This window comes from Zalophus californianus, chromosome 5 (assembly GCF_009762305.2).
Source record: "Zalophus californianus isolate mZalCal1 chromosome 5, mZalCal1.pri.v2, whole genome shotgun sequence".
Lineage (NCBI taxonomy): Eukaryota > Metazoa > Chordata > Mammalia > Carnivora > Otariidae > Zalophus > Zalophus californianus.
The window spans coordinates 76,440,176-76,584,354 of NC_045599.1; the positions used below are offsets into that span (position 1 = coordinate 76,440,176).

The 144,179-nt window shown below is 35.8% G+C and overlaps 1 protein-coding gene across 5 annotated transcripts; it reads right to left on the minus strand.

The window, feature by feature from the left end:
- Positions 1-18,796: 18,796 nt before the first annotated feature.
- CHD1 (chromodomain helicase DNA binding protein 1) lies at positions 18,797-98,833 on the minus strand. Of its 5 annotated transcripts, XM_027604916.2 has the most exons (37): positions 94,901-98,833; positions 92,624-92,819; positions 70,111-70,312; positions 69,037-69,147; positions 68,179-68,243; positions 66,102-66,251; positions 65,692-65,963; positions 64,139-64,364; positions 63,433-63,533; positions 63,034-63,212; positions 62,032-62,159; positions 61,369-61,585; positions 60,632-60,721; positions 59,422-59,612; positions 58,508-58,696; positions 56,789-56,951; positions 55,796-55,948; positions 53,131-53,202; positions 52,548-52,697; positions 49,752-49,900; positions 49,058-49,154; positions 48,845-48,940; positions 46,726-46,902; positions 43,917-44,077; positions 42,556-42,597; positions 41,338-41,468; positions 40,495-40,633; positions 40,118-40,268; positions 38,857-38,979; positions 37,907-38,035; positions 37,184-37,447; positions 36,685-36,825; positions 32,017-32,195; positions 29,542-29,638; positions 28,552-28,603; positions 27,835-28,045; positions 18,797-26,089 (listed from the first exon to the last, which is right to left on the minus strand). In XM_027604916.2, the coding sequence occupies exons 2-37, from the start codon at positions 92,674-92,676 to the stop codon at positions 25,744-25,746; spliced, it is 5,397 nt and encodes a 1,798-aa protein (XP_027460717.1). In that variant the 5' UTR covers positions 92,677-92,819; positions 94,901-98,833; the 3' UTR covers positions 18,797-25,743. The 5 variants fall into 5 exon arrangements, with proteins under 5 accessions (XP_027460717.1, XP_027460713.1, XP_027460714.1 ...); XM_027604912.2 differs by lacking the exon at positions 37,184-37,447 and having other exon boundaries at positions 94,901-98,827; XM_027604913.2 differs by lacking the exons at positions 37,184-37,447; positions 94,901-98,833 and adding an exon at positions 93,993-94,421.
- Between the last annotated feature and the right edge of the window lie 45,346 nt (positions 98,834-144,179).

The following is a 144,179-nucleotide window of genomic DNA, read 5'->3' on the forward strand; positions in this document are numbered from 1 at the left end:
AGGAATTGCATTTCCTTCTTGTTGCACTGGATAAATAGCAACTTGTAGAGATGACTACATCTCACATATTCTCCCTAGTTTTATGAAATGTGGTTATAGTAAAAGGATTTTGAAAGTTAGGATATGACAACCCAATGGATCAAAAAAAAAAAAAAATCAGCTTACTTGCCTTCAATAATTGTGATTTGGTATTGACCAAGTAACAAGATTTCTGCTTTCCACAGACATCCAGACCACACATTAGAGTCCAGAGATAAACACAGACACTCCATCAGCTGAATGTAACATCAGGCTATAGTTTCAGGTTTCTCTCAGGGCAACTGTGGAGCTTTACCTTCATTCAAGCCTCCACACAGTTTCCTCCCAACTTGCCCCCTTCCTCCTACCTCTGCCCCAAGGAACCCCATACCCTGGTGCTGTCAGCAACTAGGATATCCATTATGGAGAAAGTGTGGCATGGTAGACGGAGCAGGGAATAATGAAATTTCCAAAACAATACCTGAATTTTTACCCCACCTATCACTAGTTGTGATCCTGGTAGAATTAATAGAATTCTCCTGGTCAATTTCTATAACAGTAAAATATCAGCCTCACGGATGACATGTACAACTGTAAAAACACATGGGTAAGGTGTTCAACAATAGTAACCAGCTATAATTACTGCTCTTTTACACATGAGAAAGATTAGCAGGTCTGCCCATATAGAGGATATAGATTATAGTCCCAGGGGGGTCACTTAGGGTATCTTAGTCATTTTTATTTACTCAGTCACATCAATGCCATCACATATATCTTCCCTCTTAATTTTCTTTCCTAATCTCTGAGAGAAACATTTCACCCTTTTTAATCTTTATTAAACTTGCTTGCTCTTCTCCCTTCCTCAGGTGATGGAACTTGGTTTATGAGGAGTCAAGAGATGCAGCCTCTACAAATACCAGCCTCTCATCAATCACAGCCTGAAAGCACTGCCACACTCACTTCTTTCTTGATGGAGAGGACCAGCTTCTCCCCATATGCTCTCAAACTCTAGCACTCTCACCTTCATGGAGGCTTGATCAGTGCAATTAGCCCCTCTCCTCAGCATCATATTGCTTCCCTTTCTAATGAGAAATATCCTCAGGTATTTGCTTCTCTTTCAATCAAACAACCTCTACCCCCTAAATAAAAATTGTCTTTGTATTCCACATAACCCTGTAGGTAATGCTTTATTTCTCTGTTCCCCTTCATCATTAAACATCTTGAAAGAGTTGTTCATAGTCACAGTTTCTATTTCCTTACCTCGTATGCTTTCTTCAATCTACGCCATGTGGAATAGTGTCCTTCCCCTTGACTGAAACTTGCCAAAGTCAGAAATTTAATTCTGATACCAATTCCAATGCAACTTTCTCTGTTCTTAACAGATTCCTTAGCAGCTTCTGATGGTTCACCACTTAAATGAGAAAAAAAAAATGGTATGTGTAATGGTATCTTAGGGATGACTTGGTAGTAACAAATATGAACTCACTCAAAGTAACTTAAATAGAAAAAGATTCATTTAAAAAAAATCTCTATTATCTCACAAAATCTGAGGGCAGGAAATACAGCATAATATATATAAGTAAATATATATAAATATATATATTTATATATAAATTATATATATATAAATATATAAGATAATTCACTAGGCTACTCTGGGGATGCATGGTCTCTTGTTCCTCCTGCTATCTCCAGGTCTGCTTCATTCTTATGTTCCTTTGAAGATTTCCGATATATAACTTTCTAGGTCAAGGGATAAATGAAGACCCATAAGAGGCCCTAAGTCTCTCACAATAAATTTCCATGAGAGAAGCCTGATTAATCCAAGTTTGAAGTGTACATCTTTTCTCAATTAGCTATGGCCAAGGAGTGGCAGGGTCACTGTGATGGTTAATTTTTACATCAACTTGCCAAGGCTACGGTCAGTGCCCAGTTGTTTCATCAAACACTAATATATCAAAAACTAATGATGTAATGTATGGTGATTAACAATAAAAAATTAAATAAAAACACTAATATAGATGTTGCTGTGAAGATGTTTTTAGATGTGATTAATATTTAAATTAATAGACTTTGAGTAATGCAGATTAACTCCCTCCCCCCCCAAATTTGAGAGAGCCTTATTCAAGTTATATTATATTCAGCCTTATGTTCAGTTATAAGCCTTGAGAGCAAAGATGGGTTTCTCAAAGAAGATATTTTGCCTCAAGTTTGCAACATAGAAACCCTAACTTTCCAGCCTTCTGACTTGTCATAAGGATTTTGGACTCACCAGCCCCCACAATCATGTGACCCATGGCCTTAAAATTAATCTCTCCCTCTCTCCCCTCCCCTTCTGTATCCCACCCTTCTCTCTGTATAAATACAGATAAGCTGATAGGTAGGAAAGTAGGTAGGTATGGATAGAGATAGAGATAGACATTAATTCTCCGGAAAACCCTGACTAATACAGTCACAAAGAGCAAGCTTGACCATAGCAGTCTGTTATTGGAGATGAGCAGAGTGGCCCCAGATGTATTATGCATATAATTACCGGAGAATCTCAAACTTATTTATATTTATAGCTCAATGTGCATGCTCAAGTAAAAATTTGCCAGTGTATTAACACCTGTTCATTACTATTTAATATAACATAATCAATTCAAATATTATTAATTACCTAATTAAAATTTCAGTCTCTTAAAGAACTGCCTATTAATGTTGACATTTTATAGCTTCAAAGGCTAGCATTAAAATACAGAAGATTCTTTGGAACCCCCTGCATTCTTGGAGAGAGAGAGAGGTGATAGTTTAAAAAATATATCCTATATATAAGAAAAGTTCGTTTTAAGGGAGAAAGAGGTGGGAAGCCCAAGGACAACAGAGGGAAGGAATCCAACCCCTTTATTTATTTATTTATTTAAAGATTTATTTATTTGAGAGAGCGAGAATGAGAGAGAGAGAGTACATGAGAGGGGGGAGGGTCAGAGGGAGAAGCAGACTCCCCGCTGAGCAGGGAGCCCAATGCGGGACTCGATCCCAGGACTCCAGGATCATGACCGGAGCCGAAGGCAGTCGCTTAACCAACTGAGCCACCCAGGCGCCCCTTTTTCTTTTTAGTAGGGGATTAAAACTTTTGTAACCTTCTTAAACTTTTGTTACCTTTCTAATTTAAAGTGACAAGTTAAATGCTAATGCAACTGATAGGGGTGAGCAACTGGTCAATGACCAGCCTGATCAGACTACATAATGTAGCTGAAATTGTTAAAATATGCAGGCTTGTAATTTTTTTTAAAGACTTTATTTATTTGAGAGAGAGAGAATGAGAGAGAGCACGAGAGGGAAGAGGGTCAGAGGGAGAAGCAGACTCCCCGCTGAGCAGGGAGCCCGATGCGGGACTCGATCCCAGGACTCCAGGATCATGACCCGAGCCGAAGGCAGTCGCCCAACCACCTGAGCCACCCAGGCGCCCCAACCCCTTTATGACAGCAGTTAGTCACCAGCAAACCTTTACTCTTGCCCTCTTCTTTCTAGAATAGCAAAAGACGATCTTGAATTCCATCCTAAGTATTCATCTAAATGCTAAAATTACTGAATATAGATGAGGTGGTGTTTTGTTTTTGCTTGTCTTTTTTTCAAATCATTTATAATTAGAATAAAACCATAATTAACTTGAATTCCACTGAGCAGAAAATGAGCGATGCAGAATCTGAGGTGAGGAGAGATGGTTTGAGGAAGGAAAACAGGTTGATAAAAATAAGCAGAGTTCAAGGTGCTAGCAGACAGCCAGCCTCTAAAACAACACTTGTGAGCTGGGGAGAGGTCACCGTTATTGGACAAGGAGGTGGAAACCATCCACCAAAACAATATACTTAAAAGGGCAAAGGTCCGTGGGATTGCTAAGGGCAAACAGGTCAAGAGAACAAGTAGAGTTGGTCCATTTTTAAGGATTTCAAACAGAGAAAAGAGGTCTGACATGAGGGAGATAGAATATCTGCTATGCAGCAGGCACTATGTTTGCTTGTCGGGGACATTTTTCCTCTTTCACTCTTGCTGTCCAAGTCTTAGTGGATTCCATTGGGGAGCGGAGGAGTTACTGCCGGCTCCAGCGTAAATCCTGATTGAGCTAAGGCATCACTTGTCCTCTTTTCCTTGTGTGGCAGACTGGGTTAGGCATATGCACATACACGTACGTGTATACAGTGCTGGCTGATGAAACTGTGAGGGGGAACCCAGTGTGGATACTTCTGAGAAAAATACCTTTGGTGATAATAAAAAACCCAGGAAGAGAAGCCCCCCTTCTGCTACATGATGTTTCTCTTAGAACAGCAAAAGCAACAATGCAATGATGAAGGACACTATCTCAAGGAAGGCAGAGTAAAAGAGGAAGTAATCTGGGCTCTTGATTACATCACTCAATTGTTGATAATCACCCTGGACACAAAGTACTTTGGAACTATCTGAGGTAACTTCCCCTCATTGTTTAAAACAGTTGAATAAGATTTTCTATTACTTTACTTGCTGCCCAAAGTGCAAATTAATACCTAAAATACAGCTGGAGTCTTAAAATCAAGGCAAGTGAGAATCAACAGTGTCAAAAGTTCTCAATAATTCAAGAAGAAAAGTCATTGGTCTAGATGCAAACTGAAAAAAAATCTTTAATTTTGTTTAGGGCACATGTGCTAATTTAATGCATGCAGGTGAGAAGGACATTTTAAGCATATTTGTATCAGGATTTAATCAGAGAAGGAGGAGGACAGATGGGGAATTTGTACAAGGATTTGAAGTTACTGATTGTGGGAGATGCTTAAGGAGTCTCTGAAAGGCAGCTGACCTTGCATGTGATGCTGGAGTTTGATGTGCACATGTCAGACAGAATGGGAAAGGAAGACAGATATAAAGTGAGGAAGAGAAGAACAATCCCAAACTCACAAGCAAGAGCTGGAGCCCACAAAATAGACTGAAAAAAAAAAATGTGTCCATTTTTATTGCCTTTCACATTAATTGAGTGAGTATCCTGCAAAAAATAGAGACTTTGATCAAGCCAAGGGGACAGAGACAGGTGCAGTCCTGGCCACTGCCCATGCTAGGAGGTGAGCCACAGGTAAGTGACAATATGTGTAATGCACAAATGGTGCCTCTTCATTCTACTCTTCAAATCCCCTCAGAAATCTCCCTTGTGGTCCAGCTTTACCGGCAACATATAGAAAAGGGAATTCTCGGGAATGTAATGTAGACTAACCAAGTTGACACACAACAGAGTTACCCACATTTGCCAGTCTCATGAAAGAAATAGAGTCTATATCATCATGGTGTTACTTTTTCCTAATCTCATAGAATGGCCTTTGGAAAGGACATTTGATATTTACGTATCAGTATCAGACTACTAGAGTCTTTTAGTAGCACCTGTTTTGCAAAATACTTGCACCTGCTTAGGCATCCTCCTATTTCAGTAAGACACTACAAATAAGGGACCATTTATCAGCACTGGACTATACCCGGAACTTGGTGAGTATGCAGATAGTGAAAAGGTAAATTCTGAAAAGAGTTGCTTTTAAAGATACATATCTCGGGGCGCCTGGGTGGCTCAATTGGTTAAGCAGCTGCCTTCGGCTCAGGTCATGATCCCAGGGTCCTGGGATCGAGCCCTGCATTGGGCTCCCTGCTCAGCAGGGAGTCTGCTTCTCCCTCTCCCACTCCCCCTGCTTGTGTTCCAGCTCTTGCTGTCTCTCTCTGTGTCAAATAAATAAATAAAATCTTTACAAATAAAATAAAGACACATATCTCTTGCTATGACATCAAGAGACTTCTACCAAACTGCCATCCTCTACTCTCAGTTTTACTCAAATTTATAAAAAGTTCTGTTGTCTCAAACCAGAAAATTTAACCCCATAATGAGGGTCATCTAGAAACAAAATAATGTGGAAAAAAATGCTTAACACTTGAAAAATTTATTTTGCCAAACATGTTTTCCTGTTATAACTGAATGAAAGACTAAGCAGCAAATAAACCATAGATATGTTCAGAACTATATAATAAAGGCCAAGTTAAGAAATATGTACTTACTATTGACTTCACCAGTAATTAACCTGTAACCGCTTGGGCAGGTCAGTTTACCTCTTTTTGCTTCTATTTTCTTATTATACTAAGTGAAATAAATGAAGTAAATTTTAATTTCTGACTCTTATTCTATACAGATCAAAACCTCTAAATGCATCCATATATTTAAGTCCAAAATATTTAAGAAGTATAGAATGGAACAATTTAAAGATATTTCCACTAATTCTGACACTGGCATAAATATACTGTGAACATATCATTATAATGGAGTCTTTAACTATTTTATAATGATTTGATAGACCAAAAAACAAATCCAAGCAGAGAAATTTTGCATTAAATGTGTCATACATTTTTCCTTGCACATTAATTTGTACAAATTAATTAGAAACCTTAAGGCCCATATAAGTAATGCACAAAGAAAAAAATGCATATGCCTAAAGACACCTAATTTTGAGAACAGCAAAGAGGGTAGTTTTGCCCTACCATGTAGTAACACTCTTGTAATGCAGTAATAATGTGATCAGACAACTGGATGAATGAAACAAAATGCACAAAATTCCACTTGTGTATACATAATAACTTGATATAGGTCAAAAGTTACACCATGAATCAATGGGAATAGGAAGGACTATTATGATATAGTGTTACAGAAACTAGTTCACAATACAGAGAAAAATAAAACTATATCCTTACCTAAAACCTTGAATGAAGTAGTTTCCAAATTAATTAAAAACTTAAAAGTAAAATCTAAAACCATACAAAGTGAAAAGAAGATAATGTAGAAGAGTGTTTTGTGACTAATGTACAGATAAAGGACATAGTCAAGTTCAAAAGTACAAACCATAAGGTAGGGAAAAGACAATGGATTTGATTAAGAATTTTTGTTCAGGGGCATCTGGGTGGCTCAGTAGGTTAAGCATCTTCCTTCAGCTCAGATCATGATCCTGGAGTCCCAGGATCAAGCCCCATGTCTGGCTCCCTGCTCAGCAGGGAATCTACTTCTCCCTCTGCCCCTCCCCTCCCCTGCTCATGTTTTCTTTCTCTCTCTCTCTCTCTCTCTCCCAGTCTCTCAAATAAAATCTTTAAAAAAGAAAAGAATTCTTGTTCAATTAAAGATACTATGTAAAAGTTAATGATAGATAATAAATTGGGAGGAGATATTTACAATAGTTTAAACCAATGAGGAACTAATTTTCCAGCATCCCAAAGGAATGAGAATAATCAATAAGAAATCAAAATAAAATAAGAAAAGCAATAGGAAAATGGGCAAACTATATAAACAGGCAATTCACAGAAGAAACTCAAAGGAATATGAAATATAGGAAAAGATGCTCAAACTCATTGTTAATCCAGATGTGCAAGTAAAAATGAAAAATTTAAAAATAACACATGAAAAGATGCTCAACATCCTACATTATTAGGGATATAGTTGCTAATTAAAGTAACAATGAGATACCTCTACACACCTATCAGGATGGCCAAAATCCAAAACACTGACAGCACCAAATGTGGGAGAGGCTGTAGAATAATAGAAACTCTCATACGCTGCTGGTGAGAATGCACAACCATAGACTCTCTTTGAAAGACAATTTGACAGTTTCTTACAAAACTAAACATACTGTTACCATATGATTTCTTTGATATTTACCCAAATGAGTTGAAAACTTAGGTCCATACAAAAACTTGCACATAAATCTGCACATGAATGTTTATATGAAAGCTTCATTCATACTTGCCCAAACTTTGAAGCAGCCAAGATGTGCTTTAGTAAGTGAAGGGATTAAGTGAACTGTTACATCTAGACAGTGGATTATTTTTCAGGACTAAAAAGAAATTAGCTATCAAGCCATAAAAAGATAGGAAAAAACTAAGTTGCACATTACAAAATGAAAGAAGCCAATCAGAAAATGCTACATATTGTATGATTCCAGCTCTATCACACTCTAGAAACAGCAAAACTATGGAGGCAGTAAAAGGATCAATGTTGCCAGGAGTTGGAGGAAAGGAGGTATGAAAAGACAGCAGAGAGACTTTTTAGGTCAGTGAAGCTATTGTGTATGACATTATAATGGTGGATACATGTCATGCATCTGTCACAACCCACAGAATGTATATCTCTAAGATCAAGAACAAGACAAGGATGTCCACTCTCACCATTTTTATTCACCACAGTACTGAAAGCCCTAGCAGCAATTAGACAAGAAATAAAAGGCATCCAAATCAGTAGATAAGAAGTAAAACTGTCACTATTTGCAGATGACATGACAACTACATATAGAAAACGCTAAGCACTCCACCCCAAAACTATCAGGACTGATAAATGAATTCAGTAAATTTGTAGGATACAAAACTAATACATAGTAATTACTTGCTTTTCTGTACACTAATAATGAGCTATCAGAAAGAGAAATTAAGAAACCACAGTCAATTGCAAAAAGAATAAATACCTAGAAATGAATTTAATCCGGGAAATGAAAGACCTGTACTCTGAAAACTGTAAGACAGTGATGAAAGAAATTGATGAAGATACCAATAAATGTAAAGATAGATCATATCCATGCATTAGGAGAATATCGTTAAAATGTCCACACTGCCCAAAGCAGTCAACAGATCCAACGCAATCCCTATCAAAATAATAATAGTATCTTCCACAGAAATAAAATAATCCTACAACTTGTATGAATTACAAGAGACCATGTATAGCCAAACAATATTGACAGAGATAAAAAAGTAACACATTCCCAGATTTCAAATTATACTATAAAACTATGGTAATCAGAAGAGTATGGTACTGACACAAAAATAGACACACAGATCAATGAAATAGAACAGACTGCCCAGAAAGAAATCCACACTTATATGGTCAGTTATTCTATGACAAAGGAGGCAAGAATATACAGTGGGGGAAAGACAGTTTCTTCAATAAATAGTGTTGGGAAAACGGTACAGCTACATACAAAGGAATTTAACTGGATCACTTTCTTGTACCATACACAAATATAAACTCAAAATATTAAACACCTAAATGTAAGACCTTAAAACATAGGCAATAAACTCTTAGACACTGGCCTTAGCGGTATTTTTCTGGATCTGTCTCCCCAGGCAGAGGAAACAAAAGGAAAAAAAAAAAAAAGGAATTGGGACTATGTGAAACTAAAAAGATTTTTAACAGTGAGGAAACCATCCACAAAACCAAATGGCAACCTACTGAATGGGAGAGGGTATTTGCAAGTGATATATCTGATAAGGGATTAATATCCAAAACATATGATGAATTCATACAACTCAACACCAAAACAACAAATTGGTGCCCATGAAAAAATGGGCAGAGGACTAGTCAGAATGGCTAGTACCAAAAAAGACAATCCTTTTGCAGTGTTGGTTGGAATGTAAACTGGTGCAACCACTATGGAAAAGAGTACAAAGTTCCTCAAAAATTAAAAATACAAATACTATATGACTTAGTAATTCCACTACTGGATATTTACCCAAAGAAAATGAAAACACTATTTTGAAAAGATAGATGTACTCCTATGTTAATTGTAGCATCATTTATGATAGCCAAGACATGGAAGCAGTTGAAGCGTCCATCAAGGGATGAATGGATAAAGAAGATGTGGTACACACACACACACACACACACACACAATGAATATTTCTGAGCCACAAAAAATTAAATTTTTTTTTGTGACAACATGGATGGACTTAGAGGTTATTATGCTAAGTCAGAGAAAGACCAATACCATATGATTTCACTTATATCTGGAATCTAAAAAATGACACAAATGAATGAACAAAAAGTAACAGACTCATAAATACAGAGAAAAAACTGCTGGTTCCCAGAGGGGAAGGTGGTGGGGTAAGGGGCAAAATAGGTGAAGGGGATTAAGAGGTACAAACTTCCAGTTATAAAATAAATAAGTCAGAAAATAAAATAAATAAGTCATGGGGATGAAAACTACAGTACAGAGAATATAGTCAACAAAATTATAACAACATTGTATGGTGACAGATGGTAACCACACTTAGGGTGGTGAGCAATGAGTAATGTATATAATTGTCAAAACAATATATTGTATTCTTGAAGGGAATATAATTGTATGTCAACTATACTTCAATTAAAACAAAACAACAACAAAAGAGTAATGACAAAAGAAGAGGAAAGAAGGAAGGGAAGTGAGGGAAGGAAGGAAAGAAAGAAGGAATGACCCAAGCAAATAAACTACTGAGAAAAGATAAGCCATCAGAGGCCTCTTCAGCTCGTTCACCCCCACAATACTGCTCTTCTACCCTGCGCACCTCCCTGGTACCCTTCACTTCTTCATTCCAGTTCTCTTGCTGAACTTTTTCTCAGAACCCCTCCCTATCCTCCTCCATAGCACCCAATTGAACCTGCCCCTTTAAAATTAGACCCTAGGAAGATCCTAATGTTAAATCCTTAATTTCACATATGCCCTGGACTAAAGATTTTCCCAAAGTAAGCGAGGATTCCCAGAGATTTGCTGAGGAGGGGCGCCTGGGTGGCTCAGTTAAGTGTCCACCTTCAGCTCAGGCTATGATCTCAGGGTCCTGGGATGGAGCTCCACGATGGGCTCCCTCTCCCTCTGCCGCTCTGCCTGCTTGTGCTGTCTCTGTGTGTGTGTGTCAAATAAATAGTCTTATTTTTTTTTTTTTAATTGCTGAGGAATTTAACATAGTTGTTTGAACTTACCAACTTGGTTTCTCAGACTTCACCAGGTAGGTCACATGTTCTTTGGCAAAGGCCAAGCCCAACACTAGAGGAAAACAGCTAAGCAGGACGATTCTGAAAAGTCTCTAGGACTGCAAATGTGAGACCAACTCCCGGCCTTGTAATACTGTCAGGGTTGCAATCACTAAGCGACTTCACCTGGCAATGCCTAGGGCTTTCTCGAAACCTATTGGCTGGAGTAAGATTCAGGCTTGCGTTCAGAAACCCAATGAGCCTGTGCACAACTACTACAGTTGACTTCAAACTGTTTCTAAGGAAAATTCCGGCCTTCTACTGATGTTGAATCCACTTGGGTAGTCTTCCACTCTGTATTCCTGAACAGGCTGAACTGTGATCTTTTCTTTCTAGTTAAAAGGACCAGGATGGAATGGGAAAACACGCCCACTCTAGCCTTTGGTTAAGTTAGTACATTGGCTCGCGCTCACCGTAGGTGATTCAACTAAAAGGAAATCCACTGAAATCCTTAATTTTCAACTCCAACAAATGGAGTCCCCTAAATGAAGCCAAACTTTGTCTGGTCTTTGTCATTACTGCAAAAGCTAGGACACTGGAAGAAAGATTGTTACCAATTTAAGCTCTCCAGGAGCCTTCAGCCCTCCAACCAACCTTTTCCTAATTACAAGACTCTGAGGAACTACAGGAGCATTTCTCCATCTTTCTCCAGGTTGGAAATGAATCTCTCTGTGTGTTTATTAATACCGGAGCTGCACTGTTGGAGCTCAACCCCACTGTTATTTAACAGTCCCTGCCTCGACGGATTCAAATGGTCCAACTAGCAGGAGTTTTTAATAAACCTCAATGCATCCCTGTCTCTAAACTTACTCCCTTTTATTTACGCCCTCTATGAGATACTCATCCTTTTCTCCCAACTTCTTTCAGCCCTATCCTTTTATTGGGCTAAGATTTCTTTCTTCCGAAACGGGGAGATAACTCTAGAATTTGATAGCAGTAACCAAAATAGGCAACCAGATGAATCAAATAACCCTTCAATATCTTTATTTGTTCCATCTCTGACAACATGACACCTAATAGTAAGGATACTAACTATGGGTCCCTATTGGATAAGCTGTAGGGCATCAAGCTCAGAATAAAAAAATACTAGGAGTATTCAGGGGTTCACGGCCTCCTTATTTCTGCCCTGGGGATAGGACGTGCCAATATCTCCTTACCTTTATTTAGGAAGGAAAACATTACAACTAGACTCTAATGCCCCAAGGATTTACCAAAAGTCCTTCCTACTTCTCCCAAAATTTAAAAACAGTTTTAGACGATACAGAGTCACCTGGAGGCTCTGCTTTATGACAATATGCAGAGCACTTGCTTTCTCTGGTCCCCTTCTCAGGCCTCTTCGCATAGAAGACAGCATCCACCTGTTAAACTTTTAGCCTTAAAGGGACACAAAGTCTTCAAGGAGAAATTGCAGTTTGCTCAAATTAAGCTTTGCTATTTGGGGCACCTTATTTCAGAACAAGGGCTACATTTAGATTCAAATGGGCATCTTGAACTTGCTCAAACCCCAAACCAAGTGCCATTTACAAGGTTTTCTTGGCTAGCAGGCTACTGTATTAAAAAACAACATGGGGCACCTGGGTGGCTCAGCCAGTTGAGCGTCTGCCTTCGGCTCAGGTCATGGTCCCAGTATCCTGAGATCGAGCCCCACGTCGGGGTCCCTGTTCAGTGGGGAGCACACTTACCTCTTTCCCCTCTTCCCCCTGCCAGCTCGTGGTCTCTCTCTCTCTCCCTATCTTTCTCTGCACTCTCTCTCTCAAATAAATAAATTAAAAAATTAAAATAAAAAAAAGTTTAAAAACAACAAACCTGACCCTATTATTTGGGAAGATCAGGATGATTTAGCCTTTAAAACCCTCAAGGAGGGACATCTAGGTGGCTCAGTCAGTTAAGCATTTGCCTTCAGCTCAGGTCATGATCCCAGGGTCCTGGGATCGAGTCCCACATCAGGCTCCCTGCTCAGCGGGAAGCCTGCTTCTCCCTCTGCCTCCTGCCTCTGCTCATGCTCTGTCTCTCTCAAATAAATAATTAAAATCTTTAAAAATAAAATAAAACCCTAAATGAATGCTTAAAAAAATCCCCTGCCCTTGGACATCCTAATGAACAATTTCCTATTTCCCTCTCCCTCCTGAACTCTCATTACACATACCCACTCCTCACATGACTAATCTTAACCCTGCCACCCTCCTTCCCTCTTCTGTGGATGGTACTCCTCAGGACTGTTTGTCTCCCGACAGGTCACCTCCTGCCCCTGCCTGATGACCTACAGGGAACTCCTTTGGTTAACACCAACTTTTTTTGTACTGACAGTTCTTATTTAAAAGGATCAAAATGGTAAATGTTATGCTGGGTATGCTCTTCCAACTCCTTTGGAAGTCATCAAGATACCTTGGTTACCTCGCCCCAACAGTCTGAACTGTCTTACTTGAGCTTGCATTTTAGCCGACAGCAAAGCCACATATACCTATATGACAATAGTGATGCCTTTGCTGTAGCTCATGACTTTGGAATGCCACAAAGTACACTGCTCTCAAAGGAACCACAACCAAACTTCTGTCATGGTCCACGGAGATGTTCCTTCAAATGATAATCTAGAAAAGTTGACATGAGATGCCCAGCAATTGGCCCTAGAAAAGGAAAAACAATATTGGAATTCTAATAATTGTTAGTTTGGTTAAAAAAAGAAAACTCTGGCTTACGCCAAAAATAATCCAGTCCTGCCAGAGACTCCAAATTTTCCATTACTGATTACTATCCATGCATTGAATCACTGGTATACTGAAAAAAAATTATAATCCTTGTGAATCAGCAGTGGGATATATTAATAAGGCTGCAAAGAGTGCCTGCTTTGCTTGCCTACCCCTCCTGCCGAAATATGATTCAAGAACACCTGTTCACACTGCTCCCAAGCACTTTAAATTCCCAAATGGAGGTTTGATATTTGGGGCACCTCATTTCAGAATAAGAAAAGATCTTGATCTACTTGAAAAGATCATCCCAACCTGAAGAACCCCCCTAGAATTTCAGAGTGATGGGGGAAGTTCCTTCACTGGGCAAGGGTTTTGACAGGTCTGTGCTGTTTGGCTGGCCAGTTTTACAGCACTTTCACTGTGCTTACAACCCTCAATCCTCAAACATGAGAACAGTGTAATTAAGACCCAATTAGCAAAATTTGCAGAGACCCTTCAAATACCCTGATCAAAGGCTCTGCCATTAATCCTTCTAATCTCTGGTCTACTCCTTTTGATGATATTGTGAACACCTAATTGTTAAACCATGCTTTAGTAAAACAATCTTTACACAGCTTGCCGAAGGGGGTGAGGACCTTAAACATCTCACCGTGCAGCCCAGAGATTTTGTCTATTGGAAAAGGTATCTCCAGAAAGACTTCATACTGCAATTCTGTTGGAAAGGCCCCTCTCAGGTACTGTTAACCCTTATGCAGCCAAACTCCGAGGAATCGATTCTTGGATCCACGTGTTGCATCTAAAGAAAGCACCAAACCCTGACTGGACCTGCACACCAACTGGTGGCCTGAAAAATAGATTTCCAGGAATCAAAACAGCTGAAGGAGAGAGCTTTCCCCAAAAGCTTTCCCCAAAACAAGCTTAACAGGCTTGTTTACCTTCTCCTTGCTGTTGGCTTCTTACCATATTTCCTTCCTTACTTTCTTGACCCAATCTGTTGCAAAAAAAGGAAACTCTGACTGTTGATTTGTTACCATAAACTCTGATCTATTTCATGACATCAGGAATCCCTTGGTTTTATCTGTAAGCAATTTCTGTTTGATTCCAAGACCTATCAGTTTAGGCTGTTAGAAACAGATGCTCTCATACATGTTTTAACCTTTCTCTAACCATAACCATACCTCTTTAGCTGGTTGCTTTCAAGTTTGGCTGCTGGTTTAGAACTATTATATACATACAAACTGGGGTCATTTTTCTGCTATGTAATCATTTTTAAATTTTGCACCTGTTGCCTGTCAAATCTCTATAGAAGTGATGCATCCAGGAGGGTGGTGTTAGCTCGGCACTTACAGATGGCCTCCAATGCTTCCAACCTTGTAAGATATAGACCTCAGATGGGAAATGCCTGAGAGTTCTCCCTCATTCCCTTCCTCGTTACTCAAATGTGGCCTCAAGAGTTTGCAATCTTGTGTATTTTCCCTCTGATGTGGAAGAGGACAACCAGTAAATATCCTTCCTGGCACCAAGGGACAAAACCGCTAAGTATCAAAAATCTAATCTTGAGCAGCAATGTTTGAGGAAAGATCTTAATCAGAAGGGGGAAATATGAAAATAAATAAAATAAACTTCATTTAAAATGGAATAGGGAAGCCCTGAAACATGAGCTTTCATGTACTGCTAGTCACCATAAGAAGCAAACCTCACATTTCCCAACAGGAAACTTACTTTACATACCCCAGCAGTGGCAAGGAAGAATTTCTCCTTATCTAGCAACAGCCCAGCCAGTGAGAACTCGGTAAACAGCCCTCTCAGCTTCCTCCTTTCTTCTGTAAAAGCAAGCCCCTCTCCTCTGTTCTCCAGACTTGCCTCTGGTTACCATAATTTGCTTGTCCTGAGATGCAATTCCTCTACTATTCACCAATAAACTCATTTTGCTGGTAAAATAGCTGGCTCTTTTGTTTAAGGTCAACAAATATGAAGGACTTAGAGTAGCCACAATAATTTGAAAAATGTACAAAGTTGAAGCACTCTTCCTACCTGACTTCAAGAGGTTTAATATAAAGATATAGTAATCAAGACTATTTTATTTTAGCATAGGGATAGTCAGTATAATATTCAGAAATAGATACACACATGTGGTCAACCGATTTTTTTAAAAATATATATAAAGGAGTCAAATAACTCAGTGAGGAAAATTACTCTTTTCTGGAAATGATGGTGGAAAAACTGGATATCCACATGGAGGAAAAAATGAGCCCCAACTCTTAGCTCTCATCATATAGAAAATTAACTTGAAATGGAACAATGACCTAAATAACTCTTCTAGGAAAAAAAAAAAAAAAACACAAGAAAATCTTTTTGACTCTAGGGTAGACAAAAGCTTCTTATATGAATGGGATACAAAATGTATGAAATATTAAGGGAAAAATTAGAAAATGGACTTCATTAAAATTTAAAGCTTTTGCTCTTTGAAAATTACTATTAAGAAAAAAAAGGCAAGTCATAGATTTGGAGAAAGTATTTACAATACATATATCTAATAAAAAACTGTTATTTAAAATATATTTAAAATGCTTACAGAGATGTTGATAATGTGAGAGGCTATGCATATGTTGAGGGCAGGGGACATATGCAAAATCTCTAGTTTCTGCTCCATTTTGTTGTGAACATAAAACTGCTTTAAAAAATATAATCTATCAAAAATAAAATCTATTAAAAATACAGGACAGAAAAAATGCTTACAGCTCAATAACAAGAAAGCAAATAATCCAACTACAAAATGGGCAAAAGATTCGATAGGTATTTCACATAAGACCTATAAATAGCCAAAGGCACATGAAGAGATCAATATCATTAGTCATCAATAACATGCAAATTAAAACCATGCAACTGCATTACATAACTATTATAATAGCTATTAAAAAAAACACCATAGCTAGTGCTGGCAAGGATGCAAACAAGTGCAACTTTCATGTATTGTAAAATGGTACAGCTACATTGTACAAGTTTGACAGCTTCTTTAAAAGTTCAGTGTTTATCATATGATTTAGCAATTCTTTTCCAGGTATTTATCCAAGAAATGAAAACATATGCACAAAACTTGTAAAGGAATGGTCATAGAAGTTTTATTCATATTAGCTAGAAGCTGGAAACCCATTAAGTGAGCAGTAGATCCATACAATGGAGTATTATACAACAATATAAAGCAATAAACTACAGATACATGCAACAACATGAACTAATCTTAACACTATATTGAGCAAAAGAAGTCAAAAAAGAGTGTGTGATTTCACTACTTATTAAACTCTAGTTAGATATATCTATCTGTAGTAATATAAAGTAATATAAAGCCAATCATTAAGTGGTTTCCTGGGCTACAGTTTAAGATGGAGATTGGGAAGAACACAATAAAAACTTCAGGGGTGATGGAAATATTCTGTATCATGATTAGGTTAATGTATACATTTCTCAAACCTCACCAAATTGCACACATATGGTGCATGCAATTTACTGTGGGATGTATATTATGCCTCAGTAAAGTTGACTTAAAAACCCATTTTATAGTGCCTCTTCTTAGGATACAGTTGTAAGAGAACATTCCTCCTAACCTAACATGAAAAAATAGTTAATCTAAAAAATCAGTTTTACTTGAACCCATTAGAGAGTATAGAGGTCACCAGGCAACAGAGTGAACTGAATTCTAAAAAATGACAAGATTCTCCAAGGGGAGCTGATATAAATGAACCTTATATTTGACAAGAAGAGAGAGTACATAAAGCAATTAAGAATAAATCAGTTAGAGGCATATAGTTGGCTCAGTCAGAACATGTGACTCTTGCTTTCGGGGTCATGAGTTTGAATCCCATGTTGGGTGTAGAGATTACTTAAAAATAAACTTAAGCAAAAAAAGAAGAAATCAGTTAATGTTTAACGGATTTTTAAAGGATGACTGCGCTAGGCTAGTGCTATAGTTTGCAAAAACAGCAGAAACACAAGAGGTGCTACAGGAAATGTTAAATTTTTGAAAGAAACACATTGATAATGTCCATCTGTCCAAAATATTAACCAACAGTTTGAGATAGTTCAGTTTCATCATTAGATCCCATTACATGGTTTCTTTGATAAAAAGTACTATGAGAAAATAAATGTAGAATAGGTATTGAGGGTGGCAGTCTCCAATCTGATTCCGTGATTTAAGAAGTTGTACAACAGGTGCACACAACCCAAGGATAAGTACTTGTGGTTACTATCATTTTTCTTTCAATACTCAGAAAGCTAATATTAGAAGGGAACTTCCTTGACAAGATAAAGGTCATATACAAAAAGGCTATGGCTACTACCATACGCAGTGGTGAAAGAATGAATTTATCCCAGATGCGAACAAGGCAACTCTTACAACAAGATGCCCATTCTTACCAACATTATAAAAGAGGTCCTAGAAAGTACATTAAGGGAAGAAAAAAAAAGGCATAAACGATTGCGAAGATACAAATAAAACTCTTTATTTGACAGAAGATATGATAATCTATGTAGAAAATCTCAAAGAATCTGGAAGAAGCTGAAACTAATTATTGAGTATAGCAAGGCCACAGGAAAAAGGTTAAATCCAAAAATCAACAAATACTTAAAAATTGAAATTAAAGGGGTACCAGGGTGGTTCAGTCGACTGAGCATTAGACTCTTGGTTTCAGCTCAGGTCATGATCACAGGGTCGTGGGATTGAGCCCCACATTGGGCTCTGCGCTCAGCTAGGAGTCTGTTTGGGAGTCCCTTCTTTTTCTCCCTCTCCCTCCGCCCCTCATGTTCTCTCTCTTAAATAAATAGAATCTTTAAAAAAATTGTAATTAAAAAAAGCATTTATAAGGGATAAATTTAACAATTTATCTAGCAAGATTTGTATAGTGAAAAATCACGATGAGAGAAATTAAAGACATAAATAATGGTATACTGTACTAAGTCAGACATCTCAATCTTGTTAAACTATCAATATTCTCCAAATTGATTATATGCTCAATATAATCCCAATCAAAATCCTAGCAGGCTTTTGGTAGAAATTTACAATTTGATTCCAAAATGTATGTGGGAAAGCAAAGGAATTTAGAAGGCTCTAACAATTTTGAAGAACAAAATTTAGAACTAACACCACCTGATTTCATAATTTATTATTTATTTAAAGATTGTATTTACTACTGAGAGAGAGCGTGAGAGCGCAAGCAGGGGGCCGGGGGGGTAGGCAGAGGGAGAGGAAGAGAGATAATCTCAGGCAGACTCTGTGCTGAGCAGAGAGCCCGACATGGGGCTTGCTCCCACGACCCTGAAATCACGACCTGAGCTGAAACCAAGAGTCGGTCGCTTAACCGACTGAGCTACCCAGGTGCTCCCATAATTTACTATTTAAATTGCAGTAACCAAAACAGTGTGTTGTTGGCATAGGCAGAAATATAAATTAATAGGACAAAACAGGAAGCCCAGACACAGACCCACCTACATATGAACAACTGATTTTCAATAAAGTAAAAGAAATTCAGTGGAAAAAGAGTCTTTTCAACAAATGCTGGAAAAATTGGATATGCATATCCAAAAAAACAAAACGAAAACGTAAAAACAACCCCCCCCACACCTTTCGTTCATTCTGCACATTATATACAAAAAACTTGAGATGGATCACAGACTTAAACGTAATTCCTAAAAGTATAATCCTGTTAAAAGAAAACGTGTAAGAAAAATCTTTGTGATCTTGTGTTAGGCAAAGATTTCTACACACAAAGAAGGAACCATAGAAGGAAAAAAAGGGAAAAACTGGATTTTTTCAAAAATCTTTAAATTCTGCATTTCCAAAGACACTTAAAAAAATGAAGACAAGTCACAGACTAGGAGAAAATATTTGCAGTTTATCTGATACGTGAATTGTATCAACAATTCTATTTATAAAATTGGAAAAAAATTTGAAGATTAGAAAGAAGAATGACAAACACATTAAAAGATGTTGAATACCATTAGTCACTAGGGAAATGCAAATTACTCGTTACCCCTAGACACCTACCAGAATGACGACATGAAAAAAACAAACAAGCAAACCCTACCATACAAAATGCTCACATGGTTAAAGAGCAACAAGAACTCTCATCTATAGCTGGTGGGAACATAAAATGGCATACCTGCTTTGGAAAATAGTTTGGCAGTTTTTTGTAAAGTAAAACATATACTTTACCATACAACCTAGAAATCCCAAAGTACTTCCCAAGGTTAGAATATGCCTATCCAGAGACTTGTCCATGACAGTTTATTGCATCTTTATTCATAATGGCCAAACGACTGGAAACCCAGTTGGTGAATGGATAAACAAACTGTAGAACATTCAGTATGAAGAACAGCACTTAAAAAGTAATGAGCTACTGTTAATGCAAAAACACAGATGAATCTCAAAAACATTATACTAAGTGAAAGGTCGGCTCAAAGCCTATATTTTGTATGTTCCTTTTAAATAACATTATGGAAAAGGTAAAACTATGGGGGCAAATCAGTGGTTGCCAGGGACTAAGTATGGGGAAATTAGTACAGGATAACTTTTTTGGGGTGCTGGAAAGGTTTTTGTATCTTAAATATGTTGGTGGTTGAATAACTGTATAATATGTCAAAGCTTATTACAATGTATACCTAAAAAGGATGAATTTACCTTATGTAAACATGATCTAAATTTTTAATGGGAAAAAATATCAAAAACCAGCCAGGGAGGGAATTTTTTCTTTTTTGGCTATTTCACCTTAAAGACATTGGAAATGCAACATGTTTCTCTTGCATTATGGTGTCTTTACAAGTTGTGTTCTTTCGAGTAGAAAAAGTCTATCATGCCACCTAAAAACATATTTCTTATCAAAAGATAAAGGAACAAAATAAAATGTTTTATATTTTCCTATTACATACCACACCTCTGAATATCTCTTCACAAAGTATCATCTTTCCTAAGCAGCCATAAGTTACAAATACCAGTTTTTTATTTATATATAAGCATAGTGTTTTAAGAGGAGACTTAACCTCTGTATTATTCAAGTCAATAAAATAAATATTAAAATCCCCCAAATCGTATTAAGGCCTTTCTATATTTTAATTTCTAGATGAGACTTAGGTATTTATGTTTCAGGTGATTCTTATTAGTTAAAAAGCAAAAGATAGTAAAAAGACTCTAGTAATAAGAGATACTGATAAGGCATATAAATGTTTCCAAATATACTAACAGATCAGGTGATAACGGAAAGACAAAAAGTTTAATAATGCTGGCCACTTATGGCACATAGCATTTCTGGGAAAGAACCAAAATAATGAAAAAAATGCAACTGATATGTGAGGCATTGGGTTAGCTCCTGGGGTTACAGCAGTGGATAAGATGAAGTCCTTCCCCTAATGGAACTTACATGTTCATGGGGAGGCAGTCAATGACAAATGAAAAAAACCAGAAGTCAAGTAATGGTAAGTGCTAGAAGGAAAAGAAAAGGGATTTAAAAATGATTGACAGGGGCAGGGTACCAGTTTAGAGACTTGACGTGACATGTGAGCAGAGACTTTAATTATTTAAGCGAGGGAGTAAGCTTTGTACAAATTAGGGATAAAGGTATTCTTGACAGAGGGACCAGCAATGCAAAGTCCCAGAATTATTCTTTGGGGTATTCTAAACAATGGAGTAGCATGAGTGAGAGAGAAAGACTAGAAATAGCTAGGGGTCAAGTGCCACATATTATAAAGTTGTGAATGCCAAGTCCATTCATTTATCAAAAATTATGGAACATTGGCAGTTGTGTTTTTTCTTAATGTTATTGGTGGAGAAGGGCTGAGTCTGGTTTTCCATATTTTAAGATTAGATGCCTATTAGATATCGAAGTGGAGATGAGTTCAGGGGAGTAGCTGAAGCTGAAGATACTCAGCAGAGAAATGGAAAGAAAAGGAAAAACAGTAAAGCTGGTGAGACAGAGGACAGAAATCAAAAACGTTATGAGAGTAATACCACAGGTTTCCAGAAAGTAGAAAGAACTGGTCAAGGCAAGACCTGATCTAAAAAATATAGAGTGCTCCATGCATTATGTGCCCTCCTTAATACCCATCCTTGGGTTAACCCGGAGCATGGGGTGTTATACGAAAACAATGACTTGTGGATCACTACCTCAAAAACTAATGATGTATTTTATGGTGACTAACAAAATAAAATTAAAAAAATTTAAAAAATAAACAAAACCACACCTAAACTCAGCATAGTGAAACTGAAGAACACCAGAGACAAAGCAAAGTTTTGAAAGGTAAAAAGTGGAAAGAACAGTGAGTGCCAGGTCAGTTCCACAGCTCACTGACAGATTGGAAACCTAACAGTAGTCTACAATAGTAAAACTACAAGGTAATCCACATTCCTGCCAGATAATGTAGATCAGTGCAGTCAGTATCTTAGCTCATTTAAGAGAAACATGATGAGCTCAGGTTTTGTTTGGGGACTATTTATACCATTTCAATTTAATATTTAGATCAAGACTCAAATGTAGACTGGGACATAGAATTAAAAGCATCTTATTCATTTGGGAGTTTGAACTACCAATCCAGTTTCAAATAAAGATTGGTTAAGTTTGTTTTAAATAAAGGACAAGGTGACTAATGGCCTTTTAGGATAGAAAATATGGCACATGAAGCCCCATTGAAGAATTTGTATAGATATTTGGAAAAAATCTGGAAAGTATTTTTTAATCCTACTTTACCAAATAATCTTACTTTTCATTCTTTAATGTAGTTAATATTTCTTACCCTTGGGTCTTTCTTTATAAAGAATCCAAACATTTCCTGTAATAAAATCAATCTATTAGGTTGAAAAAAGAAGGAAAAAATTAGCATAAAGCATCTATAAAGTCAATTACTGCAGTCATTGTCAGGAGAAAATATAGTATCAATTGCTTTGTTTTAAATGTCTAAATTTAGAAGACTTAAAAATTTCAACACAGAAGTGTTTTTGACATTATTTTGTCTCAGGGTGTTTTTGTTGTACTATTGCCTAGTTATCTGCCCTTAAACGTGTTCATCACAAATCTTGCATGAAGTGCTAAAATATATGTAATAGATCTGTCTGTATTTTTAAATTGAGTCTTGAATTTAAGTAATGGGTTTGATAGTTGGTTTATATTAACATGCTTAAATATCAATTTAGAAACATTTAAAAGTATTTTTTGCATTATTTGCTAAGTAACAAACCACTTAAAATTTTAACAATGAAGCCACATTTGTGAGTTCACATTACAATTTCAAATGAAGTTGGGTAAATCCAAAAGAATCCTGTATTTAAAAATTAGCTGTTTTTCCACCACCTACCCCCACCCCAAATCACTACACTCCTTGCAAAAAAAAAAAAAAAAAATCACAACTATAAAACTCCATTATTACTTAGTCAGAAACAGAGTAACGAACAGGAATTATGCCAATTACCCCAGTGAGTATTCTTTAAATCTCATGGAAATGAAATCAGTGTCAATCAGTGTATCTATACAACCTTTTCCTTACTTAACTACAAAAATGGATTATAGAAATTATCACATATGTAATCTACTATGTTTTGTGCTATAAAGGTTTGTTTTATTAAGCCACTCACTCTGAAATTAATGAAATCATTCACACTCCAGTTTTCCACAGCTTTCCAGTCTAAAATTATTTTCTAACATATCCTGAACAAAGAATATTTTCTTTATAAGCAAACAGGCCATTGCTTTTAATAAGAATCATTTATTGTATATTATTAAAGTGGAGGGTTAACTGGTACAGTACTATGCATAATCTCTCACCCTTGAAAATTTAAACACAAATGGTTAAAAATAGCAAAGCAGAATGAGCATGTAAAAGACAAAATTTAAGCATATTTTATAGAGAATGTTCCCTGTGATATCTATGCACTAATGTTCTTCTCCATTGTGTTTTAATAAATTTATGGCTTATTCCTCTTCTACAGGATTGCGACTTCTTACAAATAATGAACGTATTTTCCATCAATTAATGTTACATACAGTTTTAGATTTTTCATTCAACTCAACTAATTAGGTGACTAAAATATTCAACTAAATGTGGCATTGTTAAGAAATCAGAGCCCATTCCATTGCCTCAAAATATGTAATAATGTTCTTCTATGAAATCTGTACAATAGGATATAATGCAAATATCCCAGCTACAAAATGAATTAAAAATGCCAACCCTGATCTGTTTACTGTGTTAAAATTAGAATTTCATTAAGTATTATATTTTTTTGTTAAATGCTATCTTGTGGAATAATCATTTATACTAAATGTGGAAAAAAGTTGAAAAGCTTAAAAAATGTGTACCGGCACTAAACTGTTTAATCACTTTTATATTTAATTATAAATTAATGTTTAGAAAATGAGTTATTCTTCCTATGTTATCTGATATGCCAGGAAAAAAGAGATTATTATTTTCCAGGGTAACTAAAAGAGGTATCACTACTCAAAAAAAGGGGGGGGGAGGAAAGCTTTGTTTTGTACACATAAAATTTTAGACCTAAATGGATAAAAGGAAAATGTTTAAAAACTACATCCATCTATGGACAAATTTCCATAGATTGCTCCCACAGTTAATCAACAGGACACATTTAAGAATATTATAGGCATATACCAATATACTTATATTTGTCAAGGTTAAGATTCAAATTTGCTACAGCACAGCACACATCCAAGAATGTATGCTACATGATTCAAAAATTCCCACTGAATATAACAAAATAAAAATCTGTGAATAAATATAAGGCTTTCTAAAATAAAATCTGCAGGAAACCAACAAGAGTCCAACAAAGATTTCTACGATCTAAATTTTACTTCACAGATTCATATAATCTTCAAAATAGATTTAGCTGTAGTGCCACACATTAACAATAGTTAACTGCTTACCAAAATACCTTTTTCCTGGTAGCTAAACGTTACTACTTAAAAAAAAAAAAAAAGTTAAGTGCTTGAGGGAATAAGAATGCAGCAGAAAATTACAGGAGCCCACATATCCTTTTTCTTAAATTTAATTTGTCATATATAAGGTTTTTATATACAATCAGTGTGCATTGTAACAGTTTATATTAAAAGTCAATCAAGTTTATCTAAAATGTTACCTGGCTGCATAGCACATTTGACATTATTGCCCACATGAAAAGGGAAAACAAATGGATTTACAATAACTTTTGGCCATTTTGGATTCTGAAAAGTGTTCATACACCTACCCTTTTAAACCAAATGCATCTGAAAAAAATGTTTCCAGAGCATGCAGTTTAGATTTTACATATTATCTCACCATTTTGTTACTACAAACACAATATTTACTAAAAAAGAAAAAAAAGAAATAACATGTATCTAATAAAATAGTCAATATAAAAAGAGGACTAATGGAATTAAGTGGCCCCTTTCCCCATTTTTTACATTCTAAACAATGATTCCATCAAGACAAATCATTAAAAAGTGTTATTACACTGATATTTTTAAATGATAAGAAGGCCTGAGTTGGTAGGGAAAGGAACAGTCAAAAAAAGCCTGAGAAGGGAAAGGAAGTAAGGAAAGCTCATTTAATCCATTTACAATAATTTACAGCCATTTGTGTGTGTGTGTGTGTGTGTGTGTGTGTGTGTGTGTGTGTGTAAAAAGGCATAATAATAGCTCACAAACAGGAAATTCCTGGCTATTTTACAGATATAAGTACAGAATTTAAATATTCAAGCTTGTGATGAAAAGCGGCAAGGTGGTCGCAGTGTACAATGTAAACAAGTAGCTTTGGAAAGTGAACAAAGTCCTTGAGTGTTTTTTCTTTATTAAGAAAAGAACTCTCTTTCATTCCTTCCTGAAACATGATCACAGGTCAGAGTAAAGTTCATATACAAACATAATTTAAATGGAGGTCAGTCTAAAATCACTGACTTAAAAACAGTTTTATCCAGCCTATATGGAAGGGCAGTGTTGAGGTCCCTGTAATAGTAAACATTTTCCATTTCTTTAAAAAAGAAAAAAAAAAAAAAGTACTACAGTATTTGTAGTACAGTGCAGCATAATCCTTAAATATAAAAATATTTTCTCTTCTGTTGGGATAATAGACCTTGCATCCTGGAAAGAAGTAACAATACTGCTACTGATAGAAGATCTGTTTATATCTTTCAAGTCATGTAAGGCAATTACTGTGTTGGTTTATGATATATGGCTAAAAGAAAAGTCCAGAAAGACAAAATGTCAGTTTTTGTTATGTTTTCCGACTACTCCAGGTATGCTCAGGTGTACTTTTGTGTTCAATTGAGTGTTCAAATGGAGATCTGGAGCCATAAGGAGATCTCTGATCTAGTGGTGATCTGGGGCCACTACTGGAAGCTCTGTGGTCCATTTGCCAATCTGAGTGATACCTATAATCCCTGGAAGATTTATGGTGTGTATATTCAGAACTTGCCCGATGGTCTGAATGTAACCGATGATCTGAATGAGAACGATGATCAGAATGAGATCTATCCTTTAAACTTCCTTCCAAATTTGACCTGTGATCTCTACTCCTGTGATCATCCAGTTTTCTGTGTTTCTCTCTATCACTGTAATACCTAATAAAAGACAAATTAGGAATTAAATTAATAATGCAAATTAAATTTTCCAAATAAAATAATTATTAAAAAATAAAACACAAAAATACTTTAAGGCATCCTTTTAATTGCATATAAGCTCTGTGTTTCACTACAAAAACTTCCTAAGTGAGCTTTAGTTATTGGACCTATCTCTGCATGCCTCTCTGGAAAAATCGTTCAATTCACAAAACTAAAGTGAACCATACAGAATACCTCAGGCAGCATCTAATTTCGCATGCCTATTTTATTTTTTAATTATTTTTTTAACTATTTAATACAATTCTATTTTTAGTTAAAGCGTAATTGATGTACAATATCACATTAGTTTCAGATGTACAACACAGAGATTTGAAATTAAACACATTATGAAATGCCCACCATGGTTAAGTGTAGTTACCAACTGTCGCCAAAATTATTACAATATTGACTATTCCTTAACTGTACTTTATATCCCCACAAGTTATTTTATACCTGGAAGTCTGTACCTCTTAATCCCCTTTACCTATTTCACTTATCCCCCCCATTCCCCTCCCTCCTGACAACCATCAGTTTGTTCTATTTCTGAGTCGTTTGTTCATTGTTTTTGTTTTTTTTAAGATTCCAGACACAAGTGAAATCATATGGTATTTGTCTTTCTCTGAGTTATTTCACTTAGCTCACATGCCCATTTTTCAATAAGGTTGCTACGTTTCATTCTATGCAAAAACTGTACTAATGCATCTTAGTTATCTGGAAGTGAGGATTAAGATAACGATCTAGAATACCCTTGAAATCAGAGCCTTTTATGAACCTCTAAGGCAGAAAAAAAATAAAAACCTCTAAAATGCAGTCTGTGAACTAATTTGCGGGAAGGGAATTTTCATTAGTTGGGGAAAGGTCATTGTTATAAAAAACATAAATTATGTTCTATAAGCCTGTGAAATTATAAAAATTTACTACTACAAATAGAGCTTTTCATTTCATGTGCCCTTTTCTAATTGGAAGAGACATTCTATAATTGATGTATTTAATGACTGTGCTTCTATTACAGAAGGAATTATTGTAGTGAGCACAACTAAAATGCAAAGAAAATCTACTAATTTCTTTATTTCTGATCTTTTACTTATTCTTGTTTTTTCTTTTGCTTTTCATAATTATCATTAACTTATGAAAATATTCCTTTACCAAATGTATTTTGTTGTTATTATTTAGGTTGTTTACTACTTAAAGGCTTCAAATAACAATAAACAGAGAAACCTTCCTGATTTCAAGACTTCCCAGATTGCTGTGATTAAGTTTAAACTCAGTAAAGCATTTTCAGGTGAGTTAATTCTTCCCCTATTTTTTTTAATGAAATGGAACACAGAACTCCCCCCCGCAAATTTCAGTCATATTCGATTGAGCTTTTATTTTACTCTATTATTGTATTTTGAGGAATATTTGAGCCAATATTCTCCTAACACCAACAAAAATGAATCTTATGACTTATTAATTATAGAACTCCCTATACTTTCATCTCTTACTGCACATGTTGATCTTAAATTTAGAATTAAAAAAAATTTACAGAAATTCAGTTCTCAATATTAACAAAAAGTGCTATGTACCAGTTTTTCTATTTGTAAACAAACACCTTTATTTCACTTAAGATTTGTTATGATTACCTGAATACTGAATTGACTAAAACTATTGTAAATTAAAGAAAAGACATGAATAAGCAAAATTTCAAAACTAATTGTCCAATTTACCTGCTTTCCTGCTTGTAATGATCCCAGTCACGATGATCTTTACCATTGCTAAAAGAAGAATAGGGTCTTTTCCTAGAGTCACTCTTTTTGTAAGAATCTCCCTGATGTCGGTCTTTATGATGATCATGATATTGAGATAAGTGTCTGTCAGATGAATAACTGTCCCTGCTGCTATCATCGTGATTTGTATTCTCTTTTAATCTTTCCACATCTGTTAGAGAAAAGAATACAGCTTTTGTTAATGATGTAAAACAAAAACATGGTAACCAAATTAACTTTGCTGCTAGGTTATAAGAACTCCTATTTCAACTCCAGAAAAACAAAATCAGTTGCCCAACAGTTAAAGACTTTAGAAATGGTCTATAAAGGCAGTATAGTAAGGCCTACAAAAGGGTTACTGAATTCTGAAATGTGAAAAAATATAACTGAAAAATTTAAGGCCCATTTTCTTCTCAGACTATACTTTTGTAACTCTTGCACCAATAGAATACATTATTATTCGAAATATTTTAAAAAAATACATTCACTTTAACAATTATTCTATAAATTCTAGAAACTGACAAAAGGTTGATTTATGGAAAGGTTAATTAGCTAAAAAGAATTACTCTTTAAGATAAGAGATTCAATATAGAAATGTGGGTATGTATTATGTAAAACAAACCTGAAAGAGGAAAACAATTTTTAAATTTACTCTCTAAAACAATTAGTAACACTTACCTGGATTTCTAATCACTTGAGCATTCAAGTTGCTGTTCTGGTCATTATTTTGCTAAAATAAATGCACATAGGTAAGAATCTTTTAAGTGGCTTCAAATACCCTTACAAAATAGGAAAAAGAAAAAAAAAAAACCCTAAAAAGAAAATTCTGATGCTGAAAGAAGTCCTCATATATTAGAATGTATACATGTATCACTTCCAGATACCTTTTTTTAAAGCACAGACTATTTTTGTCCCATGACTTTCTTAAAAATTTGACTTTGAAAGACTTTTAGACTTACAGAAAAGCTGCAAAAATAGTACCTAGAGTTCCCATATGCCTTTTACCCAGCTTCTCCTAACGTTAATATCTTACATAACACCACAGCATAATCAAAACTGAGTAATGAACACTGGTACAATACTATGAACTGAACTAGAAACTTTATTCAAATTTTGCATTTTCCCACTAAAACCTTTTTTCTGCTCCAGGATCCAATCTGGTATTCCATATTAACACTGAGTTTTCATGTTTTCTTAGTTTCCTCCAATCTAGGAAAGATTTTTAGTTTTTTTCTTGTCTTCGATGACCTGGACACTTTCGTAGAGTACTAAACAGTTATTCTGTAGAATTATCTTTCAATTGGGGTTTGTCTGATATTTTTCTCATGACCAAACTAAGGGTATGCATATTTTTGCCAAGAATTCCATAAAAGTGATGTACCTTTCTTAGTGCATGTAATGAGGGTTTATGATGTTAACTACGATCAAATGTTTAAGGTGGTTATTAAACAACTTGGAGGAGATACTCTTAGTCTATGCCATTATCTTGTTTTCATGCCCACTAATTTTAGCTTCCTTCAGAAGATCCTACCTGTAGCAACTTTTATTGTGCTCTAACAGTGATTTTGTATTTCCTTCATTCCTTCTATTTATTAATTGAATTCTTCTATAAGGAAGTATGTCTCAGTTTTAGTAACATAAAGGGAAAAATATGATGCATTAATTTACCTGAGATTCCTGCCGTTTTTTAATAGCATGTTTATATAATTTATGTAATTTTCTTGCATCAAACTCCGTAAACTTAGATACAAAAATCCACAGGTTTCTAGAAGAAGAACAGGTAAATTAGTCTGGCGGAAAATATTTAGATTTTTCATGGAACCCCCTAACCTCTAGATAGAAACACACAATCTTAGCCTTCTATGGAACTAAGTCTAAGGACATTATTTCTAGTATTTTTAAAAACTTTATATGGCTAAAACTCCAATCTTTTTTTTTGTTTTAAAGTAATCTCTACACCCAATACTGAACTCACAACCCTAAGATCAAGAGTTGTATGCTCCAATGATGGAGCCAGCCAGGTTCCCCCATATGGGTAAGACTCCAAAATGAAACTAAACATTAAGTTTTACTTCTCTTCCAAATCCCCTATTTTATAATCTTTTAGAGTGAAAATAGTAATCCATCCTAATTTGAAACCAAAAAAAAATGTAAACTTACAAATCAGGAAGGGACTTATATTATGACTTATATTAGTATAAAAGAAACAAGCTATGTTAGTAGTCTGACTAAAGATACAATCAGATAATGTGGATTAAGCTTGTTTAAGAAGGGTCCTAAAGAATGTGTTAAAGAGCAACTATATGGGAGCCATGAACAGAGAAACTTTAACTTTGGATCTTGAATATAAAAAGAGAATGTGGCTATATTTCCATTTAAGCCTAATATATATATATAATCTATATATATTATCTATATATATATAGATTATCTATATATATATAGATAATCTATATATATATATAAAATTGAACTTTATTTATCCCTGTTCTATGGTTCTGTGGTTTGAGGGACATCATGAGTTGAAAGAGCTTAAGATGTATAGAATTCTGTTTTAGAGTATCTAAAGAAAGCATTAAAACTCCAGTATATGTATTTCAGCTATAAATAAAAGATTAAGCCAGACAATATAGTACTTTAGGATTATTTCCTCTCCTTCCTATCACTTTTTAAGATTCATTTATTTATTTCAGACAGAGAGAGAGTGAGCAGGGGGAGGGGCAGAGGGAGAGGGCTTGATCCCAGGACCCTGAGATCACAACCTGAGCCAAAATCCAGAGTCAGATGCTTAACTGAATATACTGAGGCACCAGGTGCCCCTCCTACTATACCTTATCATTATCATTCAACTGAAAAATATACAGTCCCTTATATATAGTTTATAAAGGATATCAAGTACAGATGATGTTATTTTGCGGATGATTACTAATAGGCTCAGAGATATTCTGTAACTGTTCAAGGTCACAAAGCCAATAATTAGCCAAGATGGGGACCAAGCATGTCTTCTGATGCCAACTCCAGGAATCATTCCATGGCATTATAAACACATTAACTTCAGGCTATTATTATTGTCCATGCATGTCTTCAGACATGATAGCTCAGTTTCATTTGTTTTCAAAAGCCTAGTGATCATAATCAACTTCCTGTCTCCTTCTCTAACATGGGTCATGGTTGATTTTAAGGAGAAAGGTGACAAGGACAGAATCTTCAGTGTAATCATCAGTCCTTCAGAAATATGTCATTATCATCATACAGTTTTTTGCTTTGATGTGTAGCTGCACTGCCTAGAGCAAGGATATCAGCAGGCTAATAAACTGACATGACTGGGTCATGGTCATTCTGTAGTATTCCTAACTTGTCTAGTAGCTTGACTTAACACCGATCTGGGTCTGGCAGTCATTAAGTGATTTGTATAATATTATAGCAGCTCAGATTTACAATTTTAAGACCAACTGTGTTGCTGCTGCTTCTAAAAGAAAGGGGAAAATAAAAATCTGCATTTTACACTGCCTGAGAATATTAATTTTTACAAGGCTGTATACTTATACCTGGAAGATGAATTGCAAATTTATGTAACAATAAATTTATTTGGTACTGCAAATTCTAAAGTTATTACTAAGAAAAATTTGGCAAACTAGAAATTTCTAAAAATAAAATGCAACCTGAATTTTATTGAAACAGTTTTCACTTCCCCCCTTTTTTTTTTTTTAAGACTGTAATTATTTGAGAGAGAGAAAGAAAGAAAGCACATGCGAGCACAGGCAGGTAGAGGGGCACAGGGAGAGAGATAAGCAGAGTCCCCACTGAGCATGGAGCCCAATGCAGGGCTCAATCCCAGGATTCTGGGATCATGACCTGAGCTGAAGTCAGATGCTTAACCCCCCAGGCACCCCTTCACTATACTGTATTTAAAGGAAGAGGTGCCATCTGTGGTTTATCATGATGTATAATTAAAGCAATCATTCAGAAATAAAAGCTTTAAAGTTAAAGGAAAAAAACGAAAACAATCACCCTCAGATTACCTCTTTAAACATAATTTTGTTACCTAAACTTCAGAATAAGAAAAATAAATTGAAATATAAGACACAAATAGATGGTTACATAATTACAAATTTAACATTTCCTGAAAAGTACATCACTTACTTTCTCCACTGCTTGATTTGTTCAGGATTTGTATACTCTTTCAGACATTCTGTGATATGGTCTCCAATTTTTATTAAACACTGTCTAGTATGCTCCAGTTGTTCTCTTTCTGAAAGGCCTTTTTCAGGCCTATCAAGTTGTTTCAAAGCTGCTTTGACAGGCCTCATCCTTTCTTTACACTTTAAAATGGGAAAATAACATGTATTAAAAATAAGAATTCAACAAAGATCTACTTCCTTCAAATGATATCGATATGAGTAAACACAGCACAGTTTGATGCTAAAAAAGCATTAAAGCTTGCCTCACAGCTCTTAAATATCAGGGTTTTTCCTCTCAGATTTTCTTCAGAAAGTAAGGTTTTCCATTATCATTTAAATTCAATCTTTCTGTATGTGAAAGCTTTGGGTTTATTTACCTTCTGTAAAAATGGTTATTTTATACCCTGTAACACATCATTAAGCAGTCTTAAACACAGAATGTTAAAAAATAATATAACTCAGAACACAACTTAGTATCCTAGATTCACTCTAATATAGAGTAAAATGTAAAAAAAAATAAATAAATAAGGATCTTCATAAAATAAAATATGCTGGCAAAGCTATTAAAACCAATATAGCTATAAGGATAAACTGTCTATTCTTCTAAACCTTTGGAAAGTAAGAAAAAGAAAGTAGCTAATGAATTTTGCTCTTATAATATTTTGGTTGGTCAGGGAATTGGGCATGCTTGATAGGAGCCAACCTTTTCCTTGGCCTACATATCACTGGCATGCCAATAAAAGGATGATGTATCAAAAACTGTATGATTCAGTTAAAGTCCAACACGTGCAATAAACGCTATAACCTTAAGCCCAAACTAGTGATTACTAAAAAAGCAAACTATATGTAAATTTTATTTATGTATCCAAATGCAAAACAAATTTAAAATGAACGATAATTATATCCTCAAGTAGCAAAGTTGGGTTAGTCCCAGGAATGTTAAGGATGATCAACTACAGACAATATATTTAGCTGATCCAACGCCATTTATTTAAAGAAGAAATCCTCATATCACTGCTGTGGAAGGGCCAGTCATTATTAAGTGTCTATATGTATGAAATCATTTCTGAGTATTTTATTCTGTTTTACTGACCTATTTGTCCAAACCACTTGGAAGTTATCCATCTTCTGTCAGGAATAATTTAAGTAATATTAGAACTCAGCCAGGCCTGATGTCTTTTTTTAAAAAGGGGAAATCTTTTTCTTTCTAATTTTTAGCATTATTCCTATCTGTTCTCTACATTTCCTGCTTCTTGCTCGATTTTGGTAGTTTATATTCTGCTAGAAAATGATTCATAAAATGTATATAATTTGAGTGCATACCATGTTCTCAGCATTGTCCCAGACCCAGGAAACAGAGCAGTAAATACAAGAGATTTGCCTTTGCAGAACCTGTACTCTACTAGGAGAAAAGAGCCAATAAAGAAACAAGATGCAGCATGTTGGATGGTGACAACTGTGATAAAGAAAAATAAAGCAAGAAAAAGGAGAAAGATTCCTCCTTCACATAAGACTTCAGAGAAGAGTGATGTTTGAGCATATATCTAGAGAAAATGAGGGAGTAAGCCACTTTTGAGCAGAGGAACAAACAAGTACCTATGTTCTAAAACTTGTATGTTCAAAGGCATAGTATAAATGCCAGCATGGCTGGGACCTACTGAGTGAGGGAAGTAGCAAGAGATGAAGGGAATAATAAACCAGGTGCAGGATCTTTTAGCCTATTATCATGAATCTTTCATCCCGAGTGAGGGAAAGCCACTCAAGGATTTGAAGCAAAAAAATAAGAGGGGGTGACTCGACCCTCTCTGTAACAGTCATTATCACTCTGGTTGCTGTGTGGAGTATGCACCGAGGAACAAAAAGGGTGTAAGAACAAGAAGAGTGGGGAGCAGTGAAAAACAGCTATGAAGCTATTGAAATAATCGAGGGCAGAGATGGCTGTAGCTTCAAGCAGTATGGAAGAGCCAATATGATTTGCTCATTGATAGCGATAAAGAAAAAAAGAGTAATTCATGACTAAAGTCTATGTTAAGGCCAAGGTCTGAAGCTGGGAATTGGAGCAATGATAACAAATATTTATAAAGCACCTATTAGGTATCAGAAGCTATGTGTTGTGTAAAGGCACCTCATTTGATTCTGGTAGTAGATCTATGCAACACTATTTTATCGAAGAAACTGAAGCTCAGAGTGAAATGACATCTGTCAAACCCAGGTCTGACCTCAAAGGTTGTACTCTTTCTTAACTGTTAAATTATAAATGACATTTAGGAGACAAATCATTAAGACACAAAGAAAATCAAGAGGTGTCAAATTAGGCAAAGATGTGAAGGAAGGAAAATGAAGACCAAGAAAAGGCCGTTGAGTTTAACAGTCAGAGCTAGTCCCAAATAAAATTTATATAGCAGTAAAATCCTAATCATGCAAGCTCAGAAAGTCTGGCTCCAGAGTCCATGTTTAAAACTATTCCATTCTTCATTTCCGTAATACAAGCGATTTTAAGATCAATCATGAAAGTTAAGGGAGAAGAAACTCGGTGCTCTGGGTACAAAGGAAGTTTTCCATTTCAGCAGTTAAATGAACAAGTCAGAAGGCTAAGGAGGAAATTTAGGCAAAGAAAGGTGGCAAGAGGTACAATTTCACCTTTCAGTAATGAACAGGCACAGTAAGGGAAGCAGTTCAAAGAAGAGTTCAGTCTTCACTTCAGAAAAGCAAAAGCACAACACCACCTCCTTATTCCCACCCAATAGAAAGGCTTTTTAAAAAAAATCAACAGAAAATGGATAGAGAGGCTAGATTAAGAACCAGGTCACAAACAGAAAGGTTAACCTTAAAAAGATGCTAAGGAATCAGCATGTAAACCTGAAGGGATAAAAAGATGAAAAGTCCAGAGATATGTTCAAGTAAGATGGAAGACAGGAACAAGAGTAGCTTATTCTGACTATCCCAACATTCTTAGGGACTGGAGGGATGTAAACAGCCAAAAGTGAGGAGGAGAGAAAAACTGTGGTAAGGAACTACTACACTTAAAGAGCATGAAAAATATTTGAAGCTACATTAGGGCATGCCACAGAATTAGCAGGAATGTATAAATGGGTTCATTGATCAACATTCTCTAGTTAGGGTACAAAGTAGAAGAAATGAGGCAAGAAGGTAACCTGGGCATCTAGAATGGTGTAAGAGGTAAAACAAAAACATGATTTTAGAAGTGAAAATTTCCATCTTTCAAGTATAGCATTTAATATTAGCAATAAAACTGACTTAAGACTACACCCAAACAGCAAAAAGATGCAGATTTTAGAGATCCTAAAGAGGACATATTCTTTTTTTTTTTTTTTAAAGATTTTATCTTTTTAGAGAGAGAGAGAGAGCATGCGTACTTGCATGTGTAAGAGGGATCATGACCCGAGCCAAATCAAGAGTCGGAAGCTTAACCAACTGAGACACTCAGGCACCCCAAAGAGGAAATATCTTATACAAATATATATTTACATGTATTTGTGCACACTGTAACTGTATATAAACAAGATACATTTATATCAGACTATAAATTTTCCCTTTAGGTGCTACCAATAATAACATATCTCTTATTGAAGGATAATTTGTACCTGTCTCATATCATTCAGTCTTTTTTCTCTAGTAACATTACTACTCTTTCCTGATTTTGCTCTGTATCTGGACTTTTTAGTCCTTTATCAATCAATCTGCTGGGATGTCTATATTCAGTAACAACATCCACCCCAACCACTACCAATTTTTTGAGCGAAGCACTAGCTGACACCTTTCCATGTATCAATTCTTCTGCTTTCCTAACAGCAGCACTCTGGCTCCAGAGCCAGTACATTCAATTGCTACACATAACTGCTTTCCCACGCTACAACATCACTATAAAGTTTTCCTCAAAATATTTATCACAATTAATTTCAGTTGAGACTATTTTGGGTTCCTGATTATATCCAGTAAATAACTCATTTGGAAAGAGGCCAAGATAGATCCTCCCTGACTTTGATGAACATAAAAGCATGACAGCATGTAAAACGAGTATTTTTTAGACCAGTGTTACTTAAAGTGGCCTATGAACCTGTACTAGTCCACAAGGCGGAATAGGTACAGAAATTTTAGAAACCTTTGTATCAATTTGACAGTGCAATTTTACGTCTACTGAATCTAGTAACATAACGGGGCTTATATTTTGCATTTTTTTCCTTATTTTCACTTTTCTAATAAAATATTTTCACTATTTGTTTTTATTGTACTTTCTAAGAATACTGGTCTATAAAAGATTGGGAAAAAAAGCTAGTTCTTCACTGTAGGTAAGAAGTGATGTTACAAAGATAAAAGGTTCAGAAACAGAGTAGTTTACAATTCTAAAGCTGCAAGGGAAAAAAATTTGCTCCAAGTATTCCCTAAATGCCTCTCCTTAAAGTCTTTAATTTATTAAAAAGTTTTTCCAAGTTAATTCTAAATTTGAGATAACTTTCAAAATTTAAATTTATTGCCTTTATCAATCTGAACTGCAGTACTGCCCAATTCAAATACACTTCTAAATTAAAAAGCTCCAAAAGATAAAACTGCCAATTAACATAAAATATGATATGAATTCTTACTAATAACCAGCAAGTCTACTACTTACAATGCTGAATGTCTTCTGATCTAGCTCTTCAGATTCTTCAGATATGGGAACTGGTTCACCACTTGCGGTGATATGAACTGGAGCATCTGACACTGAAGATTTCTTGGATCTTTCCTTGCTATCAGACTTGGATTCGCTCAACTAAAGAAAAAGAGAAAATAAGAACAAAAATTCAACAAAAACAAAGGTAAAATGATTAACACTTCCAGAAAACAATATCTCTTTATTCTACAATAGTTTGTTCACATTCCATACTCTATTTTATCTTTCTGGGAAACCAAAAATAAATCTACTCTGTAATGTTACCCTAATACGTAAAGCATTCAAAAAAAAAAAAAAAAAAGATTCAAACCTATTTTTCTCCTTTTCTAGATACCCACATGTATTTTTAAAGAACTCAGTTATTCAGGCTAATCTGGGCTGACAGGCAATTTATTTTCCTAAAATGTAAATATGCTGATTGTGTCACTTTCTAAGTTTTACATTATGATTTGCATACCTTTTCTTCCTTTATGTCTTTTTCTTTCTGTATAGCTTCTTTTACTCTGTTTTCTCTTTTCTCTTTAAAATCTTTTTCCTTTATATCTTTCTTATCCTCTTTTTCTTTTATCTCCCTCTTAAGTTCTCTTTTATTCTCTTTTTCTTTTGCTTCCCTCTTTTCTTCTGATTCCTTCTTTATAAAAACATCTGGCTCAGGTCTTTCTTCACTGTCTCTTTCTGTTTTAATTTTTTTATTTGGATGTTTCACAGAAGTGATCTCATCCTGAAAAGTGCAAGTATGGCCAATGTATTACTAACCAAATCTTGAAAAAGACTAATTTCTTTTCTTTGCATGACTACGGATTGCACGTATGTGGATTCAGAAAGAAATAATCTAGAATCCCATTAATAATGATACATGCAATGTTCACCTTCCTATAAAAACTAAAGTAAGCCGGTCCCATTCAAAATTCAAAATAAAATTAATGGAAACAGAACCTCATTTAAATGGCAAATGTTTGAAAAGGAAGGACCTTTGCTCTATATCCCTCTTAGTGATATTCTATTAGATGAGTAGAATTCTGTTCCATACATAAGACTATGTAATGAACTACAAAAAAGGAACTTCAAAATACCTAAAAGTAAAATTTCAAGTCTTAGTTCAAATTTTAAATGTCAAGTATACTAAAACATGCTATGTCCCTTTCTAATATAAGTCTGTTTTTCTAAAACACATTCTTACCTTATCATCATCTTCATCGGACTTCTCTGAAGGCAGGGGTGAAGAATCACTCTTTATTTCTTCTTTCACTTTTATAGACTTCATTGCTTTATTCTTCTTAGTTCTTGCTTTCCTCCTCTTTGACCCTCCCTAAAAATAATTATTTTTATTCTAACCAACTCCACAGATTCAGTCGAAAAAAAATTTCTTAAATACTAAATCTGAAAAGCTAAAAGAACAATTCCTACCCAATCCTTAGCCTAATGGTAGTAAGCTACACCAATCTTGGAAAGTCAACAAAAGTGATATAACTTAATGAATCAAGTACATATTATGAATAACAGATACTAACTATAACTAATTATTCCTTTCAAAAAGGATTAGAGAAAAGTGGACGTTGAAAGAAACAGAAGGAAGGTTTTTCACCTTCTTAAATTACTATTATCTTAAACTAAATTTGATCCTACCAGAGATAGCATTAGAAATATTTTTATTGGTACATAGTTACTGACATTGTGGTTATAATGCAAATGGTTAAAGGCTGTTAGTTTCTAATCACCTCTTCTTCAGTGTATTCTTCCTACTTTTTTGGCCCCTCCCCAATAAATAAGCTCAGGGATCTTTATGCTGTACCTTCAGCTCTCCAGTAACACCAAATGAAACAGTAATAGAGGCTTGACCCCTTAAAAAGTATACCACTTTAAACAAGTTGCCCCCAGTACCTATCTAAACACTAGAGAAAAAAAAAAACAAAACAGGATCCCACTTCCGAAAGATAGGACTTAACCAGTTTTAACAGGAATGCAGAGATAACTTAAGGCAAAATATCACAATATGCAATTAAAGTTACCAAATTACAGAAAAATACAGTTATAAGGTCGTATTAGCCTCAAATGTGTAGGGCTATTAGTAAACTAAATTTATCTTACTGAAAAGTAAATTGCTCTTTAAACATCTAAATTTTAACTTACTGCACCAGAAAGTCTCTGAGCTTCTCTTTTTGCAAGATCTCTACTAAGTAATTTGATGAGGTAGTCTGCACGTGTCTGCAACTGCTTTGCTTGTGGTTTTTTATCAGGATCATCAGGAAGAATCTGAAAAGAAATTAATTTTTTCAGGTTGTCTTTAATAAATGAGAAATTTATTGCCTATAAAAAAGGCTTACTCATTTAAAGAAATACATATAATTTACTTGCAAGTTACAACTGTTAAAATTTGTAGGAATAAACAACTAAGAATGCAAAATACATTTTTTTATACTACACCACCGCAAAGATTTCATTTGCCTGGGAATGAGTTCTAAATAAATATATGAAAAAAAAAAAATCCTTCCATTCAAAATAATAATACAAAGTGTGAGGTTAAAAATTTCTTTCAAATATACAAGTGTATTTAGCATCCAGTGTTATTAAACATTACAGGATTTTTAGATTTCTTTCCTCTCTGAATAACAGTATATATAAAGTATACAAATATTCCTCAAGTACAATGTATCAGCTATTTAGGTGACCCAAAGCATGTACTCTGAAGAAATTTTTACAGTAGGAATTTAAGCTATTCAAGTTTGGCTTCAGAGGTAGCAAATGACAAAACACCAATATCAAAATGACTGTGAAGGGCGCCTGGGTGGCTCAGTTGGTTAAGCGACTGCCTTCGGCTTAGGTCATGATCCTGGAGTCCTGGGATAGAGTCCCACATCAGGCTCCCTGCTCAGCAGGGAGTCTGCTTCTCCCTCTAACCCTCTTTCCCTCTCGTGCTCTCTCTCATTCTCTCTCTCACAAATAAATAAAATCTTTAAAAAAAAAAAAGTGACTGTGAAGAAGTAAAATATAAAAAGATAAATGATAATAAGGCAATGCTTCCAGTGTTTTCCAGTCTAGGCAAAGAAATGATTTTAGCTGTGGTAGTATCAAATCACAAAACCTCTAAACATTGTTTGATAATAAATAATATTCATTGTCTTGAATAATATGACAGAATGAGAATTTTATTTTAAGTCTAGTAATATAAAGAAAAATACATCTATGCCTTAATAAAAATATAATTTCAGAGGTAAAGCAAAATTTCAGAGATCATTTAAATTCAACCCCTTCATGAAAACCAAGAAGCCAAGGTCATACAGCTAGTTAAAGCCTTGGTTTCCTATCAATCAAGTTTATTTCTAACATAATTTAAAAAGCAAAAATCTAATTCAACATCAGTAGTCAACGGACACAAGAAATATTTAAGTACCTTGTGTGTTAAACTGAGGTCAGGATCCATCTTAATCATTTCCCAGCTTCCATATCCGTATTCGTAGATACCAATTAACAAATTGGAATCATCTTCTTTGCCCCAGTCTATATCAAAATGAGCTGCCTTTGTGTGGCATGGGATAGTATACCTATATCAAAGTTAATAACCATGGTCAAGTTTTTAACTGCCATACTAAAAATTAATTTTGAAGAATATATTTAAGTTATCGGAACTTCAAAATACTATGCCTTATTTTATTTTTAAAAACATTCCATTCAAACTAACCAATGACATAAAAGACATTTTTATAACATACATACCCAAATTATTGAATAACAACAAATAATTTACAATGGATAAAGTAAGCAACTCACTGTTTTCTTTCTTCTGGATCTGAAGGAATGGATTTGTGCAATGGTATTAATTCTTCTTCATGGGAGATGACAAGCTTGGCATTCACCTGTACACCTGATATTCGGAATGTTGGACCCTTCACTTTTCCAAGTCTACCACCTTAATTTTTTTCAAGACATAAAAAAATATGAAATATACAATTCTACAAAATACAAAGATATGCTATTACTTATATTAATAAGCATCACTTATTTAGCTATATTTATAAGTACTACTTGTTTCTATTATTGGGGGGTGGCACTTGCTGGCAAACCTTAAATTTCACTACAAGATTTTTCTGTACATACTACAGAGATTATAATATAGCTGACGTGGATTCAAAGAAAGCATTTCATAGAAAGCATTTCCATAATTTTTATCAATTGCACAAGATACATCTATTAATACTGTCACCTTCTAAATAAGTGGCCTAGCATAATTTTTTTCAGTATACCTTATTACTAAATCTTAACTACATATTTTCATTTAGGTAAATTACAAAATAAGCATAATGAAGTAACTATGCCCAAAGCCAGTATCACATATGTACACTATCTTTTCCCAGCCATCTATACTAAAAATACAGTAACTTCTGATATTACCAACTAGCTCGAATACACCAGTTAGACATACTCTATTGCTTTCAAGAATACAATTCTGTTACCCATTTCCTATTACCCAGGAATGGTCCTGCTTTGTTTTCGAAAGCGTCTTTAAAGAGTAATGAATAGGTGGCTATGATAATAATAACCTCTTAACTCAGTAAAAGCATTATGTGAAACTTCCATTTACCTCTCTTTATATCACTCTCACTTTAATATTACCTGTTCGTTCTGTTCCTGAAGAATTATCCTTTAAAGCTTTAATGCAACCATTATGCACCAATTCTCCTAGTCGTCTGAGGTCTGTCTCTGACTTATCAACTAATTCAGCATCCCGAGCAATTGCATCTAATCTGTTAATGAAATAATACAATTTTCAGGTAAATATGCAGAATAAAGTGGTGCCATTTAAGAGAGAATAAGTTTCACCCTGTCTCAAGCTCTACAAGTCACTCTACATGCCCTACAAAGTCTAGTTCACATAACTGGCACAAGATACATAAAAAAGGAGTTCAAAAAATGTTTAAAAAATTTGGCAGGGAAACAATTCATTTATATATCTAAGAATAATAAAGTTAACCAATTAATTCACTATAGAAAAAAATGGTATGCTTCCAACTTAAAGATTATGTAATAATTCTGTAAAAGCTTTTCATAACCGATCAAATCTTAAATTTTAAAGTGGTTAAGCATTGTAATATAGATGACCCTTGAACAACACAGGCTTGAACTGGACAGGTCCAGTTACATGTGGATTTTTTTTTTTGATAAATACAGTATAGTAACTCTAAATATTCAAAATAAAACAGAGTATCTTTAAGAGGGAGTTTTGGAGAGAAAAAGTAGAACTGAGCCAATCTGAGTCTTTGCCACTGTATGTTCAGACATTGGGCTTGCCACAACAAAGGACAAAAGAATATTCAAATCACCAACATGTACTGAAATTAACCACTAACTTAAAACACACACATACGACTGTCCTGATACTCTGAATTTTAATAGTTCATATAAAAAGGAACCATAATTAGGGAAACTTAAGAAAATTTCCCTACTAAGGGAAAAGAGAACCGGTCTTTAAGTTAAAAGACTAAGCTAGCAACTCACCTTCTCTAAAGGATAAATCTGCTATTTATAAGTTTGGGATGAAAAAGATGGGATAAAAGCATTTGAAAAGTACAATTATAAAATGTTGAGTATTTTACAGACATACGTATTTTATAGAAAACTTCATTTGTAGATAAAATTTTAGAGCCTAGAGAGAATTAAGAATATGAAAACCTTTTAAAAAATCTGAAATTTGCTTTCTACAGACTAATGCTATAAATGATTTTTAAAGCAAATTTAACAAAGTAGCTAAACCCAATAGTAGTGTATATAAATAAAGTTGACAGCATGTAAACACACATTCTGTAATTCTATGAGAATGACAAACATATTTACCTTTCCAGAGGGCCACCAAATTTCTTGTAACTCTTGATAAACCTAACAGAAAATAATTGTTTGGTTTAAGTGTGGGTTTCACTATTCATTAAAAAATAGATTTATAAATACATAGAAATAAAGAAAACAGTTGTTAGTACAAAAATTAATTCAAGGCACTGTTACCATACTAACACAAATGAATAAACTATGCTAAAGACAAAAATGTTAAAACATTAAGATATACCAAGCAAGACATATTTTAACACCCAGGATGATGTTTAGAAACCAATATAAATAAAACAATAGAAGCTAAATTTTATTTTAGAAATTACTTTATTATTTTCACAAGACAAGTTCAAGGCTACCACAGGAAGTGTGTCCAGAATTGTCAACCATACTACACCTCCTCACATTCCAAGTACTGATAAAAGTTTACTGAATAATAGCTTTATTTCAGATGTATGGCATAATACCAACAATGGAAAATAAAAATTTTACTTAAGAACAAAGCTACCCAAGTGGTTGATGGATGAGGGAAAATATCCAGGAAAAGCAGAAGTTGAAATGTTCTTCAACTAAAGACAGAAAGTCCAGCAAATCAGGTGGTCATAAAAATACCCTTAATAAAATCTAACAATATAATTAGTTTTCTGGTAGAAAGAATGAGGAAGAACTTTATCGGTCAGGTCTATGATTAAAAGAAAAGAGTTACTACAATGGCTTGAAAGAAACAACAGACTCTCAAAATATAACAGTGAGCAAACCTTTTTACAAATTTCATAAGCAAAAATATTACATAAACAAAAGTAGGCTGTTATCCCAGTCCCCTTATATGAATGTGTATAAAGAACAAACATATTTTGAAAGAAAACTGTAATTTATCCTACGTGACTATCTTACCTCAATTCCTACTTGGACATATCAGAAATGCTTTTAACATTGTTACTTTCAAAAAGCAAATCTCCTCAGTGTTAAAAAAAACTAGAAAAATATGAAACTACAGTATTCCCACATAAAAATAGTAATGTTGGGAGTCATAAATGGAGAAATTTTAATAAATAAGTCTAATGTACTAAAATATACATTCATTTTCAAAAGGGCCACTATTCTGAACCATATTTTTAATAAAACCAAAAAAATTTAGCAGTCTAAGTAGACTAACAATAAATAAATAACATGCAGAGATCACATACCAAGTTTTATTTTTCATAGCTATAAATGAAGACCCAAAAGCAAACCATTCAATCCCTACACAATTATCATATATTTGCCTTCTCTAAAACTTTCATTTTAATCTCTGAAAATTGTGGGATTTGTCTATTTTAATTTCACCTTCTAATAAAAGGAGGCTGAAGTAAAATAGCCTTATGTCATCTTACCGCCGAATTTCTGCATCACTAAATCCTTTGATATTCTCTCGAGGAATAGTCCGTGGTCTTCCACGTTTCTTTGGCCTTTTCCTTTCTGAGATCGAGTCACTATCAGATCCGGAATATCTCCTACTTCTACTGCGCCTCCCTTCACTTCCATTAAAACTAATCTGGAATTGGAAAACAAAAATTTATCCAACTTTAGACTAAAGAAGGCTTCTAACTGTAAGTGCAAAGAAAACATTAAGAAGGAAAAGACTGAGAGAATTAACAAATTCAGATCTTGTCTGTTTATCAAAAAATTTTCTAAATAAGATTAAAAAGCAAACAAAACAGAGAAAAACATGGCAGGTTAATGACAAAGAGTTATTAACGGCTCTAACATTTTTAGAAACATTCTTATATATCAGAAAGAAAATAAATTTTTTTTTTTAAAGATTTATTTAGAGAGAGAGAGAATGCACGCGTCTGAGGAGGACAGGGAGGGAGAGAGAGAGAGAGAGAATCTCCAGCAGTTTCCCCGCTGAGCATGGGGCCCAATGCTGGATCTCACAACCCGAGATCATGACCTGAGCAGAAACTAAGAGTCACACGCTTAACCGACTGAGCCACCCAGGCGCCCCAAAAATTGTCCTTTTGTAAAAATGAGAAAAATTATTAACAAGCAATTAATCAAATAGCATAAACATAGAATTAAAAAAACATCAACGGTAACAATATTTATTTATAACACTCATTATTTAACAGAAACAACAAAACATATTTTCTGTAAGTTTCTGGAAGTCACCGTGCATTTTCTGAACCCCTAATATGTTGAAAGCTAATTGAAAGTCAAAGACAGTATTCAGTTCTTACTCATTCTAACCTCCTCTCATTCTTTCAAAAGTAGTAATATAATGCTGTGCTTCCCGCGTACTATAAACGGAAATTATTATGGGGTTGGCAGGAATAAACACTAAAAAGAAACTACATACATGGTCACATTCAGACACACACATCATTTGGCTCCATTTCTGCCTATTGATAGGATGCCCCAATCCTAACAACAAATCTGATCTACAAAATCCTAACTTCTCTTACACACGTCAAAATCACAAGGCAATCTAATAGTCTAAAATATAAGAAAATACAGCAGAGTTTGTAAGAAAAGATGGAACCTGAATACTGCCTCACCTGTGAAAAGCATGAGTTGTAGTCATCAAATAACATAAAAGCAGGCAAAAGGAAATTAGCTAAAATTTGCTAAAGGCTTTGTTTGGGTGACTGTGAGAGTCCTGGAAAGGAAAGGCATGGAAAACAGAACCTGCACCCCCTCTCAGATATTCCTCCGCAAAACTCCCAACAGGTGCTCATGAGTAAGACTGGGCAGGAGATCAGAAAAAACTTTCTTCCAGATGATGGCCTGGAGAAAGGGAGCAGTTTTCTATTGCACTGAGGGCACCTCACTGAAGAAGAAAGAAGACACAATACTGTTGCAGGAAAAGAAAAAGAAAACAAAACACTCTACCCCTGAGGGAAAGAGAGCAGAAAGATGACTAAGCAATTCCCTCATTTGCCTCAGACTCAAAATTTAAGGAGGCACCAAAAAAGCTCAGAAATATAACGCGATATTCTAAAAAATAGAAGTTAATTCAAACAAAAAATCTAGTATTAAAGTTTTTTTCCTTTCGTAGCAGCATCTGATGTAGCCTGGCATGGCCCTGTTACCATTATTTAAAAATCTCCTATTTTCCTCATTTGGGTCATAAAATAAACAGCAATAAATTTTTAAAAATTCACATCACACAAGGTATGCTGATGATGACAGAATTAAAATGGAAATCAATAACAAAAATAATCAGAATATCTCCCAAATATTTGGAAATTAACACACTTCATAACAACAAAAAACAACAAAAACCAACAAAAAAATACCTACGGGTCAAAGAGTATGTCCATAAGGCAAATTAGAAAATACTCTGAAATGAATGAAAATGAAAACACAACAGGTATCAAAATTTACAAGATTCAAAAAAGGCAGTGCTTAGAGGGAAACTTGTAGCATTAAACGCTAATAATATTATAAAAGGAACGTCTTGATTAAATTGTCTTAATACATCTTTTTTTAAAAAAGATTTTATTTATTTATTTGAGAGAGAGAGAATGAGAGATAGAGAGCACGAGAGGAAAGAGGGTCAGAGGGAGAAGCAGACTCCTCTCTGAGCAGGGAGCCCGATGCGGGACTCCATCCCGGGACTCCACGATCATGACCTGAGCCGAAGGCAGTCGCTTAACCAACTGAGCCACCCAGGCGCCCTTAAGAATACATCTTAAGACACTAAAAAAAGTAGAGCAAATTAAAGCAAACCCAAAGAGTAATAAAGAGCAGAAATCAATGAATCTGAAACAGAAAAATAAATGAAACCAGGGATGATTTTGGGGGGATTTTATGAATAACTTTATGCCCATAAATTCAACAACTTAGATAAAATGGACAAATTCCTTGAAAGAAACTACCAAACTCACTCAAGAAAGAAATATTCTGAATAGTTCTATATTTATAAAAGAAATTGTTTCTAACAAAGAAAACTCCAAGCCTAGATGGTTTCCCTGACAAATAGTGCCAAACATTTAATGAAGAATACCAATTCTATACAAACTCTTCATAAAAGGAAAGGAGGGGTGAACACTTTCCAACTTATTTTATGAGGCAAGAATTATTAAATCAGTTGAAAACACTACAAAAGAAAACAATGGACCAGTATGCTTTATAAACAAAACCAGATCAGTTCAGGTATGAATACCCTTACAACAATAATCTTTTAAGTTAAAAAGTCACCTGTTTTGCACAGTTTCTCATTCTTGGGAGCATATAAATTTCTTCAAGTTCCTTTTGTCTTTCTTCCTCTTCTAATCGTCTTCTTTGATCTTCTGGAATTATTTCTTCCCAATTCTTTGAATTTCTTTCTGGTTCCAACTCAATGTCATCCTCATCCATATTTGAAAAGTTGGCAACCTTAAATTCAAGAATTTTAACAGAATAAGCATTAAAGAAAAACTCATCCTTAAATTACATTTTGCATTTTAGGGGAGAGGACGTGACATACCAGAATAAGGCAATAAAACTTAAATATCCTCAGGATAATGAAAAGGACTATGGATTAAACCAAAAATGACTGCTAAACTCTCTCAGTTCTTTATTACTTCTTTATTATTTATTATTTTTTATTAGGTCAAAGTAGAATAAACCAAAAAACTTCTAAGAATGATTCTCTTTTGTCCTGCTGCTCAACAAAATTAGTTGACAGACCAAAAAATAATTTATAGTAACATGCTAAATCATCTTCCGCTGAAAATACCACACCAGTCCATTAACTACAAAGTTCTGTAGAATAAACCAATATTTTTTTTATAATCATAAAAAGTAACAAAAAAGCTACTGACAAGACACAAAGAACTCTGGGTCCAGAGATAACCTTTCTTAGGTTCCTACTTTCTTCATCTTAAACAAAAGGGATAGAAAGAGCTCACTAAATTTTGTGAAGATTAAATAAGAGAATACATTTAAGGAACTATGAAGACTCTGGTACATGGAAGGGATTCGTTAAACCTAACTGCCAATAGTGGCACATTAAAACTTAGAAAAAGTGGGTGAAAAAAACTTGTGCTTATCCTGTGTTAAGAAATGACACTGCAAATAGTGTTCATTCTCTCATGTCTTTATTTATTTTAAAGATTTATTTATTTGAGAGCGAGAGAATGCACACATGCATACATGGAGGGGGCAGAGAATAGAATCTTCAAGCAGACTCCCCGCTGAGTGTGGAGGCCTACATGGGCCTCGATCCCAGGACCCATGAAATCACGACCTAAATGGAAACCAAGATCAGATGCTTAACCGACTGTGCCACTCAGACACCCTGTGTCTATTATTTAACTGTGATGAAAGCCCTAAAGCTAGCAGTTTAGGAGAATTAACTCACTGTTATAAAAGTAATCTGTATTTACTTTACTCAGCTGATCAGTGACATTTTTTCAAACTGCCAATTAGTCAAATTAAAACCAAATAGTGTAACAACGTAGAGTTAATCAGACCATACCCAGATTAAGTACAGGTTCCAGAAACCTTAACTTCTCCTCAAGATTAAAGAAATAGACCTCTAACTTATCTCCCTGCTTTTAATTCTTGCTCCATTACAGTATATCCTCCACAATGCGGCCAGAGTGATTCATTAAAATTACAAACGTTTTTATTCGCTGCTGTGTCCCTGTGCATGGCACACCACAGATGCTCAATAAGTATTTGTTGAACGAACAAATGACACAAACTGAACTGCTCTCCTTAAAACCCTCAGTTCATGAAAATGGCTATAGAGGAACCTGCTTCTTTACACTAAACAACTGGCATACAACTTACTCTATGAGGCTGGCTGACTTACACTGCTTTAGGACTCCTTGCAACCTAACCCTCACCAAACCAGGGGTATTTATAGGTACTAATAGGAGCTCACTGCTTACATGGACTGATTAACTTGAGTTTTCTCAGGTGTGATAATGCTTAACTTAATGTCAAAAACTGCTCCAACAAATAGAAGGCTAAAAAAGCCTTTTGTCATAGAAATCTCCATTAGAGATCATGTTCACTATTTACCCAAATATTTGAGGATGTGCTATTTGCCAAGCACTTTTTTAGATGCTATTTAGAATAACAGCCCTCCTCATTCCACTGTATGTACCTATTCATAAATGATTTGGTCCTTTTCAAAAGAAGGTGCTACTGGTTTGTCAGAATAAGGGAGAAAAATTTTCATACACCATAGCAAATTTTAAGCCAGAAATACTGAGAAATTATCATGTTGATTGTGCTTAAAGAGATTAATAAAATGCAAAATGACAAAAAATAATCACTCCCTCTCAATTTAGATAATTTGAAAGAAAAATTAAAAAGAAAAATCTACCTTGAACTGGGAAAGCAATTCATCTCCTACAGTTAAAGGGCCTGGTTCGTTTTCATGAGTTTCAGCCCTCTTCAAGATTTCATCTATATCCATTTCCTATAATTAGAAAGAAATCTTTAAGTATATTTTAACATATTTTGAAGTAGATACACCTTATACTTATAAGTTTAAGGAAATGGCACATTTTGAGGCAAGTTTTTTTTTTTTTTTTACCTGGGGCTCTTGTTCTTCTCCTTCAGGTTCCTTAAAAAGTTCCTCAGCGCCAAACTTTAAAATGGCTGATAATTCTTCTTTATTGAAAGGAGTAGAACTAAATCAAGAAAAACAAATAAATAAAACAAATAAAAATGCTTAATACTAACAGTTAACAATATTTACATTGCACTTTTATTCATTATTGACATAGTCAACTTTATATAATTTATATGACAGACATGTTACGTATTATAAGTGCACTTATTTTAAAAGTTAAGAACTTGAAACCTGGAAGTTAAAGGAATTTCTCCCAAGATTTATAAAACTTGAGTGGTAAAATCAGTGCTGAATGTATGCTTTTGACTAAAAATTACTCCAGTGCTTTAAATAATTACAAAACTAAATATGGTACCTCAAAGATCTGCTTATAGCATGCAAGATTTCAGGAAAATGAGTGAAGGATTCTAAATGACTTTTTTTTTTTTAAATATTAAAGTAACTACCAGGGTGCCTGGATGGCTCAGTTGGTTAAGCATCTGCCTTTGGCTAAGGTCATGATCTCAGGGTTCTGGGACAGAACCCCGTGTCATCTGGCTCTGCTCAGAGAGAAGTCAGCTTCTCTCTCTCCCTCTGTTCTTCTCTCCCTGCCCCCGGCTCATGTTCTCTCACTCAAATGAAAAAATCTTAAAAAAAAAAAAAAAATAATAACTACCTTGAGGGGGCAGAACCTGTATGTAGTACTGTCTTCCCAGTTGTGTCCATTCTCTGAATCACAAGGTGATCCAAAACCATCTTCTTTTTGGCCCTTTCAAGTATATCCTCTTCAACTGATCCCTTTGTAACTAGACGATAAATATTCACCTGTAAAGATATGCATAATGAAACATAAAATGTAGTAAAAAGGATTCATTTTGCTCATCTGAAATACCCAAAGGTCAGGAGTTCTATATCAAACAGTACCACCGTATAGGGATATTTTGAAAATTTATGGGAACATTTTTATAGTTTTTGAAATCATTAGGTGGGCTTACCAGTACTTAAGAGCAAAGGGACCTGGGATACCAGACATTCTGCATTAAACTGGACATTCAGGCACAAAGAAAAAGTATCCTGAGTTTTTCAAGTCTTACAAATGATTTTTAAAAACTTTTTTAAATTATTCAGTCTAAATTTGAACTCCATTTTAAGGTAAACAAGAAGAGTTTTAATGAAGTTATAAAACATACACTAGTTTTTTCAGCATTGTAACTATTGCACAGATACCCTTTTATTTAGATCTCTGTCAAAGTTATTTCCAAATGTGTACAGTATTGGTGTCACCAATAAAACTCATCTGTATTACTCATCTATACTCATTTTGTAGTTGCTGCACATAAATATTTAATAAAAGATATGAAATACCTTGTGTCAGATTTAGAACCAAATACTAGTAAAACCACAGGTACGTGCATGATTTCACACATGTGGAATTTGAAAAAACTAAACAACTGATCATAGGGGAAAAAGAGAAGCAAACCAAGAAACAGACTCCTAACAACAGAGAACAAATTGATGGTTACCCTGTGGGCGGAGGGAGGGGGGGTTTAAATAGGTGATAGGGATTAAGGAAGACACCTGTTGTGATGAGTACCAAGTGTTGTATGGAAGAGTTGAAGCACTATAATGTACACCTGAAACTAATATTACACTGTATGTTAACTAGAATTTAAATAAAAACTTAAAAAACAAACAAAAAACAGCCAAGTACCTGAGGCATAGGAATATTAATACACCAATAATGAAATAATAAAGAATATACCTCAATAATCATTAATAAAAATATGTATTCATATTTATATATTTTAAATGTATTAAATAAATTATATTTTAAAATACAGTCATATTTATGTCGCATTTATTTTTTAAGTTTTGTAACAAAATAGTAAGAAATCTGTTACCATTATTTTACGATCTTACTCAAATATTCTTCCTAGAGGTCTACCATGCAACTTTATATAGTATTTTATCTAACTGGTTCTTCTAATGTATCCTCTACTTTCTATCACCTATTAAGTAGTATTTAAGTAGTATAAATGGAGTATGAGCCCAGCCATGTACTGAGGATTTCAATATAGGGGGGTTTAGTGCAATTAACCACTACTCCCTATCTCATTCATAAAACAGGGGCTATTTTGACTATTCACATATACATTAGGCCCAGCTCAACTGTGAGATTATCTTATTTCTTCACCCTCTCCTGACAGTCTATAATTTATCTTGGCATGTTATTATCCCTACTTCAAGTCTGCTTCTCTTTATAATGTGTAAGTAAGTGTTATTATCTAATTTTAATGCTAATTTCTATTGTCTTATGCACCAATACACCTGATCTTCCCTTCCTTTGTACTTTCTATAGAGAATGAGTCCCGCTCTAATTTTCGCAACTCTAAATTTGTTCTTTATATCCCAGTGTAGTCCTATATATTAAAATACTTATTTTTTAAATAGACTTTGTTTTGTTTTTTACCTAAATTGCTACTAGGGCATTAAAATTATTTTCAAATTCATGTATTCAAGGAAAAGGGGGTGCTAAAAACAGCTGTTGTTAAAAGGGGTCACTGGGTCTGATGATGTTATGAACCACTACTGTAAATACAAGCTATCACACTTAGGGGTATGCAATGTTGTTCCAGAGTATGAAAATTACGGAAAGAAGTGTAATGTATTTCTGATGAGAGTTTTATGAGAATTATTTAGGCAAAATATTTTTTTCAATTAAAATTATGGACATATTTTTCAGTAGGAAACATGAAATCTTAAAAGGGTATTATAAATGTGCTCTTTCTGTGCTATTTGTTCGTATCTCTTGCTTTGGAGAAGTTTGAGAAGCACTACTCTAGATGGAGGTAAATGAATTAAAATACAAGGACCAAGGCCATGATCTCAAGGCCTATTACAACGGTGTCAGCTGTACAAAAACTATAAAATCAGAATGGCTTTTTTGCATAAAGAATCTTATAGGCAAATGGATAAGATACAGGTTAACAAAAAGGTGGCAATATCCTAAGCAAAATCTCCAATAGTTAAGATAATAAAGACACTTTAATGCTTATGTTTTCAATGAAAAACATTGGTACTCTACAGCTGTAAACAGAATGTATGATTAAAAGAGAATGCATTATCCTATTATGGCAGGCCTTGCAGCTGTTAGGTCTCTGAAATCCGGGTCTGACAGCTGTGTGTGTATGCGATGCGCGGTGCCTGCCGTGCCAGCCCCAGGGTGCTCCTTGGGCAGGCTCCCCACCCAGGGTCTGCGGTGCCCTCCATCCACTCCCCAACCCCTCCCCGCTAGGGTATTCAATTCTGCCAGACCTTCTAGGTGATTTTGGTAAATCTGAGTTCCTGAGTACTTTACCTGTTAAAGAGCAACATGACTGTGTTCCAATGATCTGACCCAGAAGATAAACCAACTTCCAAACACTGATGATCATAAAAAAGGAATCTAAAAGTAAAAAAAAAAAAAAAATACCTGTTTCTTCTGCCCAATTCGATGAGCTCTAGCCTGTGCCTGAAGATCATTTTGTGGATTCCAATCAGAATCAAATATAACAACAGTGTCAGCAGAGGCTAAATTAATTCCCAGGCCTCCAGCTCTTGTGGAAAGCAAAAAGCAGAAATCCTGTAAGGAATTATAAATAGGCTCAATTTTAAATTCGTCTTAACTGTGACTGTGAATAATTAGAGAATTTTACAACTGATTTTTTGAATTTAAAAGTATTTTACCAATAAAAGTAAAAGGCATTTTTAAAAAATACTAATAAAATACAAAAACCTCTAGCAAAACCAATCAACAAGACTCCTAAAAAAATATACATAGGAATAATATATATCAAATTTAAAAATTTGTAAATGAAAGTGGACTAATTTATTCTGAATCAAATTAACTGTCCTATGCTGAAATAGTATTGATGAGAAAGAGTAAAATTCTTCAGATTTAACATAGAATATTGATTTTAAAACCTCACTTACAAAGAAAAACTGGGTAACAAGATTTAAAAAAAAAAGCACATACAACTAAAATGATTAATTTACAATTTTAAAAGCATTCATACCTCTGATCCTTCAGCATTAAAATGATCTAGAGCTTGTTTTCTCAGTTCCCCTTTTATTGATCCATCTAATCTCTAGAATAAAACATTAAAATATTGCATATAACAGATTCAAATATTTAAAAAAGATATTAAAATCAACAATGAAATTAAGTATGAAAAGGCAGTACTGCTTTTGCTAAGACTGTAAGAGTATAAGGCACCTAAGAGGCAAGAAGACAATACCCAGGCATTCTGTCAAGTCTGTGTTGTTAACCACTAAAACTATTTCCCCAGATAATAACAGTAAGTAATGACAATGGTTATCATTCTGCCTGAGTCTCACTGTAAGAAATACATTTTACACATGAATGAGTACACAGCTGTATACCCAAAGCAAGTTACATGACACAGTTTACCATGCTATACCCTCATATATTAAAATCTATTTCATTTTTTCAAAATGTTGGTACAACTCATTGAAATGATTCCCAGATCCATTAATAGGTTACAGACCACAGTTTTGTAAATGCTGATTAAGTCCAGTCTGGTTACTGGACCAACAGCCATCAGTGTCACCTGAGAACTTAGAAATGCAAATTTTTGAGCCCCATCGCAGATCTACTGAATCAGAAACTCTGAGAAAGGGGTCCAAGGGCTGAGTTGGTTTAGTGTCTGCCTTTGGCTCAGGTCATGATCTCAGGGTACTGGGATTAAGCCCCATGTTGGGCTCCCCACTCAGTGGGGAGTCTGCTTCTCACTCTCCCTCTGCCCTCCTCCCTGCTCATGCGTGCTCTCTCTCTCTCAAATAAATAAAATCTTTAAAAGAAATTTAAAGGGGGGGGGAGGGGGAGAGAGAGAGAGAGAGAGAGAGAGAGAGAGAGAGAGAGAGAAAGGGGTCCAGCAAAAGCCCTTGATTAAGTTTGGGAAAGTCACTGATTTGGGGAACGATGGGTTCTAGTTAAATAGCCTGCATTTGAGTGTCTTCAGTATTCATGAGTGCCTAGGCAAGTGATCTTGACTTTTCACCTTCTTTCTCAGGGAATGAACATAATAGTAGTACTTCCTTCACAAAATTCAGAGCACTCAGTGAGAGAACACAGTAAAACACTTAGCTCAGTGTTGGATATATATACTGAGTCCTTACTAAACATTAGCTGATGTCCAAAATAAAAAAAAAACTTAAATAGTGCTATTTGTTTCTTTTTCATTAACAATTACAATTAGTAAAGACTTTTAAAAAACAGTGGGTATACCATTTATTGAAGTATGACCTAAACCAAAAGAGTGGTAAAAGTAATTTTCTCTGGGAATTAATCTGGGAATGAGAAGGGATTAGAGGCAAAGAATTGCTAATAAGCACTCCTTTACTATTTGTTTTGTTTGACCATGTACACGTAATAGTTTGTCTAAAAACGACACAGGGTTAGGGTGGGGAGAGAGGGGTGATATGGAGAAACACGGTGATAGCTAAAGGGTAGTTTCTTTTTGAGGGGATGAAAACATACTAAGATTGTGTTGATGGCTGCCCAACTCTGTGCATATATTAAAAAATCACTTAATTGTACACTTTAAATGGATGAATTGCATGGGAAGGAAATTACATCTGAATAAAGTTGTTAAGAAAATCAAATGATACTTTTTCCATATTTTTCCCCTAGCGTGAATGACTATATATTTCTCAATCATGTTCATATCACCAAAAACCTGTCCTTCAAAGCAGACATTACCAGAGTTGTAATGTTATTTTTATTTGTAATTACCTGCTTAATGTCTGTCTTCCACATTATGATGTAAACTCCCAACAGAGCAGGGATTATGTCTGTTGAGATTCATCTTTATAATTCTATCTCTATTTTATTTCCTGCACTAAATATGTATCATTTACTAGTTATATGAGTGTTCACTAGGTTCTAGGCACTGTTCATAAAAGCATTAAATAAGGATTAAATTATTAGAAAGTACTGAGACTAGCACCTGTCTCCTAACATTAAACATTCATATTAGCTTTAATTACACTGAATGGATTTCAAAATAAATACTGAATAGATGGACTATAAGACCATTTTGGTCTTTAGTACCTTCCTTGGAGTCATCTATAGTTTTATACAGCAAGCTATGTATTAGAATAACTATGAGAACATTATTCTTCAGAATCTGTAACAGTTCTGGTAACATTCACAAGGACTGTTCTCTCTTTCCCTTCCTCAAACTAAAGTCTAATACATAATGCTGCCCATTTAGATTTGAGCACAGAAGTACAGAATTAAAATAAAAATTAGAGAAAAGAAAAACTGCTTTGCTGCTAAATGTAAGGTCAAGAAGAAAAAAAAGGAATAATGATAAACAGAATTTTTTTTTTCCCCCAGAGAGGAAGAGAGAGAGAGGAGGGGAGGGGCAGAGGGAGAGGAGGAGAGACAGTCTTAAGCAGGCTCCACACCCAGTGCAGAGCCTGACCTGGGGCTTTATCTCATGACCATGAGATGACCTGAGCCAAAATCAAGAGTCAGCTTAATTGGCTGAGCCACCAGGCACCCCAAAAATAGAAATTTTTAAAACAGATATATTATCTTAAAAGTGCAGTTTATATAAAAATCTATACAGAAGAATTTCAAAGGTAATTTTGTAGAACACCCTCAAGAATCAGATGAAATTTAAGGCAACAAAAAAGAAAAAATGAAATGCTTACTTGAAAGGGGAATTGACGGTATTTCAAATATTCTGCAAGTATATCTAACATCCGCACCATTTGAGAAAAAATAAGAACTCTATTGCCTCGTTCTCTTAGGCGAATTAACAGTTTGTCAAGAAGAATCAATTTTCCGCTACTACGGATTAAGTGCTAGGAAACAATAAATTACAGCTGTTACAGCATGTGAAAAGAATCAATCAAATGAAACAAATACTCCACTTAATACTTCATCTTCTTTATATTTAAAATTGAAATGTTATGTTTTTATAATGTTGGAAAACAGTTTATTTCAGTTTTCAAAATTTTCTAGGACTTTCTAAGATCACTTTGATCTATGCCAGCTAAGACTTTCCTTGCCACTTAGCACCTAGGTTTTTGTCATGTTTTGGAGGTAAAGTGATGCGGGGAGCAGTTTCACTTTATTTGTAGTTATTACACTACCTCTCCAAAAATCTTTGAAAAATAATATATTGAAAGCAGCAGCAACTAAAGGTTTTAAAACAGTAAGAAAACCTATTTTAATTTATACATATCAGTCACTGAACCTAGCACTTAAAAGCACTACTGTGGCTGGATGGCAGTTGTGCCTTCTTCATACTTTCCATTTGTCTTCCAGAAGTGACAAGAATGGTAAAACCTGAGGTCAAGATGTCTTTCTCAAGACTACCAATTACCATATCACAAATTCAGCACATTCACTGATGTGAATTTTTGTCAATTAAGAATATACTACGGGATTTCTGCTGGATAAATCTTGGTAGTCCATACAAATCCATTTTTAGAAAAATGATCAAAATAATTAATTGGATAAATTATAATTTTGAAGGCTTTTTTAAAAAGACTAAAAAAACCCCATTATTTAATTATACCATAACCAAAGAGAAATTCTAACCAATATATTAAAGCCTTGGGGCATTTTCAGTTATAACTGCAATAAGCATTCCTACAATATTGCTTTACTATAAAGTAACAATATTTTAAAATCCTTACTTGTAAGGCCTCCTGTTTATTATAGAATTCATTATTATCTGGTGGTTTAATGAGGTAGCAATGGTTACAACATTTCTTTAGCTCCATCATAATGTTCAAAAAGCCTGAGGTACTGCCCTTGGAACCTTTGCTGAGGGCTTTGTAATTCCTAGTTAATATCCATCTGTTTAAAAAAAAAAAAAATAACACAAAAATGAGCTTTAGCAGAATACTTACCAGAATGAATTCTAAAATCATGAAAAAACAATCAAGCACCAAAGCAATATTGCACTATTACGAAGTTTACAACTGGATAATACAATGGACCAAACCTCATTCACAAGACTATGAACTTCATAAAATTAATGAGAACACAACACGTAACTTGTTATCTGTGCTATATACAGTAAAGGCTTAATGTAACATAGTGAGTGTAGTGTATTAATCCTTTTTCCCCCAAAGTTACTTCAAAAATGGGTCAGCTATCATCTATATTAACCTTCCTACAAATTTTACTACATTAGGCAACCAAAACATAGACCTATAAGAAACCACATGAGCATACCTGGTTTACCCACACTGCCTTCTCTAAAGTACAATTAAACAATACATATGCAACTTGTAGAAAAATCACAGGTGGTTATTTTATCACTCCAAACTATTTATGTAACTATGTAACATTTCCTCTCACCACAATATACTTTGTCTTCTACCATCTTTTATTTTCTTCCTTTTTATAAGGTTAATCTTGGAAGGGACTTGAAACAATTTTATCTCTGATTTGCCTCAAAATGATAGGAGGTGAGGGAAGTGGGAATGGCTAGAGATAAAATAAGACTGGCTATGAGTTAAAAACAAAGCCAAGTTTTGGGAATTTATTATGTCATCCTCTTTTTGTATATGTTTGAAATTTTCCACAATACAAACGTAAAATTCATGCAATAAATGTATTTTCTTTTAATGTATGGCACTTTACAGATGTTACCATGAAATAAGTTTCTGAAAATCTAAATGCATGTAGCACTGCATTTTATGCAATTACATGTTTAAATAACTATTAGGACAAGTATTACCTTTTGATTCTTTGAAGTAGTACTGTATAAATCTTACATATATCCAAAGTATAAAGTATACATTTATCTAAAGTATGATTAATATTCTTCAACAGGGGGCCTAAAATTTTAAGTTTCTTTTTCTGGCCTCTACCTCTGTCAATTATGTAATTATCATAACTACAAAATAATGCCTTAGTATCACTAACACTTTAGTATTAACACTTAGGGACGCCTGGGTGGCTCAGTTGGTTAAGCGACTGCCTTCGGCTCAGGTCATGACCCTGGAGTCCCGGGATCGAGTCCCACATCGGGCTCCCTGCTGAGCAGGGAGTCTGCTTCTCCCTCTGACCCTCTTCCCTCTCGTGCTATCTCTCATTCTCTCTCTCTCAAATAAATAAATAAAATCTTTAAAAAAAAATAGTATTAACACTTAACAGAACCCTCTATATGGTAACAGAGCATAAAATAGACAAACACAATTAAGTCTTAGGTTACCCATGATCTTGAACATGCCATTCAATCTCTCTTTGCTTCAGGAGCCCATAGAATAAACCTATTCTAAAATTCAAGAATTGTTATTGCTCTAAAAACCTATTGTGGGGCAGGGGGCCACCTCGATGAGAAAAGGTTACAGAGGGTTATTTAGAATTAAATATCCAAAACATGTGGTCTGTTTACAGCTTACTTGTAATACTGTTTCTGTAAAGCACTCATTTCCATTCTTAAAATCTGCTCAACCTTGGCAGGAAGAGATTTTTCCACATCTTTTTTAACTCTGCGTAACAGAAACGGCTCAAGCTCCTTGTGGAGGCTTGCATAACCATATTCTCTGCCTTTTCCATGTTCTTCTTCAAAATCTTCCCAGGAAGAAAACCTTAGAAGTTTAAGAAAATGGAAGAACCACTGAAAAAAGTCATATTGCATATGAGTTTTTTGAGAGTAGTCATATATAAACAAAATATAGACTTTCAGAAAAAAAGATTTGCTAATATTAGTCACTTCTAAGAACTATCCTTCCCAAGAAATCTGTCCTGTATGTATATAAAGGTGAAATATAAGTTCTTTTACAAAAATTATGATTCTCTTTGAGCTAAAGATGTTAAATAAAATTAAAGTATTTTCAAATACAGAATTATCACTAAAATATATCTCAAAGAATATAATTTTAAAATTCTGAATCTATTGAAAAAAAATGTTTGTCATCTTGAACAAGTTATCTGACCCTTATCTAGTCTACTTTCCCTCACTTAAAGAAAGGGGTTACCAGGACCTTATTATTGTAGTTATTGCTACTATTAAATATTAAGAAGTATACTGTTTCAGTTTTTCAAACGAATATTATTTTGAACAAGGGCAAAATCAACTGCTGTAATTTATTACACATGACTCAAACTTATTTACAAAACTGAAAAATTAAAATATTAGAAATACGAAATGTTGCATCCCATTTCCTTTTTTTATTTTCCTTCTTAAAAATCTGTGGTCTAATGTTCTAGGACAATAAAACTTCTACGGACCTTACTACCTACACTAATTATTTTCCTGCTAAGCTTAACATATAAAACTAATATTAAAACTGTATATCCCAATTTATCTTACTTTTCTGGCATAATGAAATGTAGCAAAGACCAGAGCTCTTTGAGGGAGTTTTGTAGAGGAGTTCCAGTAATAAGGAGACGGTGATTGGACTTAAAGTCTATTAAAGTTTTATACAGAAGAGAGTCATCATTCTTTAATCGATGTGCTTCATCTACACCTATAAACGCCCAATTCAGACCTCCAAGGAATGCCTTAAAATGAACAGAAAAACACAGTTAATATTTTAAGAGAAAAATTAAATTCAAATTATTAAACTGAGGTAAAGTAAAATTAAAAGCAAACTTGTCTTTTTTCAAATAAAAATTATATATTATTTCAAGATTTACTGAAATCCTCAAATAAAGTAACTCAACATGCAAAACCAAGTTCCTTCCATGACTAATTCACCCACTGGAAAACAGAAAAGCAAATGAAAGTCTTTACTAGCTTACACATTCAAAAAAAGGAAAAAGAAAAACCATAGTATCATTAAAATAGTATTTAAAAAATTTTCACAGAAAATTTTTAGCTTAAGGCCAGCAGAAGCCTCTATTAATGTCAATTTAAAGAAAATATGATATAAATTTGGAAGTGTCTTATTTCAAGTGTAGAAATAATTCACTGTATGATTTTTATGAACTGTGGATCTCTGATATATAAATGTGGGTCTCTGACTTAAAACAGAGACAGGCCTCATTCTGCTATTTAATGGTTGTATGACCTAGGAGACAAGCACATTAACCTCTTTGCACTGGATTTTTCTTTCCAATAAAGCAAAAATAGCAGTTATCTTATAAAATAGATGGGTACTTGAGATATGAACTATAAAGAACTAAATAAACAACATCTATAAAGCATTTAGCTTAGTGCTTCACCCAGGAGTAGCTTAATTCTTTTAGGTATTTTCCTCCTCTTTGAAGATTTACAAATCAACACACTATGACAAACTAGTTTTATATAAGTCAATAGTTGGCAAACTTTTCCTGTAAAGACCCAGACGGTAAATATTTTAGCTTTCTCAGACAAATGTGTGATGGTCTCTGTCACATATTCTTTGTTTTTACACCATCTAAAAATGTAAAAACCATTCTTAGTTCAAAAGTCATAAAAAACAAGCCAGATTTGACCCACAGGATGTAGTTTGCTGACCCATGATTTATCTTCTCACCCTATCCACAATATAAAGGAAATATGGATATACACCAAATAGAAAAGCATAGGTAATACAAACCTTATCCTTCAATAAAATTTCGTAAGTTGTTAAAAGTATATTAAATTTTAACCGTTTGGTCTGGGGATGCATCCATTCATGAGTTCTTATCTATCAAGAAATTTTAAAGATAATTTTAAGACAAACATTAAGAAAAGTATACTTTTATTTGAACATCTAAAAAAAAATCCCTCCAAAATACACAAAAAAATTTGTTTATATAATAAAACCATTTTAATTCTTAACAGTCCATCAAGCTACATTCATCTTACTTATAAATGAAATATAAATACCACAGCATATCAAAACCTATAAAAATAAAGCAGACACATTTTTAAATACACACTTTCCACTGAAGGAAGTTCATATTTAACAAAACATAAGTGATTAATTCATTTAATAACATAGCATTTATGGATGAAATATGATGTATGGGTCTGCTTCACAATATTTGGGAGGAAAGTACTCTGTAGAGGTACAGATGAAACAAAACCGGCAAAGCATTAAACCTGTGAAGCTGGAGATGGGCACACAGAGTTTTATTATAGTCTTCTGTTTTCATGTATATTTGAAATTCTCCGTAAGAAATTAGAAAAAATATATATTACATAAAGTGACACTCAGATGAAAATTGCCTTTTATTACAGCCAATAAAATATGTATTGAGAGTACTTACTTTGTGGCAAGTTTTACACTAGAAACTAAGACTATAAAGACAAGTATGTCTAAATTTCTAAATTTGTGGAGAAACAACTTACCATATTTCTGCTGTTAATGTCACCTAAATAAACCACAGCATTCATTTGAGAAGCCCATGTCTGAATTTCCCTTTGCCAGGAAGTAAGAGTGGAAAGTGGTACTACTAACAGAAAAGGTCCATATAATTGATGTTCATGAAATAAATAGTTCAGAAATGAGATCGTCTGTATTGTTTTTCCAAGGCCCATTTCATCAGCAAGTATGCAACTATTTCCTCTACAAAATTAAAAACAACAATTATGTATGCAATAGATTCAAATTTATAAAGAAACCTTTTTACATAACCCATATACAAATTTAAGCAGTTAAAATTAATCTGAAAGGTATACAAACAATACACCACTTTTATTAGCTATAAATAATAAATGTAAAGGCCTCTGTAATAGTATAAAAAAAGTGGACGAAGTTTACCATTTTAGTCCAAAGGAAACTTAAAGATTAACAGTAATATGAAGGAATGCAGCAATTAAATAGGTTAAACTCAAACTCCCCTGGATTTTCTTCTTAGTATGTAATAAATATTACTATATACTGAGGAAATTCAAAAGCCTGCATATAAATACCAGTCTTCATCCTTGATATTGGTGGAAATCTTTTCCAAATCCTGTATTTGTAAAATTCTTATGTCCTCAAATTAAACAGACAATTCAAAATATACTCACTTGCACCAAGAGTGAGCAAGCCAATTTAAACCATTCAGTTGATAATCTCTTAATTCTAAACTCTCATGTCCTCCAATATAGGATGGTTGCTTCTTTAGGGCTACAAATCTTGGCCTTTGTTTTAATACCTTTAGTAGAAATAAATGTAATGAGAAGAACTATCAAATGTGAGAATCTTAAAAGATCAAAATCTCAGATTTTACCATAAATTTTGAAATTTTATCTCAAATTTTCAAGCTCAGAAATTCCATGACTCAAAATATATCTCAGGATTCATTCAAAGAAGACTGTTTTCTCTTACTGTAACAACATCATACAGTGAAATATTTTGCCCTCTTTTTTGGACAAAAAATGATAGAAATAAGTAAGTTCCTGCTGAAATACTTGAGTCTTACACAGTTCAGAAGCAATAGCTATGTTAAATTCATTCATTTAACTGCTAGTGCAGCGCTGACCTAGAAATAAACCATACAACTGGCTTAACTTTCTGATTTCTAAATTACCATTATCAGTTTAATTCAGTCTTATAGTAAGAAAACAAATTCTAATAGTATATAAACCCTCAAAACTACTGCTAATAATGTCTCTAAGTAAAAAGATCTTATATTAGGCAAGGTAGTCTTAGGTCCCACTTCTTTTTTTATGGGTACATCCCTCTTTTCTTTCCTACCTTCAAAGAAAATATTCATTACCTTTTAAAGCAAGCATATATATCTACTTTCCAGGTAATTTCCCCTATTTGTTCTCCTCAAGACACTCCTCACAACTACGACCACCAATTTATCATCTTCCTGATAGTTTCACTCACCAAGGCTAAAAGACAGCACCACATCTAAGACCACATAGCAATCACCAGAACACCTTCTCCTCTAAGACCTATCAACCAAGCAGTTCTCTCTCTTAGGCTACCTGAAATCAAGATCCAACTCTCTATTTGGGCTTGTAATATTAATGATGTGTAAATACTATTTTCATTAATTAAAAATTTCCAACAATACTCACTTTGCAATCTTTAAAAGGAGTGGTTTTTGACTGATTCCTGCTAAAATACTCATCTATGCATGCTTGAAACTTTTTGGAAATTAGAGCTCCATCCTCCCAGCTGCACTCTGAGTATGGAAGGCCCTGCCACTTGCAATAATAATCAGGATAACCAGCTGCTGACTTCTGATTGGAATGAGCTGTGAGATAAATCAGATATTTATTTATTTTCACACTGAATCTTAACCAAGGACTAATCTTTGGTAAAAAACTACACAAGCAAAAATTAGTCATCTGGTTTACAATGCCCTATGACAGTAAGACTAAACTACTGTATTTGATGTATAAGCAATACATTTAAATTTTTTTTCAGATCAAAATGGAAAGATAAAACTTTAGTGAGTATCATTTATTACTAACCAATTATTCGTTCCACTATTTGATACTGTTTGTGTAGATCATCTGTGAGTTCCTGCTGGCAATTGTAATATTCCACATCTTCTGGAGAAGCATTTTTCAACCTAAAAGATTATTAATCCAGAAATAGACTTCAAAATCTCCCCTAAATAACCATTCCCCCAAACACTATCTGTAGCATAAAATCTCCCATTTGCCACTTATCATGTGAGTCAGCTGAATAATGAAGAAACTGAAATAGAAATAAAGTGAAGCATCATTAATTTTTAATTTAAAAAAATGTATAATTTATAATATATGACACGACATTCTACATGACTATTATTAAGGAAAAGTTTAGATATGGCTATTTCCAAAAAGTTTTACCTTCAAATACAATTTAAGAGTATAAATAGTTATTTTAGGTTATTGAATTTTTTTTTTTAAGATTTCATTTATTTATTTGACAGACAGCGAGAGAGTGAGCACAAGCAGGAGGAGTGGGAGAGGGAGAAGCAGGCTCCCCTCTGAGCAGGGAGCCTGATGCGGGGCTGGATCTTCAAGGACCCTGGGATGATGCCCTGAGCTGAAGGCAGATGCTTAACCAACTGAGCCATCCAGGGCTCCCCTTAGGTTATTGTACTCTTGACTATGTATTCCTTATTAACAAAAAGCTTAGTAATCATCTTTGAACTGTTAAAAAATTAAATGTAATATAAAACGTATTTACCATCTTTTTGTTTCCTGATCTTTTTTCTTATAATTATCCAATTTTTTCATTCCTCTAACATTCTGCTGCTTAAGGGTTTCTTCTGTCTCCCAAGTATTGTGAATATGGGACCATCCTTTCCATTTAATTAAATATTGGATCTCGCCTGGTTCCTTGTTTTTTTCAAATCCTGCATTTGGGTCACCATCTGCTTCAACTGCATAGATGGTTGTAGTAGCACCAGTAGCTGAAAAAGAAAACACAATACATTCCATGTAATTCTGCTTTATAAGACTGTTTCCTTCGACTCAAAAATTCAAGAATATGAAGAGAAAAATATATGTGCTTTTAAATAAGTAAAGAATCAGGGTATAAGAATTTAAGGAAAATTGTATTATACATACATAAAAGAAACTCCAAATTTTAGAATGGGAAGATTATCTAATTTAATTCCCTCAGTTTTAAAATTAGAAAAAACAAGGTCAAAAGACAGTGGCACACCTAAGATCATACAGTAATTTATAATAACCAATGACTGGATGCCTGATAACTGGAAATAAAATGAAAAATCACCTTTAAAAACTCCAAAATCATTATGTTGGAGATATCTGTACCCTCTTGTTCAATGCAGAATTATTTACAACAGCCAAGACATGGAGTATCCCATCAACAGATAAAGAAAATGTGATACACATATATATAATGGAATACTATTTAGCCACAAAAACGAAATCCTGCCATTTGCAACAATGTGGATGAACATTGAGGGTATTACACTAAGTGAAATAAGTGAGACAGAGAAGGACAAATACCACATGATCTCACTTACATATGGAATCTAAAACAAACAAAGGAAAAGCTCATAGGAAAAGAGATCAGATCTGTAGTTACCCGAGGCAGCTCGCAGATGTGGGTGGGGAGGAATAATGTAGATGTATAGACTTCCAGATGTAAGATAAATAAGTATTGGGGATGTAACGTACAACATAATGAGCATAGTTAACACTGCTGTGCAGTATATTTGAAAGCTACTCAGAGAGATTTTAAAAGTTGTAAGGAAAAAAACTTTCCTTTTTTTCTTCTTCTTATTCTATCTATATGAGATGATGGATAAATATAAACTAAACTTACCGTGGTAATCATTTTGTAATATATGTAAGTCATGCTGTTCACCTTAAATTTATACATTGTATGTCATATCTCGATAAAACAAACAAAAAAAATGCATGTGAAGATAACTAATTTGAGATGAAAGAAAAAACATTTAAAAATAACCAAACTATTTGAGAAATTGAAAGTACCTAAATAACAACCATTATTTAGGCATGACAACAGAAAAGCTCAAATACGTAGGTTAAAAATTTTTCTAATTATCTGTAATCAATGAAGTGAGGTTAAGTGGATTATTCTGTGGGAAGAAAATACTCAGGCTAAATAAAGTATATTTTATAACAAATAAGTATAACAGATGAAAAGCCACCCTCTTCACTTTCAAAACTGAAATAACTTCAAGAAATACTTCACTTTAGTAAATATTGCTGAAACAACCGAATAAATGTTTTTTAAGAAAATACCTCCTTTTCTCCCAATCCGACAATCCATAAAACGTTCTATTGTTTCAAATTCCTCTTCCTCAGGTTGAGGAACATCCTCCCCACAGACTTCCAGTAGATCATCAGAATCTGTTTTCATTTCTTCATCTTCTTTATAGCTAACATTGACAGTTGCTTGGCGACGAGAACTTCTTTTATCATTATCATAATCTTCTTCATCATCTTCCTCCTCAGATGAATCAATCTGTCTCTTTTTTTGTCCAAGAATTTTCTTCCCATTTTTTGCCTTAGATCTAGGTAGAGAAGACCAAGGGATAGAGGTGTTTTATAGAAACACTACCATAGAAAACAAGATGAAAGACACTATATACAAAAAATACCTTCTGTAACCAACAATTTTCAGTGTCAAGTTGAGAACATACTATACTCACCTATTTTGAGGTTTTCTGCTTTTAACTTTGTTTTTTGGCTCATAATCAGATTCTGTTTCATCACAACTGCTTTTATCTCTTTCTTCTTCAGATTCTGAATCTGAACCAGACTGAGATGGAGATCCTGACCCAGACATTTGCCAATCTTCACTGTATATAGAATATATAAAGTATGTTTGTTTATCCTTACATTGTATAGCAAATTTTATCTCTGATAAAAGTATAAAGAAAAAAAATTAAACTGAACTACATTTCAGTTACTATAAAAAAAATTGTTGCTTTTACCCACACCAACACATTAAAATGTGAGTAGAGTAAAAAAAATGCTGGAAAATATTCTTCACAGATTTCTCTTATAATGCCACAGTTTTGTTAATCATTTAGTTATACCTCAATGAATGGCAAATAAGGAAATGTTACTCTATCACTGTGGATGAAAACATAGTATGCTATTTAAAGAATCACAGGGTTAATTCTGAAAATCTTGTAGAATTATACTTGCCCTCTCAAGAAAAAAAGAGATTCTAATCCCTTTCACTTCAATTTTCTGGAGACTGTGATTTTTAAAAAAATACACCCTGAAACTGATTTTTAAAATATTGTACATGTTCATTTAAGAAGCTTAAAATACAATATAGAAAAATGTATTAAAAAAAAAATCAGTCCATTTTAAGCAACAGTCAATGATTACCTTACCTTTATTGCTATTTTTAGTCTACTCAGTCTACTTAATACACATGTAGAGAAAAATTACTGGATGAATGCACATGTTAATATTCTGCTATAATATAAACTTCAAATGGAAGATACATATTAGATTCTTATATATACGCCATACCCTCTCTCTCACGGCTACTGCTTCTACTCCATTCCTCTGTATCTCTTGTGTCAATTATAACTATGTCAAGAGTTACATAAGCAAGCACATATGCTAAAATCTGGTTTATGATAAAAACATGAGAGAAGCAATTTCTTTTTTATCTTGAGATCTTTTTAGCATTTGCACATTAGAAGTAGCAGTAGATAGAATATGTAAAAGTATCTCCAATTTGTATTTTTTATAATACAAATTATGATTTTTTATATCTAACCAAGCCCACGATCATCCCAAATCACTAGATTTTTTAAAAAATATTATTTGGCTGCACCTCTGCTAAGTTTACAAATTACTAACTCAGTGGAAGAGTTTATAGAGGTGATGAGACACAGGAGTTGAAAATGTACTTCATAAACTAGAAGACATATCTGAGGAAATTAGCCAGAATGTAGCACAGAAATAAAGGGATAAAAAACAAGATACAGTAAGATTTATGAAGATATATGATCCATTAGTATATATATAATAGATATAATCCAATATGACTGATATATATTAATAGTAGTACCACCAGAGAAATTTATAGGATAAGAAAATGTCCAGAAAATAGGAATCTTCACATTAAAGATACATAAAATGAGTGAATAAAGTGGAATAAATAACAAATCCAAAGCTAGACACACCAAAGTGAAACTGCAGAATATCCAAGACAAGTAGAAAAATAAGATCTAAGACAATGGAATGATATTTTTGACAAAATGAGAGAGAAAAAAAAACTCAGACCATCTAAATAACTGAAATGAGAATCTGAAGTACCCTTAAACACCTTCTGGGTCAAGATGTTTAGGAAATTATACTGAGTTTCTAAATGAGTTCTAAGGAGAAAGCAAATTTCATGTGCAGATGAATAGTAAGATAGCTATTAACATAAATTAACAGAAATACCCAAAATTCCACTGGTCCCTACACTTCTACATAGTTTTCCCAAGTTATTAAGATTTTCTGATATTATGACCAAGTAGATCTCTGGAATTTAAAAATACATAGGAGAGAGGGGTTAGAGAAGATAAACAAGTGGCACAAAAACCTCAAGTCCTCACAGAAAGATAAATGTTAAAGATTAATAGTTTAATTAACCTAATAAGATGCCATGAACAAAGAATTTACAAAAGTCTACTTTTGACAGTTTTTCATAAAAAAAGTAACACATCAATAAGGTATTCCTGCTATGAAAGTGATCGGTTGAACAAAATGACATACTCTTTATGCTTTTTCCTTTTGACCTCATTCGATGAGTCATCAGAATCTTCACTGCTGGAGGAATCCTACAAAGAAGAAAAAAACAAAGCTAATGTTATTAATGATTAGAATTTGACCATGGTATCAAATTTTTGCTTGTCATACTATTTGACATTCACTTTGCTAAAATGCTAATAATGCTAACTATAAAGCTTTGTTCCCATGTTGTTATATTTGTACCATTAACACATAATTAGTAACATCTCTATTACAAATTTATAACACAGTCATTGACATTAGGTAAATATCACAATGTCAGCATTTTGTATAACACCTTAAAATCTACCATCTCTAGAAACCATAATTGTTGCCTAGTATGGCCTCAAAAAGGAATTGTAATTACTGGTATATTCAAATTTTGATTTAATATTTTTCTGCCCCATTAGACAGTTTTTGATATAGTTCTTTCTGAATGTTTCTGCACAAACACACATGCTGGTGTACTTACGTGTGCACAGGAACTATACTGTTTAAAGCTATGGCCTATTCTTTTAAAAAGATGTTGCGACTTGCTATTCATCTTCTATACTGATTTAAAAGACACGTTTGTCTATGTATATTTTCATAGTATTCACATTTAGTTTATTTCTAGTTTTGCTGTGATGAGCAAATGTACACATGTGTCTGTTGCTTATTTTGGATTAATCCCTAAAAGTAGAATTATTGGATAACAACATATTGATATTTCAAGGCTCTTGATACATATACTTAAATGTAGTTATTTCCTCATCCTTTCAAAACACTTACTGTTTGTAATAATTTCATAAATACCTACACCCAGTTAAATGGGCATTATGTCAACTTTCGGTGAAAACTCACCTCCTCTGATCCACTATTAGATGAAGCCTGCTGCTGCTGCTGCTGCTGCTGCTGCTTCTTGAGCATTGCAGATCTCTGAACGGCCAGAATACTAGGGCTAGATTTCCAAAACTGCAACAGAAATATAACCAGTGAAGGCTGAAATCTTGAAAAAACTGAAAAAAAGTTAATTTACTGGACAGCATTATCACTGCCTCCAAATACTAAGTTAAGACACTTTTCTGTACTCACATTATGTGTAATACAATATTATGACAATTAAATAAAATTCTGAGCTTTAGTTGCATATAAAAAATTTATGGTGTGCTGAGTTTCATAAACAATATTAATATATTCTTTGGTGTTAAATATTATTTTCAAAAAACAAAGTGACAATATGTGACACCAGGGCTACTTGAAAACTGGTTGCCTGGTTTTTTAACTGATGTGAGGTAAAGATGAAGAGCTTGAGTCAGAATACAAATCAACTATGTCACTAAGTATAGTTTCAGTTCAACTGACTTTTATTATTTATTTATTTATTAGACAGTAAGATTTTCTCCATGGCAGAATCTGTGTGTTGATATACACTCTGGCCCAAAGATCTTACCATGACTGGTACTCGAAGTAACACTACTGTATTCCACTATGAGGTACAGATAGGTTTTAGTAAATCTTGTAGTAGCTTTTTTCGAACAGAATGACCCTTAGCCTACTCTACCAAGTATCTTCAAGGAAGCAAGTTCTATTAGATTCTCCTGCTATTAGCAATAAAGTACCCCTTTGAAGATCTGTAGAGATCAGACACTCAAGATTAACAGAAAGACCTCACAAAGCCTTTAATTTTTATCCATGAGACAATGAATATTTATGAAACTCAGTTTCTGCCTTAGAAAGTGTTTATTTTATACTTGCTTGACTGCTTCTCCTCAAAGCCAATCAAGTCCAGATATTTAACTACAAGTTTGAGAAAGTAAATTTTAATGTTTAAAATTAATGTCTTCTAAAAGCTGGATTAAGAATGCTATAAACCAATGTTATAAATTTTCCCAAAGTAGTACTACAAGAAATCTATCTTTCAGGATACTTTATTACCTCAGCTCCATCAACTTTCGGTGGTTTTGCTTGGACTTTGTTTTCTCGGGAAGTATCTGATTCAGACTCTGACTGACTGCCCGATTCAGATCCAGATTCAGAGTCACTGCTACCTGACTGGCTACTGCTTCCATCACTACTGCTTCCAGAACTTGAACCAGATCCTGAGCCTGAAGCTGACCCAGAATCATCATCCGACTGGCTACAATTTGAAAACAAACAGATTTCAAACAAAATTTATTAGGAATTTAATTTTCCTTAAAAGTCAGCAGAAATCCCCAAATCATTAATTCTTGTTTATTTCATATTTCAACATTCCATAACCAAACAAATAGAAAAAAAGAATGTTAATCTATAACAAATGACTTACTTGATAGCTTTAGTACAGTTTTGGTGAAAACATAAGGAATCAGATCACAATCTTCCTCCAAGATAATAAGCAAAATCTATCAAACACAGAATCCTGGGCTAGAAACTTGGGAAAACAAGAAATTGAAGCCATAGTCGCTATCCTTAAAAGGCCATTTAACTATAGGAAATCTAATGTAGAAATTGTGTGAAGAAAAGGATTAATGTGCTGAAAATTCTCACAGTCAGGTAGAAAAAAATTTGTAGTTTTTTACTTGTTTTTAAATTATATCTGTGTTCTACCATTCTGGGGAAAAGTGATTTATTAAAATTAAGCTCTGAAAAGGGGTGCCTGGGTGGCTCAGTTGGTTAAGCGTCTGCCTTCAGCTCAGGTCATGATCCCGGGGCCCTAGGGATTGAGCCCACACAATTTAATAGCTTCGCCAAGAGTATCACTGAATCTATCACGGTTCCACAGTAATAAATCTGAAATAATAGTAAATTCTCACAATCCTTCCTAACCTCTGTATACCACATGTGAAAGCAATTACCAGTTCATTGAGAAACCACCTTTTTTCCCATTACTAATTTTCAGTCCAAAGTAGCCTAGAAATGGTCTGGCCTAAACAGGTGATTATGTAAATTACTATCATTCCCAAGGTCATTTGTTCACATAGTGTTTACATGTGAATTGTTGAAAACTAGGGCATTAAATTCTTTACACACACGTTTGACTCAGCTTTTGATGTAATTTCACTTAGCTTTATCACAAACAACAGGTAATGTAGTTTATGTATACACAGCTAAACTCAAGCTTCATGTCCTCTGCTGTAATTTTCAGAAATACCACCAGATGGAGGTATTACTCTAAGGAAATAGACTGCACTATTAAAAGTAATTCATTTATAAAATTTCTCCTTTTCTAGAGCAAGTTTAGTATTCACAAGGAAACACAGACATAAAAGTTTGAAAGAAGACTTCTGATTCCAGAAGTTAGATATAAATTAAAATGCAAACGTATATTTTTAAAGTCGAGTAGAATAAAATATTCACAGAAACAGCAAAAATTTGCCTTTTAAAGTATATGATATCAAGATCACTTTTTTAAAAGATTTATTTATTTATTTTAGAGAGAGAGAGAAAGAGCACGTGCATGCAAGTGACAGGAGGAACAGAGGAAAAGGGAAAGAAAATCTTTAAGCAGACTCCCTGCTGAGTGCGGAGCTCAACTGGGGACTCAATCTCTTGCCCCTCAGGTCATGACCTGAGCCAAAATCAAGAGTCAGAAGCCAAATGAGCCACCCAGGCACCCCTCAATCACTTTTGCCGCAATTTTTAACTGTTGATCACATGGTTCAGAGATCCAAAAACAGCACAGTGCCTCGCAATAAACAAACCCCACTTAACCATATTTCACTTCGGTCCCTTCAGAGAAATTTCAGCAAGAATACTAAGAGAAGATATTTTTCCTGACATACAATTTTATTTCTCCTTTAATCCACTCTCATTTACTCAATAAACTTCACTGACAGTATTGTGTATTAGGCACTGGGCAAGACCAAGAGCATACAAAATCCTTACCATTAAAAAACCTCTAACCTGGTATGGAGAGACAGTCATGTCAACCAATAAATGTTGTTCTGTGCTATTTTTAAGATAATTGATCTAGGTGTATGGGGAGCACTGCATATACAACCAAGAAAAAAGTGCGAATGGTAGAAAAGGGAAATTGCTTGTAAGCTTCTTGAGGATATCATTTATTTTTTTCCAGAGTACCTAACCACAGAACTGTACACAGGTGAGGATGCTTAATAGATACTCGAAAAATAGGTAGATAAGAACGACTGAATTTGGGGGGCTATCATACGCCTGTATTCTTGATTATGTCTTGATTAGTCATTCCAGATGAATGGCTAGTCAAAATTCTTTGTTAATAAATCAAAACTCTAAGTGAAAGGAGGAATCTTTCCCTTCATATTCTTTAGGTTGTAGTAGTTCTGGCTGGAGATTAAAGCAAACAGCCTGAATCTAGATTACTGTAATGACACAGACCTATTACAGAATGTCTTTACCTTATGTATTGGAAGTATAAAGTATTTAGTTGTTCTTAGTAAGATTAAGAATATACAAAGATTAAGTAAGAAATATTTTACATACTACCACAGACCAATCTCCAGAATATAGTTAAGTAAAAAACAAAACAAAAAAACCAAGATACAAAACAATGTTTATAGTATGCCTCTTTTATATAAGGGAAAAATATACATACTTGCCTATATTTTTAAAATAGCAATAATGGCAGCATAACCAACAATTAATTTAAAAAATGGTTATCTACAGAAGGAGGAATAGAGGGAAGAGTAGAGGGAACAAGGTTTTAAATGAGTCCTCAGATTCAAAACACGTAAATGTTTAACAATTTTTTTAAAAAAGAAAATCCTAAAAATTTTAGGAAAAACACAGGTTCAGGAAAAAAAATCTATATTCAGACATAAAATTTTGAGCTAAAATTGTTGAAAAACCTCTCCCTATTGTTTCAGCCCACTGCTGTAAATGCTCTTTCCAGAATAAAAATCTGGGCATGGTCTAACTTTCTTTTATAAGTCTTCAGTGTTTCTATAACAAAGTGCAAACACCTATGAGGGCTTTCAGGAATTCGTCTTTGCCAGCCTATTTCCAGCCAGTTTCCCACTTAAATTCTTAGTTCTAGCAATGGCAAACTACTTAGAATTCTGAGAGCCAGTTTCTCTTTCCACTTCCTGCTTTTGCTTAAGTACTTCTCTTTTTTTCCCCTACTATGTAATTCCTACTTGAGCCTCATCTCAGAGGCATTTCTCCAAAACTCTCTCCTAACTCCATTATTCTCAATCCAACCTTAAATTAGGTATCCTTCCTCAGCACTTCCAAAACATTATTACATACCACTGTCTTGGCTGTGAGTACACTATGTAATGAACACTGTAGTATTGTTTTCTTTGGTGTTTTTGGTATCCTACCTTTCATATTCTACTATATGTTTCTAGAGTGTTGGGATTTTTACTTGTTGTCCTTTGTATATTGAACACCAAATGAAGAGCATCTCTGATGGGTGGATGGATGTACATATAAACAAACAAATCAAAGATATATATGGCTTCAAATTCTTGTATAAAATTCACAAATATAATTTGCCTACAAGAAATATTGCTGAGCTCCAACTAACATTTTATTTATTTAGGTAACAACCAATACCAATGATCTTCTATACAACATAAAGTCACTTAAGAGATTACTTAAGAATTACCCTTATTAATTAAATTAAATCCCACTAGCACATTAACAATAAAGAAACACTGTATTCTTTTCCTTACCTTTCTCAATTTACAAAACAAAACCCACCGTAAGTTTATGGGTACTTTGATAAAATTGTTTTCTGAGGGTAAATTAAATAGGAATACAACACTTAAAAAATAAAACAGCAATTCAAATTAAAGTCTCTTGTCAGGCTTGTTTTTATATTTAACTTCAAATATAAACAAAAGAGCAATATAATGAATTACCATATATCTAAAAACCTGCCTTACAATTATCAACTCTTACCAATCTTGTTTCAAATAATCCAGCTTCCCAAACACAATCTCAGGCATTTTAAAATTTTATCCATAAATAGTTAAGTATTACAAATAAAAAGAAACCAACACTATTTTTAAATACCACAATACCAGTATATCTTTAAAATACCACTTACTCAGTGCTCGCTTCGGCAGCACATATACTAAAATACCACTTACTCCTGAATTTTAATATGAAATCATTTTAATATGAAATTAAACATTAAGTCACATGATTTCGTTTCCTGGAATGACTGAATAGGAATCCAGATAAGGTTCACATACTGCCCCTGAATTATATTTTTTTAAGTCTCTTTCATTTTTTTAATTTAAATTCCAGTTACTTAACATACAGCGTGATATTAGTTTCAGGTGTACAATATAGTGATTCAACAGTTCCAAACATCACCAGGTACTCATCACAAGTGCACTCCTTAATCCCCATCACCTATTTAACCGATCCCCACACCCAAACCACTTCTGGTAACCATCAGTTTGTTCTCTATGTTAAAAGTCTGTTTCTTGGTTTGCTTTTTATCCTTTGCTCATTTATTTTCTTAAATTCCACATATGAGTGAAATCATATGGTATTTGTTTTTCTCTAAGTCTCCTTCATTAATTTGACAGTTCCCTTTTCCTCTTTGTTTTCTCTTGCAATTTATTTTGTGGAAGAAATTAGGTAGTTTTTTCTGCTTTTTCAGATTTCACTTACTGTAACCCTGTGGTATTAACATATTTTTCTAGCCCTTATAGTTCTTGTAAATTCTTAGATCAAGAGACTCAGATTAAAATTCAGCTTTTCTTAGGGAGAGTATTTTTTCAGTTGTTATGGACTTCTATCAGAAGAAACTTAAGTTTGGTTGTCTCTTTTTGAGTGAGGTTAAGGTTAAGCTATGAACACCTTATCTGTTCACTGCAGTTCCCTACAAGCTCTCTAGCTAATGTTTTTAGCAGCCATTGATCATGATGGCTTTATCACCTATTTATTTAGAGGCACTAAAATGGTGCTGTATCTTGCTTTATTTACCCATTATATAACTTCTTCATTAATAGGTGGAATACTTTTATATATTTTTAAGATTTTATTTATTTATTTGAGAGAGAGAATGAGATAGAGAGAGAGCATGAGAGGGGGGAGGGTCCGAGGGAGAAGCAGACTCCCTGCTGAGCAGGGAGTCCGATGTGGGGCTTGATCCCGGGACTCCAGGATCATGACCTGAGCCGAAGGCAGTCGCTTAACCAACTGAGCCACTCAGGTGCCCCTGGAATACTTTTATAATGAGAAACTTCATATTTGTTAACCTTAAGGTACAGTTCATACATGAAAGCCATTTTCATTTCTTTGCCTTGTCAGTTTTGAGAGTTAAATGCATTCTTTCAAAGTCAGCCAATAATTTTTATGTCTCATGAACTCATGGATTTGAATTATTTGATGAATTTTAATCCACTGTATCATTGTTGATGTTCAAATTGTCCCATCTTTAGCCAACAGGAAACCCTTTATTAGTTCCTGAGTCCTTTTGACAAGAACTCAAGTAGTCTTTGATAGCTTCCTTACTTTCTGGTCTGACGAGAAGAACCAGGCTCATCTTGTATATTTCTTGTTTCAGAATGTAACTCAGGCATTTCATCAAAAAGCCCTACTTCTGTTTAGATTAGAACTTAAATTACAATCTGAGTACTAAGTGTGAGCCTCTAAGTACAGGCTTGGTCGCTGTTTTTAATTTTTTTTTTAGGGGCACCTGGGTGGCCCAGTTGGTTAAGTGTCTGCCTTCAGCTCAGGTCATAATCTCAGGGTCCTGGGATAGAGTCCCGCATCGGACTCCTTGCTCAGAGGGGAACCTGCTTCTCCCTCTGCCTGCCGCTCCCCCTCTTGTGCACACGCGCTCTCTCTCTCTGACAAATAAATAATATCTTAAAAAAAAAACTGTTTTTAATGGAATGACCTAGGATAAATACTTTTAGAGATAATACATTAAGAATTTATACTAGCATTTCCAATTTAAATTTGCAGGGTTTTTATTTCTATTTTATAATATCACTTGGGTTGAGTTTTGACATTACAAATGACATTAACAAAATTACTGCCTATCTTAGATTATATGTAATAGTTCCAAAATAATATCTGTATTATTAACAATATGATTACTAAATGTCAAGATTTATAATTTTTTTTGTCCTTCAGGAATACTACTAGAAGCAAATTATTGTTTTAAAGTCACCTGAAATAATTTATTTCTATATAGCCACCAATTTGGTTTCCTCACGGTCATTTGCTTTTTTTTCATTTTAGAGACTGCTTTTTATTCATCTCGATTTAACCTTGCTTTATTATTTACTTGGGTCCAACCTGAGTTTACAGAAGTTAGTCAAAATCCACTATGCGTCCTTGTCTCCTCTACATTATGTCCTCTCTCCCCTATACTTCTTTTTTAAAGTTTTAAACTTATTTTCCCTTTTTTCAATATAAGCAAATTATGAGTAAGAATACACGTTTGTTATCTCCTCTTCCATAATCATTAACATATTTACACTATTACATATTTTATATATATATACATATGTATATATACACACACACACACTGTATTCTGGAGATCATTCCCACAGCAGTAGATATGTTCCCCCTTCCTTTATGCAACAGCACATACTCCATTTTGTAGATACATCACAGTTATCACAGTTTCAACTTGTCCCTCAATGATGAACATGCTTTGCTTCCATTCCTGTGATACCACAGTGATACATAATGATGGCCCTTTGCATGTATCTTTTTGTATTTATGGCAGAGTATCTTCTGAATTGCTATTTATCAACCAATGTAAAAATACCTGCTTTGAAGTGTTAAATTTATAATCACATAGCGCCCAGATCCTGATAGCTTTGTACTATTCCACACTTATATGAACTGAGAGTCCTTTCAGAAATGGCAGATTCTAGGGGTAGCTGGGTAGTTCAGTCAGTTAGGCGTCTACCTTCAGCTCAGGGAATGATCCCAGAGTCCTAGGATGGAGCTCCACATCAAGCTCCCTGCTTAGCAGGGAGCCTGCTTCTCCCCCTCTCTCAAATAAATAAATAAAATCTCAAAAAAAAAAAAAAAATGGCAGATTCTAGGAACAGGAAAATAAAAGATGAACCTAAACTATCTTGCTATGCCAAAAAGCAAAATACTTGGAAAGGAAGGAAGGAAAAGTAAAAATGGGGGCATGTCAAAAGAACAGGAGAAAAAACCAAAACAGGACACAGGAGCCAACCTGAGGAAGCTTTCATTGGCCACATCTGACATGAGCATCAAAACAGACCATAAGAAGGTTATTACCCAGTAAATAAAACAGGAATCCTTGAGTCCATGCTGATGATAAGTAGGTAGGTAGGCAGATAGGCAGAAAGACAGGGGAGGGCTCTGATAGGGCTCTGAATGCCAACTGATTAATGTGACCAGCAGAGTAGTGTTAGAAAATTACCATTTTGCAATCATCATAGAAAATACTGGTTTGGGCAAGAATCATCAAGACATGCTAAATCTAAGGAGAGAGTGTGATGAGTAGAAATTTGCACAGTCTCAAGGTAGCTTCTCAGAAATTGCTTTTTAGTGTAACAGATAAATTTGAAACTAGTTGAAAAACCAGACACCACCTTGTCCTGATGATCACATCACCATCAATAGGGACAGGAAGACAACATGAGTCTCCAGATATACCTTTGAGAAAGATGTATCACCACTTACACAGTACTCCAGCCAGAGGTGCATATGGTAGGCAATGCATAACTTATATCTAATCATAAGTGAACATAAGACAAGCCCCAACTGAGAAATATATTCTGTAAAATAACTAGGCTATCATCTTCAAAATGCTAATGTCATAAAAACAAAGAGGAAGTGTTCCAGATTAAAGAAGATTAAAGAGACATGACAGCCAAATGAAGTATGTGATTTTAGATTGGACCCTGTACTGAAAAATGATTAGGACGATTGACTAAACTGGAATAATAACAAAGATTAAAGTATTGTATCAATGTAAATTTTCCTGACTTTAATAACTATACATGGCTTCTGTAAAAGAGTACCTTTGTTCTTAGAAAATATATACTGAAGTATCAATGCCTAAAGGGGCATGATTTTTGTAACATGCTCTTAAAAAACTCAGGAAAAATAAATATGTATTACAAATGTATCATGTATATAGATAATATACGTATAAAGGCAAAAAGTTAAAAATTAGTGAATCTGGGCAAAAGATATACAAAGAATTTCTTGGTACTATTTTTGCAACTTTTCTGTACTCTTCACTAGTACTCCTCCTCTATTCATCCTTCACATCTCCAGTTGAGTTTTTCTATATCTCCATAGGTTACATAAGATACCTAGCAGGGTGCCTGGCAATTATCAGTACATGTTTAACATAAGGTAGTTGTATTATAGGAGTGTTATTACTTAAATCTATCTCTACCCTCTAGAACTCTGACTCTAAAAACATGTGAATTAATAAACAGTTAAAAAGTACCACCTCTCTGCTTTTTATTAAAAAATATCATAAGCCTACATCTTTCACAATTTTCTTGTTCTTTCCTCCTGGTTTCTTTACCTCTACTCTTCTTCTTTTGGTTTTTTTCTTTCTCTAAGTCACCTAATTTAAAATTGTTATGGGGAAAATAATTTTGAAGAATCAGAATATCTAGAACACTAAATACTAGGTCCATTTCCTACATGGTCACAATTATTTATATCCAAGTAGCACTGGTTCCTTACAATGATGCATATAATCACCATATCTCTGTATGATCTTCATTAGTCACCTCCCCCAAACAAGTATCTTATATCCAGACAGCTTCCTTCATTTATGTTATCTGCTTGGTTCTTATGGCCCTTTCTCTCATTTTACTCCAGACAGAATTTAATAGCTCTTCAGATTTCAAAATAGCTTCATAACTATATTCTAATTTATCTTTACAACAACAAAAAGTGTCCTTGAAGGCACACATAGAAGTTTTTCTAGATTCTTTCCATAGGAGGCAAGCCTTCTGGGGTCCCAACTTTAAGGAGACCTAATTCCCTAGTCAAATACTTAATTTCAATTCCAACCTCAGCCTCCTGTTCAGAGACGCTGTATCCCTCCAAATATCCCCTGTACTGCCATGTTTGCTTGGAGCTTACTTACTGCTGACTTCAAGGTCCCTTTTGTTTCTGGCACATGAAGGTTTTCTCTGAAGTTAAGCAGTACACTTACTTTTTGCCCATTTTCCCAATTTTTCTTAAGGATTTTCATGTGTGGATAGGAAGCACTTTACTTTAGGAGGGTCTATGTTAGCTCAGCCTCGCATATGACAGAATAGCAACACCTCCTTGTTCTGCTCTCAACTCTCCACTCAAATCAATCCTTTAAACTAAAGAAAACACCAAGACCTATAATGGGTAGATGAGAACATATTCTCAAGTGAATAAACAAAGATTCTTCTATATTACAGGAAAAAAAAATGTTCAAGTATTTTTTGCTTTTTTTATCACAGAAATTGGAAACTATGTCTGCAACAGCACATAAGGGAAGAATGAATAAAATAGTGAATGATCTTCTAAGAAAATGGTAACAATGAGCAACTGCTTTCCTTACCATCATATCAGCAAAAGAAGAAACTGGCCCTGATAAAGGGATGGAATAGACTGAAAAAGCCAAGAAAGTGTTATTGGAATGGGGGGGGGGAGGAATAAAGAAAGAGTTATTGGAGTGGGTGTGGAAGTACCAAGGAGCAATAAAAAGAACCTCTCAAAACAATAGCAGTAAAGAAAAAAAGACTGGGTCTTCAAACATTATATATAAATTAGACTGCCTGTATCAAAGGTTTACATCAATGATTTCTCATTTTAAGTCCATTAAATAATGTATTCATTTATTTTCTTCTTTTGTCCCTAGGACGTCAAGATTTTCTTTCTGGTATATACCATTACCCTACTTTATCATTTTCAAAATTTTTTAAACTGGTAGTAGTATTTAAATATAGTAGACTATGAGAAGGTAGGGGAGGAAAGCTATAGAATACATTGATAAAAGGTAAAATGATTTTCCACAGAAATATTAACAGAAGGTTGTATGCCTGACAAACACAGTAATACATAAAGAAATGTATTTATTATTCTAAGGAACAAACATATTATACTAAATTCTCACTTCATGCCTTGTTCCCTCCCCTGATTATTATTTAAGAGTCAACACCATTCAAAAGGACTTCTTTGGGGGAATTCTGAAAGAATTTTTGAAAGATACTTATGGGGAAAATTCAGAGCTAACCTGATGAGTGCTCTGAAGTTCAATCAACCCTAACTTATTTTTTCCTAGCTTTCTAGCTCCTTCTTCTCATTGTAATTTTATTTATATATGTACACCCATTAGACAAGCCTCAAGTTTCTGCCACATGGGAACAATAAATATACTTAAGGATTACTTGAAGATTAAAAGAGATGTAAAGCATACAGTCTGATATACTGTAGAAATTCAACACTGACAGCTATTAGAAATAAAAAAAGGGGGGGTCTTTTTCCTGAGTTCAAGATCAGAATCATTACTTCAAGGACTACTTTAGCTGTTCTTCAGAATGTCATAACTGTAAATATAAATATGTAAAATGCCTATGAGTTAAACCTACAGATATACTAGAATTTTCAATATAAATTCCTTAATAAAAATAGGGAAGACATGATGATTACTAATTGGTGCTATGTGCCAGATCCTGGGTTCTCATTTAATCCTTTCAATTTCATATAATAAATAAACTGAGGCGCAGAGAAGAATAAGTGACAAAACCAAATACCAATACTAAGATAACCAAAATGTACAAATTATGAATACATACAAAGAAATGAAAGAAAATTCAGAAAAATGAAAGCCATGAATTTCTTAGTATGATAGGAGTGATTTATTTTAAAATAACATTTCTATTTGTACCATGTTTATGTTGTCTACTTGCTCCTCCCCACTCACCCAGTATCCATTTTGTTTGCCCTGTAGTAGTATATTAACTGTCCTCCAGGTTTCACTGGTATATGCCCAGCTCTTAGCTACATGTGGCCATGTAAACAGGTTCCAGCCAAAGGGATATGGCTAGAAGTGATATGGGATTTTTACATCACAGCCTTAATAAAGTGGCTTGCCTTAAATCCTATCCCTCCCCATTTTCTTCCTGCTGGCTGAAAAATGGCTAGTAGGGCAAGAGAAGCCATGTATTAAGATTAAGTATAGCAAAGCTGTCCCACTAGCCACAGTACCTTAATAACCTCAAGGGGTAGCGCTCACTTACCTGAGAGTGAAAAAAAAGTAACTATTTGAGCCCCTGTGTTGTGAGATTTCCAGCATACAGAATACCTTAACTGGTTCTATAATAATGTTTATGCAATAAACACTTTTGAAGGAATAAATTCTGTACATGGATAATGTGAATTCATTGGCTCATCTCTTTAACAAACAAATACTGAGCAAGAATTTCTAGCAGAGACAAAATACCATGGGAAAAAGAAAAACATGAGAATCAAAGATACAAGGATGGACTGATTCCTGATTAAAGAACTAGAGATGAGGGAAACAGTTTTATGGACGGAGTGATTTTAGAGCTAAGTATTGGTAGTATTCCCTATACTTTTCACTCTGGAGAATGATTCCTTTCTGAAAGAACAGATAAAATTTTCTACTCTAACATTATTTAAAATTATCATATTCTTTATGTAACCTTCTCCAATTTCTCCAGGCACATCACTGTTCCAACCCACATGTTCATAATATTTTGCTCATGTGCTATTAGTAATGCCTTCACAATATTATAATTATTTGTATACATGTATCTCTTTTAAAAGATTTTGTTTATTCATTTGACACAAAGAGAGAGAACACAAGCAGGGGGGGTGGCAGGCAGAAGGAGAGGGAGAAGCAGACTCCCCACTGAGCAGGGAGCCAGACACGGGGACTGAGCTGAAGGCAGAGGCTTAACCAAGTGAGCCACCCAGGTGCCCCCATGTATCTCTCTTTTAACTACATCCTGGAATTCAATTAAGTCAGGGACTTCATTTTAGTTGTTTTTATAGACCATTATTCACTTCAACAGGACTAGAGAAACAATATGGAAATTTGTAGGTATTGAGAAAATACTTAAAACTAAAAAAATGAATTAGTGGCCAAAGGCACTGGCTTTCAAACTTTTTGGACTATGACTTATATAATACATTTCATATCATGATGCAGTATACACATGCACGTGCATGCACACATAGGCATAAAAGTTTGATGAACTCGTACTCTACAAAAGGGACACTGTATTTTCTATTCTACTTTACACTATTCTCTTTCAGTAAAAAAAAAACTGATCCTAATCCTTTAACATACTGCAACTTACTATTTAAAATGTATTACCCTAGAGTAGTCATATAAAAAACGAGAAGAGTTCAGCTAGATGATAATTAAGATCGGACTACCTTTAAATTCTATAAAATTACATTGTATTAAAATCTGTTGGGGCGCCTGGGTGGCTAAGTCGGTTAAGTGTCTGCCTTTCGCTCAGGTCATGATCCCAAGTTCCTGGGATGGAGCCCCATGTTGGGTTCCTTGCTCACCAAGAAGCCTGCTTCTCCCTCTGCCTGCTGCTCCCCCCCTACTCGTGCTCTCTCTCTCTCTCTCTCAAATTAACAAATCTCTAAAAAATATTTTAAAATCTGTTATCTGCCTTATCTTTTATTATAAGCAATCAAATAAATATCAAAGGTTTGAGAAAGTCTGGAATGTATCTATCCATCTGTATGGTTCTGAAAGCCAACTAATGCCACTGCTATGTGAGGCACGAAACAGCAACCCAACAGTTCCTTTTAGCATTCTAAGTTACCAATCCAAATGAAAATGCTACTATAAACTCAAAAGTATAGTATGCTTCTACCACCTTAAAACCTCCAACTGGCTAAATGAGAATAAAACTGCTAGAAATAGATGCTAGAAAGAGTCACATTTAGCATAACTAATTTTAAAGATGACTATTTGGGTTTAGACATGTTGAATATGAGGTATAAAGTAAACTCAAAAGTTTCTCTAGTAAACATTCAGAGAATCAGATGAGAAATACAGGCTACTATATATACATTTGCAAGTCACTAACCATTAGTTTCATAAAATACATATAAAATTTGTATAAATACATATAATAATAAAATACATATAAAATAAAATAATAAAATACATATAAAATAAAATATTAATAACAATACAAATCTCTAATTTTGTTTTGTTTTTTTTTTTTTAGATGGGGAGGAGAGGGAGAGAGAAAAGGAGAGAGAAAGAGAGATGGGGAGAGGGGCAAAGGGAGAGGCAGAGAGAATCTTAAGCAGGCACCGCACCCAGCGAGGAGCCCAACATTGGGCTCGATCTCACAATCCTGAAGAGCATGACCTGAGCCAAAATCGAGAGTCAGACGTTTAACTGTCTGAGCCACCCAGGTGCTCCTCTATTTCTGTAATTTGTAATTGTAACAAGTAGACAAAGCTTAATTGATAACATTTGTTTTCTCCATTAGTATTATCTATCATGCAGAAGTCTAACCTATGTAGAAACTGTATTTCAGGGACACCTGGATGGCTCAATCGGTTAAGCGTCTGCCTTCCACCCAGGTCATGATCCCAGGGTCCTGAGATGGAGTCCCGCATCAGGCTCCTTGCTCAGCAGAGAGCCTACTTCTCCCTCTGCCGGATCTGCCTGCCACTCCCCCTGCTTGTTCTCGCTTGCTCGCTCTGACAAATAAAAATCTTAAAAAAAAAAAAAAATTGTATTTCAAAATAATCTTCAAAATAATTGAGTGGGTGGATTTAGAGATTAAACTAGATTGGCCATGAGATAAAATGTGAAGCCAGATGATGTCTACATGAGGGTTCATTTTACTACTGTCACTACTTAGGCATATGCTTGAAATTATCATCCACAACTTTTAAGTTAACACTAATAATAAAATAAATGTCTACATTTAAAAGCTCAATGTTAAAGATATTATCCATTTGATTAATTTGTTTTAAAAAAGATTTTTGGAATATGTATATGCTTTTTATTTTAATGAATACTGTTGTAAAACAACTAAGTTCCCAGCACTATATGCTTTACTTTCTAATAAAGTTATTTGTAATTTGGTATTTCATCAGTCTGCAGATACACATAGGAGGTGCTGCACATAACAACCACCTCCAATTACTGTGAGCCGTTCGATAAAAAAAAGAAAAAGGTGAAATCATCAATGTAGTATAATATGACTGAGATAAGTTACTGAACACTAGGTCAATCCTTTGGTATAAAATACAGGCTAAAACTGGAATAAAGAGATTATTTACATTTTTCGTACTCATCTACAACTGTAATTCTTTTCTTATAAAATTTCCTTTCAGGGGCACCTGGGTGGCTCAGTTGTTAAGTGTCTGCGTTCGGCTCGGGTCATGATCCCAGGGTGCTGGGATCGGGCCCGACCTCGGGCTCCCTGCTCGGTGGGAAGCGTGCTTCTCCCTCTCCCACTCCCCCTGCTTGTGTTCTTGCTCTATCTCTCTCTCTGTCAAATAAATAAATAAAATCTTAAAAAAAACAAAAACTTCCTTTCAGATCAAACATCCTCCTTTTATTAATTCAAGATTCACTCAATGAAAAATGAGAATACTGTAGTAGTTGCATCAAATGGCAATAATCATACTATAATCTACTTCAAGCACAAAAAGAATATTCTCCTTTCAGGGAATTTAGACTATAACTCCACTCTTGTCCAATGGCCCCATTCCTTCACATAACAGCTCTTCAGCACAGTATTTACTGCCATCTAACATCATTTTCCCGAGTATAAAAGTTAATCTGCTTTTTGCTTAAGCCTGTCAAAATACCTCACCATCATAAAAGCCCCATTATCAGAACTTTCAACATGTACAAAATCTAAGATCACCAGGGTTTTACACATTTCTTTTAAAAACAACAACAAACCTCATTCTGACACTGGGCTTGATAGAGAAACTACTTGCCGTATGCTCAAACTTCTCTGACTCCCACCTTTGAACGGCTGCGCACTATTACCTCTTTGTATTAACTATAACCACTTGATACTACAAATATTTAAATTCAGTTTTTTCACTATAAGCCTCATAGGAGAATCTCCTATTTTAATATCTCATACAATCTACCACAAAGTAGCTGCTCAATTATCTAAATTAAGTATCTGAAGACAGAGAACTGTACTTCTGAAAGCAGCAACGACAGTTGTGAAATAGATAACATGGTTTTCATTAAGATCTCCCACTAGTTTTGTGCTGTGTAGACATTGGATGCCAGAAGCCAGTACTGTTTAGCCAGAACTTACAATGTCTCTGTACTTTATTCTCAATGATAACTTAGATATCAATCTATCCACACCAAAGAACTCTCAAATGCAGTTTAACATTCACTTAAAGTTGACTTTTGACTCAGCAGTCACCTCATATCACAATGACAGATAAGATACCCTCAACTATAAACAGCAATTTTCTCAGTCATTCATACATAAGAACTTGAATCTGGTACAATAAATTTCTAGAGTATCTCTTTAAACCAGTGGTTCTGACCAGTCCATTTATGAGTATTATTCTCCTTCCCTTTCTAAACTCCTTCTTTCACTTGGGACTAAACCATACAATAACTTCAGCATAACACTGAATAAACATCAGACTAAAGAACTGCAAAGCCAGCATCTCCACCACATTCTTTATTAGGGAACTTGCACTTTTTTATTGGGGGCCTATGACTCTGTAAAAACCTTCCTCTCCATCCCACTTCCGAATATATATTATTTGTTCTTCCTTTCTTTCAAACTAAATCATTTCTTACCATTAAGGTTACAAAAATTAAAGAGCTCCATGAAAACTTTCCATATAGCCTATTACATTACTCCAGTACTTTGCCAAATTCCATTTTCTTTCACCTCATTTGTTTACCTATATGGTTCCATGAATTTGAGTATACTTACTTAACCTGATGGTGTGTTAAAATCTAGCTATTGCTCTAAATCATAGTAATCTTTCTTCATTAACATGGCAAGATACTGAATGATTCCAGGTGAACAGCTTCTCCTATATGCATATGAATTTAATATGCATACAAATCTCCTGGGAATCTTGTTAAAATGAAAATTCTGATTCAGCAGATCTGGGACAAAGAGGGTAACTTTTAGGGTGAAGGAATCATTCTGCACAGTAATGGAATAGAGGATAAATGATTCTGTGCATTTGTTAAAACACATGAAACCGTACATCACAGAGAAAATGTAATACACGCAACTTTAAAAGATCAACCTGTGACTGAGGAACACAGAATGAAATGCAAACTGTGCCAAATGAATCTAACTTTATTACAAATTTATGACAACCACACTGAAGAGGGTGCGAGGAAGAAGCTAAATTTAGTAACTTTAGAAAACAGTGTTTTGACTAGACACTGTAAGGCTAAATATGATATGAACTGTATACTGTATGTTATGTATACATATTGTATTCTAGTCGATAAATGTGTTTCTTCTGGGAGTATGGCCTAAAAATTCTAAAACTGCTTTACCTGTATCTGACCTTGAAGTGCATGATGGGATGGTGGATGGTATGAACCAAGTTTCTCTCTGAAGGAGATTGAAGTTATAAAGGAGCAAGAAAGGAAGGCTAGGATGAATCCTGTAGTACAGAATTAGACATCAATACGAACTCATGTCTACCTTAATATGCATACTAATAGATACCAAAACTAGAGATATGTAGATATACTTGGTTTAGTATATATGCATATACTACCTAGCTCTGTCCGCTTTTTCCACTGCGAGGACCTAGAAGCAGTGATACCTGGGTAGCAACAAGCATACCCAGCGCCCAAACCTTGGTTTCTAATACCCTTTTTTCCAATAAAAGGATCCAAAGCTCTTTGGAGAAATGGCTGACTCTAGGGCAAAAAGATAGAGGAGTATGTAAAAAGGATACAGAGGCCAACTTGAAAGATAGCACTTGATGGGCAAGGCTAAAACAATTTGAGCAACAAAATAAATAACTTACTGGATTATAACCTAAAGTATAAAATTCATATACATAAGTCCAGGCTTATATAAATGAATAATTGAATAAATGGAGGAGAAAAAAACTTCTTTACAGAGGAATTCCACTTAATATATGTAGATACTCTCTCCCAGCAGGAGACAGAACTTAATTCCAACCTTCCCCCCAACCATTTGCAAGAGAGATAGACATAGTGACTTGCTTCCAAAGAATACAGTATGAGAAAAAAAAGCAGTAACTTAAAATGGCTAAGTGATGAAGGTTAATATCATCAGTAATGTCATGTGGATTATTACCCTTTCCATTTATGTGACTAGAAGAGCACTTCATCTCTGTCATATTCTTTCCAAAAACTGATAACCCCAGTTTATCCTAAACATCAGATAAATCCCAGCTGGGGGATATTCTATAGGCTACCTGGCTAGCACTTCAAGACCTAAGGAAATCAAGGAAAGACAGAAACTTTCACGGACCAGAGGATACTGCAGAGAGTTGACAACTAAATGCAACATGGTACCCTAGATTGAATCCTGAACAGAAGTGGCATTAATAGAAAAACCAATGAAATCCAAGTAAAGTGTGGAATTCAGTTAGTAGTTTCCTCTTCTGGAGAGTAGGAATCATAATACTGCATACATCACAGGAGTTTTATGAGGATGAACTGTGATAAATTCATGTAATACTCTGTGCACTCTGTGTACCATGTCTGGTTCAGTCAGAGTAAGAGCTCAATAATCACTGCATGCCACATTATCATCATTTCAAGAGAAATGAAATGTACTCAACCTCTTGCTGGCATGGGCCATGACACCATCCTTTGCGGGTTCCCAGGAAAAAAAAATAACAACATCAACAACAAAAAAAAGTGGCAAGGTGCTGAATGACTCCAGGCAAACAGCTCGCTCTGTGTGTGTGTGTGTGTGTGTGTATAGATACATATATACACACACACACACACACAGGAATTTAACATGAACACAAATCACTTGGAAATCTTGTTAAAAATCAAGATTTTAATTCAGAGGGACTGGGGTGGGGCCCAAGGCTGTACATTTCCAACAAGCTCCAAGGACCACAACTGCAGCTTTAACTTTTCTACTTACACATTTTTTAAAATTTTCTGTAAGAAAGATAAAGTTTTTTCTATTTATTCTTTATCTCTTCCCTGCAAAGAAATACTCTTATTTTTAAATATAGAACCATACCAGATGTAACCAGTCACCAAGATCTTAAATAAGCAACTACTTAAGCAGTATAAAAAAGGGGCAATTACCCATTAACACTTGCATCCACATTATCTCATGCCTATGTAGATAAAAGTAATGTATTTGAAAGTCAAATCATATACAATTCTCTTATCCTTACCAGCTGAAAGTCTAAACACTCTACAGTAATCTAGATTAATCACAATCCTAGGAAATACTATGAAAATTTTAATTCAGTAAATTGCATTTGGAGAGAGAGTAACCTATTACTAAAGCTCCTGCTTAACAGTTTATTCAATTTTCAAAATGTTAAGAAACGGTACTTAATCTCAGATCATCTAGGATCGTGTATAGGATATTTGAGGAAAGAAAAAACTAAAAGGAATAAATGAAAAAAGTACATATAGAGCTGAAAAACAGGGATTAACAGAAAGTGGCGTAAAAGAGCCATACTTCCCTGCAAATAATGACATCATGGAAAAATTTAAAAAACCAGTTTCCTTAACTCAATGATTTCTAGCTATTCTGACTATGATTTCATGTTTTCCTGCCTTTCTTAAAATGTTTCTTAGCACAAACGTTTGAAATTTAAGAATGAATTGACTTTAAAACTCTGAGATAACTGCAAAGTAAGCTTAGAAAATACCATTTTAACTGGTATTGCCTTTAAAAATTATTCAAACTTAGTGAAAAGAACTGATTTTGATGACAGCCAAACCTTTCTGGTATGTGTTGTGTACATAAATGCAAAATTTCCAAAATTGGTGTACCATAGTAGTTTTCAACAAGACACTAACAAATACATGGTAAAGAAACATGGCCTGTGTTCAAATTAACTTTGATTTGGTATTCCTAAAATTTAACAGGTCCTTTAGACTAGACTTCTCAAAGCCTTTTAAAGATGCTGAATTTCTATAAAAGATTTTCATTTAGAACACTTCCACTGATCATATTTCCTACTCATTACTTACACGAAACACTTTAAAAGTTCAGATCCAAAGATTTTTGAAGTATATAACATTAACAAAAATATTTTCTATAAGCCAAGGAAATTTGTGACAGAGTTCTGATATAAAATTTACACACATATATATTTACAACATATATTAAATATATTAAATCAAGCATTGTTAATGCTATGAAAAGCAATGAAACAAAAGAATTCTAAGAATCAGGTTAATAAAGCTCAACTGCCAGCCAGAGATTAACTATAAATGGTTAAGACCATTGTAGCACATCGTTAACAATTTCCCTCACTCTGTAAAAATTTTTCAAGAGCATATGTAGATACTAATCAAAGTGATTCAAATAAATTATCAAATTTACATGTACAACTTTAGATTAAAAATTTAATCTGCAGGCAAGGAGAGAAATTGTCCTGAACATTAAGCATGTACTAATCACCCAAAAATTAGCAAATGTGACTATGTATTTCTGATCTTCATCCACAAATCTATTCCTGGATTAAATCATCATTCAAGAGAACTTTAAAATAAAAAGTCTAACCAGGATTTGGAAAACCTGATTTTTTTGTTTTTCTCAAATCCACAGCCGGGAATCAGTATTTTAAAATCTTCCAAAACCATCTTTAGAAAGCTTAAACTTCAGTTATGTAACAAACTTTGTGCTGAGTTTAAACTGATGTGCAGGTGCATCCTGACCTATATTTCTCAGTAAATAAGTTTCAAAATTGTCAGTTATAGCATAGCTAAAGAAACATCTTCCTGTGTATTCTTCCTCCTTTCACTCAATGGTCATAGACAACTTTCCATATGGAAAGAATCAAAGAACATTTTTTAGTATAAAGCTAATTATACCAACCAAAAATGTCAAATGACTTCTTACTTAATTATATTTCATTTCATAATGGAATTTCCACAAAGGAAGAAAATCTAAAACAAAAATCCATTTAAAAATTCTACCCAATAAAAATCAAGTTTTACTTTAAAAACTATTTACAATATATTATCAATTTTAAAAGCAGAGCATATCTCTCCTCTCTTCACTCTATATTAATATTCATAGTTACTAGAAGTGGGTTTTTTTTGGCAAGAAAATCCCCCTACCTATAAGTTCATGTCCTTAAGCACAATCTCCTTTCTCTATACTGCCTTGGTATGAAAGCTTTTTGGGGGGGGCGGGGGAGGTTGCTGGGGAGAATGGTGGCTGAGGGTTGGTAACAATTACAGTAGAGCAAAGGAAAAGGACAGCATAACAGCAGTAAGGAAGAAAATGAAAGCAGATGAGAAGCAGGTCTCCCTCCTTCTGATAAACACCAAGGCAGTTGCAAGAACAAGATAACTTGACAACCACGCTTCTCAGAAGCATGTAAAACCTGTATAATAGAAATAATAACTCACAATAATTAGAGAATATGATTTGCAATTACTTCATAAATATGCACTGTAAAAGATTTAAGTCAATCTGATTTCACAGGGTTTAACTTTTTTCACTTATACTACCAAATCTATCTTATTACTCTCCTTTAGATATGGCAGCAAAATACATAAAACATTATTGGAACAAGAAAGGGCTCAGAATGTAACAGTACATGACCTCTCTGAACACTCAACTAGAGGATTTACTCTCAAGAGTCTTATTTCCTATTTTGTGAGTAGTTTAGTTCCTGTGTTTCCTCTAAATATGTCTATCTATTAACCATGTCATTGCTCACTAACAAAAGAATGTGAACAACGGGACTCCTCTAATCACTTACTATAATCAATGTACCTACCTGTAAAGATCTGAATCAAATATGAGATTCAAAACTCTTCCAATTTAGCCTCTCAACTCTGTTGATACTTGAACTCTGTTGTCTGAAACCTTATTATACTTTGTAAATTAAGTGGTGGGATGAAACTTCAAAACCATTCACTTCAATTTTTTTTTTAAAGTTGAGATGATCATTCAAAGGCAGAGTGTCAACTCAGGTTTTGTAATGTTAAGACAATACCTGTTCAACTAAATAATGCTGCTTTCCATAATTGCTCCTTTCTTTCTATGTGTTCTTGTTATCCAGTCTGCCTGTGAAAGCTGATAAACTAAAGGACACCTAGCATGACCAGAAAATACCGTTTCAAGTCAAATACTTAGAACACTGCTTCTTTCTCTATCCAACATTTTTTCTGAAACCCTCCCAACTGCCAAAACTTTCCTGTTTCTTGTCCATCACATTTCTCTCCCACTGTAATTAATGTTCCAGTTATGTAGTATCCTATGGTACATAAAACATGATGCTAATTATAATAAGCAAATAGTGAGTGCTCATTATATCAGGAACTATTTTAAGCCCTTTCCACATAACACCTCACTATTCCCAACTTTAAATAAGATAAATAACACTGTAATTCATGTTCTGTAAGTGAAAAAGACAAAACCTCAGACGTAAAGTAATTTGCCCTAATTTGCACAACTAATAAAAAGTAGAACTGGAAAAAGTAATCAGTCAGTCTGACTCTGATGCTTACATTCCTGATCTCTACTGATAAGTGTATATAACTACATGGACTCCATCAATGTGCAGGTAACTCAAAATTTGGGGGTTAGAGAATTTAAAGAGTCTTTGTATTTAAAGAGGTTTCTTACACAGTAAAACAGCTTAATATGGCTTACTCCCATTAACTCTATCTTCTTTGCAAAGACATGGCCCAAGTAACTCATTCATATATAATTAAAACTCAAATTTAAAAAAAAAATTGGGGGGAAAAAAGGGTTGCAGCAATATTTTAACAAATGTCCAGATCAGCCTTGTCCAAAAGAACTTTTGCAATGATAGAAATGTTTTCTATCTGTGCTACACATCATGGTAGCCATTAATCACATGTGGCTTTCAGCACTCGAAATGCGTCAAGTGTGACTAATTGCATTTTTAATATTTTGTAATTTTAAATAGTTTAAATAGCCACATGTGGCTAGTGGCTACTATACTGGACAGGAAAGGGATAGAAGACAAAATGCCAGAGAAAGGTGAGTAAAGAACTTCTTATTGCCTTTATTTGGAGAGTGCACTAACAGTCAAAGCAATTTAAAGGTCTCTTTTTACTTGCTTTAGTTTCAATAATTGACCCAAACAATATAAACCTCCAAAGAGATTTAAGTCACCTAAACTTTCCATATTTAAATTCATCTTTGTGTATCTCAATGGAAAAAATAAAACCTGTATTACCAACAAAACTTCATGTATCAGAAACTTTTTATTACTGTTTGGATAACTAAGAGGAACAATCTGATCTGAAAACTCTGCCACCTACTAGGAAAACTAAAGAGTCATTCAAGTTTTACATTCTCTTCATAATACTTGATAATAAAGTGCTTACCTTGATTCTCCACTACTGTTTCTAACACTTTCTTCATCACTGTGTCCATTCATTGTAAATATCAAGAAGTTTTAAAATAAAATATAAATCTTCCCAGTTTAAAAGATGAATACAAATACGAACTCCTTAAACATCAAAAATTCACAGATGAATTTTCTCCAACATTCACAGGCTTCCTGGGCCCTTTTTGATTCACCTAAAGAAAATATATTGAGAAAGTTAAGAAAATTTCCTATACAGGAAAAGATGAGTTAAGTCTATTTAGAACTGATACAAATCTACCTAGGCCAATTAAAGTAGAGATGGTAAGGGAGGGTTAGGGGTCTTTTACTCAAAATACTTAGGCTTCTATTAACTACATTCCTGACTACTTACTAGAATTTAGCATTACTGCTTATTTTTGACAGAAGAAATTAAAATATTTGTGAAGTGATAAAACTTTTAAACTGACTGCAACTGTGTAGCAATACACATATATACACATTATACAGAAACAAATAACTAAAGCAAAGTGGTAGTATGTAACATATATATATATCCCAAGAACAGAAAAAGAAGTCTTATTAGAAACTTGGTCAAACAAATGAAAGGGGGAAAAAACATTATCTTTAATCAAGCACTAATTCCTATTACTCAGAACTTCATATAACTGAATGAGGGAAAGTTTTGAAAATGCTCACATGAAAACAGAATAAAAGTGTATCACACAATTTCAGCGAAAAATGTGTAGGTCAAAACATATGTGTTCTTTCACAGGTACACCAAGAGTGGAGTGATAAAATTTAAATAGTATTTATCCAGTTCGGACTTCCAGAGGTTCCATTAAAAAAAAAAAGGTAATAGAATATACACTAGAATTAATTAAGACATGGACTTGGGGCAGAAATCATGAGCCAAGACACAGCATTTCCACCTTTCAAGATTTCAGCCCAACACTGGAGAGTCACCTACAAGCCATCCACGAATAAACAAAGGAGATCTCTGGCAGGGGAGGGAGAGGAAGAAGCGGGGGAAGGAGACGTCAGATCCTTCCCCAGCCAGAAAGTACCGAGACAGGCGACTGAGAGCAGAGCTGTCCGCCGACCTCAGCAAAGAGAATTTACTCCTACAATTATTTCCAGTCCACAAAAAAGAGGGGGGGGAAATACGCTGTTGCCAACCCAATCATAGTAAACTCTGCATCTTGATCCGTATTTTAATTCTCGAGACTACAGTCCAGTAGACTCTGTCCAAGAAATGGTCATCCAAAAAGTATTCCACGCAACATTTAGTCTTAACGTTAAATGTTAATTCCAACTAATCAAAGAGCTTTACTATTAAACGATGATGTCTTAAAAATCCAGGTACTCTAACAAACTGCCTCACTTACCCAAAGTCTCTCTTCACCGAGAAAGTTCACAACTCTTTTCGTTCCTTCCTTTTCACTCCTTTTCGCCCCTCAAAATGGCTTTCTCCGTACACTGTAACTTCCTTTTCCCCCCTCATCTTCCTTCTCCGAGTAAGTCCTCTTTCTGAAACCCTTCTCACAACCGTAAGTTCTGAAGCTCCAGGCGCACGCAGCCCTCTCCTGCCTTTCACGCGTCTTAACAATGACTCTTCCCTAAGTCGCTAAACCTCTTTGAATCTTCCTTTTCTGCGCCCGTCTTTTAACAGTTGCTTCGCTCCTGCTAAGTTTTCAAAGCGGTACTCGAAAGGAGGTTGGAAACCTTCCTCCTCCCTCATCCGTACTTTGCAGCTTCGCTCCAATCAGCCTCCCAACCAGACGCTCACCACTCCCCTCCAACCCTGTCCCTCTCCGGGCCTTCATCCCGGTCCCAGGGTCTCTCTTCCCGCCTCAAACTTCCCGCAGACCCGCCCCGCGCCCTCCCGGGCTCGCCCGGGCCGCCGCCCCCTCCCCCTCCCCGCCGCTCCCCACGTGCTGGGAGTCCGGGTCGCGGCGGGACCAAAGCACCCGGCAAGTGCTCACCGCTCTCCCCTCACCGCTCTCCCCTCGCGGCCCCGCCAGCCCTAAGCCGAAGAGGCCCGGGCTCGACTGCCCAGCTGCCCGCCCGTCCGGCGCGAGGATGCGCTCCTCGGCGCCGGCCTGCGCTCGCCACTCACACGCCCCCTGTGCACCGAGCCCGTCAACCCCTGCCGGCCCTCACAGAGCCGCCCCGGCCTTCGCCCGGCGCTCGGCCGCTGGGCCGCCGCCCGGGCACCGCGCCGCCCCCGCCCTCCGCCTGGCCGGCTCCCGTCCTCCCCGCCACATCCTGACCCGCCCGCCGCCCCCTTTCTTACCGGCGGGCGTGCAGGCTTCGCGGGGCGGAGGGAGCCGACTCGGGTCGGCGGCCTCCCCCGCGCCCGGGCCCGCGGTCTCTGCCGCCGAGTGAGTCCTCGGGCTCCGGGCGTCTCGGGGTAAGCAGGAGTCCGTGAGGAGGGGGAAGGGGAAGGACGCGGAGGGGAAGGGGAAGCCCCGGGCCGCGGCACCAACGCGCGATCCCCTGCGGAGCGGATCCAACAATCAATTCATTATTGAAGCACCAACGGCGAAGGCAGCAAAAGCGAGAATTAACGAGCCGTCGTTGTCGCCGCGACCACGCGCGCGCTCCCGCTCCCGCCGCTTATCGGCTCCCGGCAGCCGCCATGACGCCGAGAGAGCGAGCGCAACCGTCTCCGTCGTAGCCGCCTCCGCCGCCGCCACCACCGAGGTCGCCGTCGCCTCCGCCTCCCGCGCGACGTAAGCTCCTCTGCTCACTCCCCTTCCCCACTGGGCGCGAGGCGGGCCGGCGGGCGAACGGGAGCGCGCACGCCGAACACCTCCGGCTGGCGCGCGGGCGGTGGGAGGGGCTACGTTGTGGAGTCGTGGGGTGTAGAAGGAAAGCTATTGGTGCTGAGGAGGGCGAAGAGTGAATGCGCGCACGCGCATGAATGGGAGCGCGCACGCTCGCCGCGCGGAGGCCGCCGGACTCTGGCCACGGCCGTGGGCCGCTGATCCTTGCTCGGGCGCCCTCTCTTAGTGGCCGGGAATTGAATTCCGGGAAGTGGGAGCTGCAGGCTCGCTCCGTGCGGGTATGGACGCTGCTGTCACTCGGAACGATTACGCAAGGACGTCGCGGCGGAGAGACTGAGAAGCTACGGGGGAAGCAGGGGGGTGGGGAAACGCTAAAAACTACGTTGGGGCTAGGAGTGCCGCGGGAGGGCCAAGTTGGATAAGCCGAGGGAGCAGGATCTTGCGTGGAGTCTGGTTGCCCAGGCCTGGAACCATAGCTCCCTCGGCCTAGTCTGAGCGCCTGTCCGGAGGGGTGGGCAGGGGGCTGTGCGTCACACCAGGCAGCCTGGGAACCCAACTGTTGGGCAACTGTGGTCACCTCCCGCCGCCTCCTACGCTTAGGCGACGTGTGACACGGGCTCCCTCGGGGGTCTCATGCCCCGAAAGGGCGGGGCTCCTGAGGAGACGGAGAAAGAGAGAGACCGAGTTGTTGTCCTCCTGTGATTGATTCATTTGTGGGTAGCCCTTGCCTGGTTCAGTAAAAAGCTTTTACTACCTTTCTAAGTCTTTTCCTGGAGGGCGGGGTGGAGGGTGCGGTGCCGACTCGCAACAGAAAAGCAACTCCGGGACGTTAGTAACTGTGTCGGTTTAACCTGCTGCAGTTTAGTTGACGGTTTCTTTCATAACTGTAACTGCGGGCCTAAGTTATAACCCTTTATAAGTGTGGAAGGAAACACCCCTTTCAAGCACGGTAGTGTCCTACTTCACTCTTTTTAAAAGCATTTATAAATCAAAATTCTTTTATACTTTTTTTTCCCAGTCCATTGGTCAGTCTTGACTCACTCGAGGTTAATGATAAAACTCTAATCCTAATCGCCAGTGATTGGATTTGGTGCAAAGGCCCACCTTCCAAGCCTAGTGAGTTTGAATGTGGTAGCTGCATTCCCAAAATAATTATTTTCGTTTGTGGGAAATACTCATGTTTTAGTCCACCAGCTGTTGAAACAGTTTGGTTTAAAGCCTTCAAAAAGATCTCAAAACAGAATTCCAAATATGTGTTCATTGTATGGAAGGGTATATTCACCTTTGGGAAGTAGGGAAAGGGAAATAAGTACACATGGTCTACTCGAAAAAAAATGTTTATCATGAAGTAATAAAACGTAACACTACCATAATTTGTAAAATGATCTGTGCTCAGCAATTTTTTTTAATTTTCTTTTTTCCTAGTTATTAAATAGCTGTAATGCTGGGTTGTGAAGAATAAGGTCATAACAAATACCCATTTCTGAAGTCCCTAAAAGTAGGAACTAACTACTAGTTTTTAATGTTATGCTTTGAAAATATGATAAAGGTGCCTTAAGGATAGGGGCTTCCTGTGCCTCAGACTAATTTCTTTATTGAATTACTAGAGTGGTAAGTAAAAGGAAAAAGCCCCAGAAAAACAGTAACCATTGCAGATAAAGAATTTTGTAATCAGAAGAATGATTCGGATGATAAAGACTTGAATTATATCTGTACTACATTTTATCATTATCTTACAAAAAAGAATTGTATGAATTATATATATGTTTTCTGAAAGCACATCACAGACCTTTTTAAACTGTGCCATTTGGTTGTGACATACTACACATAAACTCTATAGGCACCTTTTTGCAAAATAAGTCTTAATAAATTTGTAACAAAATATTGAAACTTTGAGATTTATATTTCTGGTAATATCATAATATAGTTTATGACTCCACAGAATTTTAGAATTACTGTTGAGAATGTGGAGAAATACAGGCTATTTGTGGGAAGTGGGAACAGTCTTGCCAGTTAAGTTTTTTAAAAGTTATTTGATGAATAAAGCAAGAGTATTTTTTTGTCCATTTGTTATCTGCACAGTTAAATTTTTAGTTTCACTTTGTTTGGACAAACTCTGTCCTTATCTCTCTCTATTGGTACTAAAAACAATAGACAGTTGATAATCTCAGCACATGACTAGCAAAAATCCTTGAAAATTAATGTCAACCAGGAAGTCTTTATTATTTCCCATTTGAGAAATTTCATATTCTTTGGAAAGCATATTATGTTTATAAAATCTAGGACAGCACTTTATGGGACCTTGATTCTGATATGCTCTGCTAGGACTAGTTACTGATGGGTATCCATAGGTGGAGATAGATTGAGAACCACTTACCGAGAATTGTGAGATGTTCAACATAAATACAATGATAACTCTTGCTTTTCTCATGAATGTTTTGGATGCCAAGATAGGATTTTAATTCCATAATTATATTCTTGTTGCCTAGAGGATTTGTGTATGAGAAGCTGCTAAAACAATCAGAACAGTATTAAAATAGCCTAGAATCTAAACCTATGTCATTATACCCCAGATCCTTCCCAAACAGAAGAATAGCTTTCCAAATATACTTAAATTTACAAAGTCCTTTATAAATAGAACCCATGAAATTCTAAGTCACCTTATAGTGAATATTACATTTTCTATTTTTTTAATCATTAAAATTCTATGACAGGAGCTCTGGTTCCCAGTGTTGAACAGGGGGCAGGAGTCAGTAACTGAGGAAATTTTTTCCTAACTATGCATGCTGGATACTCCCTTTCCTTTCCTCTTCTGATACGCATAATTTCTAGGTTCTAGATAGTGTTTAGAAATTTTTTTCTGGATTTTTCAGATATCCACCAACAGTTCGTTCACCTTGCTTATGGCCATTGTATATGGGGGTTTTACTGATAAATTCTTGAATCACAAGTTAAATTTCAAATGGAAAGTTTTTAGAGGTTATACCAAGAGGCAACTATATATAAAATCTAACCATTGATCTGGATGTAAAGATTCTACTCCTCTAATTTATTATTAGAGTAACTAATAGTTACTCTAATAATACATTAGTTACTAATGTATTATTCCTCTCCTGCAGATCCTTTAGTTGCTGTTCATTTTACCTGGTGTATGTCGTCTTCACCCTTTCTTAATCTCTACTACTTTATTTATATAAGCTCCAATTTCTCTGCGTCTTTCCCTCTAGCTCACCCTGTGGCTTCCTTCAGAATTGAAATCTAATGAAATCACTCCCCTGCCTTAAATATGTATTTTTTAAATATACTACAAATTTGCGTACATAATATTTTAATTAGTCTTTTCACAATCTTATCCCAGCGTTGCCTCCCATCATTCCTAGGAGACACATGACACTCTAGCCACACATTTCTAAAGGTCACTGGAAAGTTACCTTTAATTGTAAATGGATATAGTCCATCTATCTTATGAAGTAGTCTCTTACAGGTTTAAGTAAATCATCAAGGATTGTTGAATGTCCTGATGCAATTGTACGACACCTTATGAGACATGTCAGGCAGCTCTCCACCTCCCTGTGTATTCTGTAAGTGCAGCATGTCTTTGTATTGTAATAAAGCATTTGTTTCCATACTACACTGTGAGCCCCTTGAGTAGAAACTCTCTGTGCCCCCAGTGCACTATTGTTGGCATTTATTCAAAAAACTGCATACCAGACATTTTGCTAGGGTGGGGTTGATTGTGGGGGGATTATAATAGAGCAAAAACAGATACTTTCAAGAGTTAAAGTCTTACAGAGGAAACCATCATACTGCAAAATCATAACTGAGAAAAATGGTATGAAGAATCAATCACATGAGAATTCATAATGGAGAGCCCTAGTCAGAAGAGTCTCCAGGGGTGCCTGGGTGGCTCAGTTGGTTGAGTGTCTGACTCTTGGTTTTGGCTCAGGTCATGATTTCATGGGTCCTGGGATCAAGTCCTCTATCAGGCTCAATGCTCAGCACGGAGTCTACTTGAGATTCTCTCCCTCTCCCCCTCCCACTCATGTGCTCTCTCACAAACTCTCTCTCTAAAATAAATCTTAAAAAAAAAAAAGTCTCCAAAGGAAGTGACATTATTGGAGAACTGAAGCATTAATATGGAGTAGAAAAGCAAAAGAGAGGTAAAAGAGCTTTCCAGGTAAAAGAAATAAGATGGGCAAAAATTCTGGGCCAGAGAGATGGGGTCAGCTTACAATCCAGTTTGCCAAGGATAGGCATTTTTTACTTTCAGAGGTGCTCTGGTGTGGACTACAAGGAGCATAGAACTGCTGGAGCAGACAGAACTGAGGAAGATGAAGCTGCATAGGAGCCAGGCTCTTCAGGTCCCAAAGGCAGGTAAAGAAGTGGGTTTGGGGCACCTCAGTGGCTCAGTCAGTTAAGCGTACAACTTTTGATACCAGCTCAGGTCATGATTTCAGGGTTGTGAGATCAGGTTCCATGCTAGGCATGGAGCCTGCTTGGGATTCTCTCTCTCCCTCTGCCCCTTCCCACTCTCCTCTCTTACAAAATAATAAGTAATAAAAATTGAGTGGGTTCTTTTCTTGGAACAAAGGGAAACCTTTGAAGGATTTTAAACTGTGGTAATGAAGGATTTGCAAATTGGAAAATTTAGGCTTAAAAATTAGTGGCATGTCAAAGAAAACATAATATTCTTAAGTGAATTAGGCTAAAGGATAACTTGATGGACCAGGGTATTGTTATGGAAGAGAGAGCAGTTTTGGAAGGAAATGTCCACAGGGTTTGTTGATGCAATTGGATTCAGGATTAGGAGGAGGGAAGCTGTACATACAATGGAATGGAATGGAACTGAATGATAATAGCATTCATTTCAATGGTAATATATTTGGAGATGGGTAGGTGTGAAGATCATAAATTTGGCAATTACTGAGTTTCTGATACCTTTGAGTCATCTAAGAGTCTGGTATAGAAATCTGGAGCTGAGAAGGGAGATGGACTGAATAAAAACTGTTAAGTGTGTGGGGAGAAATTGAAGTCGTGAGTATACATGAAATAAACTTGAAAGACAGCCTAGGAGTACACAGTCAAGAACTTGAATTAATTTTTGGCTAGGTGGAAGAAGATGAGCTGGATAAGGAGTTGCAAATGTCCAGTGTGTTGTGCAATGGATAACAAAGGCAGTACTTCAAGGAAGGAGTGGTGAATAGTGTATAACACTATTGAGAATCATGTGAAATAAGGTCAGCATATCCACTGGGTTTAGTAACATGAGGAGCATCTGTTACCTTAGAACTATTTTGTTGGAATAGTAGGGGCCAGAAGTCAGATTGGAGTGGAATGTGTTAAATGAGTCATTGAGTCTAACTAAAATCATTGACTTCGACTTGGGAGGGAATATGAATTGTTGGGGGAAGGGTTGTGGATTTTTATTTGTTTAGGTGAAAGACTTCAGGTGTTTCAAAAACAATGAGAAACGTCCTTTTGAGAGAGAGGTTGATTAGAGAAGAGTCAGCAATAATTAGTTGGAAGAATTAACAATAGCTGGAAGGATTAATAGTCAGAAAAGGAAATACATTAAAAGTCTGATTTAGGAAAAAAAATAATTTTTTCAATCAGGAACTAAACACTAGATACCACTATTTATAGTTATGGGCCCCAGGCCTCTACCCATTATATGTCAGCAGCACCTGCCATTCATTGTGACAACCAAAATGTTTTCAGATATTGCCAAATGTCACCTGTGGGGCAAAATCTTCCCTTGCCCCATTAATAACCACTATTATAAAAAATAAGTGTCCTGGACTCTCCACACCATCTAAACTGTTTTGAGTCAATGCAATATTAATACAATGATGCCCATGGTTTTCCAGTGCTATAGCACAGAATTATCTTTAAGAAAAGGTGAGCTTTTAAAGAATGCATAGGCCAAGGACTCACCTTAAAACAATGGAATGCAATTTCTTGAGGTAGGGCTTGAACATTTTTATGGCAAAGCTACCCAAAATTTAATTCTAAATTTTGGCACAGTTGAGAACTTCTTAACATATTACTCCTCCCAGGAGTACATGCTTTAAAATAGATTTCTACCAACAATTTTTCAAACATTAGTAGACATATGAGGCATACATAAATTTGGGGAATAGCTCACAGAAACTCTCAAATCACACCATATGACACCAACAACAAAAAGTTATCTGGCCCCAAATGACAGTAGTGCCATTGTTGAGAAACCCTGCTATAAAGAACGGCAAGCTAAGTAGTATTCTTTAGTGAAATCTTAATGGGTAGAGTTGTGGTTTGGTAAGGGTGCTAATGAAGGAGGATCTACTCTACCCAACAACTTAACCTAAGCTCCAACTTATTTATAATTAGCAACAAAAGAACCTCAAAACACATTTGCAGAACAAAGAAATATAACTAGCACAATTGACTGATTATGTTATCTTCCTTGTTTAAAATATTTTATTTATTTAATAGAGACAGCTAGAGAGGGAACACGAGCAGGGGGAATGGGAGAGGGAGAAGCAGGCCTCCCTTGGAGTAGGGAGCCTGATGCAGGGCTTGATCCCAGGACTGTGGGATCATGACCTGAGCTGAAGGCAGTCGCTTAACCAACAGAGCCACCCAGGTGCCCCACTGTCTTTGTTTAAAAGAAAATATAGTGTAACTGAAACTCTTATTGCTGGTGGAAGTGTAAATTGGATTGGAAAATTGATGGCGTATCTATTATAGCTGAACTTATGCCTACCCTATATCAGCAACTTCTATCTCGATAAATTAATGAAGGTTTCTGCTAAAAGTCTCATATACAAAAGTTTATCGCAGTTTGATTCATTATGGCCTCAACCTGGAATAAAGTGAAGTATATCCATATAATGAAATAGTACCCATCAATTAAAAAGAATAGATTGCTACACATAATAACATGGATAGATCTCAGAGGTATTGTGTCGAGTGAAATAGACACAGAATTCATATTGCATAATTCCATTTATGTAAAATTTAAGAACGAAGCTAATTTGTGATGATAAAAGGATAGTAGCCTCTCAGGGCATAGGTATTAGATGGGGCATAAATGATGAAATGATGAAAATGTCCTTCCACATCTTCATCTGGCTGGTTATATGAGCGTATACATATGAAAGAGTTTGAACTGAACATTTCAGTTTTGTTGACTTTACTGTGTATATGCTATATCCCCATTTCTTAAAAATTAGGGAAAGAAACTGGGAAACCTAATTTTGAACTACTTGAAACCTTGTGTCTCAAGTGCTTGGTTAAATACCCAAATAGCTAGGGTTAGCTACCTAATAGATTCACTTTGTGAACAACTCCAATGCATTGTTTCATGAAAATAAATTTTGAATTTGGAGTCAGATCTGGTTTTGAACCATAGCTACATCCATTATTATGACATTGGTAAAGTCACTTATATTGGTATTTTTTGTGACTATGGAAGATCTGTGAGTTAAGAGAAATATAGAAGAATCCACTGTTGGGGCACCTGAGTGGCTCAGATGGTTAAGCATCTGCCTTCTGCTCAAGTCTTGATCTCCAGATCCTGGGATCCAGCCCCACGTCGAGCACTACGTCAGGCTCCTGGCTCGTCTGCTTCTCCTGCCTCTCCCCTTTGCTCCTGCTCTCCCTTTCTCTCCCTCCCTCCCTTTCTCTGTATCTTTCTCTTTCTCAGATGAATAAATAAAAATCTTAAAAAGAAAAATCCACTGTTTTGTTTTGATTTTAGCCTTATTTCATGATCTCCGCCACCACCGAGAAATATTCATAGACATTCAGGGGTGGGCCTCAGCAGCTGTATATGTATTAGGTAACTTAATGCCTCTGTCTTTAGGATGAACAACTATACCCTATCTGGACCAATCAAATTATCTTGAGTATTTAAAATTGGGGTTGAGAATGTTTATCAGACAGTTAATCTGTTCTGAGAAAGGAAGTTAGGTCAAGGCTACCTTATTTGGGAGCAGCGTGTGGAGAATCTGAGTTGTGTTGCAGAGTAAGAATGATCTCACATTACTGTGTCACTCAGTGTTCTAAGTGTTATAATTTTGTGAGGTTGGTACTATTATCCCCACTTTGCAGGTAAGGAAGCTCAGAAGTTTGACTAAAGTAAATATGTATTGCAGCTAAAATAAAACTCAGGTTGTCTGACTCCAGAGTCTGTGCTTTCATGAAGCAGTGCTGACATATCAGACACAGCCATAAGAGCTGCCTTGGTTCCTGATAGGTTTCCATTTCTTGATCTCAGTCTCTTGAGAAGGTTGAGTTTGCTTCCTATCTTTGAATTATTTATCATAGTTTATCCTTATAATAAAATTTCATGTCTTTGCTTAAGCTAGCTTAAGTGGGTTTCTGCCAATTGCAACTGGAAGAGTATTTCTCCAGTTCAACTGTGAATGGGATTGAAAGTAACAAACCTCAGAGAAACTGAAGCTGGCTGAATCAAGGTGGAATAGCAGGCAGTAAAGACTTTCCTGCCCTAAAATGGGAACTTGTTAGCTTCTGTTATACAATTGTGAACGTTTTACCCAGGCTTTCTCCAATAGTATCTTAGAACTCAGAGTATATATTCACTGAAGTGAGGCATTATAGAATTTTTTAGCTACATATTAAAAAAAAAGTCACATGAATTGGTTACTATATGTAGAGTTTTTTAAAAGTATGTTCAAAAAAAGTTCTGAACAAAGTTCCCAGATGAAAGTCAATTGCACCAAATTTGTCCATTTATGCCAAATTTAGCAGATTTGACAATTATTGAAGCCAATTTGCCTTTGGTCTGAGAATATATAAACAGATCAAGAAGTTAGTCAAGGGAGGGGTGCCTGGGTGACTCAGTTGTTTAAGCATCCCACTCTTGATTTTGGCTCAGGTCACGATCTCAGGGTTGTAAGATTGAGCCCCACTGGGTGTGGAGTCTGCTTAAAATTCTCTCTCTCCCTCTGCTCCTCCCCACCAAAAAAAGAAATTAGTCAAGGGATTTATTGAATTGCAACATATTTTTTTTTGCCACCTTGTTTCTCACACTGAAGTTTTACATTTGCATTCCAGAGTGAAATTTTAGTAATAGCAATAGGACTCTCAAGAAGGAGCAAAATGATATCAAGACATTCCAATTTCTCAGTTCCCTCCAAAACATTTTTCACTGCTCATCCCCTTCACAAAAGTGTGATGATCCTTTACATTGTCTATCAATAGCTACTAAGATTGGAATGCACTATATGTGTGGGAATATTACTAAATGACAAACTGCAAGCTGCCATGCACACTTTTTCTCTTGTTTGCTTTGAGGCTAAAGCAGAGGACAATGAGGATGAACAGAGTCCCAGCTGTTGCTAAGAAACAGAAGTTCAGAAGAATTGACAACTTAAGGAGAAACCTGACCCACTAAGTTCTTCAGCATTAGCTAAATACAAAACAAATCTCCCTAAAAGAAAATTCTCAGGCAGTCCTCCACAGTAAGGCAGTTGCATGTCATAAACCCCAAAATAGTCTCAGACCACAGACTATTTCAATGCCTCAAGCACCTCTTATTCTCCAGTACAAAAGAATCTGCACCAGCCAGAAGTGGGTACCCTTGTCCCAGATGAAGAACCTTAGTGTCCTTTGTCATGAGTGGCCCTGGAAGATTGTAAAAGAGAATCCAAATTGGGTGCACCCAGATTTCCTAATAACTGACTAGGAAGTGGGTCCATTAGCTCATGCCTTATAAGATTTCAGGGGCCTATTATTTACTATCACACTCCTGCTGGATATAATATATAATTTAGTTAAACTAATTCAATTTGTATTGAGTCTACATATTGCAGAATTAATTCAAGTATTTCTTCGGTGCTTTTTATATGCCTATCCTTGGAGTAGGGGCATGGAAAACGTGTTAAAATGGACAAGGGGCTTTCTCACTTGGAGTTGCCATTCTACTTTGGAGGAGGGAAAGAAGAGAGATCATTAAGGAAATAAGGTTACAAATTGGGATGGGTTTTGTAGGGGAAAGGTGAAGTAATGTCAGAGAAAGTAAAAAGGAGACAAATGGAAAGAGCAATGGGGTGGTCAGAGAAGACTTCTTCAAGCTGTAACTGGTAGAATGAGGTTGTGCCTATTGTAGGAAGAACCATGGGAAGAGCAGGAAGGAGAACAAGTGCAAAGACCCTAAGGTAAGAAGGGGTTTGTTATATGTGAAGAACCTAAGGAGGCAAGTATAGCTGAAGCATAGTGTAGAAGTTAAGTTGATATTGGATGTCAAAAAAACATTCAAGGAACCTCCTTAGATCCAGAGCCTTGTGGTCTATGGAAAGCACTGGGGTTTAATTCCAAACACAAGAAGATGCTGTTGAAAGGCTTTACCCCAAAGAATAGCATAATCTGATTTACTTTCTAAAAGATTGTTGTAGCTGCTATATAGAAAATGGATAATAGTAGGAAAAGGGAAAGCGGCTCTCTCTAGCTCTCCACATAAAAAGCTATTCTAATATATAATAGTTGTTAGGATTAGAGGAGTAGCTTTGAAATGTAGAGAAGAAGGAATTTAGATTAATTTGGGATGTAAGAGTGACGACAATTGAGTTGCGGTCATCATTTGCTATACATTATCTAAATATATCAATAAATAACAAACAAGTATATTGTTTGAAAATGTGGAGATAAATATCAAAGAGCTAGAAATGTTGAAGGTATTTGAGAGTGGAGAGGGCTGGGAGAGAAATATTTTTTTTCTATAAACATTCAATGTAATTTTTAAATAAAAATTGGTGTGTGTGTGTGTGTGTGTATAAAACCTTTGCTGTCAGTACGCCTGGGTAGGTCAGTGGGTTAAGCGTCTGCCTTCGGCTCAGGTCATGATCCCAGGGTCCAGGGTTCGAGTCCCACATCGGGCTCCGTGCTCAGTGAGGAGCCTGCTTCTCCCTCTGCCTGCCATCCCCCATGCTTGTGCACGTGCGCTCTCTCTCTCTCTCTGACACATAAATAAATAAAATGTTAAAAAAAAAACCTTTGCTGTGAAAAGGTTAGAGAGGTGTGGTAATAGATGGAATAAGTCAATGAAGTGTTTCTTTTTAGTTGAAAATACTGATGTCTGTTGGTAGACTGGCATGAATAATAAGCAGAGAATGAAAATTTGATGATGTGTAGTAGACAAATGTAATAACTGAAGAAGCAAAACTGAGAAGAAGAAAAAATATAGGTGTCAGGAGTTACAAGTGCCCATGAGAGGGAAAATAATACTATTTCAATTTTAACAGAAAAGAAGGCTGAGAAGACGAGTAGAGATGCAGAGAGGTTTGGATATCTATGGAATGAAAATGAAGTAAATCTTCTCTGATGATTTCTGTATTCACAATGAATTACATAGGGAGTAGGATTGTCAGCTGAAAATGAGAATGAAGGAGTCTGAGGTAACGGAAAAAAAAATATGACATTTCTACCTCAGAGAATATAAAGATGAACTTCCTAGGGAAGCATAGAAGGACAGCCAGGTTGGCTTAGGTGTTCGCTTGTGGTCTGGGGTCATGAATTTAAAGAGAAATGAGTCAGCTAATTGTATTACTTCTTTATTAAGTTCCTTGGGTCTCTGCACAAAGGAACAAATACTTGAATTCAAGCAGGTTTGAGATTTTGTGAAATGAGTTCAACAGAGGGAGATGGGAGCCAAGGCACTTGATTGTACTTCAGAAGGAATAATTATATGATGAAACATGAATTCCAATCTGGGTAAATGTGGGAGTGAATACAGATAATTAAAAAGTAGTGGGAGTGGAGGAGGGTATCAATGAACTGGAGGTCTGTAAGAAGCTAAAGACTTACTGCCAAGCTAAAGTGAGCTGGACAGATAGGAGGTGGTGGGTGGACCAAATAGGATCTTCAAAATTGATATTTCACAGGTAGTACAGTTACCAGTGCTTACATGGTCCAGGGTTAGTCCAGGATATGAATTGAGGTTGGTGATGGTCTGTGGAGATGATGAAGGTTAAAGAAGTAAGTCTTTTCCAGTTCCATGGTAAGGAGTTTGGAAGTCTCCCCTCTATGCTAGCAGACTGTAAAATCAGAAACTCTTCTTGGATCAGTAAGAGAAGGGAGACAACACAGAACAGACCTCTGCTCCCAAGACTGGCAAGACAAGCGAATACACAGAGTCATGGTTTACCTGAGTGGAGACAAGCAGAAAACACTGTGGGAACAAGACCAGATTAGGAAAATCTGAACTGTAATTGATGAATTTCTGGAGGATTTGTGTAAACAACTCTGAGTTAAAAACTTCAGGGGACCCAGTCATAGAAGGGTAAGATTCACAAATATTGTGAGATTTACCTTCAAGAGCTTGACTAGGTTCCCACAATAAATATCTGACACAAATCCCCTTGTGCTTTCTGCAGGGAGAGGGGAGAAGAACCATTCAGAAATATTCCAGACCATTCTGTTCTTCCTGCTGGGCTATTTTCAAAGCCTAAATGACCTAGGGGAAGGGAAATATCCAACTCCTATCCACTCTAGTTATGCTGTCCTACAGTATCAGAACCAGACATGGCAGAGTTTTGGGAATTATCAGTCAAAGAGTTTAAAACAACTATGACTAATATACTCTGAACAATAATGGATAAAGTAGGCAGCATGCAAGAACAGATGAGCAATGTAAGCTGAGAGATGGAAATCCTAAGAAAGAAATAGAAAATTCTACAGATTTAAAAACAAATAAAAACAAAAACACTGTAACAGAAAAGAACTGGAAGACTGTGCTTTTGGATGGGTCATCAACATATATTCTGAAAGTCCCTGAGAATGACCACATATAGTGTTGGAAAGGGGAAATATGATAGTAAACTGGAAAATAATGTTGTCAATAAATAAAAGAATGACTAGAAGTGAACAGCTGTACAGGACTTGACCAGCTGATCCAGCTGATCACATCAGCTTCAAATGAGTTTATATTCCTGGAGACAAGAAGGACATGCCCCTAATCCTGACCCTGAGATTCACTATATAGGGGCAAAGAAAGTCATCAGTTGAAAAGAATATAGTTGAGTCATTAATTTAAGACAGCCTAGACTCATTTAATGCTAAGAATGTAGTTCCTAATTTGATAAGGACACATTCTATTCAGCAACTGTATGTGAAACATCTATGTATTGTGTTATTTGTTTTAGATGTTTGAGATACAATAATCGACAAGAAAGCCAAGTCTCTGCATTTTTTTTTTTGAATTTATATTCCTGTATGGGGAGCCAGAAAGTAAACATATGTTATATCTGGTAGTGGTAAGGGCTATGAAGAAAATATATGTATGTTACATATTTACATAGAGGGTGATGGGGATGGTCTTTTAAACAAGGTCACAGAGAGCTTTTCTGATAAGGTCATAGACATGTGAGCCAAAAACTGAATAAAGTGAAGAAGAGACACTTGCAGATACTTGGCAGGGACAGGGGCATTCTATGTAGAAGGAAGAATGAGAACAAAAGCCCTAAGGCTAGAGGGTACTTATTATGTTTATGACACAGCAAGGAATCTAATTTGAGTTCAGTGGAGTGAGCACTCACATACTAATTATTTGTTTGTTTATACTAATTTTTGTATTAACACTGAGGAAGTAAAAGTGCTCATTTAGCTAGAAGCTTCTCTATCTCTTTTCATATTTTAAATTCTCCATAGATCTTAATTTTTCAACTTGAAATGTGAAGTATTTAGAGATTTGGCATCACATAATAAGGCATAAATACTTTATTTAAAAAAATTAAAAATCAATTTGATTTTGTGGTTTCTTAATATTAGTTATTGTTGTGGATCACCGATTTTTCTCCTGTGATGAGTTAAGATCACTTTAATTAGAGGAATGTAAGTAAAAGTTACATGAAATTATCATTTTATATATGTCACTAACAAAACTTCCAGAGGAGATGGTAGGTGAGCCTACATGATTCATCTGAAATAAGTGAATAAGAGAAATGAGTGCAAGGACTTTGTCGAAGTTTGTTGTTCTCTGGGTCTTAGTAGTTAAATGAACATCTAGTCATTAATAAATAAAGCTGATTGAACATTTTCAAAACAATTCAAGCTTAAAAAAAAAACATAGGCTGAAGAGTACAGTCTAGTAGAACTGCTATGGGGAAGAGTGTGGCAGCCAGTATCCTGCTGATTTTCATACTTCCATTTTGGCTCCATCCCCCACCCTCCTCTTAAATCAACTCTTAACAAAGAATCCAGGGGGTGTCTTTAAAAACGTAAAGCAAATCCTATTGCTCCACTGTTTCACACCCTTTCAGAGAAATCCAGCCTTCTTTCTATGGTCTTCCAAGAGCCTGTATGACCTGACTTCAGTCTAGCTCTGCAGTGTTACCCCATCATTCTCCCCCCTACTCATTCTGTCCCAGTCACTTGGCCTCCTTTCTGTTCACAAGCCTGACAAATTCTTTTCCACTCACAGGCTTTTGCTCTGGTTATTTCTAGGCCTGGAATGCTTCTCTCAGCTCTTCTCATGCAGGCTATTCGTCATCCTTTAGGTCTCAGGTCAGATGTCACTTCCTCAGAGAGGCCCTCGAAACAGCATTCTCTAACGAGGCTTTCCTCAGTTACTTTTTCTAGTTCCCTTGTTTATTTTCTTCATAAAAATAGCGATTAGGATTTACGTTTACCTCATTTGACTTGTCTTACTTGCCTCTTGTTTTGCCCCCTACTAGAAGGTAAGCTCCCTGGTAAATTGATCAGATGAAACATTTGGAAAAGTTTAGGGATATGTTAAAAGTAGATTTTGTAGGATTTTTAAAAGCAATTAAAAATTACAGGTAAAACATAAATGTTCTACAGAAAGGAAATAAAATTATAGTACCCTATTGCCAGCTTTTTTCATGGTTATCATGAAGTTAAGTATGATTTACCTAAATATGGTGATGTGATTCTCTTGGAGTGGTAGGGGTGGACGTGGTATGTGAGTGCTAAATGCCTACAGTGGAAGTTGGCATTGTTTGTCCAACATCCATTCCACCTTTTCCTCATTGCATAGCGGCCATGTAGACCACTCTAGAGGTCAGCCTGATTAAATTGATTAGTGCAATCCGATTGCCCTTGCCAATCTAATAAATCTGTGGATGGGCAGTTCTGAGCCAATAAATCCATGGCATTCCCTAGGTTATAGGGAATGGCTAGGAATGAACATATGACCTAATTTGTAGTAAAGATCTATAAGGAGGGGATGCCTGGGTGGCTCAGTCCTTAAGCGTCTGCCTTCGGCTCAGGTCATGATCCCAGGGTCCTGGAATCGAGTCCCGCATCGGGCTCCCTGCTTGGTGGGGAGTCTGCTTCTCCCTCTGCATGCTTCTCTCCCTGCTTGTGCTCTCTCTCTCTCTCTAATAAATAAATAAAATCTTTAAAAAAAAAAACACAGCACAGTTCTTATTTCTTAAATGAGGTGGGATTGGCATTCCTAGAAGTTGAGGCATCCTATCTGACAAAATCCTACTTTCTCTTAACAACAAGTGAAGAGACATTATCTAAAATATATAAATGAAGAAATAAATAGCTTTCAGTATATATATATATATTTTAAAAATATTTTATTTATTTATTTGACAGAGAGAGAGAGGGTACAAGCAGGGGAAAAGGGAGAAGCAGGCTCTCCGTGGAGCAGGGAGCCCAATGTAGGGCTCTGATCCCAGGACCCTGGGATCATGACCTGAGCCAAAGGCAGACACTTAACTAAGTGAGCCACCCAGCACCCCCAAGTTTAGAATTTTAATTGAGTCCATTTTAAAAAATGATTTCTTTAATTACTGTTTAATATGGGCAGTTTAAAAATCAAAGTATTTGTTGTTCTAGATGTAGAGAATGGTAATAGAGGAGTGGGGTACATAGAATGGACATAGAAAGAAAGGAAGTCGGGGTCTTAAGGATAAGAAGTTCAAAGTCCCATCTTTTTTTAAATTTATTTGAGAGAGAGAGAGAGAGAATGAGTGGGGGGAGGGGCAGAGGGAGAGGGAGAAGCAGACTCCCTGCTGAGTAGGGAGCAGGACTCAAGGCTTGATCCCAGGACCGCTGAGATCACAACACAAGCAGATGTTTAACCAGCTGAGCCACGCAGGCGCCCCTCGTCTTTTTTTTTTAATTCCCCAGTGGGTAATATCTAAAATATATGTACTATGTTACAGAGGTATTGAATAACCAAAAATAAATAAATAAATAATGCTTGTTTGTTAAGATAGATTTCTTAAAACAAAATGGACATTTTATACATATGGCCCATTTCTGAGCAGTAAGAATATCGGCTTTTCTTTTTCTTAGATTGATATTGATAGTATGTTTTCTCTAAATAATATTATGGCCCCATGTTCCACTTGTAAAATCTTTTCCTGTTTCAATGTGAAGCAAATTTATTGCTCCCCAATAGATTTTCACAGTGCTCTTATGTTCACTCTGCATAAAATTCTAGATAAATATTTGATACTTTTCTCCCCTTACTACAAATTCATTTTGCAACTTTTCTCATCCAGATTTCAAATGTCATCTGACATATATTTCAGTGGAGTGTTTCAGGATCTTCCACAACCACTTAATCTTTATACAGGATAAATAGTTGGAGACACATTGAGTAATTTTTTCACTACAGAAAAGTGCCCATGTGAGGGGAAAGTAGTGGCTGAAATCCAGCCTGTGTCCACTTGCTATGTACTCTGGAATTTGCTGCCAGCAAGAAAGGGCACATTTTATAATTCACACGGAGTTTCTATAGGTATTATTGGTGACCAAGGTTGGAAAGGGAAACAAAAACAGCAATAAGAGAGGGTTATAGAATATCTAATCAATTTCAACCAAGATTTTTGGAGCATTCTCTGAGTGTTAGGCCCTGAGATCACAGAAATGAGGAAATCATTGGGCCCATAATGAATAGGGGGATCACAAGTCTGTTGAGTACCCCAGTTTGTATATTTTTTCCCATTGTCTCATTTGGTTAGTGTCCCCTTTTGCTCTTAAATATGTACCAGTATGGATAGTAAATTATGTAGTAACTCTAAAAAAAGAAGGAAAAATTAATTCTAGACTGAGTGGCATGACAGGAGGATTGGTGGGGGAAAGGGCACAGGTAGAAATATGACTGAAAACATAGGGACTCTGAGCTGGTGAAGGGACACACCACCTTTAAGGAGTTTTGAGTTGTTATTTTTCTTATTTTTTTTTAAGGTGTTATTTATTTATTTATTTATTTGTCAGAGAGAGAGAGAGCGCAAAAGCACGAGTGGCAGGCAGAGGGAGAGGGAGAAGCAGATTCCCTGCTGAGCAAGGAGCCCGATGCGGGGCTCGATCCCAGGACCCCAGGATCATGACCTGAGCTGAAGGCAGACGCTCAACTGACTGAGCCACCCAGGTGCCCTTAAGGAGTTTTTATTTGTCACGAGAGCAGTGAGAACTAATAATGGTTTAGGAGTAGGGAAGTGGTAAGATCAGATCTGTTTAGTGTTGGAAAGATCTAAAGTACATTTCCCTACCACTGCCTTCCCCCCCTGCCACCTCCCACCATATACACATACATGGGACTAGGAAGAAGGAGAAGAGGATCATGTCCTTTCTGAGTATAAACACACTCATAACTGAGCTCCACTTAATCTTCAATCCACTGTAACTCCTTGGAATGAATAACCCACCCTCTCCATCCCCTCTGTAAAACACACTGACTGCTGTCATCAACATGCTGACCTTTTACATGCTTATATGTGGTAAGCTACTCTAGTGCAACATACATTTCTGCTTCTCTAAGTTGAATTGCATATTTTAAATTATGTATTTATTAATGTTAGTTGTACTCATTGCTGCAGTTATGTAATTGAAAAAAATTCACAAACTAATGAACTAAGAAGACAATAGTTTCTGTGAAAATTCTGTGGAAAGATTTTGAAAAACTGAAAGTCAACTGGCTAGGAATATTCAGATAAGGGTATATATGAAACAGCTGTAAAAAAAAAAAAGTAAAATAGCATAAACATCCAGAAGATTCTGTGCTCAGTTTGCTTTATCATATACTGGGTCACCGAAGCCATATTAATATGCTCTAGTAAACAGACAGGCCAAGTCTGGCCTGCAGTCAAAGCTACTAACTACTTGGTTGGGCTTACAGTAGTATATGATCATTCTCCAGGATTCATCCAGTTTTTGCAGGGGGCAGACAGATGATAGGGACCTAGGATAGGGACCATGTATTAGGGTGTTCAAGAGAAACAGACTAATAGGATATACATACAAAGAGATTTATTTTAAGGAATTGGCTCATGCTTTAGAGACTACTAAGAAGTCCCAAGATCTACACTTAACAAGCTGGAGACCCAGGAAAGCTAATGATACAGTTTCAGTCCAAAGCCCTGAGAACTAGAAGAGCTAATGATGTAAGTTCCAGTCTGAGTCTGAATCCAAAGGCAGGAGAAGACTGATGTCCTAACTCTAAGATAGTTAGGCAGAGAGAAAATTATCCCTCACTTAGCCTTATTTGTTCTGTTCAGGCCCTCAAAGATTGGAGTGGCACTCATCTCCACCATCCATACCCAAAATATGATATACTGTTTTGTTGTTGTTGCTGTTTGGTCGGAAGTACACTGGGCATTAGTGTCCAAGACTTCTATTTAGTCTTCCCCCACTGTAACAGCTTTTACTTAAGAGCTAAAACCCAATATGTGGATTACTCCAACTGCCAAGTATGTCAGTTGCAATTATAACCTTTAGGGATTGAAGAAATGAGCACTAGTTGTTTCCATGGACCCAGTGTACTCACTGTGAGTCCAAATTTGTCCAGGACGACATTTATTATCTGGACTTTATGTATTACAAATCTTAAGGGGGAGGTCAAGATAATACTCTGGGTCTCTAAGTATCAATGTCAACTCACTCCCCATGTCTAATTTTCCCTGAAATGTCTGGATATTTCCTTTTCCTCAGTGTTCAGTCACCTGAGAAAATGGCCTAGGTCCCTTTGCAGGAGGGACTAGAAGAATCATTACAATATATATTTGCCATAGTGTTGCGGAGTCCTTTCCTCTAGGACCTGATTACACCTCCTGGGTCTAAAAATTAGCTCCGATCTGGGAACTGGGCAAGGGATCATGGCACTTTTTACTGTAGTGACCATGCTCTGTCTCCTCATTCATTCTTCCTTTCCTTGATTACATATGTTTGGCCGTATCCTTGTTGCCTGCCCATCAGTTTTTTTCTCCTAGGGACACTTAGTTCTAGAAAACATCTCCACAACTCTTTGCAGGTTGAACTCCCTTGGCCATCATGCTGATTTTTTCAGTCATTAGGATAACTGTGATTATGCTGACCTCTGGTATTAAGTTCTGTCTTCTGGATCTACTATGCATCTGGGCCCCATCATTCCCATTGCTATTAATAAGCCAAGTTCTATGGTAGTATCACCTACAGTAAGCTCTGGCCTTTAGAAGTGAGCTGTCACTGAACTTCTTCATGAGGGTGGTGCCTCTCTTACCAGGGCATGCCCATTGGTTTTGGTGAATGGTGTATCCTCTGATCCCTCTCATGGAACATAATCTTCCATATGGGCTTCTGGCCTCACGTAATATATCTACTTCTCTGATCTTTTAAATCTTTCCCTCCACTGTCTGCCAGGCAATTCAGGCATTTCTACATCTCTCAGCATAGGCCATTACTTTCTCTAGACTTCTAGGAACCATGCTAGCAGGAGATTTACACCATCCCCTGGGACCCTGCCAGGGTGTGAAATCCCATATCCCAAGAATGCCACCAAGTCAATAAGCTTACCCTTATCTACTCTCATGTTCTAGCTCTCTTGATCAAGCACTCTGAAAATCTGGCCACGTATTCCCCTGTTTCCTGTCAGTATATGCTGACTAGTTCTTGCTGCTTTTTTGGAGTATAGAGCAGGCCTAGCATATTCTGACTATGCTGTGTCTTAACCCTAGTTATTGGCGTGGCAGCCATGAGAGAAGGTGGGCTAAGTTTCCTAGAGAGCCCTCTTCTGTTCAGAAGCACTCACTGTAGTGACTTTCTGCCTGAGGGGAGTGCTAGCTTTTTTTTTTTTTTTAATTTTTTAAAAAAGATTTTATTTATTTATTTGACAGAGTGAGGGAGAGAGAGAGAAAGAGAGCCCAAGCAGGGAAAGCAGGAGGAGGCTCCTTGCTCAGCAAGGAGCCCAAGGACCCTGAGAAGGCAGACTTTTAATCGCTTAACTGCTTAATCAACTGAGCTGCCCAGGAGTCCCAGGAATGCTAGCTTTTAATCAGAAAGTGAGCAACTTCTGTAGGTTCTGAGTGTTCACCGGAGTCTCTCAGGACCAGAATCTTTGGGGGCATCCATGCAGCTGTCCATATTCCCTGGTGTTCAAGCTTTTTCTGTTTTCTCAGGGCAGGAGGTAAGGGTGTCTTTGGAAGCCACTAGGAAAGTAGTGAGTTTTCACTTAGTTAACTGCTCTCTGGTTTTCATTAACCTGTAGGCCTCAGTGCGACTAAATAATAGCCAGCTAATAATAGCTTGTATCTATTGTTCATACACGTACACACACTTTTGAATTGTCCCTGCCATGGCATTCCTCTGCTTCAGAATAGTCTCCATAGTGACAACTGGTGAATGTTTTTATAACTGGGCCCCCACACAGTACCAGAGACGATCCATGCCCCAGATACCACATGTGGTGAGGTTCATTGACAGTGGGATGGTTCTGATCCAGTTTCCCAAACCCCATCTTACTGACTTCTCAGACTGCTCCTTTGATCAAGTGTCTCATTTGGGGTGTTCCAAGAAGCAGAAGATGACATAAAGTTAGTTGTACAGGAAGTCTTGGAAAAAAGATAAAGGGAAAGAAAGCAGGATTGGGAAAGAAAGGGTTCAAATCTGACAGAAGCTCAGCCAACACAGTGTGGAGCTCTGGAGCAAATATTGCCTGTTGGGGAAATCCTACACTGGGCAAAGATGGCGGGGCTCTAGTACCATCACCATGCTCAGTCATTGGCTGAGCAGGAGAGGTGGCCTCAGTTGGAATGCTGTATCAAAACTTGAAAATGCTGCAGGTAGAGGCAGTTCCCTTAATGGTGTTAATTGCAGCTGAATTGCAAGTTCTGTCTTGACGGGAGATGGAAGTAGTACACTTCCATGGCTGTCCTGCTGATTTAGCCTGGAAAGGCGTAGGGGTACCAGCAACTAGTAGCTGAAGAACTTGATCAAGGGGATGGGAAGGAAGGCTGAAACACGGACGGCTGATTGAAAGCTGCTGAAGAAGCAATTACAACACTACGTCTCCCCAAGTCTGTATCATTAGGCAAAGACCAACTGCAAAATGGAGTGTTACTGGAACCCAGTTATGCCTATCTGTTTACATGTTGCCCATGGCTGCTTTCTTGCTACAATGCAAGAGTTGAGCAAATTGAAATATTACCTGGCACTATACAGAAAAACCTGCTGACTTCTGATCTCTTAAGGTTATTTACATCTATATATTGCTACAGTGGAAAAAATAAAAATTGTTGTGCCGTGGCATATCTCTCCCCAGATCTGCATTCGGAGAAATCACAGTGATAGCTTGAAGTTGGCTGTGGTGGGAGAATTTTTACCATAGAAATAAGCAAATGCTGCAATTCAGAGCTTTCCCTTTTTGGAGAGCTGCTTGCTAAACATTGACCAGCAGTATTTCTTGCTTCATGGTAGGTGCTGTGGACTGAATTGTGTCTTCCCAAAATACATATATTGAAGTCCTAACTCCCCATCCCTCAGAATGTGACTGCATTTGGAGACAAGGTTTTGAAAGAGGTAATGAAGCTAATCCAATGTGACTGGTGTCTTCATTAAAAAAGAAATTTGGAAACAGGTACAAAAGGAAGACCATGTGAGGACTCAGGGGAAAAAACAGCCATGAACAAACCAAGGATTGAGGCTCCAGAAGAAATCAACCCTGCTGACACCTTGATCTTGGACTATTTTCTAAGCCACACAATCTGTGATACTTCGTTTGGGAAAACTAATATAGTAAGTGACTCAAGAAAGTGTCAAAGTTTACAGAACACTTACTGAAATGATTTTCAAATAGCATCGATCTCTTGAGTGGCTGCACTCCTCTCTTTTTACCACCAGATTCAGCTGGGCACTCCAGGTGCTAGATCAGCCTTTTGTACTCCTGGAAGACCAGTTCCCTTAGGAAACAAATACTATATTTGTACTATTCTAGTATTAGAGTATATATTTGAGTAGGCTATTAGGCAAAGCATTTTTATGACTCCTTTAGGCATAATTAGACTTTAAAACCTTTAAAAGTACTTTTAAAAATCGAGTGTTCTTGGGAAGATGCTAAGCTATTTTCAATTCAGATTAATACTACAGAAACTATAGTCAGAAATCTGTTTTTTGATGTAGATTTGCATTCAATTAATAAATACAATCATCTACGCACGTGTATTTCTTTTCTATAGTTTCAGTACCTAAATATGAGGTCAGTAAATGAAAAATGTTTTCCTTTTTAGACTTTCAAATATGTACAATATATTTTTAAATTCTGCTGGCATGAAAAAGGAGCAATTCCTAAAACACACCATTTACTAAGAAACCTCTTAAGTGTTTAGGTGGTGTTGAGCAGTTTTCTACACAAAATATTCACACTGTGTGCAGTAATAGGTTCATACCTCCTCTGGACAATATGGAGTACTTTAGCCATTTCCAAAATTTTTTTATTTTTATTTTAATTCCAGTTAACATACAGTGTTTCAGATGTATGATATAGTAATTTAATACTTCCATTCATCATCCTGGGCTCATCACAAGTGCATTCCTAATCCCTATTACCTATTTAACCCATCTCCCCACCCATCTCCCTTCTGGTAACCATCAATTTGTTCTCTATAGTTGAGGATCTGTTTTTTGGTTTGCCTCTCTGTCTCTCTTTTTTTGCCCCTTCACTCATTTGTTTTGTTTCTTAAATTCCTTAAATCATATAGTATTTGTCTTTCCCTGACTGACTTATTTCACTTAGCATAATACCCTCTAGCTCCACTGATGTTGTTGCAAATGGCAAGATTTCTTTTTTATGGCTGAATAATATTCCATATTATACACACACACACACACACACACACACACACACCCCACATCTTCTTTATCCATTCATCAGTTGATAGACTCGGGCTGTTTCCATAGTTTGCCTATTGTAGATAGTGCTGCTATAAATATTGGGGTGCATGTATCCCTTTGAATTAGTATTTTTATATTCTTTGGGTAAATACCTAGTAATGCAATTGTTAGATTTTGTGATGGTTCCATTTTTAAATTTTTGAGGAATCTTGATAGTGTTTTCCATAGTGGCTGCACCAGTTTGCATTCCTACCAATTTTTCCCCTTTTTCCATATCCCCACCAACACCTGTTGTTTCTTCTGTTGTTGTTTTTAGTGATTCTGACAGGTGTGAGGTTATATTTCATTGTAGTTTTGATTTGGATTTCCTTGATGATGAGTGATATTGAACATCTGTTCATGAGTCTGCTAGCCATCTGTATGTCTTCTTTGGAAAAATGTCTATTCATGTCTTCCGCCCATTTTTAAATTGGATTATTCGTTTTCTTGGGTGTTGAGCATTTCCAAAATTTTAAATGTATTTATTTTTTAGCAGTGAAGCTATCTTTAAACAAAAGTTTGTTTAGAAATGTATGCAAAGAAGTAAAAGTAGAGATGCTAAAATTGAAGTTAGGGAGGGCTACAGAGGCTCTTAGACTCAGTCATTCCTCTGTCATCCCAGAAGTCACATAGGCTCCTCCCCAGAATCCTGGGCCCTGAGAAGTACAGTTTGGAAAGTGTTATAGAGAAACAAGCACTAGGAAAGAATTTGAAAGTTTTGCTCTGAGTTTGTGACTTTGAACTGGTCATTAACCTTCTCTGGTCTTTGGTTCCCTGATTTGTACAGTGAAGATAAAAGATGTAGATGATCTCTAAGGCATCTTTCAGCTCTAAAATTCTATGATCTCCAGTTCTACATGGTTATAAACCATTTCACATCTATCCAGGTGATACCAGGGATTTAATCTAAGTTCATGAGCAAGCCAGACTATGCCAAAGGGGAAACAATTCTTAACTGCAACTCTGCATTATCTTTAACTCTGGAAGCATATTTCATTTTTTGCATTGGCTAAATTCATCTCTGGTCAGGAACGAAAAATTATTCCAAACTTGCCTGATTTATCTGGCATAGGTAAAGAATGTTCATGTTGTAATTTGAAAACTCTGTTAGTTCATGAATATCAAATTGACCAGAAACCTGGCACATAGTAGGCATTCAATAAATAGTTGTCCCTTGTGACTTAGCTAAAAACCACTGAATTTTATACTTTAAAGGAGTGAATTTTATGGGATGTGAGTTACATGTCAATTTAAAAAATTGTTGAGTGAATGAAATGTTGCATTTTGAATGTAGAAGAAAGGGAATTCATGTTGCAATTTTAAAATGTTGATTCTGATGTTCAGAATAAAACAACAAGAACCAAAAAAATAAAACAATACAAAATAAAAACAGGAAATTTAAATCAAATACCCAATAGCAACTTTAGTTGTCAGGAGACATTAAAGATATGTGGGATATACCCTTAAACTTTGAGATTTTGGCAAGCATATTTTTAATAGAAATTTCCTTGCTGCTTTTTCAGAGGCAAAATAATGACCAGATCAGCTGTGTTCCTTTATGACATTTAAAAATGTTCCTATGCTTTGTAAGTAAAACAGTGACTTTTAATGACATGAATTCATGATGCTTCATATGTTGCATATTATTTCCTTGGATCAATTAATGCAATGATAGTCATGGACTTTTTTATTACCTATAAAAATTTGTAATGTTTGATTAAACTCAACATGAATGCAGCATTTTTTTGAGGATTTTTAAAAATTTATTTATTTTTTTAATTCCAGTATAATTAATATACAGTATTATATTAGTTTCAAGTGTACTATATAGTGATTCCAACAATTCTATACATTGCTCTGTGTTCATTGTGATAAGTATACTTTTTTTAATTTTATTTTGTTATGTTAGTCACCATACATTACATCATTAGTTTTTGATGTAGTGTTCCATGATTCGTTGTTTGCGTGTAACACCCAGTGCTCCATTCAATAGTGCCCTCCTTAATACCCATCACCAAGCTAACCCATCCCCCCACCTCCCTCCCCTCTAAAACCCTCAGTTTGTTTCTCAGAGTCCATAGTCTCTCATGGTTCCTCTTCCCCTCCAATTTCCACCCTTCATTTTTCCCTTCCTACTATCTTCTTTTTTTTTTTTAACATATAATGTTTTGTTTGTTTCAGAGGTACAGGTCTGTGATTCATCAGTCTTAAACAATTCACAGCGCTCTCCATAGCACATACCCTCCCCAATGTCTATCATTCAGCCACCTCATCCCTCCAACCCCCCACCACTCCAGCATCTTCAGTTGGTTTCCTGAGATTAAGAATTCCTCATATCAGTGAGATCATTTGATACTTGTCTTTTTCTGATTGACTTATTTCACTTAGCATAATACTGCTAGTTCGATCCACGTTGTTGCAAATGGCAAGATTTCATGTTTATTTTTGATGGCTGCCTAATATTCCATTATATATATATACCACATCTTCTTTATCCATTCATCTGTCGATGAACATCTTGGCACTTTCCATAGTTTGGCTACTGTGGACATTGCTGCTATAAAAATTGGGGTGCACATACCCATTTGGATCACTACATTTGTATCTTTAGGGTAAATACCCAGTAGTGCAGTGGCTGGGTCATAGGGTAGCTCTGTTTTCAACTTTTTGAGGAACCTCCGTACTGTTTTCCAGACTGGCTGCACCAGCTTGCATTCCCACCAACAGTGTAGGAGGGTTCCCCTTTCTTCACATCCTCACCAACATCTGTTGTTTCCTGACTTGTTAATTTTAGCCATTCTGGCTGGTGTGAGGTGGTATCTCATTGAGGTTTTGATTTGGAGTTCCCTGATGCCGAGTGATGTTGAGCACTTTTTCATGTGTCTGTTGGCCATTTGGATGTCTTCTTTGGAAAAATGTCTGTTCATGTCGTCTGTCCATTTCTTGATTGTATTCTTTGTTCTTTGGGGGTAGAGTTTGATGAGTTCTTTATAGATTTTGGATACTAGCCCTTTATCTGATATGCCATTTGCAAATATCTTCTCCCATTCTGTCAGTTGTCTTTTGGTTTTGTTAACTGTTTACTTTGCTGTGCAAAAGCTGTTTATCTTAATGAAGTCCTAACGTTCATTTTTGCCCTTGCTTCCCTTGCCTTTGGCGATGTGTCTAGGAAGAGGTTGCTGCCTGTGTTCTCCTCAAGGATTTTGAGGGATTCCTGTCTCACATTTAGGTCTTTCATCCATTTTGAGTCTATTTTTGTGTGTGGTGTAAGGAAATGGTCCAGTTTCATTCTTCTGCACGTGGCTGTCCAATTTTCCCAACACCATTTGTTGAAGAGGCTGTCTTTTTTCCATTGGACATTCTTTCCTGCTTTGTCAAAGATTAGTTGACCATAGAGTTGAGGGTCCATTCCTGGGCTCTCGATTCTGTTCCATTGATCTATGTGTCTCTTTTTGTGCCAGTACCATACTGTCTTGATGATGACAGCTTTGTAATAGAGCTGGAAGTCTGGAATTGTGATGCCACCAGCTTTGCATTTCTTTTTCACCATTCCTCTGGCTATTTGGAGTCTTTTCTGGTTCCATACAAATTTTAGGATTATTTGTTCCATTTCTTTGAAAAAAGTGGATGGTATTTTGATAGGGATTGCATTATGTGTAAATTGCTCTAGGTAGCATTGACAGCTTCACAATATTTTTTCTTCCAATCCATGAGCATGAAATGTTTTCCCATTTCTTTGTGCCTTCCTCAATTTCTTTCATAAGTATTGTATAGTTTTCTGAGTACAGATTCTTTACCTCTTCAGTTAGATTTATTCCTAGGTATCTTATGGTTTTGGGTGCAATTGTAAATGGGATCGACTCCTTAATTTCTCTTTCTTCTGTCTTGTTGTTGGTGTATAGGAATGCCACTGGTTTCTGTGCACTGATTTTATATCCCACCACTTTACTGAATTCCTGTATGAATTCTAGCAGTTTGGGTGGAGTCTTTTGGGTTTTCCACATAAAGTATCATATCATCTGCAAAGAGTGAGAGTTTGACTTCTTCTTTGCCAATTCGGATGCCTTTTATTTCTTTTTGTTGTCTGATTGCTGTGGCTAGGACTTCTAGTACTGTGTTGAATAGCAGTGGTGATAGTGGACATGCTGCCATGTTCCTGACCTTAGGGGAAAACTCTTAGTTTTTCCGCATTTAGAATGATATTCGCTGTGGGTTTTTCATGGATGGCTTCTATGATATTGAGGTATGTACCCTCTATCCCTATACTCTGAAGAGTTTTGATCAAGAAAGGATGCTGTACTTTGTCAAATGCTTTTTCTGCATCTATTGAGAGGATCATATGGTTCTTGTTCTTTCTTTTATTCATGTATTGTATCACATTGATTGATTTGTGGATGTTGAACCAACCTTGCAGTCCAGGAATAAATCCCACTTGGTCGCGGTGCGTAATCCTTTTAATGTACTGTTGGATCCTATTGGCTAGTATTTTGGTGAGAATTTTTGAAACCATGTTCATCAGGGATATTGGTTTGTAATTCTCCTTTTTGATGGGGTCTTTGTCTGGTTTTGGGATCAAGGTAATGCTAGCCTTATAAAACGAGTTTGGAAGTTTTCCTTCCATTTCTATTTTTTTTGGAACAGTTTCAGAAGAATAGGTATTAATTCTTCTTTAAACGTTTGGTAGAATTCCCCTGGGAAGCCATTTGGCCCTGGGCTCTTGTTTTTTGGGAGATTTTTGATAACTGCTTCAATTTCCTAGCGGTTATGGGTCTGTTCAGGTTTTCTATTTCTTCCTGGTTCAGTTTTGGTAGTTGGTACATCTCTAGGAATGCGTCCATTTCTTCCAGATTATCTAATTTTCTGGCATATAGTTACTCATAATATATTCTTAAAATTGTATTTCTTTGGTGTTGGTTGTGATCTCTCCTCTTTCATTCATGATTTTATTTATTTGAGTCATTTCTCTTTTCTTTTTGATGAGTCTGGCCAGGGGTTTATCAATCTTGTTAATTCTTTCAAAGAACCAGCTCCAATTTCGTTGATCTGTTCTACTGTTCTTTTGGTTTCTATTTGAATGCCGTATTTTAATATATTTCCTCCTTTCTGAGTAAGTGAATTTTTGCAGGGAGAGGTGTTAAGAATTTTATAAGTTAGTTTAAAATAAAAAATGCTTCATATTTGTTTTACTTCTTTTTTTCCAGTTTTATTGAAAAATAATTGACACACATTATTGTATAAGTTTAAGGCATACAGAATGATCGTTTGATTTACATATATTTTGAAATGATTACAATAGGTTAGCTAACATCAATTTCCTCATATAGATACAATAAAAAGAAAAAAAAAGAAAAGTTTTTCTCCTTGTGATGAATTCTTAGGATTTACTATAACGATTTTTCTTTATATCATACAGCAGTATTAGCTACAGTCATCGTGTTGTACATTACATCCCTAGTATATGTTTGTCTTATAACTAGAAGTTTGTATCTTTTGACCAACTTCCTCCAATTTCCCCTCCCCCAATCTCTGTTAACCACAAGTCTGATCTCTTTTTCTATGAGTTTGGGGTTTTTGGCTTTTGGTTTTGGTTTTGGGTTTTGTTTTTAAGATTCCACATACAAGTGAGAATGTACAATATTTATTTTTCTGTGTCTGACTTATTTTACTTAGCATAATGCCTTCAAAGTTCATCTATGTTGTCACAAAACAAATGGTAGGATTTCCTTGTTGTTTTGTTTTGTTTTGTTTTGCTTTTAATGGCTGAGTGATATTCAACTGTGTGTGTTTGGGTGGGGGTAACTGCTTTATCCACTCATCCACTGATGGACACTTAGATTGTTTCCATATCTTGGCTATTGTAAATAATGCTGCTGTGAACATGGAGGTGCACATATCTTTTCTAGTTTGTTTTCATTACCTTTAGATATAGACCCAAAAGTGGAATTACTGCATCATATGGTAGTTCTGTTTTTAATTTCTTGAGGATCCTCCATATTGTTTTCCATAATGACTGTACTAATTTATAATCCCACCAACAGTGCACAAGTGTTCCTTTTCTCCACATCCATGCCAGCATTTCTTTTTTTTTTTTAAAGATTTTGTTTATTTATTTGACAGAGAGAGAGAGCACAACTAGGCAGAGAGGCAGGCAGAGGGAGAGGGAGAAGCAGGCTCTCCACTGAGCAGGGAGCCCGATGCGGGACTCGATACCAGAACTCTGGGATCATGACCTGAGCCAGAGGCAGCCGCTTAACCGACTGAGCCACCCCGGTGCCCATGCCGGCATCTCTTGTTTCTTGTTTTTTCGATGATGGCCATTCTAACAGGCATGCGGTGATATCTCATGGTGATCATAATTTTCATTTCACAAATGACTAGTGATATTGTGTATACTTTCATATACCTGTTAGTACCTTTCACATGTCTTCTGGTTTATTTCTTATCTTCACCATATAATTAACAGGAGAGGGCAGTAATAGACTGCTTTCAAGAATTCTATAGCTTAACATATATTTCAGAGGCAAAATCCTATAATTCTGCTTTTAAAATGCTTCCTTTGGTAATATGTGCTATGTGTTCTTTAAATTCATTACTAATGAATCACTTAAACCTCTCATGTATCTCTTAGAGTGTGAAGGCTCCTTACTAATTGTCTGACCCCCTCATTTTATAGGTAAGAAGATGAAAGCCTAAAGAGCTTATGTGATACATCTAAGACTACCTAACCACTTGATGGCAGAATTTATTTAATTTTGTCCTTAATACCACAACAAACCATTTGTTTAGGTTGTGTCCATGAAATGGAAACTAATTTTGAACTTCGCAGTGGATTCTGAAGAGATCTGAAGAAATTTAGGCTTGAATAAGATCAGGTTTACCCCCAGAATTACTTAATAGTTCAAAAAAATGAGTCAAAAATTATTAATTTATGGGCGCCTGGGTGGCTCAGTTGGTTGGGTGGCTGCCTTCGGCTCGGGTCATGATCCTGGAGTCCCAGGATCAAGTCCCGCATTGGGCTCCCCACTCGGTGGGGTATCTGCTTCTCCTTCTGACCCTCTCCCCTCTCATGCTCTCTCTCTCAAATAAATAAATAAAATAAAATATAATCTCTGAATTCACAAATAAATCTGATGCCTCTTCCTGATCCTATTCCTCATTTTCATTGACTATATTTCTATTAGTATGTTAATATTTTTATACATCTGAATTCTTTACAAAGGATTTTAGACAACCCAGAAACATATTTTTACAAAGCAGAAAAGCTTTGAGCTTGCTTTGCACTACAGTATTAAGTTTGGATGATATATAAAAATCATTATCTATTAAATCCCAGGTCTGTACTGCTTTGCTCGACTAGATGCTTTTTCTATTATGCAGCCAGTGAAAACTCTGCATTGCCCTGTTCATGGTGCATTTGGGCCCTTCCCTCCTCTGAACTATCATTCCTGCCTCCCCCCCCCCCAAAAAAGCTAAAACACTGGATAGATTGTGTGCACATAACCTCCAGACACCAGAGTCCTGGCCAGAGTCTGGCCCTCACTGTCTTGGGGTGCTGCTGAGAGGTCCAAGTGAACCAAAGCAGAAACAGTGTAAGTGCCTTCAAAAAAATCATTACAGCATATTATATCTATATGTTGGTCAAAAACTATTCTTAGCAGGAACTTTGATAGACTTTGAAAATTTCTGGCAAAAATTATATTTGTTATCATATAGGGAGCTCTAAGTAATATAACACAGTTCCCGATTTGATGCTACAGCATGAGCAAACTGTAAAGATCAGGGCATAAAGTAGACATTTTTATTGACTATTTCTCTTAGAGAAGAGATAAGCTCCCCCAACCTGGGTTTTCCCACCCAGGTTTATGCTGTTTCCACCTCTCGGATATGAGTTGGAAAATTGTTCTTACTAGTAGCTTCTCAACAACAGTAGGTATAGTCAGTCAGTTTACCAACATATTTGCTATATCACCAAAATGCTTCTGTCATCAGTAATCATTTTTTATTATACACTCACTGATGAACCAGAGAATCACTAAATACACAAAGGTGCACATGCGCACACACACACACACACACACACACACACACGCCTATCAAGATATAAACAAGAATCTTAGTGGATGCTGTGCTGTGACACTCATATTTCAGCCTCTTTAGGACTGAGACATCCATGCTCACATCCACCTAGAGTGTTGGCTGCTGACTGCTCATAGCTACATTCTTCTCTTGAAATTCCTCTTGATGTAAAGAACATCCTGCATCAAATTTACACTCCCTCTGTCACTCTGGGGAGCTTCTCTGAGGGGGCTTCAGAGCTCACATGGGTCAACTGAGGCCTGTGTTACAACTGCATCACAGTTCAAATTCTCCCTCTGCCCAATCTTATTTCTCTTAATGGCTCACTGAAGATCTTGTTTCTGAGAGGAACCCCCACCCCCAACAGGCCTCCTACATGCAGATCTCAGAATCTCAGGGTCTGTTTCCTAGGATCCCACCCCATAATAGTATACATATATGTATATATGGAACTAGGGGAGAGAAAGGAAGAAATCTGAATTAATCTGAGGTGATTAATTTTAGCTATCACATGTGGCATAATCATGAGTGAAGGACAAGAAAACAAGGCTTGGATATCAAATTCATTTTCTGAAATACCACTGCTCCTATTTTATCTATATTCTTTTTATTGGATGATCTTCCATTTATCCCTAAATGTTAAACTACCTCATCCTTACATGCTTCACTCTTTTCTCTCTATGATTCCATGAGCAATCTTTACATTCAAATTATTCCTGTGAAATTCATTAGTACTTACAAATGGATTCCTAAATCTTTAGTTCCAACTCTCATTTCTTTTCTGAGATTTACATGAGAATTTCCAAAGGCCTTTTTGACCTCTCAACTTGAATTTTCTACAGACAATTCAAATTCATTATGTTCAAAACTAAACTCATAAAGTGAACAAAACTGCTCCCCCATAGTCTCCATTCCTTTTTAATATGATCAATCACTCTTCCCAGTTCCTCAAAGTAGATTACCTTAATCATTGTTATTCTTCCTTAAGAGCTTACTAACAATTCATCACCAAGTCTTAAAGATTCTAATAAAAAATGTGTCTAAAATCTACTTTTTCCTCCACTTTATTCAGGCCCTCACTTTTTTCCTTCTTTTTTTTTTTTTGCCCCAAAGCCCATCTATATATCCAATTTTACTTCTTTAGCCATCTGCCCATTTTCGCTTTCAATCCTGTACCTTATAATCAGTCTAATTTACCACGTGTCATTTAACTATAGGCCTAGATAAGAGACTACCCAGTGGTGTTTGCAGAAACCATTCTGGACCCACTTCCCTGTTTCTGGTCCATTTCTTAGACATACCCTGAGTCCTCATTCCATCGTTTCCACTTCCTAAAGTTGGCATTTGTGTGTAAATTCTGGCTCTTAATTCTTGAATCTTGGGGTTCTGACTTGCCTTTTTTTTTATTCTGGACCTCTGTAGGTAATGTAGTTACCATAGTCATTCTCATGCTCGAAGGTCTGCCTCCCAGGGTAGCTTAAAGCTTAATCCCTGTGTGGGGACAATAGACATTCTGCTGCTAACTGTTGATTCTAGGAACATACTTTTCTTAAAGATATGTGAAAAATACACTTTAAATGAGCATTTTTTTTTTCAACAATTTTTTTGTTTTTTTAAGCACATGCTATATGCTAGATGCTGTCTGGCTACTAACGATATAGTGGTCAACAGAAACTCATATTCTAGTGTTAAGGGATAAGTGTATGCGTTGAAGCCCAAAGATAAGGGAGGGTGAAGGAGGGGAATGCTGACCATAATATTTATATCTACCCACCTGGCTGAACTAGTTCATTAAAAAGAGAAACTGCTTGTCCTGCAGGTACCAGCAGCTTCTCACACAGCTGTTCTAGGGATCTGCAAGCCAATATTGCTTCATCTCTTCAGACATGTCTTGGGGTCAAGGAGAAAAAATGCCTTTCTTGCTTAAGCAACTGCAAATCCACATGGAAACCTAAGGCACATTTAATAGGATGATAGTTTGTAATATAATACTGATACAACTTAGTGCTTTTTTGCAGCCTTCCTCCCCCTGGGTTTGAAGCTTATTACACAAAAGGAGCTGGAGGCTGTTATACAAAAGAAGCTACCCCAAAAAAGACATTGATGAGCTTTAGACTCAAAAGCTGACTTTCTTTCTTTTTTTTTTTTTTTTTAAAGCTGACTTTCTTGACCTCTCTAGGAAGATAATTGTCTTGCAAACCTGGAGAGTGAAAAGGTTTTCCTAAACTCCTTTTAGTTGCATTTAACCTATCAAAAGCTAGGCCTGATAGCTACTGGGCTTTCAAGGCACCACTAACCACAACAGGAAACATTGTGTTATGACCCAGTTCAAATGTACGTATTATATTCATTATATATATGTGTGTGTGTGTGTGTGTGTGTGTGTGTGTGTGTGTATAGTATAAATATGAGAGCTGAAACAAAACTGTTACATAAAAAATTCTTACTGCTTGCAATGTATTTTGATATACTTTATCCACTACAATTTCATTTCTTTTTAATACACTATACACAATGCACTGAACTGAAATCAGAGTTAAAAACAAACAAAAAAACTAGCCTCGTGGTTTTTCAAAAAGGAGGATTCAATTAGGAAAAGGAGAGTGGCTAAGTCAGCTTCTGGGGGGAATGGCAGGGGTTGGGGCAATGCTTAAGGGAGAGAATCAGAAGGATCAGAGTATCCAAATTCTTGGTGTCCAGTAGAATTGATCAGAAGGAAAATATCTTCTGTTGGAGGATGGAATTACATTAATGTAGGTTATAAAAAACAAAATGTATAAAGTCACTGAATTCAGGGGAAAGTATAAGGTCACCAAGACATTCTGAAAAATAGATAAGGAGGAGGCAAGTGCAGAATGTTTACATTCTTATGATGATAAGCACAGGATGAGCTAAAACCACAAATGGAGTTTGACCAAAGAACAGGCTCTAACTAATTTATGCTGTATAAGGCACCACTCCTGATGTCCTGAACAATGGAGTCCATCTTCATGATCATGATATTTTAATAGGAAAATACAGTAACAAAATGAAGTAATTGTGAGACAGAGGTAGAGCAACCTGTGGTCTAGTTATTGTCACCTTGGGGAAAAATTAGGGAGCAACTGGAAGGTAAGGGGAAGACAAATTGTGGAAGAAAGATGAGAACATAAAAATGATAAACTTGGGTTATGCAAAAAAATGTACAGACTTGCATGCACAGAAAATACTTAGGTGCCTTAGACGTGTTATATTTAACTGAGAAGATTGTGTTCACTATGGATAATAGAAGTTTGTGTCTCTGCATTACCTCATTAGTGTGTCCTGTTCTATACCTTTGAGGCAACAAGTAGATTTGGCTGAGGTTTTCCTGGGCTGGATTAAGTTTAGATTTTTTTTTTGTCCCTTCGTGCTTCCCATAAGCAAGTGGGGGCTCACAGGGAAGACCAGATAGGTTGTAGAAAATGAAAAGACTTCATTGTTTTTATATGTCTGAGAATAGTGAATAAATGTGTGACCCTATCCCTATGATCTTTGCTCAGCTGTCATCTTTATGCGGGCCTTCTCTGACCATGCTGTTTATAATTGTACCCTCAACTACTTCTTATTTTCCTATTCTGCTTTACTTTTCTATATAGTGTTTTTCAGAAACAATTATGTGTGTGTATGAATGGTATAATGAACTGCCATGTTTCCATCACCCAGCTTTAATAATTATCAATATTTTACCGGTATTATTTAACCTATACTCCCACTACTTTTATTTCTGGTGTATTTTAAAGTAAATCTCAGACATTATAGCATTCCCTTCCATAATGTACGTTTTACTTACTATGTTTAATGTCTGTCCTACCTTACTAGAATGTGAGCTAGATAAGGGCAGTAGTTTTTATCTGCTCTAATCACAGAAACATTCCCAGCACCTAAGAAAAGTTTCCTGGCACATAATAAGTGCTCAGTAAATATTTTTCTACTCCCTGCTCAGCAGGGAGTCTGCTTCTGCCTCACCCTCTGCTTCACCCCCCACATCCACTCTTTCAAATAAATAAATAAAATTTAAAAATAAATAAATAAATATTTTTCTAATGAATGAATATGGAACTTAAAAAGCAATAGTTTTAGTCTTTTGCTAATTAGGCATAGGTAAATGCGTAATTTTATTTAGATAACCTGGCATTTTCCAATTGGTGAATTGTGTGGGGGTTTCTGGCCATCTTCTAGACGTTTGAAATGTCCAGCTTACCCTAACAGAACATTTAGCACATCTGTTTTGGAAAGTGTAAATGTAGAACTTAGGTTCTTCTAACAGCAACTGGCCTGAAACTGGCCCACACTTAGGGCTTAGATCAGGAGGACCTCAAGAGAGAGCTGACTAGGAAGCTGGCCCAGACTGTGAATCCACTAGTTGGCCACAACTGACAATAACTGAGACAACTAGGCAGAAACAGCAAGTGGAGATTATGCCTTTTAGTGTCTGGTAGTGAGCCAGACACAGCCCCAGTCAGGTCCTAAACTAGACAAAAACATCATCCTCCATCATTCAAATGAGGAAGTACCAACATGAGTCTTAATTGTACTCTCATGCTGATGTTACTTTTAGAAATTTCAGTGCTCTTTCTTTAAATACAATGCCCTCGGTGGGTGGGGGGATGGGGTAATTGAATGATGGGCTTTATTTATTTACTTGTTTGTTTATTTATTTATTTTATTACGTTATGTTAGTCACTATACAGTGATGGACTTTAAAGAGGGCACCTGATGTGATGAGCACTGGGTGTTGTATGCAACTGATGAATTATTGACCTTTACATCTGAAACTAATGATGTAATATATGTTGGCTAATTGAATTTTGAATTTTAAAAAAGGGAAAAAATACAATGCCCTATACTATAGCACTACTCAGTTATCTCTCTTTGGGATTTGGAAATTCTAGAAGACTTTCTTTATTCACTCCAACCCCCTAGGCCATCTGCAAAATCATCACCCTAGATTGGTAAAATACTTGAATCTTTTCAAAGACCACATCACAGTCTTGGTAGATGCATTCACCAAAATGGCAGGACTTACTCTCTTTACTGAACCTCCAGTTACCCTAGTCATTGTCATATGATTTATTAAGAAAAACTGCCTAACACTGATATCATATCATTGAGCCCATTTCTCCTCATGCAGCAGTCACTGCTCAAAGTTCTATGTCTCTGTATCCACTTGTGCATCATCCACCATCTTAGACCAATTACTGTACCAACTATGTTTTAGATTATTTCCTATGCTATATACTATGCAGACCCAAGGCATAATCTACTACAGTATAATTTTCGAAAAGTGTATTGTTCTACCCATTCAGCTAATCACAACATTCATGCCATCAAAGCTTCCATCCCTATTTCCCCATATCCTGTCCTCCCAAGAACAAGCCCTAATGGTTACTTGGATGAGCTGCTCAAGGAAACCTACGGGATCCCTGCTTCTCTTGGACATTTAATGTTTTAGCTTGGCCACCATGTTCTCCTTTCTTATGGTAAAGACATCAGATTTTTTTTAAAGGCATTGCTTCTTTCTCATTGCCAATTCACTTTATTAGTTTAGGACTGATCCTCCCCCAGCTTTGATCCAGGAGTGATTATGTGATCCAGTTGGAGAATCACATTAGCCTAGCCACAGTGCTTGGGCCATAGATAACTACACAATAGACGACATGAAGATAATTTCTGAGCTATATTTGAAATTGTTGGGGGGCAGAAAAATCTCTCTTTACAACAGATTTAAACCAATATTAAAAATCTTGAGCTGTTGGTGACAATTTTGCTACTGTGTGTGGAAACCCTGCCTAAGGAGAGCCTATCTGAGATTGAAATTAATGCAGAGGAAGGTAGAATCAAGGTATGGCTAGATAATATTAATTGAACAATTACTATGTGTTAATTAACCATATAACTAATCATTTAGTCTATGATAACCTTTAGAGGCAGGGTAAATGTTTATCATCCCCAATCTAGAGATGAAGTAAATGAGGCTAAATGTCTTGCCCAAAGTTTCACAGCTAGTGGTAAAGCTGAGACTTGAACCTAGACAATCTGGATCTAGAACTTGTGTTCATTACCAGTATGTTACAGTGGGAATTAGCTATTGCTAACAAATACATAGACTTTAGAAACAAGGAAAGAGAAACCCAGTTGTTTATCTTTGAGTTCCTAAATCCAGTCATGCCTGAAATCATAAGCTTGTTGATTTTTTTCAATTAAAGAGATTTCTCTCCCCTTCCTATCTCTTCTTCAGAAGGTGGTTTGAATTTTAAAACTGGAAAACCTCATTAATATACTCTCCAATAGGGAAGGAGCAATATAAAGTATATAGAAACCTATACCATACATCAAAGCAGACAGACCGCATGGGAAACCCTGGATGGTTTTCCCTAATGTACAGGCATTTACACTTGCACTTGTTTCAGGGTAATTCATAAGGTTCTTTAAGATAATTCATCAAGTGAACCAACCACTTAGTATCCCCCCCCCATATTTACCCCTGTTTATTTATGTTATCTTTTATTTCTTCATACCAAACCTGGCTAACATACACACTGCTCTACATCTAGGACCTATAGCTTCAGCTGGGGAATCTGACTACATGGTGAAAGTAGTGCCTTGGTAACCTAGTATGCTGCAATTAGCCTCATATCAAGATTGCCTCTGAATATATATGCCACATTTTCCTTAGGTCATTCCAAAGAAACTTTGACTGAGCCCTATTTGGCAGAAGGGACCTGAGTCATATGTAGTGTCCATTTCAACTCTGTAGCCTTAAATAATCCCAGCACATCCACAAAGGTGCATGACTTGCCCTTGTTCACTTGTTCTTTTTCTGTGTCTGCTTTGATCCTGTCCTTAATTGACTCCTGATTCTTCGAAACACCTCTTATTTATCCTCCCAAAGAAATCCAATGATTTCTTAATCAGTAATACAAAGCATATTAACCATAAAGGAAAAGATCAGCAAATATTGACAAAGTGGATGATATTAAAATTAGGAAGTTTTGTTCATCAAAAGCTACCATAAGAGAGTGAAAAGGTAAGCTATAAATAGGAAAAAAAAAACATTTGCAATGCATGTAATAAAGAAACCCTACAAATTAATGAGAAAGTTAACAACAGTAAAAAGAACAAGAAACTTGAATAGACATGTCATAAGATATAATATCAAAGTTTTCAATAAATATATGAAAAGGTACTCAACATCATTAGTCAATAGGAAAATGAAAATTAAAACTCTAATGAGTTAACATTAGCCAGTGACCAGAATGGTTAAATTAAAAATATCAATACTAATAGTTGATGTGGATTTGGATACCATGTGTTGGTATTGTTCTAGAACTCTCAGGCCCTTTAGTAGAAGTATAATTTCAGTCTTACATGTATACCCAAGAGAAATACACACACTTAAACGTCAAAACTACACTGGAAATTCATAACAGTATTACTTACTATGACTACAAACAGGAAGCAATCTAGATGGAATTAGAATGGATAAATAAAAGAAAACTTGTTGTGTGTATATATGTATTTATATAGAATGGAATACTATGCAACCTTAAAAAAAAGAAAATTCTGCAACTTATGACAACATGAATCTTGAGAACATTATGCTAAGTGAAATAAACTAGATACAGTAAGACAAGTACTTTATGATTTCACTTATATGAAGTATCTAAAATTGTTAAATTCATAAAGATTGGGATGGTGTTTACCAGAGGCTGAATAGAAAGGGAAATGGTGAGTTATTAATCAACAGGCATAAACTCTAGAGATCTGCTGTACACCATTGTACTTATAGTCAGAAATAATACATTATACACTTAAAATTTGTTAAAAGGATAGATCTTATGTTAAGTGTTCTTACCACAATAAGTAATAATAAATGGATAAATAATGGGTAGCACATTCATAAAATGGAAGGGAAAGTGGACATACTTTATTTTCACTTACACATTATGGAGGAATTGCACAAATATAATGTTGGCTGAAATAAACCAGACATAATATAACTGCATGGTTCTGTTAATATAAACTTCAGAAACTAAATTTCAGAAGTTAAAATAGTGGTTACCTTTGAAGATGAGAGAGCTGATAGCTCCATCTTGCTCCAGAACACTTCTGGTAACATATATACTAACATGGCTAACTGCCTAGTGGGTAATTCGACCTTCTACGCCAAGTCCTGCTCTAGAACACCGACAGGTTCCCCATTCTGTCCACCTGATTCGCCAGGGGACGTGCTGGTGGGACTATGCTCCAACAATAGTTGACAACTCAAATTTTCCCAGATGCCCCATGTATATGAGTACCTATTTGTTCATACTGTTTCCTCTGCCTATCATAGAATTCCCCCTTCTCTCCCAGCTGAGAAACCAATACTTGTGATTCAAAACCTAGATGGTACTATCTAAAGCACAGAAAGAGGCAAAAAGGTATTAGAGTCAAACCCATGTTTGACTTTTGGCTTGCCACTTTCAAGTTGTGTGCACTTGGCTATCATTTGACTTTTTAGCTTTATTTTCATATCTATGAGATGAGAATAAGGATATTTAGTTCACAGGCTATTTGGGGGAAATATAAGATGATACGGTAGGAGCTCATTATATATTATTTTTCTTTACTTTCCTTTTTTCTTGCAGTATTACTTGCTTTTTGCTATGTACTCCTCTAGTACCCACTTGGAATAATTTGAAGCCATTAGCTAAAAAAATGTATTTAATATAGCTGAACTTGGTACTAGGAGTGAGGGTTACAAAAATGAGTAAGATGTAATTGACCAAGAAATTACTACTTTGGTTAGCAATAGGTTATTGATTGAAAAAATGATCTAATGTAATAATTTTAGGAAAAGTAATAAGGCCATTAGTACAGAAGAGACTGAGGTTTAGAGATAGAGAGAAAATAATTAGGAATCTACAGTAGTCATGCTGATCCAAAGATATCAGTAACTAGCACAATAGAATGTGTGAAAGGAAATCGGAAAAGAGAAATAATATGTGACACATTAAGATGGAAGAAGCATTAGAAACATTTTTTTCTAGTAGATATTGTACATAAAAATAATACAGTGGGAAGCTATTCTGAAGCCTCACAGTTAGGAATAGTAAATTTGTTCATTCTGAAAACAAAACCTATCAGTATTTTATGAATATAACTGTATATGCTTCCATTGGGTAGATGAAAAGAATTGTGAATATTCAAAAACAAACAAACCCCCACACTATAATAAGACTAAAATTCATCAAATGGATTCTAGATAGTCACATTAAACATAAGTTTTGTGAAACTTATGATGAGAATTCTGTTACTGTTTTGTCAGAAAAAGGAGATCTTATCTTGAAAGGAAGAAAATAAGATGCTGGAGAACATGGAATGGAAATTGTTACTGCGAAGCAGGAAGACTACCCATGTTGCAACTGTTAGAGAACCATTTTGATGCTCCATGGCTTCAAGGATTACTGACTCTGTAAAGGGACATAAATCTTGAAAATATACAAAACTTGAAATTTGTTGCTATAATTACAAGCTTGTTTAAATGACAAAGTTTTACTCTGACATTTAAATAAAACCTCTAATATGCAATTTGCTTAAGATATACTTTGTTGCATATTATATTATATACTATAATATAAACTTTCACTGTAGCAATGGAATGTAAGGTATAAAGACATTTCTGAACAACAGAAGTAAACTGATTCCTTTAAGGTTAAATGTGAACTGCTTGGAGGAAAAAAAAAAAACAATGAAAAGGACATATTAAAAGAAGGCCCTGAAGTGGTCTGGGAAGATATATCACAAAACAGTGTTTCATAGAGCAGATCAAATAGTGATGCTGCTAATGTTATTAAGCACTGAACTAAGATTCCTAAATAGAGACTAAATGTCTGTGATATTAAAAGTAAATTACATATTTACAATTGTGGATATATAAAAAAGCCAGTGTTGAAAAAATGCTTCCGGAAGAATCAGAGCTTGCCAAAGATCAAAACTAATTCTAGAGTTTTCATCAGTGACAGATATGTGGGAGTTTGTTCTGAAGTAACAGAGTAATCATAATGGGGAAGATAGATTCAGGAGAAATTAAAAAAAAATTCCTAAAGTAAAATCATAAGAAATCACAATAACTATTTAATAAGAACCAATATTCTAAGTATTAAATTCCTGGATATTGCTCATCTGGAAGGAGAATATAGAACATTATTTTTATGCTTACACAAATGTTTGGAGTATAACTTCATCCCGAACAATATTAGCACCTTGAACATTTGTTATTTATAATCTTGGGTAATTTGCTTATGAATTTACATTGTGCTTTGGGAGTAACCTAAAACCAAGCACCATTCCTGAATCGTTAAGGTATCATATATCATACTTGAGGAAGGTATAAGCAAACCCAGTCTAGAAACAGTGAAGGAATGTGGGAAATGAAGCCAGAAGTGAGTTCATGAAGAATTATTGACAAACTTGGGGTTTGGTAAATGCAGAACATATTGGACTAAATGATTTCTTATTTCACTCATAACTCCAGAATTCTGTGATTTTAAGCATCAGAAGATAGTAGTCTTTTCTTGTATTGAAAACTGTGATTCTTTGTATTAATTTGTAATGTTAGCTGCTCTAATAGTTAAACATCAAATTTCAGTGACTTAACATAGTGCATTTATTTCTCATTCTTTCAATAGTCCCATTTTGGTAGCCCTGGTGTGGAGGCCTTTCAGGTATTTTTGGGGGGAGCCCAGACTTTGCCCTATTCTAGGTCCTCCAAGACCTCTTTGATCAGGTAGCAGATCAAAGACCTTATGGGAAGTTTTTTTTGTGTGTGTGTGTTTCAGGCTAATTGTGGCTTATGTCATTTATGCCCATATTTCTTTGGCTAGAACTCAATCTTATCACACATTTAATTGCAACAGAAGATGGGAAATATCATCTCTCTGTGTGCTTGGAGAAGATATGAGTAGATGTAGATGGTGTCTACCCTACTTTTTGAGATAGGCAACAATTTTAGAGAATATTGAGTTATGGCCTTAAGTAAGAAAATTTCACAAGAAAAGATCTAGCAAATTTCCCTTGGTCTCTATTGTTGATTCCTCTGTTAAAAGTACTTTTGATTTCTCCTTCATAGCCACTGGCTGGTAATAAGGTTAGAGTATTTCTTTTAGAACAAGTTTCACACAATCCATCTGGTAGACAGTGGTGAGAGAACCTGGATATGGTGATCCTAAGATGTAACAAAGATACCAACAGGAACTGCCTCTTCCTTGCTTACTGCATCCCCATATGCTCAATTTGTTTTAATTTGTGTCATCCAAGATGCACAACACAGATCTTCCACATGAAAATTGACTCACGCTCAATTATTAGTGCAAAATCTGGGCTTCATTTGAGCTATTGTAGAGGACAAGGAAGAATGGTTTGCATGCCACGGTTCATATTCTTGCTGTACATCACCGATTTCTTGTTCTTTCTTCTATCATGCCCATAGGGGTTTATTCTCTCTGGCCCTTCTCTCATATATCCATCAACTTAGCTCACTTTTCTTCCCCTTTCAAATATTCCCCCAAAGCACAAACTCCTCTGCTTCTATTATGAAGAGTTGCTTTCCCTTCCTTTGAAGTGTTCATGCCAGCTAATCCCCAGACTTTCAGGATCCCAGCTCCATCCTTTGGCTTTAAGAAAAGTATTTTCCAAATAAAAATAGCTCTCTCTCAATAAAAGGAATTTTCACATTTGCTCCTAAGATAATACAAATCTTTCCACCTTTACAATGAGTCTGTATTTTGTAAAAACTGAACTTGAACTGAGTATGTTTTGGTATACAATTGAGGACCAAAGGATTGTAATGTCTGGGGCTGAGCATTGCCTTGAATAAAAGATAATTTGTTGATTAGAATTAACCTGTCCACCACCACTTGGTATTGCAGCATGGCTCTGGGACAATTAACACAGAGGGATGCCCTTCAAAGACATTAGAGGGTCAAAAGAGGTTTTAGCAGTGCCTTGGACTTCTCGGTCAATGAGTGACCTGAGGGAAATGGGAGACAACGTAACAAAACACTGATCTCAAATTGAGTCCTTGGTTCAGGAATCCTCATTACATATGGTGCCATGTGGGTGCTCTGGAGTTCTTTCAATCGTACTAGGTATAAAAGTAAACTGCTTGTTGGCAAGGAGTAACATTTATGAAGTTGGAGGATGCCCCGGGAAAGGACTTTCTTCAATTAATCTTTTCAGACACAGCATCAACTTCCTAAGACATAAAATTTGATATCCAAACATTGGAAGAACAGAGTTCATGAATATTTATGCCTAAGCATGGATTCTGCTGAGAGCTGCAGCCTGTGTGTGTGGGCATGTCTTTGGTTGGTACCATAATCCCATCTCTGGGGTGTGCTATGACCCACAAATTAAGGTAGAAACTGGTTGACATAACTCCTGTTCTGTTATTGCATGTGCCTATCTGGGAATAGTTGAATTTTCCCAGAGCATTTGTAAATCCAGGTCATGGTAGATTCCCAAGCATTAGAAATCACATCTGTTGTGGTCTAGGACAACAAGCCCAGAATGAACATGCCTAAGTCCTGTTCTACTCAAGGTAAAAACCACTGAGAACATATCATGGGAATTCTTTATTTGTGGGTCATAGCACACATAGCCTGTCACATAGAAAATGCTATATAATGTTCGCTAATGTAGTAGGCAAAGCTAGGTTTTAGTAATATACATTCTTTTCCCCTTCCTGACACATGAAAGACTACTCCTCAGCTCCTTCACTGTTTAATAGAGCCGTGCGACTAGACTTGATGCAGGAAGTATGAGAAGTGATGCATGTCACTTTCAGGCAGAGTTAGTGAAAAGGCCATTCACAATTCTCCATCTTTCTTCCCCTCCTGGTCATGAAGGAAGCCTTAGGTTGAGATGAAAGAGGCAACACATCAAAGCAACATGGATCACTGGAAAGTCTGTGTAACGTAGCTGCCCCAGAACAACTCCTGAATGTGCAGTAAACTTTGTATAAAAGGAGAAATTAACTTTTATTTGAGACTTAACTTTTTTCCTCTTTTCTTTTCTTTCCTTATAGCTGTATGACCTAGACTTTCCTGACCAATACAGCTATTATTGTTGTTATTATTTCTAAAGATGCTCTTATTTAGCCAGTGCTTATTTTAATTTTTTTGGAATGCTGTTTTACAATAAAGAATTTATAATTTGGTGTAGTCCTTGATTTTTCTTTTTTTACATGCTCACACCCAATTACCAATTCTTTTAGAATTCTCCTTCAGAAGATAGCCCAATTCCAAATTTTTTTTCACTATTTTTAAACCATCTTAATCTTTTATCTGGATTACTACAATAGCCTTTTTTCCAGATAGAGGAAATTTATTAAGTTTTTAATTTCAATTCCAGTATAGTTAACATACAGTGTTATATTAGTTTTAGGTGTACAGCATTGTAATTCAACAATATTCTACAGAAAATTCCATACATTACTCAGTGTTCATCATGATAAGTGTACTCTTAATCTCCTTCACCTATTTCATCCATCCCCCCTGACCTCCCCTCTGGTTACCATCAGTTTATTCTCCATAGTTGAGTCTTTTGGGGGAGTTTGACTCTCTCTCTTTTTCACTTTGTTCATTTGTTTTATTTCTTAAATTCCACATATAAGTGAAATTGTATGGCATTTGTCTTTCTCTGACTGACTTATTTTGCTTAGCATTATACTCTCTAGCTCCATGCGTGTTGTTGCAAATGATAAGATTTCATTATTTTTTGTGGCTGGATAATATTCCATTGTGTGTGTGTGTGTGTGTGTGTGTGTGTGCGTGTGTGTGTGTACAATATACAGTGTCTTCTCTATCCATTCATCGATCAGTGGACACTTGGGGGCTATTTCCATAATTTGGCTATCACTACAGTAGCCTCTTAACTTATCTTCTGCAGTCTCCCTACCTCCCTGCACCGCCGCCCCCCCCCCCCATTCTATGCTAAACACAGTAGGTAGGGATTCTTTCAAAAGGTGAGTCAGATTGTGTCACTTCTTCTTTTCAAACTACCAAAGCTTTCCATTTCACTTAATATAATAGTTAAAATCTTTACAAATGTCTGCAAGTCCTGCCAATAGTTTTTTGGTGAGGTCTAGTTTGAGCATCCTGTTTAAAATTTAAAGCTCCCTTCTGCGTTCCCACATATCCCCCACCTTTTCTATCTCCCTTCCCTGCTTTATTTTGAGCCCTTGTCACTAGTTGAAAAACTTAGTCATTAATTACTTATTAATTTTATTATTGTCTCTCTCCCTCTACTGTAATATAAACTCCATGGGGTTATGTTGTTTATTGCTATATTTCCAGCATCTAGAATACTGCCAGGCATATTTAGCACTCAATAAATATTTTTTAAATGAAGAAATAAAGATCTCTATTGAGTTAGAGCAAAGTAATTTCATTTCCATATTCATTATAAATGAAGAGGGATGTGTAATTATTTAAAAAGTGTATGTCCTTGGTTGTTAAAAAAAGGGGCAACTTAAAAACATGTGCCCTTAGGAGTGGAGATTAAGTTTCATAATTAATTACCATTGTAGAACCTCATAGTGTGTTTTATATCCTTTTGGGATCCCTAAGTAGAGAGAAGAGTTTTACTATAATTTTTTGAGGCCTAATTTGTCACATAAAACTGCTCTAATGAGAAGACTTACAGATTTTTATTTAAAGCTTTAATCAGTCGTTCTCTTGAAATGTTAAATATATCACTGTTCCTGGTAATATAAATTAAATGAGATAAGGAAGATGCTTTCTAATGGGACACAGGTAAGTTATGACAGGAGTTTACATGGACTTCCAAAAATTTGCTTATATTTAATTAAATATAAGAATAATTCAGATTTTCCATGAGGCATAGAATTTTCCCTTAGTTACTTGTTATTGTGATTAAAAAGTGGTCCTTTTATGCCCACTATGAGAAAGTCAATCCATGAAAAAAAATCAAGCTTATAAATATTAAACAAATAAAAGTGATTTGATAGCATTATGTCAAAACTTCTTAATTTTGGACACTGAATTTAATATTGCTCCTTCTCATCTCTTGGTTTTCTAAAATGCATTAGGATATCAAAAAAAGATGAATGGGTAACTGCTTCTTTAGCTACACAGTTTTCCCACTAAAATTAGAGTCCGTTGTAAGTCACTGGCAGATGAGCACATTCATTATGCATTTCATAAAAACTTACAATTAAATAATATAATTTGGGGTAGAAAAAAGGGGAGAAACTCTGATTACTGCATCTATGATAAAACCTTGATGAATTTCAGTAATAGTGTAAATTAGTGCCAGAAATCATGTTATAAACTTTGGTTTATATTACATATGTTTTTCACTAATTCCTATAGACTATCATTAAAATTTGGGTTCAACATAAAAACTGTTGTGTAATATTATTGAGATATTTTATTGAATGAAAATATTATTAAATAACAAAAGTTAAGTGCAAAAAAAAAAAACTTTCCAAAAATCCTATGTAGCTATTTAAGGCTGTTTCTAAAATTATGGTTTACTTGTATTCTGAGAAGGCTATATCATCACTTACCTATTTGTCACACTCTCCCTATATATTATTTCCTAGGTACTACAGAATATCATCTGGTAATGTGATGCCATTTCTTTTCCCCTGGAAATAAAATATTAAAATCCCATGAAGCAACTACAAAAATGGTTTCAGTTACAAATTTCAAAAACCTTAATAGTAGCCATCTTACTCCATGCAGTTGGGACCCAAAGATGACCCAGAATTGTTTGGATCACACCAAAAAAGTCAATTAAGATTAGGAAATCATAAAAAAAATGGCACAAATATCTTAAACATTTTATCTTAACTTAATATATGCATGTCCATTAATTCGTGAATTTTCTTTGAGTACAAGTCTGCTATGACTTCTTTCTGGCATGAAAAAATACTCAAAATGTCATGATAGAATAACACAAATTACATCATTTCTGATTTCTAGTTTCTGTTTCTTTAAAGTGCATTAGGAGTTAATGACACTTATAAAGCAATTTGAGTGCAACCTCTTTTGACTTTTAAGACTCCCCCCCCAATTTTTACAGTTGCCTTGACACTCTAATTTGAGAGCAACCTTTAAATTTAGTTTTTATTTAAAAACTGTCCTTTTACACTCATATTTCTTTTACTTTGAATTTTACTGTTGCATTTTGCCATTTATTTATAATATAATAAAATGAAAAATATTGTATTAAATTTAAGAATAGTTTATTAAAGTAGTATTTATAATTTAATAAAAATAAATATTTTTATTAAATACTGATAATGATAAGCACAACTCACTTAAATAAGTTGGGGAACACATATATATCTCTTAGAGAGCTTACAACTCATCTGGGAGAGTAGAATAGTTGGAGGCACTAGAGAGGAGTCTCAGTGTAAGATTCATCAAACCATGGGCTTCAGCCAGTGGCAGTGAGGAGTTAAGTGAGTGTCAGTTAAGAGAGCTACCGCTGGGACTGATTTTATGGAATACTACTGAGGTTTTATATACCAGCTCCAAACCTATATTTAATACTTCTGAATATCTGACACCCACAGCAACTAATCTTTCCAGAGTGATATTAGTACATTTAATTAATATTAAATAAAAATTATTCTAGTTCTTGGTAGATGGTCAATACTCTGACTCCCAGTTTTGTATTGTGCTTAGGCAACTTTGCTTTCCTTTTGCTCTGTGTCTATATCTTTACACACTTTTCTAATGCCCATCTGTCACTCCTGGCCACTTTCTCATAAGCTCACATACTAATCTGGGTTCTTGATTGCATATAGATGGCAAGAAGAGGTTAGGAAGAACTCCCCCAAATAAAAGTATATCACAAGCAAAAAAAATGTTCTTCCTGAAGACAAAGAACAGCAAACTCAAATAACCTCTTTCCCCAGACAGTCTTTAAAAAGGCAAAGTAAGGGACGCCTGGGTGGCTCAGTCAGTTAAGCATCTGCCTTCGGCTCAGGTCATGATCTCAGGGTCCTGGAATCGAGCCCCACATCATGCTCCTTGTTTGGCAAGGAGCCTACTTCTCCTTATGCCGGCCACTTCCCCTGCTTGTGCTCACTCGTTGTCTCTCTCTGACAAATAATTAAAATCTTAAAAAAAAAAAAAGGCAAAGGAAATTGGCTAATTGAATTTAAATGAAAAAAATAAAATAAAAAGGCAAAGGAAGAGAAATAAGAAAAGGAGAAATCATCTTCCCAATTAGGAAGAGCCCTGGGGCCATCTGTCACTTATCCATAACAGAGGCAAATTTCCTAGAGAACAACTGAGTTGAGGACAAGCCACATACAGTACCATATGTATTCATGGGACTTTAAATGGTGCTTCTCAAAGGAAAGGGTCAGAAGTGTGTCTTTGGGGAAGGTAAGGGGATGGAAGCTGGACAGTCAGGAGCCCAAGCCAGTTACCTGAGGCTATAACATAAACTGAAACTGGTTGAGAAAGTACTGCTTTAATCTTTTCATTTGTCACATTAAAAACTCCAATCACCAGCAATGTTACCTACTTTTGTTTTTATCTTGTCCTCTTTTGGATGTGAAGT

Excerpts from the sequence above, each read along its gene's own strand:
- CHD1 (XM_027604916.2), bottom strand. The coding sequence starts at position 92,676 with ATGAATGGACACAGTGATGAAGAAAGTGTTAGAAACAGTAGTGGAGAA. Across the intron at positions 49,901-52,547 it reads GAATTGGGCAGAAGAAACAG|GTGAATATTTATCGTCTAGT; the intron begins GTATTTTTTTTT and ends ATATCTTTACAG. Across the intron at positions 36,826-37,183 it reads AAGACATAAAGGAAGAAAAG|TTGAGCGAATCCAAGTCTGA; the intron begins GTATGCAAATCA and ends CTTTTTCTTTAG.